Below are 119,510 nucleotides of genomic sequence, written 5' to 3'. Positions count from 1 at the left end.
AAGGTCAAGAAAACTGTAAACTGGAAGGAACTCCTGGAAGGCTTAAGCTAATGTTCAAGAGAACAAAATTAGAGCCAGAAGTTGCAAGACAAACCCTCACTAAGCCTTCATAATGGGCAGCAAGTTTCCTTGGGTGCAGGTAGGAGTGTACGAAATTGCTGGGCCAGTTTTTGGCTGAATCTTAGGGACTGGGTCTGGAAGGTGACACCCCGCTTTACAAAATTGCTTTTGACAGCTCTTGTACTTCCACAGCAATAGCTCAGCACGAGGGGAGTCCCCTTGTGACAGGAGGAGGGATGAGGATTAAGGCGAGGATGTGGTATCACTGCAGGGCATGGGCAAGGTCATCTAACATCCTATGTACTACATTCTGCTTCTGAAAGATCAAGCTTCGTGACTCCTTTTTCCTTCACAGTCTGGTGTTGATAGGAATGGGACAGTTGCAGATATAAGACCTGGAACGAATCGCATTGACATGAACTCAACACAAACCACATGTTCACTACTGATTTCAAACTTGAGTTCCTCAAAAGAAATCAAAGACATAATCTACTTTCTTAAACAATTAAGCAGGTCTTTTGTCAGTATTTAAGAGGGCCCTTCTACCCTTAGGGTAAACGCTAGCCCTCCCCTTCCTCAATTTCATAATGTTTTCTTTGTCTACACTTTTGATGATGTAAAAAACATTTTTTTTCCTAATATATTTTGATTTGCTATGAGCAAATGATTTATAAAGATAAAAACTGGAAACATTTGCATCTACAAGTGATTTCAAACCCATTTGACTTTAATTAGTATTTCAATCTATTCCATTAATTTCTCAATATACAAGTATCATCATCTCCAACTAAGTTAAGTTTGGGTTGACTCAGGTTTGGAGAATTTTATTTTTGATCAGCAGAAACATGCTTATTAAAGTAACATGATACTGTCACAAGGAAGAGGCTTTCATTAAAATCATTTCTCAATTTTCTAGTGTTTCCCCCACCCAATCCTATTAATATTCTAATTCATGTTGCAAAGAATATTGTCTTTCCTCTCATTCCAGATGTCTGACTGATTCCCAATCAGCCTCCAAATATATATATATATATATATAAACAAAATTTTAAAAAGAACCAATGGTGTGGATCCTGGAGAAAGGACACATACTTTGATATTTTTTACCTGATTTTTACTGTCAAGCATGTGTGCTTTCATTCACCAAGTCATTGTGCCTCCATTCCAAGCTTTACTTTATATGTTATTTAAAAATCCTGTCTTCTTTTGCCACAGGAACATAGACGCTTAAGGAAATTAATTACCATCCTCATTACTTCTTTAAAAAATAGCAAAAATTACAAAGCAGTTTAATACAAGGACTCATCTTTAAAACACTTTACAAACCTAAGCTAATTTGCCATTGTAATTCCCCAAGAATGGCTATTATCCTCTCTTTACAAAGGGTGAGCTAAAAGGTTAAGTGAAGAGCTTAAGGCTACTGAATAAGTTAATACCATTTCTGAGATTTGATCACAGGAATGCCAGGTTCCTGCCTTTAAGCTCCAATTAGAATACCACTTTCCCAAGAATGGCCCATTGAAAAGTCTAAATAAGGCACATTTATTCAAGCACTTTCTCCTCTTCAAAAATAACCAAATAAAATATATCTTCTCTATTTAAGTATTTGTTCTCAATAAATGTTTATTGTAGAACATTTGGAATATACAGAAATATATAAAGAGTAAAATAATAACCACTCACCATTCAGAAATAGCCATTAGTCAAATCATATGCAGCTGTATGTTTTCTATACAAAAATTTCCGTTTATTTTTCATAGTTGAGAGTATGACTGAGTTGAAATTTATAAACTTTATTTTCAGGGAAATATACATTTTATACATAACACATTTTCATGTTAATTTATGTTTTCCTAAATGAGAGCAAAGTGTCAGCAGTAAACAGAAAATAGGCAGGATAGAACCAAGGATACAACTTGAGGACAACAGCAAATGTTTGTATAAGAGGTAGCCTAGGATCATAAAAAATGAAGACTTTGACTACTAAGCAAAAGAATTTGCGTTTGATAAGTGAAACCATTACTCAGAACCCTGAAGTCCCCTATTTTTTAGTGCATGATTTTACCAAAGGTAAGAAATTAAAAACACGAAGGATAATAGATAGCATTAACAGTGAACACTGACTGACACCTTCCTATGTGCCAAGTATTCCTCTCCAAACTGCCAGGGCTGGATCCAGGTTTTGTGGGGTCTAACGCATATGCGTTTGGGGGGGAATACCTCCAAGGAAAAAAATACAAAATTAAGACCCCAAATTAGGTATCAAAATGAGAATTTATTGAGATGACAAAGAAATGATTAAAAATTTTAAGTAGCTGGAAAAACAGATAAGCATTCTGCAGCATTGAAATTATACTTCAAAACACATTTTTCAATGAAACCACAAACATCCGGAAATCCAGGGTAAAAAAAATATAGTACAGTGGACACACTTCTGTAATAATTTTGTTGTCTAACTTTTTGGTGCATGCTTTTTGATTGCTATTTCTTATGAAAGTTATTAAGTGATGTTTTCCACAAAGATAAACTTTCCTCTAGCATGATTACTTGAAATTTGTTTTAATATTAACAATTTAGAAAAATTATTTTGTAGCTTCACAAAATATTGTTAATAAATATTTTGGATTTTTCTTAAGTTTGCTGAAGTATCCTACTTTTAATATGTTTTTTAATTTATAGACTGTAGGGCTTCAGGGCACTTCAAGTTATATGTGTGTGTGTATGTGTGTGTACCTGTGTGGGTATATATGCAGGGAGTGACTAGGCAGAATAATGACTCAGGTAGTCAGTGTAGGAGCATGGGCTTCGATGCATTGTTTGACATGGCTATTGATAAACGTTTGTGGCTTAAGAGCTCCAAGGAGCAACATCTCCACAGGCCTTGTTTACTATAGGGAGTGTACCTACCCCCAGATGGGCATTGATCTCTAACACACTGTGACTCAGTTTGGGGGAAAAAAAAAGGCAAAGAAACCATGAGACTTATAGGACATTTCCACCCCTTAAACTCCTATTGGACAAGGACTGATATGGGTAAGTGAGCAAGGCCAATGGGAAAAAACCTCATCTTTCCAGACCCCACGTTGGTATGCCCCCATCTTTAAGGGATTAAAAACCCTATAAGACAATAGAAAGGGGGCCCTTCTTTCCCCTCCCAGCAGTTCTGGGAGCTATTTGCTTTCCTGTAATAAAGACTTTGCTTGCTTGATAACTCTGTGTTCACAAAGTTCATTCTTTGGCTGTGTGAACAAGAACCTGGATTCTGTTAACATCTTTCTGGCGTCATGATCATACTCATTAAATAGATAATTAGGCAGCTTTTAACTGGTATCTTTGGTTGTAATGGTGGTTATGAGTGTTCCATATTATTTTGCTCACTATCAGTATTTAATATGCAATAATAAAAAAATGTAAATCTTCTTCCAGTTTGTACATAATTCATTTCTCTTCATGAATTTGATTGTCAACCAGTCTCAGGGCCTATTTATTATATTCAAAATTTGTCTCTTCCTTTTAATTAATTGCAGTCTTTGAAATGATCTAAAGAATTTTTATTACACTTGCTTCTCAACATCAAAATAATTTATATTGATTTCATCACTCACCTTAACACTTTTGTTTTATATTCTTTAGTTTTTATCTGAAATTTCACTTAGTTTTTTAATAAGTAAAATTAAAGATGACAAAAGATATGACCAAATTAGAAGTTTATAATTTTTTCACTTACTTTATTGAAATATTCCCAAATGTCTTTACAACTTCCAGTTAAAATGGTATATTAGAGCTTCATTGAATATGACATCAAAAATAAAATAAAAGGCAAATCAAAACTACAATGAGGTATCAACTCATACCAGTAAGAATGGCCATCATCAATAAGTCTACAAATAACAAATGCTAGAGAGGTTGTGGAGAAGAGAACCTCCCTACACTGTAGGTGGGAATATAAATGGATACAACTACTAGGGAAAACAGCATGGAGGTACCTCAGAAAACTAAATATAGAACTACCATATGATCTAGCAATCCTACTCATGGGCATTATATCCTGATGAATCTATGATTCAAAAAGATAAATGTACCCATATATTTATAGTAGCACTATTCACAATAGCCAAGACATGGAAACAACCTAAACATCCATTGTCCATCCACAGATGAATGGATTCAGAAGATGTGGTACATATATACAATGGAATACTGCTCAGCCATAAAAAAGAACAAAATAATACCATCTGCAGCAACCTGGATGCAACTGAGCTTTTCATACTAAGTGAAATAAGTCAGAAAGACAAATACCATGATATCACTTATATGTTGAATCTAAAATATGGCAAAAATGAATCTACCTACAAAACAGACACAGAAAACAGACATAGAGAAAAGACTTGTGGTTTTCAAGAGGGAGGGAGACAGGAGTGGCATGGACTAGGAGTTTGGGTTAGTAGATGAAAACCATTACATTTGAAATGGATAAGCATGAGGTCCCACTGTACAGCACAGTACCCTGAATCCAGTCTCTTGGGATACACCATGATGAAAGATAATATAAGAAAGGGAATGTATAAATATTATGACTGGGTCACCTTGTTATACAGCAGAAATTGACATAATATTGTAAATCAACTATACCAATAAAAAAATAGATATGAAAATAAACACAAATGACTCATAAATATTTAACTTGTCTGGTGGAAATATGGGCATGTTCAAGGGTATCTTAGTCATGATGAATATACCATCATGTTTTAGAAAAAGCACTTAGAACATTGGTGAGTAAGTAAAGCATGAGATCAGTTAAGAGGGATTCTGTACCTTATGTTTTAAATTAAAATATTTAAGATATTCATGTCTTAAAAAAATATATTCATGTATTTTTTACAGTTAAGACTGATTTCAGTCTATTTTTTATATTTTTTTAGGGCCGCAGGTACAGCATATGGAAGTTCCCTGGACAGGGGTTGAATCAGAGCTATAGCTGCCGGCTACGCCTCAGCCTCAGAAAAGCCAGATCCAAGCTGTCTGCATCCTACACCACAGCTCAGGGCAATACTGGATCCTTAACCCACTGAGCAAGGCCAGGGATCAAACCCACATCCTCATGGACACTAGGCGGGTTCGTTTCTGCTGAGCAACTCTGGGAACTCCCTCATTCTATTTTAATACGTTTCAAGTAAAAAATATCTAAAGTACATAAAAAACAAAATAAAAGTATTATATATCTATAATTATACACTATACATTATGGAGAAATTTCCACAGATTGGCTTCTGGTGCTACATATTTCAAACCTGGTTTCTCCACGATTATCCACATACTTCAGGACTGGCACTATAGAACATTCTTATACTGTGACCTCTGGCCCTGAAATATTTTGCTAGCTACTTAACTTTCCCTTAGCTACATCCCCAAAATGCCATGGGCCATCCCAACCTCACCCAACCAGAGAGGAACAGTGATGGAGAGAAGTTGGAGTAGAAAGAACCATCAGTCTTAACCAAATATGAATAAAACACCTTATTTTTGTAAGCATAACCATGTGAGTAGATATCTATCCACCTCCCCCAAACCAAGGTCTTGGGGTCTTAGAAGGAGTCTATAGAAATGAAGATACACTTTGTAAAATCAGCTTGGGAGGCTGGACCAGGGTTGTTGGTGGGGGTAAGGAAGAGGTGTCAGTAAAGAGGATGGAAGAATCAGAGTCTGAACAAAGGGCAAAGGATTTCATGGTAAATCCACTTCAGATTACTTTATCTATCCTTCATGGCAACCTTAAGAAGTAAGTGCTATCATTACCTCTAGACAAGGAAACTCAGGATGGTTAAGTGACTTGCCCATGGTCACATAGCTAGCAAGGACTGGAATCAAGATTTAACCTCAAGTGGCTGAGTGTGGAGCCCAAAGCATGTAACTGGGTCCTTACCATAGCCCAGGAGTTATGCTGAGTATTTTACAGTCACTAGTTTACCCTCAAAACAAAATCACATAATGTTATTACCCCCATTTGGCAGACAGGGATAATCAAGGACCAAAGAGATTTTTATTTGCCTAAGGTCATTCAGTTGTAAGGAGTGAGGTTGGATTCAAATACAGATCCTTCTATGGAGTCCAAACACTTAACTACTTCAGGACAAACCTCCAATTCCCCAAACATCATGGCTCTTATATGGATATATTACAAAGTAAACTGAAAACTCAACTTCAAAATATATTAAAAGAATTTCTCCATGTGCAGAGAGCTCCCAGATCTCTTGTAAAGGATAAGCACACACTCTTTTTATCTGTTAGGTCTACTTTGATGAAAGCTGACATTGACATTAAAAGCAGCATGAATTTTTACACAGGGAATGGCATGACAAAACAAACAAACAAACAAACAAAAAACTTTTAGAAAAAGAATAAAGAAGGTTTGGACCAGGAGAAAAAAAAGAAACTAAATTAGAGCATTGTTGACATGGCAGAGGAGAGTAGCATTTGGAATCGAAAGGAAAGACAAACTTTGAAGAGAGAAGTTGGTAAAAGATGATATAAAAGACAGAAAAGAGTTAAAAGGGACAGAAACTGGAGTTTTGAGGTAGAAGGTGATCAGTACAGATTAGGAAATAAATTAGCATGAAGTTTTTGGAATTGCCTGAAATTTGGAGACTATTTGGTCCAACCTCTTTGTTCTATAACAGAGGATGCTGAGACCTAGAAGGTGGTGTGATTTATTCAAAGTTACCAAGTGATAGGAGGCAGCGCCAGCTCTTGAGCTATAGTGTTGTCCAGCTAACGCTAAAACTTTTCAGGGAAGTCATCTTATTGGCACTCAGGAAATAGGGACCTGGAATGCAGGCAAGAGACAGGGAATACGATGTACAGTAAGGAATTATCTGAAAAGATGTTGGTTGAAACGCTGCAATTGAATGAACCACAGCTGGCAGTTTACAGAAAGGTGAAGAGATGTACTCAGATACACTGTGTAAAATCAGCTTGGGAGGCTGGACCAGGGTTGTTGGTGGAGGTAAGGAAGAGGTGTCAGTAAAGAGGTTAGAAGAGTCAGAGTCTGAACAAAGGGCAAATTCAAACAGTAGAGAGAGCTGGAAGGCAAACCAAAGGGAAGAGAAAATTAAAGAAACTCTGAGTGGTTCAAGGAAGCAAATACCTAGGAAGAGTTAAGGATGGGGACTGAGAAATGACCATTTCCATTTTTCAAGAAGTGATCAGAGCTGCTGTAATTATGTCAGGTGTTTAAGAGTTGAGAATAAAGAGATTTGAAAATTCTTGTGCTAGAAGTTACATCAGGGATGTTCATGAAAGCTTGCATACATGCATGCATTCATGCATGCATCTATCTATCTATCTATCTATCTATCTATCTATCTATCTATCTATCTATCTATCATCTTTTTAGGGCCACACCTGCTGTATATGGAAGTTCCTATAAGGGAAGAATCAGAGCATTAACTGCCACCCTACACCACAGCTCATGGCAACACCAGATCATTAACCCACTGAGCGAGGCCAGGGATCAAACCCAAGTCCTCATGGATACCAGCTGGGTTCATTACCACTGAGCCACAATGGAAACTCCCATGCAGGCTTTTAAATTACTTCCTACTCTTTAAGTTTACCATACTTTAAGGGGCACACAGAGGGGTGTAGGAAATATTTTCAATACACATGCTAAATATAAGGCTATCAGTGAGAAGACTGCAAGCTTAGGGTCTTTGAGGGAGAGGACTATTCATGTTTATATTTTCTGTACCCAGCACAGAACCTAGTACAGACTGGGTGTCCAGTGAATAGCAAATAAATGAAACATACCTGGTAAGCAACAGAGTGGTTAGTAATAAAATTTTTGGTTTCTTGGTTTGCTGTCTCCTGCACTTCATGTGGCTTCCTAGGATGATTGTCTAAGTTGAAATTGGTATTTGAGTATTCTATGCACAGAGTACCAGAAAATATTGTGGGGTTTGGGGATGAAAATAATGTTAAACCACATAATGAAACATAAGACCCCAACCTTTCCTCTACGCAGTAGCTATTCAGTTTATACGGCCAACTGCTAAATTCCTGGAGCGAACCTTGACTGACAATCAGGTTAATTCCATCTTCTTTGCCATAGGACAGGTGCTTAGGGCAGGTGGGTGCAAGACATTTGCCTGGCCGTAGACATTATTTCAAGAACTATGGGGACAGGCACAACCTCTGTCATAGAAATTCTTACTTTTCTTAAATTGGGTGAATATCAGAACAAAAATTAGTAAATTTTTTGGGAATTCTGACATTTCTCTCTTCCCCTTTTGGGATTGTCATTGATGTCATAAAGCAAAAAGCACAAATTGTCTGTTTGATACTTCCTTTTGTGGTTTCATTTTCCCAAAGCTTGAGCCAGCAAACCATAGTCTGGAGGAGTGGCGAGTAAAGAAAGTGATCCTTCTAGACTGGGGAAGGAATGGAGGTCTGTGAGGTGCAGGGGACTGTCCTTTGTTCCCTGCCAGAGTCCTTCTAAGGAATAGTTGCACAATACACTCAGAGAGGCCTGTTTTGAGCGACCAGAACTTCCCCAAAATATCCTTGCCAAGGGTGACATCACAAGATCAGCATGACCAGTCCTGTTGGGTCCATTTAGACTATAACTCTCGGTGTCACATCTGTGACCAGTGTAGAGAAATGAGCAGCACTGACCTAAAGAACTTTCTGATGTGCTATAAAATAAAACATATACATATGTTTACATAAAACTCTAGCACCTCTCCGCACCTTTGCAAAGGGGAGCCTAGTAATGACTGAAGCTCAATTATCTTTCACCCTTGTCAAGATGAGTCTTTAAAGAAAATAAAGAAATTGGAGTTCCCATCGTGGCTCAGTGGTTGACGAATCCGACTAGGAACCATGAGGTTGCGGGTTTGATCCCTGGCCTTGCTCAGTGGGTTGAGGATCTGGCGTTGCCGTGAGCTGTGGTGTAGGTTGCAAGACGTGGCTGGGATCCCACGTTGCTGTGGCTTTGGCGTAGGCAGGCAGCTACAGCTCTGATTGGACCCCTAGCCTGGAAACCTCCATATGCTGTGGGAGTGGCCCTAGAAATGGCAAAAAGACAAAAAAAAAAAAAGAAAGAAAGAAAGAAAAATAAAAAATAAATAAAGAAAAATTAAAAAAAATTATTTTGGCCACACCCATGGCATATGGAAGTTCCCAGGGCAGGGACTGAATCCAAGCCACAGCTATGACAATGCTGGATCCTTTAACCCATTGTACCAGGCCAGGGATAAAACCTGCGCTTCCACAGTGATCTGAGCTGCTGCAGTCGGATTCTTAACCTACTGTACCACAGCAGGAATTCCAAGAAATACATTTTTTAAAGGTTTTTTTCACTTGAGTTTGTAAACTAAGAATCATACTCTCTTTAGCTGTCTTCTATAATTACGGTAAAAACGCTAACACCTAACTGAACATTAGAGGTGCTCAGCAAATGTATGATGGATGGATGGCATTTTAAAACTAGATTTGAAAGCTACTGCTCTCACCAATGCTGTCACAATCCCTATTGAGTAGCTTTGAGAATAATGAACAATGATCTGAGATTGCCCAATAATAGCTCTGTCCGAGTCAAGCCTAGGTGAGTTATCCTTTCACTTGTACTACATATTATGAAAGTACAGAAACTTGGTGTTACCCTGCATCTGGGCCACTGAGGCCAAACAAAACTGAATAGAAAAGAAAACAAGAGAACTCCAAGTTGCTTAATGATTTGAGTCAGAACTGTCTGCTCTGGTATCCAAGTACAACACAAGTGCAGGTGCAGGCACAGGAAGCGAAGTCACAAAAAGAGCACACGTGATCTTGCAAGTCACAGAATGTATTCACTGTGTAGGAGTGCTAACCAAGTGATTGAGTGGCTCCTGTGTGTTTTAGAAACTGTGACTTATTTTCCCCTACGCAGGGCTATGCTTTTGAAAAATTCTATAAATTAGGTACTGATCTAGTAACAACTTTGGTCTATCAGTTGACTCTCTACATTTGGCAGTACGACTGTACAATAAATTCATTGTGAACTCTTAAAGGAGCTTTAACAGTCTGAAGTGCTTTGTAATAAATAGGGCATGGAAGTTTAAATTCCGCTTTGGGAATTTCCCCAAGAAGTGAGTCTATTGCAGAGCTGAAGCTTTCCTAATTGATAAATGCCAACTGACCTGTGTTCAATGTGAAGTGGTAAGAATTCAGCTTACCCCCTCATTTACTGAATTATATTTGGAGGTTGATTAATAGCTACAGAGTTTAGATACAATTCTTAAGAGGCTGTATTCAATAACTGCCCGCGAGGTAATATTCTTCTTGGCACAAGAATGGACATATTCTGTGTGTTTTCATAACAGTATATTGGAAAAAACATTTGAAGGATGTACATTATGTTAAAAAAATTACCTCAAAACTTACAGTTTCCTCTATACACGATGAAGAGTACCATGCAAAATTGACCCCAAGACAGATTTCTCTAGATGATGGATGAAGTGTACAGTCACTCCATCATGACAGAAAGAAATTCTTTGAAAATACTGTGTGCAACTCTATAACAATCTTGGAGTGCTTGATATGTCTAAAAAGAATTGAAATTGCAAAGCAAGCATAGCTGTTGTAGAGTGTTAAGGACAGATTTCCATTGCTCTGGGTCCATGGGGAATATCTGAAGAAACCATGTCTGCCTTCCATTGGGATGTAACATTTTTAAATCTTTGTCCATACAAGTCTATTCTGCTATTTGCCTCTAAACCACCTTGTACAGGTCTTATTCATTACCTATAAAGTTCAAATGAAAGAGGTGACAGAACAAAAGGGCAGTGACAGGAAATACTGCATTATAGCAGAACTTGTTCTAATGGAACTTTCAGCAGGAATGCCCAGTCAATGTGATTGCAGAGTGGACCTCAGAATTGTTAGTGGAAGGAGGTGTGAAGAGAAAGAAGAGGCTGGACAAATAAATGTATTTTCCTGTTTTTAGCTTTGTTTACAAAAGTGATCAATGGCCAAGGGGGACTTAAGGTCACATTGCCTCTATTTTCTTCTGTGTCACCTTCTCTCCCTCTTTCCATGGTAATGGGGAAAAGCTTTAACTCACCCAGAATGCTGTAAAAGTCTCCAAATAGGGTAGTCATCTTGGTGGAATGGCAACAGTTCTCAGTTTGGGAAGTTTCTTCTGCTGCAACCTGACTGAGAGGTCACTGACCCTAAACAGTTAGGGGCCTCATATAGGTCACCCCAGTCCATCTTTCCTTCTACTCTTATTTACTAGAATCATCCTTTTCAAAAGCACTTTAGGGGCTGTCACTTCCCTTTGAGGAGGTAAATGAGGGGACATGACTCTCAGTTGACCCTCAGGCTGCACCCAGGCCAGAAGCTGCTCACCCCCACCTCTGTCCTTGGAATGTAAGCACTGCCTAAGTTCCCACAGTGGGAGCTGTTTCAAGGACGTAGCCTTAAGAGAGTAAGGTGGTGTGGAGACCATGTGTATGGTGTACATGCCCAAACCTAGTGAGGCCTCTTTAGAAAGTTTTAAGATTTGGCCATGGGTGCAGAAATCTACTCATGTAGATTTCTTATGTAAAAACTGCCTCCTACCAATCTGGAAGGGCTGCCTTGCTCTTTGGTCTCTCCCTGCCCTCCAGCTGGTTTCGGATTACACACAGGAAGCTCCCGAGGTTGTGACCCAACAATCACCCTAATTATTGTTCACTTTATTCTTCAAAGCAATATATTCACATATGACAATTATACAACATAGCAAAAGATAGTCCTTCATTACTAATAACGTCCTAGCAGAGAGAGGATGACAGGCTTCAAGGGCATCTTGAAGCCTTATTTTGTCAAGTACCTGGATTGGCCTCAAGTCCAAGAAGAAAGAGTTCTGTAATATAAGTGCTCTTATGCCACTGAATTCTCCTAAAGTCATTCCATTATTATTATTATTATTATTTAATCCTACATTTCCTTACCTACTGATTGGCCAATGCTTGGCAGCTGGCTTGGGCAATTTTCTGAACCAAATTTCATCTGAGACATTTTAATTTGCATTTCAAATTTCCAAGACATTGCAGTGAACTGCAGGGATACAAGAAGGCAGTAGAACATGTTGAATCTTTTCAGAAGGATTTTATTCAAAGGATTATTCAAAGGTTTGAAGAAAAAACATTTTGATATTAGAGACTGATAAGGAGAAGTAGAAGAAACTTTACTACAAGCAAATTTGCAGTTTCCTTTGCTGGGCTTGCAGAACAGACATGAAGAATGACTTTTGTGAGGATGTATATAAAGACAATGAACCTCAAAATTAGATGTGCACAGACTGTCTTTCAAGGCCTTACTTTCTTGCACTGATCTAAGTAAGGGTAATAAAAGTTAAATGTCAGAATGACTAAAATTGTTTCACGTCCAGGTTGACTCTTTATTTATAGGGACTGAGAGAGGAATTAACCAAATAGACTCCCACAGCAGGCAGCCTCAAGTACTGTACTGTGACAAAGCCAATGAACTATGGCCTCAAAGTCCTTTACTGCTTTATTAGCCTTGGGTTATTCTGTAGGATTAATCTGTGGAAGGTGTTGATCAAAAGTTTGAACACATGGGGAAATTTTCAGAGGTACAAGAAAAGAGGACAAAAATCTTCAGGTGAATTAATTCATTGTTCATCTAAATGATAATTTTTAGCTCATTAAATTGATTTAACATTAAAATTTCCTGGTAGTATCTTACTGTATGAAGCAAGACTGTTTCAAGAAAAATGAGGTTCAAATATCAGGTAAAGAATATTGATTATAGGAATATAAATTTTCTATTTTTTCAGTCACTTGAAATATCATTTAATTGCAAAATAAAGGCATATGTATGATGAAACAGAATATAAAAGTATCCTATATGTTTATATTGAATCATATTTTAAAGACTTTCTGTTAATATAGTGGACCATTTTGTAGTTTGCCTACAGATCCTTCTAAAGTAGATTCTTTGGTTATTTGTGTGTAATGTCAGCGCTTTTTCTTTCTTTTTTTTTCCTGTCTTTTGTCTTTTTAGGGCCACACCCCGGCATATGGAGGTTCCCAGGCTAGGGATGGAATCAGAGCTGTAGCTGCCAGCCTACAACGTGGGATCTGAGCTGCGTCTGTGACGTATACCACAGGTGATGACAATGCTGCATCTTTAACCCACTGATCGAACCCACAACCTCACAGACACTAGTCAGGTTCGTTACCCTCTGAGCCATGATGGGAACTCCGTGAGTGCTTTTTCATGTGGACAGATCTCACAGAGAGATGATGACTAAGAGTGAGTGAGGTGATGCTAAAGACCAGCACTGGGCCTGGTACATACAGAAAACTTGGTTAAGCTTAGTCGCTGCTGCTGCCACTACTGTTGTTGTTATCACCATCATCATTATCATTACAAAGTCCAAAAAACTATTTCCAGCACAGGTTTTGACATCTTAGTTTTGGTCATTCCCCACTCTCCACTAGGGGAAAATTTTCTCCCTGAGACCACCCGTTCACTTCATGTAATTGTCTTAAATGAAGAAAATGGGAGTAAACAGGATATTTTTCTCATATGACAAATGGGTGAGGTAGTTCTACTCCAAACTTGGAAAGATCCAAGGATGAGTTCTCTTAAGCCTTCATGGAAGAAAGAGAATTTCCCCTCGTATTATGTCCACAAAATTAAAATCAAGTAAACACGTGTGATTTTTGCCTGAAAACATGCATACCTTAATGTTGAAATATTTAGATATGTACACTAGATTCTTTCCAGTTGTGGATATTGATGAAGTAAATGGAGTTGCTCTTAGAACTTTTCTCCTTAGAAATGATTTAGATATAATATTGAATTCCAAAACTATCCCTACTCCTTTCAGCATATGGAAGTTCCCAGGCTAGTGGTCAAATCGGAGCTACAGCTGCTGGCCTACACCACAGCCTCAGTGACACCAGATCTGAGCCACATCTGCAACCTACACCACAGCTCACGGCAATGACAGATCCTTAACCCACTGAGTGAGGTGAGGGATCGAATCCATGTCTTCATGGATACTTGTCAGATTCATTTCTGCTGTGCCACAATAAGAACTCCGTATCTCTGCTCTTTTTAAAAAAATCTAAGACATTAAATTGTTTTGATAATTGCTATTTTTAATGAAAAATTTAAATTTTAGGTAATGGCAAATGCTTTGTATTGAAAACTCTACTTTTTACCTTTGAGATAGGTATAAAGGAACATGAATGCTTCCTCACCAGTGCCGAATTTCTACAAGTTCCCTGGTTTCCAGAGCACTTATGAAAAGGTACCATTTTGGTTTTCTGCATGGCCAGTGGAAAATGAGGGAGGTTTTTGGCTATAATCCAGTTAATTAACTTGTAAGGGCAACCAAATATGCATGCCAAAAGCCAGAGAAATCATTGAATTATTCTTAGAACTGTCTGAATTCAGTAAGAAATAGTTAATTTTCTCCTGCCCTTTATGTTAGTTTTATCAGGCAGAGAAAGAGAATTGGGCCACTGATCTTACTTAGTAGTCAGTAAATGACAGACAAATCCTAGCCCTGGGAGTAAATTCACTTTCATTTCCCAAATCTGATACTAGGGTGATACGGCTTCTTTCCCACCGTATTGCAAGAAAACACCTTTGGGAATTACTTTATCCAAGTTCACAATAGAACACATCATTCATCATGAGCAACACCTTTTAAAAAGCCAAAGATTCTCAGAATTCCTCTATAAAATTATTCTAAGAATTTTTATATTTGACCTTCAAAATATGCTTTCAGGAACCCAAATTCTAGGCCAGTACTAAATCCCCATGATTTGATTCCCATTAACTCCCCAGGAGAATACAATCTGAGCTTCTTTGAATTGTTTAGCGGAAAATAATTGGCATGGTGTTTGCTTCTTATGGCTTAGACTTCCCATTGGCAAGTGCGATGTGTAATGATATGAGTTACTGCCCACAAAGGTATGCTCTGAGAAAATATGCAAGTTTAAAACAAACACCGAGTGTTAAAGAACTTTATTTATGCTTCATAATTAGTCATCTGAGAGAAAATCAGTCCTTAAATGTGACTATTAGAGGAGAAGAATGAAAGGTTTACCTGAAACTATACCTGGGGCTCTAAACTGCAACCTCCCAAAATCTGCTCTTCAAAAAACTCTGGTCAGCTTTTCAATTCATAGGACAACACATTCAAACTATGAAGCTGCCGACTGGGCAAGCCAAGGTCATATGAAACATGTAAGGAAAATATCCTTAAATCTTATTTTTGGCCGCAATAAGTTATTATTATTTTTGCTCTCAGTTTTAAGGAGACTATATTTTTTCCCCACCAAAAATCAGTATGATATATTTAAAATTAGAATTCTGAGTTTAAGACAAAATGTTAGTGACCAATCAAAAATGGCAAACTTCCACTTAAATCTGAAGGAAGTATTCTATCATCATTCTACATAAAACTCACTTTTCCACCTGATATTGTCTTATGTTCAAGACTTCTTTTGCTTGTCCCTCACTTGGATCCAAATATGACATATAGAATTATTACAAATCTATATTATTCTGAAATGAGCAATTTCACTTATTCCACTATGGACACCATAATGTCCCTAACAGAACTGAATTTCAACTGAAATTTGAAAATAGGCAAAAAAGATGATCTGAGGTCCATTCAGTGCAGCACTAGGCTTGATGTTTGATTGACAGTGGTGTATGTTACCACTCTGTAGGAGCAAAGGTTCTATGAATAGCTTCTTTCTGGTGGAACAGATAACCACAAAAATTAATCATCTTGTAAGATATTAACCAGTTTGGTATCTAATCTAGCAATTTTATCCTAACACTTCATGTTAAAATTTCAGATAGATATTTCTTTAATGTTCTTTGAGTCAATTAAAACATCCATTTATTAATGAATTAAATATATTTGATATATATTCATTTATATTTGCCTGATAGTCATAATTTTAAACTGACATTTATATTTAACATGCCATAAACTGTACATTTAAAATAATAATACCCATAAATAATGAAGCTATCAATGAACAAACTTAACATTACAAAATTATGGAATTTTACAACTAAGAGCTCTCAGAGTCCTCAAATTCATTTCTCCTAATTTTAGTTGACACTCTTAAGACAGGATAACTGGGAAAGAAATCCTAGATATCTATCTCCCTCTCCCCCTATCTTCACATCAAATGAATCTCTAAATTCTGGGGGTCTACTCCATAATACTTTTTTTTTTTTGTCTTTTTAGGTCTGCACTCATGGCATATGGAAGTTCCCAGGCTAGAGGTCTAATTGGAGCTGTTGCTGCAGACCTACACCACAGCCACAGCAACACCAGATCCAAGCCACATCTGCAACCTACCCCACAGATCACGGCAACGCTGGATCCATAACCCACTAAGCAAGGCCAGGGATCAAATGCACAACCTCATAGTTCCTAGTTGGATTTGTTTCCACTGCGCCATGACAGGAATTCCTATAATACTTCTTAAACGACATTTCACTGAAGCCATTCAAGCCCAAACTATCATCACTGTTTTGCATTACCAAAATAGTCTCTAGCTATCTAATCTCCTCATTTCCATTTTTATCTCCTTTTATCTATCCTGTATAGAGAAGCCAGAGTGCTATTTTAAAAATATTTACCTGGTGATGACACTTGCTGTATAAAACACTTTAGTGCCTTTCCAATGGCACATAACATAAAATCAAAATAGTCTTAACTATGTTACCTGTGAGTGTGTTGTACATGGCCTTTATTATGTTGACATTGGTTCTATCGGTACCTACTTCCTTGTGAGTTTTTACAATAAATGATGTTCAGTTTTGTCAATTTTTTTTTCTGCATCTACTGATATAATTGTAGGATTTTTTATCCTTTGTTTTGTTAGTGTGGTATATCACATTGATTGATTTGTGGATATTAAACCATCCTTGCATCCCTGAATATCACAGTTGATCATGGTATATAACCCATTCAATATATAGTTGATTTTGGTTTGCTAATATTTTGTTGAGGATTTTTGCACCTATCTTCATCAGGGATATTGGCCTGTAATTTTCTTTTTTTTTTGTATTGTCTTTGTTTGGTTTTAGTATTGGGGTAATGCTGTCCTTATAGAATGAATCTGGAGGCTGTCTTTAAAATTCTTTTACCTTTACCTTTTGCCATTTTAATGATGATATGTTTTGGTATAGGTCTCTGGATTTGTTTTGTTTGGGAATCTCTGTGTTTCCTGGCCCTGGATATCTGTTTCCTTCCCCATGTTAGAGAAGTTTCCAGCTTTTATTTTGTCAAATAATTCTTTTGCTCCTTCTGTCTTTTCTTTTTGTGGTCCTCATCATGCAAATGTTAGCACATCTGAGGTTGTCTCTGATGTCCCTTAAACCATCCTCATTTTTTTAGGACCATACCTGTGGCACATGGAAGTTCCAGGCTAGGGATCTAATAAGAGACACAGCTGCTGGCCTCAGCCACAGCAGCACCCAGATCTGAGTCTCATCTGTGACCTATATCTGAACTTATAGCAACACTGAATCCTTAAGCCAGTGAGTGAGGCAAGGGATCAAACCACCATCCTCACAGATACTATGTCAGGTTCTTAATTCACTGAGCCACAACAGGAATTCCTATCCTCATTTTTTAAAATATTTTTTTCTTTTTTGCTATTCTGATTGGGTGATTTCTACTCTGCTCTCTTCCGGATCACTGATCCATTTTTCTTATCATATAATCTGCTGCTGATGACCTCTAGTATATTTTTCATTTTGGTTATTGTGTTATTCAGCTCTGATTAGTTTTTTCTTACATTTTTTTAACTCTTTGTAGAAGGTTTCAGTGTGTCTTACATTCTTCTCTTGAGTTCAGTAAGCATATTTATGACCATTACCTTAAACTCTTTATCAAGTAAATTACATATCTCCATTTCATTAGGGTTTTTCCTGAAATTTTATCTTATTCTATCATTTGGAATATACTCCTCTATTTCTTCATTTTGTTTGATTTTCACTATTTGCTTCTATGAATTAAATGAAACAGCTGCTACCCATCATTGTGAAGGCATGGCCTGTGTAGGAGCTTCCCTGTTTAGGCTGCATGGGCCAGATGACTTTGGCAGACTGACTGCAGCAGGTATGGGCCAAAGGAAGTCCTAGGAGGTGCCACATTGGGGCCATCCTGGTGGAATGGCTGAAGCTGGAGAGAGTATGGGCTAGGGTGTGTCCTGGGGTGTGCTGTACCAGGGCTGCTTTGGTGGGATGCTGGAGTGGGCATGGTCTAAGGGGTTTGGGATACACTGTGTGGGAGCCAGCTTGGTGGGACAGCTTGAACCAAAGTGGATATAGGTGTGGGGCCTGGGGCATACTGCACCAAAGTCACCAAGGGGGGATGACAGGAGCTGGTGTGGGCCAGGGCCTGTGGGGAACTTTGGTAGGCCAGCTCTATCACTTGGACTGTGTTTCTATACCTGCTCTGCCAAGGTGAAGAGAGAGTACAAAAACTGATGCTGGTCAGCATGTTCAACCCTGGAGACTGTTCCAGCCGTTCCCAGCACATTCAGCAGACCCTCTAAGGTTGGTAAATGGATTTCCTTCATGCATGGTCTTGGTACCCCATATTTTTCATTTAAATTTTTATTTAAAATTTTATGGTACACCCACAGCATATGGAAATTCCCAGGCCAGGTACTGAATCTAAGCCACAGCTGTGACTTATGCTGCAGCTGTGGCAAGGCTATATTTTTAACCCCCTGTGCCAGGCCAGGGATTGAACCCAAGGTTACTGCAGTCAGATTCTTAACCCACTGTGCTATGGTGAGAGCTCTTCTAGGTGCCCTTTAAATTGCTGTTTTTCTTTGTGCCCAGGATTGTTGAGTATGCATGTGGCCCTTCACTGATATTCTTCCCTACTGCATGTTGCCACGTGATGGGGGTGGGGTTCTATCGATGACAGGTGCCATTTCTCCTACTGGTGTGCATGGGGCTCCTATATTATTTGTTTTGCAGAAGCTGTTCAAACAGCACTTGGTTCGCCTTTAGGAGGAACTGCTGTACATGTAGGTACAGATTCAGTGTGTCTGTGGGGGGAGGTGAGCTCAGGACCTTCTTCCATCATCATCCTGGGCTGAAGCCTCTCTGATTTACATAGTTTCTGAAAATCTTTTCGCAGCCAAGATGATCAAACAAGTGCAGCCAAAATAATTTCTTTTAAAAACCATCCTTAATTCTAAAAACAAACAAACAACAATCAAGCATTAAACCTGTTTTCCGCAGATACAAGTAGAAGAGTCTCTTTTGCAGAAATCCTTTTGAGGAAATTAATGTTAAAACAAATATTAAACAAGCAAAAGTCCCCTTTCCAGATCATAAGTGAATGCTATCCTAAATCATTTCACTTTGGGTTTATTTATTTACTTTTTGCATGAATCCTTGGGTTTGCTGCTGTCCTTTCCCATATGGTGGTATTCAAAAGGCTGCCATGACTCAATAAATGCCAACTAGTTGATGCTAGAAATCTGGTTCCTCTTTGGAAATTATCTTGCTAGCATCCACACTTAAAGCAAAATGCTAAACTTTCATATGTGCATGGTTGGCATGGAAATTCTGTGATACACAACAAGAATGAAACACTGTTTTCACTAAATTTTAAGTGGAACATAAAACTGTTTTGAAAATGTTGCGGCAAAGTCTCTAGCCCATTTCTTGAGAGGAAACAATGGTTATGCCCCGGAAGGCCAGGGTTTTTTGTTTGTTTGCTTGTTTTATGGTAGTGCATGAAGGGTGGAAGTTTTACTTAGATGTTTCTGTGCTTAAGGTTTGATACACTGGGGCAACAGCCCAGGGTTATGTATTCTTTGCTAGACAAGGGAAGCTGCTAAAGAAAGCAGGCAGACACATTAGGTGGGAGGAAGTAAGGAAGGCAAGAAGTTGGTGTTAACAAAAAAACATTAGGGACTGAAGTCCATGCAATTGGCATGTAAAGCCCTGTCTGCAAAGCTTCCTCCATTTCTCTCACCCTTCTTAGATCGGGTGCCACCCTTCTGAGACATCCTCTTTGGAGATCTCATTTTCTTCTAAGTTTGACATTATTGATCATTCTTTTTTGTTGGGTTTTTTTTGGGGAGGGGTTAGTGGGGTGGCTGCCCTCATGGCCTGTGGAAGTTCATGGGCCAGGGTTTGAACAATGCCAGGTCCTTAAACATTAGGCTACCAGGGAAGTCCTGATCATTCTTTTAAATCAAATTTAACCTATAAATATTTCAGAGGTGAAAGAGTGAAGTAGGTATAGTGTGAATTTCCCTGTTCTGTCCTGGAAGCCCATTTCCCAACTCAGAGTTTGTCCTGACACACAGACTTTAAGTTTTCCTTCACAATCTATCCTGAAACTGTCTTATGATTGCCTTTAACCTGAGTTGACCCAGTTTTGTTTTTTTCAGCCTATTGTTTTTATTCCTAGTCAGGATGCATAATGCCACCAACCTGTCACTGCCTTTTTGTGTGAGGTGAGATCTGGTACGTCTGTTTTGATGTATTGACTTTTCTTTCCTCTCCAATAGCATACTTGTAGTTCTATTACAATGCACAGCAGACTATCACACTGAGCAGATCCTTGGGGTATCATTATACATTAAATTTGACTGTTTTCTCTTGCAATACTAGCTTTTTGCACATATAGTATTTCAACAATCCTCTTGACACCCAAACTAGGGTATTCATTTGTAGATAATAACCATGACTTCTTTTTTCTTCCTTTTTGTGATTTGGGATCTGGAGTAAATTTGGAAGATATGTATAAGTTAGTGTTTCATAGATGACACCAGTGAATATGGTATCATCTCTATTCTTTTAACCATTTTCATTAATTTCATGAACAGATATTATATTCACAAGTTTCAAAATCGGAATGCTATAAGAAGATTTATATAGAGGAATCTCCTATTCTCAGCTCACATAATTCTCTGGTGCTAATTACTTTTCATTAGTTTATCATATGTCCTTCTAGCACTTATACACATATATATTCTTATTTTCCTTCATTGCTATATAAGATAGTCTACCTACTCTTTTCACTTTCTCTACCTTAGAAATCGTTCCATATCAGTAAAAAGAAAGCGACCATATTTTCTCTTCTCTGCCATTCCCTCCCCACTCCTCTCTTCCTCTCCTCACTTCTCCTTTCCCAATTAGGAAATTCTAAAGTTTCTTATCTTACATTTAAAATTCATTTGGAAGAATGTGTATGTGTGTGTGTGTGTGTGTGTGTGTGTGTGTGTGTGTGTATGATTGAGTCACTTTGCTGTACAGCAGAAATTGGCACAATGTTGTAAATCGATTACACTTTAATAAAAAATTTCATTTGGGATTTATCCCATAGAATTCTTATGAATAAATGATATAACTTTCTCTCTTTTTTGGTTCCAATACCATGTCTGCCTTTACCTCATTAATTTTTAAAAACTGAGGTAGGGCTGACATACAACAGTATATTAGCTACAGGTGTACAACATAATGATTCAATATAGGCACACATTGCAAAATGACAGCCATAGTAAGTCTAGTTAATATTTGTCACCTTGCGTAGTTACAATGGTTTTTTTTCTTGTGATGAGAACTTTTAAGATTTCATTTTAAAGTCTACTCTTTTAATTCAAGATACTACTGTTGACATATCATAAACACCTGTATGTGTTTGAGTATATTGCTGTGTTTTTCCATTTTGTATCATTGATCTGCCCATCTGTTCCTGCCTTAGAATCAGAGTATTTATTGGAACATTACACTTTGTTTTAATAACAAGGGGGAGGGAGTGGGATGGACTGAGAGTTTGGGGTTAATAGAGGCAAATTATTGCATCCGGAGTGGAGAGGCAATGAGATCCTGCTGTATAGCACAGGGAACTATATCTACTCACTTGTGATGGAACATGATGGAGGATAATGTGAGTCACTTTGCTGTACAGTAGAAATTGACAGAACACTGTAAATCAACTATAATGGAAAAAAATCATATAAAATAATCTATTCCCCAATTCACTTATTTTTCGTTTTCCTATATATTTTTACTGAGTTTATTCTTACATAATAACCTCAGGATTAACTTATTTAGTCCTCAAACATTTGTAATTTAATTGAGGTTGCACTGAATTCATAAATTAATTAGGGAAAGTCACATATTTACAATATTAAAATTTCCTGCTAAAAATATATTTTTTATAATGTTTCCACTCAAATTTACCTTCTGTCCTTCAAGAGGCTTGTAAAACTTTCCTTATATAACAGAACATCTTAACTCCTAATTTATTTTTATTTGTCTGTTTTACCTTTGCTGATTTTTTGTGTACATTTAACTTTTCTGAATCAGTTTTGTGGTTCAAAACTTAAAATAAGTGAGAATAATCTAGTTGTACTTATTTATATATTTGGTCTTAGTATTTATATTATTATTTTTTCTATCTATAAAAGTTTCCCACCATGTGATGTTTGCTTTTTAAAAAAAATAGTGGTTTTAAATCTTAGGAAGTTTGTATTTTTGTTTGTTCTAGTGGTTTCTTGAGCTCCCACATGTTCAAAATCATCTGTGGTCTCCAGATTTACTTCATATTTTCGGACTGTAGTTATCTTCTCCTTTTATGTGTCCATCTCTTCCTTTAGTTATTTTACTGATGTTCTCTAGTCTTCCATGAAACTTCAAAATTTAGGACAGTTCGATTACAATGTTAGGGAATTTTCATTATCTACAATGGAAAGATGGAGCCTCTCTTTTTCAGTTTCCTTTATAGTGTCTTGAAATGATTCTGCAGTTATTACTTTTTCAAAGCATTTGAATTTATTCAATTTCTCAGACCATTAGGCAGGAGTTTCCAGTGGAGGAAGAGATGAGCCAAGGTCGCATTCTAAAACTCATTGCTGTGCTTGTAGGATGTTCTCAGTGTGTCAACTAAAATGCCTCCCAACATTGCCAGTTGTCCTCTGGAGGACAACATTGCCCTGGGTTGAAAATCGCTGTGCTAGAGTGATAAACAGTTTCTTTTCCATCTATGTAATTCCAGCTCCTCTAACAGCCAGATCCATAACAGATCCAGAAGGGCTTCTGCCACCAGCCAAGGCTTTTGCCAAACTCCTCTCTCCATAACTCAGAGATCTCCTCTTGACTATCATCAAAAGATACTAGTTTGCCTTCCAAGGTGATGAATGCACACCTATGAGATTTGTATTTTACTAGATCTTTTTTGGGGGGGGGCACTGTGGGGAGGATGTACCCACAGTGTATGGAAGTCCCTGGGCCAGGGATCAAATCCAAGCTGAAGCTATGACATATGCCATAGCTGCAGCAAGGCCAGATCCTTAATCCACTGTGCCAGGCTGGGGATTGAACCTATACCTCCACAGAGACAACACTGGATACTTAACCCATCACACCACAGTGGGAGCTCCTACTTTGCTAGATCTTTTAAAAATTTCACCTATAGCTCCCTTGGCTGTAGTCCTCACTTTTTCGTGCTCAGCCTTGCTCCTGGATCTTTGGCTGAATGAGCCTTATTCAGCTTTGAGCTCTATTTGATCTCAGCCCTGCTCTCTGCAGCTCCCTCTCCTGATGATGCTGTCTCCTTCTGGAAGTGATATTTTCTAGAGATCTTTTGAATTTGTTCACATTAGCTTCCCAGCACTCTGTTTTTCTGTCTTGAAGTTTTCTTGCATCTACCTATGGCAATACCTCCTATACATATTCTGTAGTTTTTAGATTATCTGTATTTTCTTGCTTTACAAAAAAAGCAGTTTGTGGGAATTTTTGTTCCTATTTGCCCCCTTATTTGTCTGTATAGATTTGAGTGGATGTGATGAGATTCAAAACGAAATTACTAGAACCAGAAGTCTTGAAAATGTATTTTAAATATATTTTCTTTACAGAAAAATATTTTTCTGTGGTGGATAGGGTGGATTGGCACTTGGCATTCATTTAACTTCTTTCTGGTCAATTTTCCTATACTGCTTCCCAAAACATTTAGAGGCTGGTTTGAGGTTGTGGATATCAGAAATAGCCATGTAGGATTTTATAGGCCAGAGAGGCAGAGGAATTCTGCATAACATTCTGCTTTTCTGCAAGTAAGCACACTCCTTGAGGATGGGATTTTTCTTCATCAGAGACCAGTTATCCAGTCACTTACTTTGTTATTGACAAGATGCAGTTATGGCTGTAACGGTGCTTAGCTAGATCTTCTTAAGTTTGTTTGTTTTTATTTTTGTTTTGGCCATGCCTACAGCATGCAGAAGTTCCTGAGCCAGGGATCAAACCTGTGCCACAGCAGTGACCCAAGCCACAGAAGTGATAATGCCAGATCCTTAACTTCTAAGCCATCAGGGAAATCCCAGTTTTAAGATTTTTAAACAGCTAAATCCCTTTCTCTTCATAATTGCTAGAATAGTTTTGGTTTCCTGCAATCGGACTTTTGTCTCAAACAGTTGCAGGCAACTAAACCTCAAGTACGGTAAACTAAGTTTGGTTATCTGATTTGTTTGGGTTTGCAGTAAGGACAATCCAGTTACCAGGGGAAAATGGAACATAGCAACAGCAAAATAGTTGTTTAAATTGTCCCCTGGAATAAAGACCTTTGAGGCAAGGTTTGGGCAGGCTGAGTGGCTGCTGTGATGGGCTATTATGGATGGAATACAACAAGGCTTGCGGTGACCTGATTCCTGATTTCTAGAGACTTAAGAAGTGTAAAGCTCAGGGTTTTAAATTCTTCAGTTAACAGCAGAGAACCAGAGATTTTTTATGAATGTTTTTAAAAATGCATTATCTCTTAGTGCTTCTGTACTCGAATAACGAAAATCAGATGTAGAGTCCAACCTCACAAAGTAAACTGAATTTGTAGTCTTACCTGGTTTCTTATAAAAAAAAATTAGAGTATTCTTTAGGAGAGATGGGAGCTAAAAATGAGAATGCGAACATTTAAGCAGGCTTAGATTAATTATAGCACCCAAACCCCAGCTTCATTGAAACTTGATTATCAAAAGAAGAGGGTTTGAGATGGAAATCTTCTAAAATTAGGTTTTAGGATGGCTGTTCAACTATAAATATAATAAAATTCATTAGATTAAAAAAGAGGGTCCTTCTCTTTTTTCTTAGCAATGAAATTAGAAAATATTGCTATTGAAATGGGCTTAAGGGTTTCAATGACTGTGGCGAAGACTAAATGGCAACTCTCAATCACCAGAACTAGGATAGGTAAGGTTATCACAGTAGGCAGCAGGGTAAAAGTGGTAATCAGAAAGGTATTACCTACAGAAAACTTGGGCAGTAGCTACTGATCAATAGGGATCCTCAAACTGAAATAGCAAGGCAACTGACCGAAATCTTCTATAATTCTCTAGACCTAACCAATACAGCAGCCTGAACTGAATTATCTCAGTAGAAAGGAATACTTTCCCATGTAATTTCCAGAGGTTCCTTAGTGAAGAGTACATTAAAGGAAGAGCACTGTGATAAGGCCTAATGTTATTTTGTAGATAATAATGCTGTACTTCACTAAAGGAAAATGTGACTGTTTATTTTTTTCTAATTTAATTTTATTGGAGTATAGTTGATTTACAATGTTGTATTAGTTTCAGGTATATAGCAAAGTGAATCAGTCATACATAGAAATATATGCATTCATTTTTCCCACATAGGTTATTACAAACTATTGAGTAGATTTTCCTGTGCTGTAGTAGGTTGTCATTAATCATCAGTTTTCCAGAGTAGTGTGTACATGCTATTCCTACCCTCCCAATTCTTCCATCCCCCCAATGGTTTCACTTAGTAAGTAACCACAAGATTGATTTTGAAATCTGTGAGTTTGCTTCTGTTTTTTAAATTAGTTCTGTTGTATCATTTTTATTAGATTCCACATAAAAGTGATATCATATGATATTTGTCCTTCTCTGACTTTCTTCACTCAGTATAATAATCTCTAGGTCCATCCCTGTTCCTAAAATGGCATTATTTCATTCATTTTTATGTCTGAATAATATCCCATTGTATATCTATGTACCACATCTTCTTTATTCATTTCTCTTTTTTTTTGTCTTTTGCCTTTTTTTGAGCTGCTCCTGCAGCATATGGAGGTTCCCAGGCTAGGGGTCTAATCGGAGCTGTAGCCACTGGCCTATGCCAGAGCCACAGCAACGGGGGATCCGAGCCGCATCTGCAACCTACACCACAGCTCACGGCAATGCAGGATCCTTAACCCACTGAGCAACCCAGGGATTGAACCCACAACCTCATGGTTCCTAGTCAGATTTGTTAAGCACTGCACCGTGACGGGAACTCCTCCATTTCTCTGTTGATGGACATTTAAGTTGTTCTATGTCTCAGCTATTGTAAATAGTGCTGCAATGAGCACCGGGGCATGTATCTTTTAATTTTTTAATATTTATTTATTTATTTGTTTGTTTTCTTTTTAGGGCCACACCTGCGGCATATGGAGGTTCCAAGGCTAGGTGTCAAATCAGAGCTGTAGCTGCTGGTCTACGCCACAGCCACAGCAATGACAGATCCAAGCCATGTCTGTGACCTACTGATAACAGCAATGCTGGATCCTTAACCCACTGCAATGCTGGATCCTTAACCCACTGAGCAAGGCCAGGGATCGAGCTTGCATCCTCATGGATACTAGTCAGATTCATTTCTGCTGAGGCCAGACAGGAACTCCTATCTTTTTGAATTAGAGTTTTCTCTGGATATATGCTCAGGAGTGACTGTTTATTGAAATCATTGTGTACCTGGACTTTTCAGGAATTGTGGGGCTCACAGATGGGGCTTATGGAACTCAGGGGACACATGGAGTTTTGGCTTGAGGCTGTCTCACAGTGGACACAATGGCTCCACTAACACGGCCTGGTTAGTCCTTTCATCTATGGACATAGATTTTAGAATAGGGATACTTGTCAAGTAGCAGAATGTATACATTGGCTCACCAACTTCTGAAGTAAAGACTATTTTGATGAAACTGCCAAGAGGAAGCATTTGTAATCACCCTTCCCTATCAAGAGTTAACCAAAAGCAATATAGATTTTTCTGGGTGATTACAGACATTAATGTCATCTTTAAACACTTGAAATTAGTAGAAGTAGTGTTTCCTATCATGTTCCAACTTGGTTTTTGGTCTTACAGAAGAAAAAGGAATTTTTCTGAAATTAATAAGGCGGTGACTCAAATCATAATTGCTGTTCCAGATGTGCTCTACTGACCACACTGCTGTGAGCATGTGGTATGCAGCCATTAATTGAAAAATGCTTACCGTGAAATAGCTGGAAAGAGTTCTCTTGCGCAGGGCCAATCAAAGCTGGCAGCATTATAGCTTATCTGGGTGAGAAAAAATGTGTTAATAGACATATATGCATGTGTATGTATAATATATATATACATCAATATATTATAACATTATACACACATGCATACTATACATACACATGAATATATACAATGCATGTGTATGATATAATATAATGCATAATTATAATATATATTATATTATATTATATTATACATATACACACACACATGCATACATCACAAATGTGATGTATGTTGCTTTCAAAATCCAAATCCTTTACAAAAGTCTTTCAAGCCTTATGCTTCTTCTTATTGGGGCAAGATGTAGTAATTTATGTTTCATATCTTCATTTTGGAGATCATATTTTTATAGTCCCAGACTAAAAAAAAAAAATGACTGAGATTAAAGACTATGCACTTTTCTGGGTTATATCTCCTCCTGGCGGATAACTATTTTACTGAGGTGTTTAGGAAATTACTGCTACATCCCGCTCACAATGGCCTCCTGTAATGGTGTCACCAGTAGAGCTGATTAGCAGGATGTTCTGTGAAGTTAGTGATTCCATTAAAATGTGGCTACTATTTTAATGTGTGGCACAGATTTTATGTTTTGTTTTTGAATTACTTGATTGTTTTTAATAATTTTATCAAGAAAAGAACTCATGTCATTAAATTTACTATCTTAATCATTTTTTTGTGCATTCAATAATGTTAAGCATATTTAAGATTTAAGCAACAGATCCTTTTTTCTTTTGGCTGTACCTGTAGCAGATGAAAGGTCTTGGGCCAGAGATAGAATCCAAGCTGCAGCTGTGACCTATGCCACACCAGATTCTTAACTTACCATGTCAGGCTGGGGATTGAATTTGTGTGGCCTCAAAGATGACACTGGACTCTTAACCTGCCATACCACAGCGGGAACTCCCCTAGAACTTTTTAATCTTGCAAAAGCAATACTTTATATCCACTAGGCACTAGTTTTTTTTCCTTTCCCTCAGTTCTTGGCAACTATATTCATACTTTCTGTTAATATGATTTTGATTACTTTAGATAATTCATATGAGTAGAATCATATAATATTTGTCCTTTTGTGACTAACTCAATTAACTTAGCATAATGTCCTCAACATTTGTTCATGTTGTAGCATGGGACAGGTTGTCTTTTTCAAGGTTGTTTAATATTTCTTTGAAATGTATATACCACATTTTATTCATCCATTCATCTCTCTATGGTCATCTGGACTGCTTCCACTTCTTGGCTGTTGTAATTAATGCTGCAATAAAAATGTGTGTGTAAAATCTCTTCAAGATCCTGCTTTCAATTCTTTTGGCTATATACCTAGAAATGGAACTGCCAGGTCATATGATAATTCTATTTTTCATTTTTAAAGGAACCTCCTTATTACTTTCCATAATGGCTGCACTACTTTACTTTCTCACCTACACTGCACAAGGGTTCCAATTTCTCTGTGTCCTCACCAACACTTGTTATTTTATGTTTTTTTCTTAAATCAGCATTCATCTCTTAGCATCAGATGGTCGTCATAGTGTAGGGAAAACTTACAAGTGAAATGAACGTTTCAAAACCTTTATTTTCTTTTTTTCTCTTTTTCAGTCACACCATGGCACATGGAAATTCCCAGGCCAGGGGTCGAATTCGAGGCACATCTGCCACCTACACCACATCTGCAGCAATGTCGGATCCTTAATCCACTGCACAGGGTCAGGGATTGAACCAGCAATGCCACAGAGACAAGCCAGATCACTAACCCACTGTGCCATAGCGGGAACTCCTCAAAGCCTTTAAATGGCACAAAAGTTTTACTCAACATCAAAAAATTCGTTCTGGGGAGAAATCAAATGAATGTATAGAATGTGGCAAAACCTTTACCGATTGCTCAAAACTTACTCAACATCAGATCATTCATACGGCAGAGAAGTATCATTCACACCATACAGAAGGTGACAAAGCCTTTAACCAGTTTTCAGTACTTTCTAGACACCAGAAAATACATACTGGGGGGAAAACCTTATAGATATACAGAATTGGTAAAGGCTTTAACCAGAGTTGTCACCTTGCTGGACATCAGAGAATGCCTACTGGAGAGAAACTTTACAAATGCTGTAAGTGATGAAAGATGTTTGTCCTGAATATGCACTTTAGAAAAGACTAGATATTTCATATTTTTTTGACAGTGGCCATCCTGATGTATTTGAAGTAATATCTCATTGTGGTTTTGATTTACATTTTCCTGTGATTAGTGATCATCTTTAGTGAACATCTTTTCATAGAGATTAGAGATCACTAGTGATTAGTGATCATTAGTGAACATCTCATATTGCTTGGGCATTTACCTATCTTCTTTGAAAAATGGTCAAGTTCTTTGTCCATTTTTTAATCAAGTTATTTGTTGGCTTGTTCATTGAGTTATTAACCCCTCATCAGATACATGACTTGCAAATATTTTCTCCCAGTCAGCAAGTTGCCATTTTTTTTTTTTTTCTGATGACTGTTTCCTTTGATGCAAGCAGGGATTAAAATTTGATAGAGTCCTATTTGTCTTTTTGCTTTAGTTGTCTGTGCTTTGGAGTCATGACCATGAAAGTATTTCCAAATCCAATATTCTGAAACTTGTCTCCTATGTTTTCTTTTAGGATTGTTATATTTCCAGGTCTTGTATTTAGGTATTTTAATCCATTTTGAAATAATTTTTATACAGTATAAGGTGAAAATCCAACTTCAGTTTTGTTTTGTTTTTCCCGTGGATATCCAGTTTTCCTGGCACCATTTGTTGAAGAGTTTGATCTGTCCTCATTGTGCAGTCTTGGCACCCTTTTCAGAAAGCATTTGGCCATATATGCAAGAGTTTAATTTTGAGCTCTATTCTGTTCCATTGGTCTATATATGCTATCACTAAACCATCTTGATTGCTATTGCTTTGTAGTACGTTTTGAGATCAGAAAGTGTGAGGCCTCCAACATTGTTCTTTTTCAAGATTGTTTAGGTTATTTACAGTCCCTTGAGACGTCATATGAATTTTAGGATGGTTTTTCCTATTTCTACAAAAATGCCATTGGAATTTTTTTATAACGATTTTTTGTTTTGATGAGGATTGCTCTGATTCTGTAGATTGCTCTGGGTAGCATGGACATTTCTCTGGTTTCTTTCAGTAATATTTTTGTAGCTTTTAAGTGTGGAAGTGTTTTGTGTCCATGATTAAGTTTGTTCTTACGTATTTCACTTTTTTTTTTGGTCTTTTTTGCCATTTCCTCGGCAGCTCCCGTGGCATATGGCGGTTCCCAGGCTAGGGGTCGAATCGGAGCTGTAGCCACTGGCCTATGCCAGAGCCACAGCAATGCAGGATCCAAACCTTGGCTGCAACCTACACCACAGCTCACGGCACCGTTGGATCCTTAACCCACTGAGCAAGGCCAGGGATCGAACCTGCAACCTCATGGTTCCTAGTCGGATTCGTTAACCACTGTGCCACGATGGGAACTCCTTTACTTTTTTTTGATGCTACAGCAAATGTGATTGTTTTCTCAATTTCCTTTTTGGATTGGTCGTTATTAACGTATAGGAAAGCAACTGATTTTTGTGTGTTGATTGTGTATGCTACAACTTTGCTAAAATTGTTTATTGTAACAATTATTTTGCTGTAAAATTTTTAGGGTTTTCTACATATAAGATCACATAATCTGCAAACAGAGATAGCTTTCCAATTTGGGTGCCTTTTATTTCCTTTTCATGTCTAATTCCAGAATGTGTTGAATGGTAGTAGTGAGAGTGGATATCCTTGTCTTATTCCCAATCTTAAAGGAAAAGCTTTCAGTCTTTCATTATTGAGTATGATGTTACTTGCGGGTTTTTCATATACAACTTTCATTATTTTTCTTTTTTTTAATGGCCACACCTGTGGCATTTGGAAGTTCCCAGGCCAGAGAGTGAATCCAAGCCGCTGTTGTACACTGCACTGCACCTGCAGCAACACCGGATCCTTTAACCTACTGTGCCAGGCCAGGGATCCAACCTGGACCTCTGCAGTGATCTGAGCCAATGTAGTTGAATTCTTAAGCCACTGTGCCACAACAGGAATTCCATTATTTTCATTATTTTGAAAATGTTTCCATCTATTACTGGCTTATTGAATGTTTATTTTTCATTTTAAGAATTAAAGGTTTTTTTTAAAGTATAGTTGATTTACAATATTATATTATTTCAGGTATACAGCAAAGTGATTTGGGTATACATACATACATATATTTTTTTCTATTCTTTTCCATTATAGGTTATTATGTTTAATGTTCTTATTCAGAAATTCTCTATTTTGTTTTTGATGAATAACCCAAGTGCTTAGAACTCTGCTGGCAAATAATAGGCACTCGATAAATATGCATGGGGAAAAAAGATAAAGTAGAAAAAGGCTAATGGTATAAGGACCGAAGTCTCTATATACTAAAGCATTACAAATGACCAGAGAGTAAATTTAGCCCTTGAAATAGGATAGGAAAGAAAACAATATACCCTCCCGGGAAAGCAATATTCTTCTAGTGTTCTTTATTCATTTGGACAGACAAAAAGCATGTTCTAGGTCAATACTCAGACTACAATAGCATTACCCTGTGCTAAGGGGTTGCTCAAGAAAAATGGCAGGACGGAGTTCCCACTGTGGCTCAGTGGGTTACAAAACTTACTAGTAACCATGAGGATGCAGGTTCTATCCCTGGCTCTGTGCAGGGAATCTGGCATTGCCACAGAGGTTCCAACTATGGCTCAGATCTGATCCCTGGCCCAGGAACTCCATATGGCAGGGCAGCCAAAAAAAAGGGGAATCAACTACAGCAAAAGTCAAAGCTCCAGCTCTTAAAGGAAGGAATATCAAAGATTTTGTGGGCTTATTTTATTTTATTTATTTATATATCTTGATTGTGGTGGTGGTTATACGAGCGTATAGCTTTGCTGAAATATGTAGAATTAAATGACTTAGGAGTGAGTTCCCATTGTGGCGCAGTGGAAAAAAATCTAACTAGGAACCATGAGGTTTTGGGTTCGATCCCTGGTCTTGCTCAGTGGGTTAAGGATCTGGTGTTGCCATGAGTTGTGGTCTAGGTCGCAGCCGTGGCTCAGATCCTGCATTGCTGTGGCTGTGGTGTAGGTTGGCAGCTGTAGTTCTGATTTGACTCCTAGCCCGGGAACCTCCATATGCCATGATTGCGGCACTAAAAAGTAAAAAAAAAAAAAAAAAAAGAAAAGAAAAGAATTAAATGCCTTAAATAGGTATATTTTATATGTTAATTAGTCCTTAATAAGGGAATAATTATCCTTTCATCTTGTTTTTTATTCTAACAAATTTCTTTTTTCCTCCAATTTACAAACTTGATTGCATCCAGAATGCCATTAAGAAAGTGAAAAAACAGCCCATAGAACTGAAAAAAAAATTGAACATATCTAATAAAAGGATGTTGTCCAGAATATATCTATAACTTTTACAACTCAATAACAAAAATGGGCCAATTTTTTTGTGTGTCTTTTTGCTATTTCTTTGGGCCGCTCCCGCAGCATGTGGAAGTTCCCAGGCTAGGGGTCGAATCGGAGCTGTAGCCACTGGCCTACGCCAGAGCCACAGCAATGCGGGATCCGAGCCGCGTCTGCAACCCACACCACAGCTCACGGCAACGCCGGGTTGTTAACCCACTGAGCAAGGGCAGGGACCGAACCCGCAACCTCATGGTTCCTAGTCGGATTCGTTAACCACTGCGTGACGACGGGAACTCCAAGCCAAATTTTTAAAATGAGCAAAAAACTTAAACAGACTCTTCCCCAAAAAAGACCTAGAAATGATCAACAACCATATGAAAAGATGTCAAACATCAGCAGTCATGATAGAAATGCAGATTAGCACCATAATGCAATACCCCTTCAAACACACTAGAATTATTATAATGAAGAAACATAAAAAACAGAGAATATTGGCAATGATATGAAGGAAACGGAGCTTTTAAACATTGCTTGTGGAAATATAAAATGATGTAGCCTATGTGTATAATACTTTGAAATTCCCTCAGTAAGATAAATGTACAATATGATATGGTTCAATGATTCCACTCCTAATTATAGACGCCAAAGAATTAAAAATAGGGGTTCCAACAAAAACTGTACACAAATATTAACAGAAGCACTGTTCATGGTAGCCAAAAGGTAGAAAGGATTAAAATGCCTACCAACAGGTGAATAGATAAACAATACGCAGTACATCCATGAACTGCCACATTATTCTGCCATATACATAAATAAAGTAAAATGGTATTGCCACTGTGGAAAATAATATGGCAGCCCTTCAAAAAGAGAAACATAGGGTTAACATAGGATCCATCAATTCCACTTCAGGATACTTACTCAAAATATTTGAAAGCAGAGACTGGAACAGATATTTGTGCACTCATATTCATAGCAGCATCAGTAACATTAACACATGTGGAAGCAACCCAAGTGTTCATTGATAGATAAATAAATAGACTGTGATTTATATACAAGGGAATATTATTTAGCCTTGAAAACTAAGGAAATTCTGGCACATGCTACAAGGTGAATGAACCTTGAAGTTACTATGCTGAGCGAAGTAAGTCAAACACAGAAGGACAAATTCTATGATTCATCTACACAAGATTTCTAGATGAGTCAAGTTCAGAGACAGAGAAAGTGGCTGTGAGGAGCTGAGAGGAGTCAGTGTTTAATGGATCCAGTTTCACTTGGGGAAAATGAAAAAGCTTGGGAGATGGAAAGGATATTTTTTTTAACAACGAAGATGTAGTTAATGACACAACTGTAAACATAAAATGGTTTAAATGGTAGATGTTATGTGTATTTAATCATAATGGAAAAAATGAAGTACTGAGACATGCTACAACATGGATGAACACCGACAACATCCGAAATGAAAGAAGCCATGCAGGAAAGGCCTCCCAGATCATGTACTCATCTCATGTTTTATTATTTTTTAATTTTTTTCTCTTTAAGGGCCACACTCACGGCATATGGAGGCTCCCAGGCTAGGGGTCTAATCGAAGCTACAGCTGCCGGCCTACGCCACAGCCACAGCCACACCAGATCCTTAACCCACTGAGCAAGGCCAGGGAACCTGCAACCTCATGGTTCCTAGTCGGATTTGTTTCCACTGAGCCACGACGGGAACTCCCTCATCTCACGTTTTAACTCCACCAAGATTTTGAACAGAAAGGAAAGTCTCATTCGGAAAAAAAAGAAAAGAGGATCCAAATGAAGAAAAGACATTTCCACAGAGTTGGGGCAGTTGGTGAAAGTTGAAGTGGATTTATAAATTGGATTACTGTAAGAAACTAATGATTCCCATTTGGGGGTTATATGAGGGTTCCTTGTAAGAGTGTCCCTATTTTGGTAAAACACGCTGGAGTATTTTGTGTAAAGTGGCGAAAGTGAGTACTTTGTACTGCTCTTGAAAACTTTTCATGTTTGAAATTATTGGAAAATAAATTGCTTTTCAAAACAACTATGTCAATAATAGGACAGAAAAGTAGAGAAGACATCAAACTTTGCCATAGAGGCTGAATGATAAGGATCCCTTTTTCCTCACAGTGACAATGCAATTTATCCTTGTAGGATTTCATATGTTTTAAAGGGACACTGCGGAAGATTATATTAGTAGCCACCATGTCTTAGGTGCTATGAATGATGATATGGTAGAAACAATGGAATTTTTAATTCCAGTTTTCCACATCAAACTACCAAAACACTGTTAGGACTAATAAATGAATTCAGTAAAGCTTCACAATATAAAATCAATACACAAAATCAGTTGTGTTTCTATACACTAATAATGAACCATCAGAAAGAAAAATTTACAGAACAATCCCATTTCCAATAACAGCAAAAGAACAAAATACCTGTGAATAAATTTAAACAGGGACATGAAAGATGAGCACACTGAAAACTCTAAGATATTGATAAAGAAATTGAAGACAAGTAAATAAAAATTATTTTATGCACAGGCATTGGAAAAGTTAATATTAGTGAAATGTCATCCATCCAGCCACAGCAATATGCACATTCAAAGCAATCCCTAATAAAATTCAAATGGCATTTTTCACAGAAACAGAACAAACAATCCTATTGTTTGCATGGAACAACAAAGGACCCCTAACAGCCAAAATGATCCAGGGAAAAGAGAGCAAATCTGAAGGCATCTTGCTTCCTGACTTCAAACTACATTAGGAAGCTACAGTAACCAAAACTGTGTGATACTGGCACAAAAACAAGCACATGGACCAAAGGAACAAAATAGCACAGAAATAAACCCATTCATATGCGGCCAGCTAAATCATGACAAAGGAATCGAAAACACAAAATAGGGAATGGACTGCCCCCTCAACAAATGGTGTCGAGGAAACTGGACCCCAGAAGCCATGAGTGATACTGGAAACCATCAACAACATACCTCATACTAAACTAAAAACCACAATCTCTCACATCAAACCCTTCCTCTGCTGGGTCCTCTGAACACCCCTTAGCAATAAGCCTCGAATAGGAAACTTTTCCCCATTTTCCCCTTACCTTTTACTCCCACAGGTGTGCCTCCCAGCGGGTCCTGAAGGCATCTGGCTCCTGTTGGCAGGTATGCAACCAGCATTGTCCCAAAGTTGAAACCTGGCTGGTCCTGAACAGAAAGAGCTCCTATCAGCGGCGCAGGGGTCCAAGTCCCGTGCAGAGACTGGCTGCCAGTGAAACACACTTCCACCTCAAGGGTGAGGGAGGCGGGCTTGGCTCCACCTGCTGGCGAGCTGGGAAGTGCAGGCCACAACCACCAGTTCAGTGGAGCTCACCTCCAAGCTAACAAACCCAGACCAAGTTCAAACAAAGCTGTGATGCTGAACACCCTGCAGAAGTCCACATGTTATTAAGAGGCTCTGTGGGAAGAATATATTAGTAGCCCCCATGTCTTGGGTACTGTGGACGACCATTTTCTTTGGGGGTCACCTCAGTCATCAGGAAACCCAGCTCCCATCAGTGGAATACAGCCCTGTATTGTCCTACAGCTAAACCCTAGTGAGTTCTAAGGAGACTGAGCTCTGTCAGTGGAGGTGCCGGCCTGCGGCATCCCAGCTGAAGCCCAGCCATATCTGAGGAGACACAATTCCTCTCAGCTGTGCACAGAGCGCTCTCACAAATTTCTTTATCCTGGTCATTGGGAGAAAATACCACTTACATTCATTGTGCCCTTCCTTTCTGAACTTTCTGAGGCATTTGTCTATAAATTATCTCCCATCTGGCTTGTATCTTCAACAATGTGCTTTTTATTAGCTCTCTTTCTTTCAACAACAACATGTTTTTTTTTTTTCATTTTAGGGACACACCCTCAGCACATGGAGGTTCCCAGGCTAGGGGGAATCCAAGCTATAGCTGCCGGCCTTCACCTCAGCCACAGCGATAGCAACACCAGATCGAAGCCATATCTGTGACCTACACCACAGCTCACGGCAACACTGGATCCTTAACCCACTGAGCGAGGCCAGGGATTGAACCCTCGAACTCATGGTTACTAGTTAGATTCATTTCTGCTGTGCCACAACGGGATCTCCATCAACATATTTCTATCAACATATTTCTACCTGCTTGGTACTAATGAAACCAAGCAGGGCCCTGTGGGGCTCCTGGGCACCAAAGACTTTCTGTGTTCCCCCATTTCTTATTTTTAGGAAATGGGCCTCATTCAGCCTCCATGACCTTCCATGTGTTCCAAGGGGCAGGTTCAGACAGTTGCTGATCAGGGAAGGAAAGGGATGCAAAGACAAGGGAAGAAGAGTCAAACAGTAGTACAACCTTGGGGCAGGATCCTGGTTTCCCCCTCAAGGGATACAGATAATGATGTAGGCATCTTATATGCCTTTAAGAGAAAAGTTGTATTCCTTATGCTTCTTTTAGAAATGAATACTTTAAAATTGAACAGCTTGGAGCCTTTCCTTGAGCTTCCTCATTTGATTGCACCCTAAACACAATCACTTGTGAGCTAAAGATTAGGCACTCTGAGCACAATTGCCTGTGGGTTAAAGATTATTAGCACGCGATGTATTTCAAGGATTTTCCTAGTTTGCGCACATCTCTGATCAATATGCCCTTTTCTAGGAAAAGGTATTTTTATTCTAGGAAAAATTAAGATGCCATAACCCAGAAGAGCACCACCAGGATCACGCTGAGATCTCCTGACACCAGCTTCGATGACTTAAGATTCCCTAAAAGAAAGAAGAAGGCATTTCTTATCTGAAACCCTGTTTTTCTTCTTTTAGACTCGAAAACCCCTTGCAATTCTTCCCCACAAAACGGCACAGTCTTTAGGGCATTAGCCTGCTGTGGCCTCCTTTGCCTGGCAAAGCAATAAAAGATATATTTTTTTTCTCCTTCACCCCAAACTCTATCTCCACATTTCTATTTGGCACCTGTGGACAGAGGTTGACTTTGGCCACACTCTTACTACAAAAAAAGCAGACAGGAAAAAAACTTTTCCTTACTAATCCTTAGACTTCCTCATCCTGTACCCTATCTCCATACTGTCCTTGAATGTTTCTACTTTCATATACACTCTCCACTCTAGTTTTCCTGCAGTGATCCATCTCCCACTCCTAATCTGAAGTTGGATTTTTTAAGGTCAATAATATCCCGATAATCATACAAAAGAAATACTAAAAAATTTTACCCTCGCCGTGCTCATCTTCTTTGTGGCTTTGGACTCTGTCAACCACTCCCCTTCTTGATACTCTCTCTGCTATTTCTCTTTTCTCACAAATAAATGCCCCCCCCAACATCTGCCATGATGGTCTGTAAGAATAAATATAAATTCCTAGGGAGAAAGACGGATCTCATTCTAAACCTTAAATATCTGAGAATTGGGATTTTTTGAGCATATGTTCTACCGGGAAACTAGATTTTTGCATCCAAGCCATGAAAACAAGATCCCTAATACAGCTGGGTAAGTTCTAGAGAGACAGGTTAATTTTTCCTTAATTCCAGTCACAGAGTTTCCCACCTAAGTAATGATATTTATACAGGTGCAACAGGAGTGTTAGTTATACATTACTCCTTGCCCAGCCAAGACAAATCAAGAGCTATGTGATTGTCCATGATAATTCCTGCTCGTAAATTTAAATTAGTTTTGGGGGCACCTCAAGAGCGCTTGCAATGCTACTAATATCTTCTTATTAGTTAGATTTGAAACAAATTTCACCCATTTTTTTTCTAAGTCAATTATGCCTACTGTTGGAATAACCGTCTATGTACTACACATGGAGTGGCGGCCTGACTCTCTCATGTACCTTTCCATGTAATTCTCCTTTTTTTACTCATTTTTCAGGCATCTAGGTATCCTCTGAAACTCTCTCGCTATTATGCTGTATACACAAGACAGTTTTGTGCATGTTAAGTAAATAAAGCTTGGGGTTCATGTAAGAAATAGTAACTTAGTAGGACACTGATTATCAGAAAAGAAATGAGGCAATGATTGATCCCCTGCAGAGGCTGGCAGGTTTCTTGAGTGGCATTAAATAGGTGGTAAAATGCTGGCCAGAAACTATTAAAAAATAATAATAACACACTAGTACAGCCAAAATGGTCGATCTAACACCTATTCTCAATCTGATGAGGTCAATGCCACTGAAATGGCTGAATTTCAGTAGAAGAATTTTGGTGACTTTTGGTGAGTGTACATTTCCCTAAGGCTGGAGATTGGCTCATTAACATAAGGAAATTTTGAGTTCCTGAAGAGGCCATTAAAAGGAAATATGATTTCTGATACTGCAGCTAAATAGCTACTAAATTTTTGTTAGCAGGATCACATGGGAGAATGACAAATCCAATAATCCTTTAGATTCTTTTTTGCTGGTGGAGAAAAGTTATGGGAAGTCAAACTTCCAAAAAAAAAAAATGTGTATGTAAGACATACACTGGAAACATCCTTGGCAATGCTCTTAAAATTACCTAGCCAATGATGATTCAATACCATGACATATTTATTTATTTATTTTTTTTGCCTTTTCTAAGGCCGCTCCCGTGGCATATGGAGATTCCCAGGCTAGGGGTCGAACGGGAACTGCAGCTGCTGGCCTACGCCAGAGCCACAGCAACGTGGGATCCCAGCCGCGTCTGCGACCTACACCACAGCTATGGCAATGCCGGATCCTTAACCCACTGAGCAAGGCCAGGGCTCAAACCCACAACCTCATGGTTCCTAGTTGGATTCCTTAACCACTGCGCCACCACGGGAACTCCCCATGACCAATTTATATATGCTATTATGGGTAAAATGATGAAGCATTTTTTTCTAAATTCCAGAAGATCATTTTGTATGCCCGGGCAATGGTTTTGTGAACACAATTATCTTTAAGCATTTTGCATTCTGATCTTCCCCAATGTTTTTTCTCTGAATCAGGGGCTTATCTTCAACAATTAATGATGGCCTTTGACTCTCTCAAAGGCTTTTACTCTTTGAGTGTTATGGGTGTGATAATTTTAGTTAATGCTGCTTGTTTAGCATAGTGCCTGGGTAGGTCGTTATGAGATTCTGGATCATTATGCTTTAAGTGAGTCTCCGCTTTTATTATGGCTAAATTTTTAACTTGTTTTCATTTTTATGTGAGTTTCTGAAGAAATCAGAAGTCCTCTTTGATTGGGGAGCATTACCTATATCATGGTTCATCCTACAAGCTTACCTACTGTTGGTATAAATACTTGCTCTTTGACTTTTGTGACTTGATTGTCTCATAGGTGAATGATTAATTCAGCCACTTAGCAGATTCAACTTAATAGAAATTCATATTCTAATGGTGAATTTTGATTGATGGTAATATTGCCTGCTTAACATTTTTATTTCCCAATTTTAGGTACAAACGAAATGAAATCATGATTATTCAAGGGAATTTCCAAAAAATTCTCCATAAAATCAAAAGATCATAAGATTCTCCTTCCTTAAAGAATTGCTGGTTTCCAGGTATCATATCAAGTGATAGAGGTGTTTATAATGGCCACATATATCCATTGTACAAGTGCTCCATGCTTTTTTTTTTTTTTAAACTGGTCTTTTGATGTACTCAGAACCCAATTTCCAATGTGAGGTGTGAAGGGTTCCCCATACCTACAACAAGGAATTCTCAGGCACCAGCATGGTGTCCAAGAATTCAACTCAATTCTGACACTGTCTATTTGGAGGTAGTGTCATATCCCACAGGGTTAGGGCTTAGTCCTATAGGACTGCTCTGTTCTATTTTCAGACACCAGCCGCAAGCCTGGGTGGTTACCTGTACTTCTGAACAAATGGCTAAAAATCAGAGGTTCTTAAGACTCCCTCCTCGGGTTTGAATAATTTGCTATAGAGGCTCATAGAACACAGAACATTTTATTTACTACGGTCCTGGTTTATTATAAACCAGTTTATAACTCAGGAATGGCTAAATGGAAGAGATAAAAGAGGCAGGTGCGGAGAAAGGGTGTGGCACTTCCATGCTTGCTTTCTTGCTCTGAGCCTCTCTCCCAGCACCTCCATGTGCTCACCAACCTGGAAACTCTTCAAATCTGTCCTTTCGGGGTTTTATGGTGGCTTCTTTACATAGGTGTGACTGATAAAATTCATTGGCCACTTGTTGGTGATTCCACCTCTAGTCCCCGTCCTGAAGGTTAGGGGATATACTGAAATTTCCAACCCTCTAATTGCATGGTTGGTTCTCCTGGTAACCAGCCTTCATCCTTAGGTGCTTTCCAAAAGTCATCTTTATCACTCTTAATACTTGGGAAATTCCAAAGATTTTAGGAGCTGTGAGTCAAGAACTGTGGATGAGGACCAAATATATAAGTAAATTTTTGTCATCTGAATGACTAAATATATATTTCTTATAAATCACAATATGGCAACTTGTCTCCTATTGGTAGATATTTGGGCCTGTGTTTGGTTTTTTGTTGTTGTTGTTAAATAATGAAGCCATGAATTCTCTTGAGTATTCCATATCTGTGCCTGTCCATCTAGAAGTGGATATGTCTTCAGGAATAGCTGGATCTGCTGGTGGGGGGAAAAAAAAATGTGCTTGCAGAGCCTCCGTCTCTGTCCATCTCCAGCTCTCCTTCTTTGGCTTTACTCTGGAGCTGGCTCTTCCCACATTGCCTGGCATGGGCACTGTAGTCAGACCCTGCAATTTTAAATTTTGGATCTACCACTTACATTTTTATGATTTTTGGAAGTTCCTACATTTTCTATATTTAAGTTGCTTCATTTTAAAAATGACGGCAAGGAGTTCCCTTGTGGTATAGTGGGTTAAGGATCTGGCATTGTCCCTGCAGCAGCTTGTGTCACTGCTATGGCATGGGTTTGATGCCTGGCCTAAGAACTTCTGTATGTTGCAGGTGCAGGCAAAAAAATGAGATTATACATGCAAATTACTAATTCACATTTATTAGAGTTCCTGGAACATACTAAACATGGAACAAATACTGGCTTTATTATTATTGTTGTTTTTCTAAATGATTATTGAACCATGATCAGGGTTAAATGCCCTTGAAGGAGAAAAATCAGTCCATCTAAATTATATGGATAGAGAATGGTGAAGTTTCTCAAAAGATATGCTAGAAAGAATAAAAAATGTATATATGTATATATGTATGTGTACCTATATTTATATATACATGTGTCTAATACATCTTGTCATAATCACAAAGTACAACATAAAACTAAAATGTGGATAAAAGTGCCTAGTGAATGAAAGCATATTTATCAGGAAGGTAACAGTGATTATGTTTAGATGGTTGAATATTGGTACTTTTCCCCCAACTCCTCTGTTTTAAAAAATGTCTATGGCAAATGTGTATTACTTTTATAATAATATCACCAATAGTACATTCAACAAAATCTTGTTGGGTGCCTGCTAGGTAGACACTCCTCTGGGCATTAGGGATAGAGCAAGACACAAACCTTCTAAGGACAATTGCACTCTATTAAGTTGAGAGAAAAGCAGAACTGGATTTGACAACAGAGCTGTCAGCACAGTCTTAGCTCTGCTACTGCAGCTGCGTGACCGCCAGGAGGTCATTTAATGTCTCTGAGCTTCAGTATCCCAACCTAAATGTAGGGATAAAAGACCTACCTACCAAGGTGTGGTAACAACTAGGTGAAATAAGGAATATGTGAGTGCTCTGAGGGGTAGATCATTGTACAAATACATAAGGTGTGACTATTGTGGATTTTCTGTTAAGAATAGGGCTGTCAAATTATTGTATGACAAATTGTGTCATAGGAAGTATCAAATACTTAAATATTTAAATGTAATATTTACATCCTTTTTATTGGAATAGCATAGCAATGAAGAGCTATCTGAATGTAAAATTGTCTTAAGTTTTATGTGATGAGGAAACCAGCATTAAAATATCCAAAATCTCTTTTATGGCTTAAAATTGGAAACATGAAAGAAACTTTGGATAAAGCTCATAATGAAAGTTTTTATTATCTAGGAAAGATAACTGATTTTTACTATTATTATTATTATTATTTGCTATTTTAGGGCCACACCCATGGCATATGGAGGTTCCCAGGCTAGGGGTCAAGTCAGAGCTACAGCTGCTGGCCTACACCACACCATAACAATGTGGGATCTGAGCCGCATCTGCGACCTACACCACAGCTCACGGCAACACCAGATCCTTAACCCACTGAGCGAGGCCAGGGATCGAAACCTTAACCTCATGGTTCCTACTCAGATTTGTTTCTGCTGTGCCACGATGGGAACTCCTGATTTTTACTGTTCTTTGAAATGCATTTTATAAAGTCTGACTAATTTGCTAAAAATTTTATTCAATTTAAATGATAATGAAATCTCCTTGACTTAAAACTTGCTCAAATACATAAAATGTTCCTTTTTGTTCTACTTTTTAATTTTCACCAAATATTTTTTAGTGATCTCAGGCAAGTAAAGAGTGCATAGAGTTACTTATATTATGAATCATAAAATTTTATTATTAAAAGGAATATTAGAGAACCTCTAATCCAACTCATTTTATGCTGAGAAGATAAATCTCCAGAAAAATGAAATGACATTCATGCACAGCCAGTGAGGTTTCCACCTGGGCAGAGCCCCTCACTTTGACTCCCAGTTCAGCACCACCAGCTTAAGCTTTGTTTTGGTACATCCTGGCCTCTCAACAGTCTATGCCCGTTTATAACTTTCCATGGATCCCTGGGGTAGAGCACCCAGTGACATAAAAAATGCAATCTTCACAGACTGTTAGATAACATGTTTTTTTTTTCTTTTATTCCCATAGGATTGTTAATGTTCCTGAATTTTTAAAATGTTTTCTCAATGGGACTTGTCCTTTCTCTTTTTCTCAGTCCAAGTTGCATTGTTACCCCAATGCTTCCCTTCTAATCATCCAGCTCTGGCATTCAAGAGCAGAGCAATAAAACTTCTCACTCTCAACTCCTCCTTTCAGGTTAGATTTATATTTTCATTTGGAAGCAAATAAGAGGATATCTTTTGTATAGTAAACTTTGATACTTTTAAAGCAGTCCATGCCAGTAGTTTACCACTAGGATTTTGTTTTGTCCCATTATTCCTATTCGAAATCCCCAAATCTTTGTCTTAGAGATAGAAATAATAAACAAAGCAAATAACAAAACCTTCCTGTCTCACTCCTGTTTACAATGGCGTAAGAAACTATCACTAGCCCATTTTATGGCTCCCTCTAATACGACTATCACAGGAGAGACCCAGACGTGCCCTCAAAAGCCCCACTCTGCCTTCATTCTGCTTTTCCTCACAAAGCTGGATTCTCTGGAAATCCTCTGCAGTACTGCACGGGCAAGCAAACTGATTGATCAGCAGCATTCTCTCTGATGAGGCTGCCCTTCTCCTTTTGTATTGCTTGTGGCTTGTCACTACTTTGAAGGACAGAGGATGTAGAATTTCTGTTTCTGCACCAGCTCTGGCATTTATCAGTCCTCATTGCCTTTAGCTTTAGAAAGCAACGTTTTTAGTTTCACCCAGGTGCCTGCAAACAACTGGTACCTTGTAAGTTTCACACAGTTGTTATTAATGCTTATTGCTCCCCAGACTCTGAATAAGTAGGAGTGGGTCAGAACTTGTTTATCAAAAGAAAATAGACTTTGATTAGATGTTGTGTATCTTAAAGTCCAGCTAAAAGGAGAAATGATTTACTGGTCAATCTCCCGTTTTAATGCTATTACTGTGAATCAGTACATGCTATTTCTAAAGCTCCACATATTTTTAATGATCAATGTTATTGCAAGTTGGAAACACATAGGAGACTAGAAGTCTATCCTCCTGAATGTTACTTTTACCAATAAACCTGGAAGTTATATTTCCATGGAGTTTTGATTATTGAAGACTACTTTTGAGAAATAATTATGACTATCAGGTCAAATTTTGCTAACTAATTTTGAAATTGTGCCAGTGCACGGAGGAGCCAAACAAAGGAAAGGAAATATTGTAGAAAAAAGCCTTTGAGTAGTAATCAAGGAACAGCCTCCACCATAACTTGCTGTGTGACCCTGGGCAACTTGCTTCATCATTCTGAGTCTGTCTCTTTACATTTAAATTTAGGATGTTTGGATTAGCTGAGAGAGCTCTTCCAGGATTAATTATCTATAGTGGTCTCTCACTCTCTCTGTGGTTTTATGACTTGCTAGAAATTACTTGGTGTGGAGGGGTGAGATTGTTTATATTCTGTTTCTTAATTGTCGACAAGGTATATTGTTGATTTCTCATCATTTGAGCCCATCTGCTTCATAGCATTGCAGATTTACAGCCCTTGTTTCAAAACACCCACATTATCTATATTGTAAATGTGGAGGATTAGAGAATGTTTTTAATAACTGAGGACTGAAACAGCAGGACCATTACATAAGCTTCTTAGAACAGTCATGTGTTAAAGAAACTAATCACAGAAGCCCAAGTCATGACATTAAGCAGACCCAGAGAGGGGCGTTTACCTTTTATTTGCAAACAGTCATTTTTAGTTGGCCCTTGGAAGAGTATAATGTTTGGATAATACATTTAAATGGTAAGATTTGCCAGCTCTCAATGCATGGGTTATTACTAATACACTGTTTCTCCTTTTATCCAAGTGATAAATCCTTTACAGTTATTTTGTAATCTAGGTAAGGGGAAGTCATGAATTTTTACAGTTGCAAAATGCATATGCTTTCCCAGACCATGTTATAGTTATGTTTTCCAGGGACTTCTTTCTGGTTTATAAGAAAGCAAAGACAGTTTAAGAGGAAACTTTAGTAAAACTAATATCAACAAAAAGGAAAAAAGAGAGAAAAAAAAAGGCTAAGATTTTCTTATCTGAAATCAGGTTTAGTTTCAATGCAATTTCCTCTTTTGATCCTGATGTCTGCAATTGTGTCAGCAACCTTGAGCTTATTTATGGCTTCTTGGTATAATCTAACTATGTGTGAAAGCCTGGTACGAAGCTTCCCTAAATGTTTGGTGATAAAGGTCAGTTCAGAACAGAGTCAGTGGGGGGCGAGGGGGAGCAGCTATCTTTATTCTCTTCTGTTTGACCTAGCAACAACACATCTAGCCAGAGTTAGAAGTGGCCTTCCACAAGAAACGAAAATGTAAAGGTGGATATATAGACATGTATTTTACAGATAGATACGTATGTACATAAACAGGCATTCAAATATGGTAAGTTGAATTTGGGAAGAGATGGCTGAGGTCAAAATTAGTAAAAATCAAAAGGATTTCAGTGGCCTCAAAGCAGCAATTTTCAGTTGTATCTTTGGATCTGCAATCAAGGCTAACGTCATAACCAAGGAAAGAAAGTCAACAACATAGAGGTAGTTTCCACATTCTTGAGTTTCTGGCCCTTAGATTTTGTACCAGTAGAAAACTCAACTAACTTTCTTAAAATTTTGACTTAATATTTGCAAAATTTTCTTAAACCTTAGAGTCTTTACCTAAATTTGAAGATCAAATATTCAGCGCAACTGACATAACACCCTTAAAGGTTGTTTTCTTTGGTAGCGTCTTTCTTTTATCAGTTAAAAATAATGAAAAGATATTTGTTTGGGTTTCTGAATTCCCTTTGCTCTGTTTAAACAACATTGGAGCCAAAAGACCCTAATGAAAGTTTCCCTGTGACAAGCCCAAACAATGACCCAATAGGAATGAAAAACCAAACTAATGAGAAAATGATGTAAATGGTCAGCTTTCTGCTCTCCCCACAAGGATTTTAATTACAGAGAAATCAACAGCTGTGCCAGGGGTAACACCGGAGTGCTGGCCGTGCAAAATAACACCTTGGAGTGGAATGAATTTAAAGTCAATGGGCTGGAAATATTGGCTTTCCAAGCAATCAACAACAACACATTAGGGGGAACATAGAGCCTTTAATTTGGTTAAGTGTGCTGATCCAGATTTCTCTGTAGCATCTGATTCTGGTGATTGTGCAGACACTTGTGAGCCCTGATTAAATGGGAAATAATATTTCATGTAAATGTCGGTCACAAATCTGGGAAGGCAAGATGGCATTTAGCCCAGCATTTCATAAGCCCTGAGTACTTCCCCATTTGTGAAGTGTATGTTCCCTTGACTCTGTGACTCACCATAGGAATAGAATAATATTCTTTATTGTCGTGCCTTTTGTATGCTCAACTTAAACAGAATATTCAATGAAACTTATTTTTTTTCTCATTTTATGAGGGCTTATACCCTTTTCTTGTCCTGATTCTTTTTATATGAAGTTTATAGTTGAACTTGGATGCATTACCTAAAACATGCTCTTATTAATCAGCCCCCTAATGAGAAGTCTAGATTTGCTGATGAGTACCTGAAACACTGTTGTGTCAACCAAGAGATTCACAGGTTTTCACAAGTGGTTTCAACAGACTAAAATAATGCCAAGTCTAAAGGAAAACAGAAACTATTTTTTCAGCTTTTGTGACTAAACCTGAGCTTATTTTTTACATGAATATTTTGATAAAATTGATCCACTTCTTGAATGTTCTATTACATATTGCAAAATGAAAGAGGATCCGTCCTTTTAAGGGGAGAAACTGAGCACTTTGAGACACCAGTAGGGAGCATGGCAAAGTGTGACCCTCTGCACCCACTGTGGGCATTCCCGTCTCAGGGACAGACAACTGACCATGTGTAGTGACAGTGTCTGGTCCCTCTGGGCTTTCTGCTCAGGGAGACAGCTTTGGGAATGAAAAATGGCCTCTGCGTTGGAGTAAGACTTGAGTACAAGGCTCAGCTGTATGATTCAGGCAGTTTGCTTAACCTTTCAGAGCCTGGGTTTGCTTAACTAAGCAACTTGTCCCAGGTGACCTTCTTAGTAAGTGGAGGAGCTGGCACTGGAGCTTAAGGCTGTCCGACTTTAAGCTTGTGCTAATTTAAGTTTTATTTTCTTGGCGAAGATGGATGTTTCACATGTAGTCAATATGGATGGCTTTAAACATATGCGGATTTCATTAGAAGGCTCTACTTCCTTCTTGAAGGCTTTGAAAAAGTCCAACTGCTGCTCACTTCACAACAAGATGGCCCTGAGATGCCACTGCTCTTGGCCCTGAATATTCTTTGGTTGCATTCTCTCTGCAGCTTCCATCTGCTCCCATGACCCAGGTTCTGCTGTATGTATGCTGAGCCCAAGTGAGAAATGCAGGGAGGAAGAAATCCTACCTTTTAACACGTGTGCGAATGTCATAATTGGGGTCATGATCTCCTGATCCTTGGAAAATCAAGGCTACGTAGTGTTGGTTCTTTTTCGTTTTCTTAACACAAGTTTTTGTCTTAATGATTGAAATTGCTTCTAAAGAATCAGATGCCTTGTTTTTTCTTTCCTCACCAACCAAGCTAAAATATTTGGGACTCAGACAATTTGGGGGCTTCTCTCTGTTGTTGCTGTACATAAGTAGGCATCTGCTTTAATTCAGTTGTCAGAAAGAATAGTATAGTATTCCTAAACTAGACCTTCTGGGAAGATAGTAATCATGTCTCGTTTTTCCCTTTTATATACCCAATACACAGCATGGTGCTTGGTGCATGAAGGGCACTTACTATTTGTTGCATGAATGAGTGAATAAAAAGCACCACCTTTAGTTTCAGAATGGTTTATAAACTCACTCATTTAGCAAATATGCAGCAAACACATACAGTAGATACATTAATTTAAATGCTTAAGGGTATATTTACAACTAGAAGTCTTTGGTGGATTCACCGGAAAGCTATATTTTTGAATACTAGACATGTGCTGGCTGCATTTTTGAGATACCAATTTACATTTTGGTAAGTGTTTTATACGTAACCATCTTAACTATATTATTCTTTTTTTTTTTTTGTCTTTTTGCTATTTCTTTGGGCCGCTCCCGCGGCATATGGAGGTTCCCAGGCTAGGAGTCGAATTGGAGCTGTAGCCACCGGCCTACGCCAGAGCCACAGCAACGTGGGATCCAAGCCGCATCTGCAACCTACACCACAGCTCACGGCAACGCCGGATCATTAACCCACTGAGCAAGGGCAGGGACCGAACCCGCAACCTCATGGTTCCTAGTCAGATTCGTTAACCACTGCGCCACGATGGGAACTCCTTAACTGTATTATTCTAAACATAAGTTTATACATGAGTATAAACATGAGCTTATACTGGATTCTCCAACTCTATTTCATCACCCATATGGATTATTCTAGCCTCTTCTCCTTGTTTTATCAGTGAGCTCCCATTCTAACAGTGAGAAACTTGCTTCACCTCTGTGTCACACATTTACCCTATTGTCCAATTCCAGTGTACATGTATAGCCATACCAGAACTGTGAATTCTCACTCCCATTTGAAACAACTTTATCAACTGGACCATATGCTCATGTAAGTTTCTTATGCTCTTCGTCTTACAAATTCCATTCATTTCCAAAGTTACTTAGGTCAGCAACTTTTCTGCCCCAAGCTTTCCCTTCAGTGGGGTTGTTTCATACACTTGTAATACAGTTTGATCCTCTGGTCAAAATCTGTATTCCCTTCTGGAATCCTGTGGCTGCCTAAATTATTTCTTAAAATTTGCATACATTAAACTACACTGAAAATAAAAAAGTAAAAACAAATAAGCTAAGCGATCAACTCATACAATTTAAAAAAGAGTATAAATGCAAAGAAAACAAAAAGCAAGAGATCAGAAATTAAGAAAACATAAAACAAAGAAATAATTTAGAAGAGTAATAAAACCAAAAGCATCTTTTTTTGAGAAAAATAACAGATGAGCTCTTGCAAAAATTTAAGAAAATGGCAAGACAAATAATAACAAGATAAAATAAAAATAAATGAAAATAATAAAGGAAATAAAATTATAAATAGGCAAATATTTAAAGAGCTTAATATAATACTGTAAACAAATTTGGAACAGTGTATTTGAAAATTTAAGTAAAATGACAAATTTTAAAGAAAATATAAATCAAATTTTTAATTCAAGAAGAAATAGAAAACATGAGTGAATACCATCAGTAAATAAATAGTCACTCAAAGGATAATAGAACCAGATGGTTCACAGGTGTGTTTTATCAAATATTCAAAAAAGCAATAACTTCCTAATAGTATACAAATTTTTTTCTGAGAATAGAGAGAGAAGGAAATCTCTCCAATTAATTTTGTGAAGCAAAGAAAATCTTTATAAGAAAACCAGACAAAGGCAGTCTAAGAAAGAAAATTTATAAGACATTCTCATTCTGTGACATGAAAGTATAAATCCAAGACAAATATTTTACGGTTATATTCTCTATATGGTTTTGTAAATAACCTCTATCCTCTGTGTATTTATAAAAAATACACATAAGTTTTTGTAAGTACATATAAAATTAGGACCTGTACAACAAACCAGATGTTAGCATTAACTGTATATTTTATCTTACCCCAAATGCTGATGCAATAATCATTTTATTATGTACTTTCCAATTCTTAGTTCGGTCCTCTGTAGATCCCTTGAGAGTAGTTTCATTTCACTTTTTACGGTTACTTCATTTAACCATAATTCAAAATGAGCATGAAATGGGAATTTCAAAGGTATTTGCTCAAGCTCTTGTCAGAGAAGAGTGTCATGATATTTAACTTAGGGAGGGCTGAGATGCTGAACCAGTCTGTGCCCTCCCTGGTGCCTGCCATTCAGCCACCTGCCTGAACACTCCAAAGAGCAGCCTGCAGAGGAGAAAGCCTCAAAGTGGCTTGAAGATGTGTGTCATTTTTAGGATTATTTGGGAGCACTGGGTGAACAGATAAGAGACTCTCTTTCCCCACCATTCCTGCCCCTGACAGGAGACGGATTATGATTCAAGACACAAGAAGACTGAAGAACTACTTAAAAAGGATTTGGCTCCTTGCTCTCATTGTCTTACGTGGGTGGGGGGTAGAGGTTTAGGAAGGTGATTGTAAAAGAGAAGCCAGGGGATGACCTGTTTGTAACCCAACCTCCGTGTCACATGGACTTAGGGATAATTTTACGCAGATTCTCAACTTTACTTGCCAATGTCAACTTCATTAGTGGGCAACAGAAACACAGATCCTCCCAAACAGTGTTTAATATAAATATGAATATATAAAAATCACTTAAACTGTGCTTTAGAAACATTTCCTTTGAACTTACATTTGAATGTATTTGCCTGATTGTTAGTATCATGTGTGCACGAACACCTAAGCAGTCTTCCATTTTGCGGGTGAACACACCCACAAAGATTCTGATGAAGCTAAAGATGAAGACAAAGTCTGGAAGTATTTTACTTGTGTTAAAAAATTATTCTGATGCTTATTAAAATAGTAAGGTAGACTTTATTCAGGACTGCTGCAGTGGGTGTAGGGACTACTACAGTGTAGTGGGGTTTTGCAGTGGGCAGAGATTGGGCTCAACCCTGGATACAGTAAAGAATAGCAGGGGTTTATAGCCAAAGAGAAGGATGGACGGAGGAGTCAGTGGATGAAAAATACCGTGGAAGTGTGATAATTCTTACTACACTGAACTAAAGAGATACTGAAGGCAGGCCAGGGTGATAAGATGTTGTTTGGGAGGTGGTAGAGTAAGAAGTTTGGTCAGATATTCAGGGTGATCAGATTCCAGGGTGAGAAATGCTAGCTAAACTGAAGTAGCAGGGTTCTTGCTAAAACTGGGCTATGCGAGACAGACACTGAAGATGCAGGCCTAAAAGGCTCAGCTGAGTCTGACAAGGGGTCAAGGAGGGAGTTTGTCACCTGCTGGGAGAGGATGCACGTGGGCAACAATGAACACAGGCAGAAGGCAGAAGGCAATAGTTCAGCCCTGAATTCGGGATGGTTTCACATGTAACTGATAGAAACCACTGTGTGTTTATATTGATACACATTTTACGTGTCTAGGAATATTTGGGAAGAACTGATGTTTAAAAAAGAATGAGTTCAAGCAGACATGGAATGTGGGCCCAAATACCAAATTCAATGAAAAGAGCCAGTAGCAAAACTGTGTATTTAGTACAATTCCATATTTGATACAAATGAATGGTAATAATAAATATAAATTTATACACAGGGAAGGAAAAGTTTTGGAATGTAAACAGAATTGCTAAAAATAGCTTTCTTTGGGAAATAGAATTAGAGGGAAAATTCAAGTTTCATGTCATATATTTCAGTAATTTTTCACTGGTAGTAATTTTCTTTTTATAATAAACACTACGTTAGCAATTTGGAAAAAATATTTTTTAAAGGGGGTGGGGCAAGGGGCAACAGAGCCCTCATCTCCCCGTAGTATTGTCTAGGAAAGAGTTCAAAAGAAGAAGCCATATCAACTGACTCACTGGCCCCAAAGGTGATGTTTGAATCTTGTCATCAACTGCTCTCTTCTCAGGCAGGGCACAGAGTTCACCAGCTTTCAGCCTATGACTCCAGCAGCAGCTGACTAGTACCTAGGGAAAATTCATATGGGAACAAAGGTATAATAAAATGAAGCAGGAATGTCAATGGCAAATACTCACTGTGCCAACAAAGTAAGTCCTTAGTAGAATAAGCACAGCCCAGCAATCCTTGAAAAGTAAATTTGTGCCAGCAAATTCCATGGAAGCAATAGTCAAAGGATCTTTCCCAGAGGAAGGAAACAAGAATCATCCCTTCCAGCACTGGCCTTATCTATAACCCTGGATTTGACACTGGGCTGCACCCCTTACTTGCTGTGTGATACCGGGTAAATTACTTAACCTCTCTGACCCTTGGTTTCTTCATCAGTAATGTGGAAAACAATAGCATATATCTTATAGGATTATTGTATGGATTATCACCTAATGTCTCAGCTCAGGAAGGTAAATACAGAGAGTTCCCATTGTGGCTCAGGGTAATGAACTGACTAATATCTATGAGGATACAGGTTCGATCCCTGGCCTTGTTCAGTGGGTTAAGGATCCAGTGGCCCTAACAAGACAAAAACAAAAACAAAACAAAGGTAAATACAAAACAAAACCCAAAACAACCACAGTCAACTCTATATACTAAAACACAAAAGCATTATGGAATTCCTATTGTGGCTCAGAGGGTCATGGACCTGACTAGCGTGAGGATGCGATCCCGGGCCCTCCTCAGTGTGTTAAGAATCCGATGTTGCCCTGAGCTGTGGTATGGATTGAAGCTGTGGCTCCGATCTGGTGTTGCTGTGGCTGTGGCTGTGGCCGGCAGCTGCAGCTCCGATTCAACCCCTGGCCTGGGAGCTTCCATATGCTGAAGGTGAGGCCCTTAAAAATACATACAAACAAAAACACAAAAGCATTAAATAAAGGTTTATTGCCATCATATTACAGACATGTTTCATCATATGTAAGCATTACAGCAAATTCTGTATAAGATATATAAGCAAATACCAAAAAATGTTGTTGCGATGTAAGACATCATGAAATGGAGAAATTCTACACAGTAAGGAACTTAGTGATACTTCGTGAAGTACTTCTCTTTTGTCTCTAGCTCTTCATATTTACCCATGTCAAAGATAATTTGTCGATAAATGTCCAGGCCAAGCTTTGAATATGTTTTAACTTTTCCTCACTTTATCAATTTACTCATTTATTCTATTCTGCAAATTCACTAAAAAGCACGAGAGCTCATGCCATACAAATGGAAATAAAAAGATGCATACATTTGGAGTCAGATGTATCCATTTTTAATTCACTTTGTGACCTTGGGCATATTATACAATGCCTTTGTTCTTTGGATTCTTTGTCTGTTCAATGAAAATATTATAATGTCCTCATCTCAGGGTTGTTATGAGGACTAAATAATTGTACTTCACATGCCTGGCACTCAGTATGTGCTTAAAAGTTGTGAGTTTCCCTGCTTTTCCAAAAGGAATCTTAGAGATCATCACCCTTCTCATTTTACAAATGAGAAAGCTCAAGATCACATTTTTTTTTAAAATACCCATTCTGAGTCCCATTTCTATACTTTTTCCACTGCTGTCCTTTCTCTTATTAGCTTGGTTAACTTCAATAAAGAAGACAAAACTCAGTGGAATCAAAAAGTATTCTTTTCCTCTTTTTAATATATGTAAGCCAAGAAGAGACTTTTAAAGTAGGAGTGAGTTTTATGAAAGGTAATAAGTAGTCTAAGAACTGTTTTAAATCCTCAGAGATATTAAAAACAGAAGTTCTGTTCTTCCAAGATTTCCACAGCAGAACACAAGTATTCTGTATGCTTTGGCACCAAGAACTCCAGCACAGAGTATTTATCTGCACATTTCAACTCAGGCCTCCGGAATGCTTGCCCATGGAATTGGCAAAGGAACTGAATTTCAGTGTTTAGAGCAGTCAAGTTTGCTCAGCACACAGCTGTATTTGAAGTCCAGATCTCTTCCTTTAGTCAACAGAACTTGCACAAAACACAAGTAATTTAACTGTAAGTGCTGGGATCTTACCCTGCTTTCATATCTTTGTCATGCTTTTCCATACCTAAAGATTACCCATGGATAAGCCAAGAGAACTGTGATTATGTCCCTGATGTTTGAAAAAGGCAAAATTGAGCAACCTGTAATTTAGATCTTGGCCTATTCATTTGAGGAAGAATGTAAAGCTTTATTTGGCAGGAAGGAGATATCCAATACTACCATTAAAAATGGCTTAAAAATCAATTTTTAAAGTTATTTCCTTAAAAACATGTTTTTAAAATGACATTTTACCATAATAAAATTGGTTGCATCTTATTGGGTCATTTAAAGACCTATGTATATTTGTTTGTCTCTCTCATTTGTTTCACTTGCTTCTTGACTGATCTCAGGTAAAGTTCTTACTGCATTCAGAAAGAGCAGGAAACCTTAAATGTCTAAGGCTACTTTGAACTGCTGTATTACATGGAAACACAGCCACTGGAAATGGGCCATATTGGTGATTACAACCCCTTGCTCTTAGCAAATTGCTCATGTAGCAAACCATAGCTGTTGTTATAACTTTTTTGTTGTTGTCTTTTTGCCTTTTCTAGAGCCGCTCCTGTGGCATATGGAGGTTCCCAGGCTAGGGGTCTAATCGGAGCTGTGGCTGCTGGCCTACACCACAGCTCACGGCAATGCCGGATCCTTAACCACTGAGCCAGGCAAGGGATCGAACCCGCAACCTCATGGTTCCTAGTCGGACTCATTAACCACTGAGCCACGATGGGAACTCCTGTTGTTGTAACTCTTAAATGGTTCAGCCACAATCCAGATACTTTAGTCATGCGGATCTGTAGAAGAGCGCAAAAATCATTCAGAGGCCTATGAGACATCTTTGTGGCTTCTGAGGTAACACACTGCTTCCCAAAACTGCTCCTTGATTTGGCATTGGGGAAATTTTCCAGCCTGCATGGTAAGAGGAGCAATACGTTAATTTTATTTAATAGGCCTGAGTTCATTTTACAGGAAAGGGTGAGGCTGAACAAACCTCTAATCCTGCTATGTATTAATGTACTTGGTTCCATTTCTTACAGATAATTTTTCTCAGGAGAAAAATCCTATCAGAATTGTAATTAAATTTGGACTGTGGGGGTCTTGTGAAATGTATCTTAAAACAACTTTATACTGTGCTGCCTCAATTACAAAAAGTAGGATTATACCATGGGCTAACTATGAATACACAATGGACATTTGCTCCCTTCCAAATTATAGCAACTTGACTGGATATTAATCTTGGGGATATTTTCACAAGAAGAGAGACTGCAAGCATTTCGAAATTGCTGTCCAAAGCTCACCAGTTTCTGACAATAATACCAGACTCATAAACAAAGCAGTGCAGTTATCACCTCTCTTAGTCGTAAAATGGTTATTTATTGATTTATTTTTACTGTTATTTCTGGATCTCATCACCCATAGCAAGAACCCATCTGCTATGAATTCTCTGTTATACACTTTAGTCTTGACTCACAAAAAATTATTCAAAATTCTGAAGTCTTGGGGCATGTCCACATCCTGAGAGGCTGCTTGATGTATCCCTGCTTCAAAGTTTTTAGACTCTGTGTTTCTAACAAGTTTCCAGAAAACCATACACTTTTCTGAAAATTCTCCCCTGTAGTACTATAGGATGCTGAGTTACATTCATTCTTATTTTGTTTTTAGTTTTTTTGTTTTGGGCTTACTCATGGCATGCAGAAGTTTCCAGGCCAGGAATCAAACCATGCCACATTAGTGACAATGCCAGATCCTTAACCCACTACGCCACAAGGGAATACCATTCTTATTTGTTTTTTTTAAGGAGTCCTTTCCTGGGACTCATTGTCCCTCCCTATACTATTCTCTGCCTCTTCTAACACTTGATGCCACACTATCGTTATTATTATCTGAGTAATGGCAACAGAGGAACGTAACTATGTCTAAGGGCTTGCACTCTTCAATCTGCGAACCAATTATTTTTCTGTGATGGTGATCAATAGCCTTCTGTTTGCTTTGTTCTTTAAAAGCTTATCTTAAGCAATCTTTGAAAGTCATATAAGGGTGGACATGAAAATCCAGTCTAAGTAACTTCATCTCTAAACTTTGATTACTATGCTTATCATGTATCTGGGAAGTCTTACCCAGATACATGATCAACCATTCCTAGCAAACAGTGGAATACAATTTTAATAGAGTGGGTAGTGATCTAGGTCAAATTTTCCAGTGCCAGGTTGTGTGTAGGACAGAATCCAAAACCTTAATAAAATTAAGCTATATTAGATCTCTAATGTCTCTTGATCTCTCTGGCCACTGAGAGAAAGAAATTAGATAGAACTGTCTTCCTCCATGTTCCATTTCCTTGGTCTCTCTATCCCATTTCCCACCTGTAAAACAATAGTAAAGACCCAAATCCCAAGACATTGCATATTTTTCTGCCCAAAATTCCCTGGGAAAAATATAATGATGAGTGTGCCCTGATGACTTCCAGGTCCTACGGACAACTATAAACAGAGGACAGCTGAAATCTGGCCATGGTCACTTCACTGGGTCCTCGGGGGAGGACCCAAAGGTAAGTTCCCAGCTGACTTTATCTCTACGGCACCATATAAAAGCAGGGAAGGAAGTGGCTGGAGATGTTCCAAACGATCTTGCTCTTCAGGCTAGATGCTAGTTTTTGTTTTGGAATAAGCCAGTGAAGACAGACAAAGATGCATACTCTAGGTTGGGTCTCTATATGCTTTCTGGAGTAAAGAAGTGCTTAAAATCAAGTCTTGGAGTGACTATTAAACTGGGAGAACAGGAAGCTGTGTTCTGGTCTTAGTTGGATCTCAATTTTCTCATCTGTAAAGTGAGACAATAGAACTAGATGATCTCTAAGAGGTGTTAGTAAAGTGTTGGAAGAAATCCCAAGTGGTTTCAGGTCCAACAGATAAATTCCTTGAAATCGTATGCAAACCTAAGTATGTGAGTGAGTGAGTGTGTGTGTATGTGCGTGCTTTCATTGAAGATGTCTGGACCTCCCAAACTGTTAAAAACCATTAAACTGATTTCAAATTCTAAAGTTCATTTAAGTGATATTTTAGTTTGAAGTCATTTCATTTCACTTTTCAGGATACAAGAACTTTTCCAAATGTATTATGAGTAACTAAGATAAGCAATGAGTTATGTCCTTTCCAGAGCTAATCCTCTGATGCATGTTTAAGACAATTAATCTAGACCTTGATCATAAAGTAATTTAACCAAGAAAAGCATCTGCTATTATTTTTTGTAAATTCTGAATACTTTTAGAATAGAACAATTGACTAATGATCTCATAGCCTCAGTTTATATGTGCATGCAAACCTAGATTAGAATAATTTGTCTCTAAAAATAACCATCCTTTTTTTTTTTTTTAACAAGTTTGAAGTTGTCAGTTACGGGTTATACACACATTCTTAAGGAAATTTGAAATGATCTTTAAGAATGAGTAGCTTTGAGGAGTTCCCCCTGTGGCACAGTGGGTTAAGGACTCAGTGTTACCACAGAGCCACAGCTGTGGCACAGGTCATAGCTGAAGCACAGACTTGATTCCTGGCCCAGGAGTTTCCATGAGCCACAGGTGGAGCCTGAAAAAAAAGAAAAAAAAAAACAATGAGTTGCTTTGAAATCATAAATAAGACAAAAAGTTTATTTCCCTTTGGAAAATAATCCACAAGTAACATTCCCCCCACCAAGAACTGGTGATTTATATTCTAGTAAGGATTTTGGCGTCTAAGCAATTTCACTACTTATCTGACTATGAGAACTTTCTTTTTGTATCTCTAGTCTTCAATTTCCTTTTGCACCTGAAAAATAAAGATAATGAATTTGAATGAAATGTCCTCAAAAATTCCTCCTTCCTCAGCGATACTATGGCTATCCTTGAGATTCTAAATGCCCTGTACTCAATATAGCTATCCTTGAGCTTAATAAAGAAAAGGTTCTGCTTTCATATTAGCTACTTTCTAGTCCTTTGGTTAATTAAGAAAAAAATTTTCTTTCTTGTCCTCAGTTCACCTGAATGCTCCTAAAGTCTAAACACATAAGACAGCTTTATTTTTAATAGGTTTCTCTGTTCTTTTATGAGTGACAGACGTTTCAGAATATGTATTTAATCTTCCTATAATTTTTAAAAGGCAAATTTCACTGGGGCCATTAAAGAATTCTCTGAAAAATCCAGACTTTATAGAAACCACCATCTCAGCTGGCTGAAAAGTAAAAGCTTTGTTAAATTGACTTGGCCTGGTTCCTAGGGTTTCCCAGGTATTAAGCAATATCTGAAAGTTAAGTCCATCACCTTCAGAAGCTGCAATGACTCTTTGATTCTATTGTAGTCTCATTTAGCAACTTAGTCTGTAATAATACATTTGCTAATAATATGATAAAGTTGATTATCTTTCCAAAGGCACCACAGTTATAACTTAGGATAGAATATCTCTGGGATATTGTCAATTTTGAAGTTCTCCTTCCAAGTTGGTTGGTTGCAAGGCCATTGGGGACATGTATTTCAGGTGTCACACTGTTTCATATATGATAATTTTTGTTTTCATATCTAAACACTGATGAATTAGATGGTACATTTTTTTTTCTTTTTTTTCTTTTTAGGGCTGCACCTGCAGCATATGGAAGTTCCCAGGCTAGGGGTTGAATTGGAGTTGCAGCTGCTGGCCTACGCCAGAGACATAGGAATGCCAGATCCAAGCCACATCTTCGACCTATGCCACAGCTTTTGGAAAATATCCCCCTTAAAATGTGCCATATGGAGTTCCCATTGTGTCTCAGAGGATTAATAACTTGACATAGTGTCTCTGTGAGGATGTGGGTTCGATCCCTGGCCTCGCTCAGTGGGTTAAGGATCAGGTGTTGCCACAAGCTGTGGCACAACTGAGACACAATGGGAACTCCATATGGCACATATGGCAGTTTTAAGGGGGATATTTTCTTCTAAGGTGAGCAGAGAACTTTTCATAAGGACCAATACTTATACTCCCTAAGCCATAGCGATCTATACTCCACAGGAATGTTACTCATGCATGCCTACTGTATGAAAGGGAAAGCCAGCACGTAGGGAAGATGTAGTGATTAAGGAATTATACCTGACCTCACCTGTAGTTACAGAAGCATTTGGAATTATAGAATTCTACTAAAGACAACATCTTATGATAGAAGGTATCCTAAAATATCATCTTATCCAAATCTATCATCACTTAGTCTTATAATGGGAAAGAGGGACAATGGGAGGTAACAGATTTTCTTAAAACCATATAGCTTAGTTGATTGTAAATCTCAGACTCTTTTGAATCCTAATCCAATGTTCTCATGACACATCATATATAGAAATGTGGAGTAACCGTATAAAACTGTCGTTTGTGCAGTTTTTTTTGTTTTGTTTTGTTTTGCTTTTTAGGGCCACACATGCAGCATATGGAGGTTCCCAGGCTAGGGGTCAAATCGGAGCTACAGCCGCCATCCTATGCCACAGCCACAGCAACGCAGGATCCGAGCTGTGTCTGCAACCTACACCACAGCTTATAGCAACACCAGATCCTTAACCCACTGAGCGAGGCCAGGGATCAAACCTGCAACCTCATGGTTCCTAGTCAGATTCATTTCCGCTGCGCCACGATGGGAGAGTTTTTGATAAATGGTTTCTATTATTCTTTGCCTAAATTGTATTTTACACCTAAACTGCTTTTTAATCTTTCATGAAAAATCAAAGTTAAAAGTATCAGACTGTTAGTGTTAACACAACAGCAGCTTCCACAGTTTTCTCATAACTAATGATAGCACTAATGTGGTGGCTAGGATGCTTTCACTTAAAATCAAAATGATTATTTCACTAATAAACAATTGGAAAATACTTGGAATATCCCAATTTTGTAGTTAAAATAGAGGCTTATTTTTAAAATAGAGGTAATATATTTTGGGTTAAGGAGGATTTGTTGAATACTTATTGAGCTAGAGTGTCTGACTTGTCCTATTCTTTTAAGTCCACTGGTGTTGTTTCAAGCCTAACAATAGCTAGCTCCTACCCAGTGTCAAAATACAAATAACAAATTGTAATAACTGTACCTTTAGAGAAATGCGGTATGCCTTTTAACTACTAAAAAAGGGTCAATTCTGGTGCCAAATTACATAAAGGTTGCAGTTTTGGGGACTGCAAATGAAGAGAAATGGAATACACCAAGGTAGCTGCTTGGGAAAATGAACAGTATATAATCTAGTATCTTTAATTTTATATACATGAATATAATGTATGTCAACTTTGTACATGAGATACATATTTAAACATTTTACTCAACAGATAAGAATTTACAATAGCAATATAAATGACTAAAGGGCTTTCCACTTAATATACTTAGGTTAGATCTGTACTTTAACAGGAAAGGAATTTAATAGTTTACAATTATAGAAACACTGACATTTAAAACAAGACTTTATAAAATAATTTATATATATATCCTAGCATCTATTGAAAGGAATGATTTGCATTTGTGGATGTGTGCAATGAATGGCATATTTTAAACTTTTAGGTAATAAAATAATTTAGAAGCAGTTCATGCAGTGGTCAAAGCAAGGGATGGCCATTCCTTCAAGATAACCTTTATCATTGATATCAGGTGCACACTAGGTACCATCGGGGCTCACTGGACCAAGTCTCCTTCAACAATTACTTATATGAACACCAATATACATGAGTGGATATCCTTCCTTCCATAGTACAAATACAGGTCACAACTTCTCTCAGCTGTGGGAGTAGTCAGCTTATACTTAAAGTGATTGCATGTCTCTCTAGGAGTTCTACGAACTGTATCTCTATCTGAGGTAACTAACAGAACTTCCTGGTTTTCACAACTTTACTCTGATACTTCACAGAGTGCCCCCCATGTCCGATGACATAAACATCCAGCAGGTAAGATTTTCCAGGCTGAAGACCTTTAATTGTTTCTGTGGTCACTGCTTTTTGTAGGTTTTGACTATGGAAATATTTACAGAGGACCTTCTCTGATTTCTTCCTTGTATCTGGTCCAAGGCATTGGTTTTGTTCTCTTTTCTTCTGGTCTTCATTGTAGTTATCATCCACTTCCTTTTTGTAGATGCAAAACTTGTTCCTTTCCTGGGTACCTAGCCAAGCCACGGTGGCTGAAGAACAGGTACGGAGCTTGTCGAAAGCTTTGATTCGTGTGTCTTCAGGAAGAGAGGGAAATGACTGCTTACTCGGCCTGGTGGTGGCTAGTATTTTCAACAGAGAGGCTCCTTTCTTGTTTCCTTTCAGTCGAATGAGATATTTGGCCTTCGGTTTTCCTCTCAGCTGAAACTGCCGTATGCCTTCTACATTCTGAGACAGGAGAAGTTTCCCATCTCTTCTCACTTGGATCTGCACAGCATCCAGACAAGAGTGAATAAAGAAGGTGACTTTTTGGTGAGAGGAGACTGGAGCAAATCGTAGAAACTTTGCTCCCTTCCTTTTAACAAACACATCTGTAACCTTCCCATCTTTCAGCTCAACTGTCTTCTGTTTTGCTTCTTCCTTGGTCCGGGCAAAGGTGCCCACGTAGGCAGTGCTCGTGTTGCTGTTGCTGTTGGCCACAAAGACGTCAAAGTAGTACTGCGTGTCGGGTTTCAGGTCCGAGACAGTGAAGATGTTTTTATTTCCTATGCAGATTTTCTGAATGTCAACCTTGGGCCTCGAGTAGGCATGCCGCCCCAGTTTTGGGGAAGGCTTTGTCAGGAAGCTGCGTTCTTTACCTGAGTTATCTGAAGGAAATCCAAAGTGGGCAAAGTCGAAAGGGCTGAAGTCCACACCGGGTTTTGGTGCCATCATGAAAGCATCATCTGCACTCAGCTTTGCTTCCACTGCACAGAGACTTTTGAAATTGTGCTCTTTGTTGATGACCACACAGTACTGAATGGGTTGTTTCAGCAAAGAGGCTGTGGGGCTTGGTTTCCAGGCCAAAGTGACTGTGGTGCGTCCCAGCGAGGTGACGTCAACTCTTGGGTCGTAAGGTAATTCAGGGTAGGGCTGGTCAGACTCTGGAGTTGTGGTGGCATATACTTTGAAATGTGTATCTTTCTCTGTTGAAAGAAGCTCCAACTGATATAAACCAGATGGAGAACTAGAAGATATGAAATATTCCACATCATTGCCTTTGTAGGAGAATAACTCTGTGCCTTCCTCATTAATGATCTGCTGCTTCTGCTGATCCAGAGGTTCTAGATCACCTAAAAGACATAAGAGAAGCCGTCTATGCGTAAGGGCATATGCTGTGGCTTGCCAACCTTAAATTGTGATTTTTAAGACAATTTTTATTTGGTTTTTCTCCATTATAAAAAGAATAAATGTTCCCAGTAGAAAACTGGGAGATATAAAGAAAAGACAAAAATATCATCTAATAATGTCTGATCCAGAGATTGTCCTTTATTAATATTTTGGCTTATTTCTATCATCCTTTTACATATTTTTATGCAATTGATATTATTCTCTCTTATTTTTCACTGTAACTTTATTGTCATGCATATAAATACCTAGAGAAACCTCCATTTTTCTCACTTAATATTATATCATAAAAATAATGTTGCTGGTTAATTTTTGACTATTATAATAATGTTCTTATGTATGTAAGGCTTTTATTATTATAAATTATTTCTTCAGGATACATTCCAATTAGTGGGATTTTTAGGCCAAAGACTGCAAACAGCTCAGAGACTAATCCCTACTATCAATCTACTTACTAAAAGGAATCTATCAGTTTGCACTTGAATAGCTAGCATTTTCACTAATTTCACTTTTGTTAGTAGGACTGAGCAGTCTCATTAAAAGATAGAATGCAAAGCACAGTAAGAGGACCTAATTTTCAATGTGTAGAATACATGCCCAGGAAGAAAGTAAGGACAGTATTGAAACTAAAATAATGTTTTCCATTTTTGTTACTGTTGACATCAGCTATCACACAGATTTCAGTGTGTGGATAAGTTGGAGGACCTGGAGAAGGACTGCATAGCCAGACTGGGGTTGTATCTTTTCCAGATGATCACTGCAGGTCGAGAGTGAAGTATATAAAATTTCATATTCCTAAACCATGTGATCAACACAATCAACTCACTATTCATTTTCTCAATCTCAATCTCATCACTCTCCATATGGGTTTTCAGTATCTTCCTAATTACTGCATGCATTCCCTTATCACTGTAAGTATCCAGCTTGCTAGCATCCTGTCCTGACACCAGTCTCAAGCCTTCACCCCTATAAGGGAGTAGCATCAATCCAGGGTCTTAGACAGACTATACTCCTTGTATCTTGCTATTTGCTTTCCACTATCTGCATCTTCTTTAAATGCCTAACCAAATCCTCCTCCTGACTTTCTTCTCATCCTGAACTTTCAGTGTTGCTAAATGCCTTTTTGTTCTTTGTTTCTATCCTTCATTCTCCAGAGATTGGAGACACTTATGCTTGGCCACATATTAGATTCACCTGGGGGAGGGGGGCGGGCACTTTCACCAGTCCCAGTATCCAGAGCTCACCCCAGGGGAGCTAAATCACGACCTCTGAGGTAGGATCCAGACATCAGTAGCATATAAAGCCCCCAAGTGATTCCAATGTTCAGGCAGGACTGTAAACCACAGCCAGAGAAACTGATTCACACCTCTTGCTTTTCCTCAAGCCTTCAGTCGTCCACACCTGCCTCTCTGAACCTTTTATTTTACCAAATCACCGTCATCTGATGCCAACTCCCATCTCCCTCATTTCTATCCCCGAGTCTCCAGCTTCACCTACGCATCCCTGCTGTTTTTTCTTACTAAGAGAAGGCTGCATGTCTCAGAAGACTTTCCGCCATCCATCCAGAGGTTAGGGCTGCTCACCTGAGCCTTCCCCACTTGCCTCCTCTGGCAGCTCCTGGAGGCTCAGCTTCCACTCTAAGGGTGCATCACAAGGAGTCACTGTGACTGATAATGGAGTGTTGTCTTCTTCAACCACAAAGAAATACCTGTGGGAAAGTGGACCAGTTCAGACTGGAAGTAATTCATTCTAATGCTTATAACCAAGATTATTGGAAAAATCACTTAACTTATATTCAATTAACAGAAAATAAAACTGGCTACCTGACACAAGTGATACTTTCAGCATTAACTGTGGAAGCCCAAGAACCCAAGATTCTGCAACCAGATCTCCTATCAACATAATGAGAAATAATGAAGTGATTTTGAACCAAAATGTATTGTTTGGGTATTGCTTGAGTTAAGAATCAAAATTTAACAGTTGGGGGTAAAAAAAAAAAAATTAACACAAGCCTGCTGGTGCAAAGTAAGTCACACCAAGAAGAATTTCCAGGTATGTTGTCCTATAGGCACTGATTTTCCATAAATTTGGAGATAATTTCTAAGTTAACCTGAGGGCACTCTAAGGTAGTCATTGACTCTTCCAAAAGATCATTTTCAGAGTAATGTTGTTCTAAAATGCATACTGATTTCTGGAAAAATAACACTATTCATATTTCCTTTATAGGTGATTACAAAGTATTGAGTATAGTTCCCTGTGCTAAACACTAGGTCTTTGTTGGTACATTTATGACTTTTATTCACAGCTTTACTGTTCCATATCTTTGTGGAGAGAGGTATCTAATTACTATTTGAGGAATATTTATTAAAGTTAAAGATCACTGTGTCAGTGGAAAGACACATTTCCCTATCCTTATGATTTTCTGTTGAATTAAATAACCTAATGATTTTAAAACAAAAATTTAAAAGATAAAAATGTTCTCCTCCAAGCTTACCCCTCAGATTTTTTTAAAATGATGCCTCAAAAGAACTTTTAAGGAGAATAAAAATACTGCTTATATTGCTTATTTATAACAATACTACATATTCTTACTCTGAATAATTTAGATGATTTCATTTATCGTTCAAAGTCCATAATTTTTCAAGGGAGGAAACAGCGGTTTCCATTGCAGCAAACCCAGAGCTGCTCACTGGTTTCAGGGAAAAGAATAAGCAAGTTTTATCTTCTAGAGATTGCACCTCCTGGGTATCTCCTACCTCTCTATCCTCGCCATATCCACTTCAACACCCTCTCTAAACTGACCACTGTGACCTTTTTCTTTCTCTTCACTCCACATACACTGAATTAGCAGACATTTTAGGCTTCATCTTTTTTTTTTTTTTTGGTCTTTTTAGGGCCTCACTCTGAGCATGTGGAAGTTCCCAGGCTAGGGGATGAATCAGAGCTGTAGCTGCCAGCCTACACCACAGCCAGAGCAATGTGAGATCTTTAACCCACTGAGCAAGGCCAGGGATTGAACTTGCATCCTGGTGAATCCTAGTCAGGTTCGTTACTAATGAGCCACAATGGGAACTCCCTAGGCTTTATCTTTAAAATATACCCAGAACCCATCACTTTGTTCCACTTTCCCTATTACCACCAGATCCAAGCCACCATTTTGTCATGCCTGAGCATGGCAATAGCCTTCTGACTGGTCTTGTTTCCATGTTGACTTCTTAGCTTATTTACCTCCTTCTAGGAGGAGATAATCCTTGCACCTCTAAGTCCAAACCCTCCAAGATCTTATTTCATTCAAATAAAAGCTACAGAACTTACAATGATTTGGGCCCACAACCAAATCTCTAAACTTGCCTCCTCTAGTCTTTTTCTCCTTTCATCAGTTTCTTGCTGTCTTTGGAATGTTTGTGGCATACTCATTCCTCAGGGCTTCTGCACTTGCTGTTCCTCCACCTGAGATGCTGTTCCTCCAGCTTTTGACCTTACTTGCTCAGTCACTGCATCAGCTCTCTACTCAAGCACCATCTTGCCATAGAGCTACTTTGACCCTTTAAGATATCATCTTCCTACCCATGAAGCTCTTCTCTTCATTTTTCTTCAAAGCACTTATCACTACTTGATGTATTATATGTATCATTATATGTATGTATCATGATATGTATCATTGCCTGATGTTATCTTTTCATCTCCCTCAACTAGAATGAGATCTACAAGAGGGCAGGGCATTGGGTTCACTGATGAAGACTTAGATACTAAATTCTTAATAAATACCTGTGGAATTAACTAATGAATGGGTGTGTAGCTTTTCTTAATCGTTCAGAATCTAAAACTTCTCAGGTGACGTCACTGGCATGTTATCATCCATTTTACCTTCTGTACTCAAACCACATTTCACTTCCAGATTCCAATATTAAAGCCATTGGAATACTGCTTTATCCTTACTATTATTTATAAATAAATAAATAAATTTAAAACTTGAAATACAGTTGATGTTCATGCCCTTTCTATTATATAATGTCATTTCTTCAAGACTGCCTTTTCTTACTCTTTTGGATCAGGTTCTCTCATATATTCTGTGTCCTATATTTTTCACTTTGGGCACATATTGCAATTTGTGACTATTTATATTACTATTTGATTAATATCATTTCCCCCACAAAGGCCCACTGAGGGTTCGTTTTCCATGTCATTTTATTTCCAGAATTTAGCACAGATTTCTGTATGTAGAAGATATCTGATAAATCTTTTTTTTTTCTCATCTTTTATCTTTTGTCTTTTTTTTAGGGCCGCACCCATGCCATATAGAAGTTCCCAGGCTAGGGGTCTAATCGGAGCTACAGCTGCTGGCCTACGCCAGAGCCAAAGCAACACCAGATCTGAGCCACGTCTGCAACCTACACCACAGCTCACTGCAATGCAGGATCCTTAACACACTGAGCAAGGCCAGAGGTCGAACCCGAAACCTCATGGTTCCTAGTCGGATTTGTTTCCACTGTGCCACAACGGAGACTCCAATAAATCTTTTTTTAATGAATGAATTACTAAATGAATAAATAGAACCCAAGAATCGTAACACCAACCTTATTCTAGCCTGAGGATACCTACATCTAGAGTCTGTTTCTGCCTGAAGATACAGAATCTGAATGGAAATACATGTGCTTTTTCTCCCCTTACTATTCAAAGAATTAGGAGGTGGAGGTAGACATAGGGCTGTGCAAAGACAAATAAAGTGAAGACTTTATAAAAGTAAAAAAAAACTTGTTCAGAATATAGCAAAGTTACAGACAAAATAACTAGATGGTTGGACTGTTTACTAGATGGAAACTTTATGTACCTTAAGTATCCCTAAAGATAGGTGTCACATGGTTTAATTTTAATTTGGTCAGCTTTCGGAGAGTAGAATTTTGTTCCTTTGGCCAGTTGCATAGGTGATATTAACCACATAAACACAACTGAACCTAGCTGCATTACAAAGAATTAGGTAAGACAAAATAATTTATAAAGCATCATGGGATTTAAAAAGTACTCAAAACTTTTGGTTTTGATTTTTACATGGGTAGCAGAGCTGACACTGAAGCAGAAATCAGTGTGCAAGTTCATCCATTATCTTTCGTTCTTATTTCAAATAAGAAAGTAGTTTCTTTCCCAAAGTAAGCAACTATGTCTTAGTAACTTAAATATAGGCCATAAGCAAGCAATAACAAAGAAAACAATGCTTACATTCCACAAGGTAATCATTATACATATAAAACATCAGGGAGTCCCTCTAAGTCAACATTTTCATATGGAAGCACTTATGATTAGGCATAAAGGATAATCTGAATAAACTTTAACAATTCAACAAACGTTTACTGTCTACCATGCACAGCGTACTCATGGAAGGGAGCTGCAATCAGAGATGACAGGGCATGATCTCCGAGCTCCAGGTATGTACTGGCCAGTGAGGGAGACAGAAATATGATAAACATGCCCCAAATTATGATGATACAGAACTGAGGGATAAACACTCCATGAACCATTTAGACTTTGGAATTTATGTATAAACATAGAATAATTAATGAACTTGTTGTATTTTGCAATCCTCTGCCACCAAACTTTATCTGGAATTGCAACTTTAGTTATAATATCAACAATGTCTATGTCCGTCTCCCGCTACATATTTCCCCCTAGAAATGATTGTGGTCACAACTCTTTACCTAGTATAAGTTAACATTGCATCCAAATGTAGATATCAAAGTCCCCAATCATTATTTGTGGGTGAAAAAGAGACCAAAAGAATGAACAAAGGAAAGAAATAAAGACGGAGGGAGGAAAGCAGTATGTGTTGTTTTGAAATATCTTGTAATAAAAACATGGGCTTCAAAGAAAAAAATGTTAATTTTAAGACAACTCTTAGAACTAAGACTTACTTAATTTTTAAGAGATTGAAAATTAAGGATAACCTTTTTATTTAAGTAAGTGATATGACTGCATAATGAGGAATCCTATATTTTAAAGAACACTGCAAAGCAGTACACAAAGCACATTTAGGAAATCAAAGTAATTTTTAACAAAAAAATTTTGTTCACTCAAAAATTTCAAGAGACAAAAGAATATGAAAAGCAAAATGTGTTCAGCATGAATTCAGCTGATATTTAAGGCTAATTTGAATCATTAGGACTGCCTCCTCTGCCCTTCCCTGTTTTTACAGACTGAGCCACTGTAAATACCAGAGCATCGAGTTTCCTTCAGTGTAATCATCCTTGCATTTTGTGTCTTCACTCTTAGGACTGTCATCAGAAGAGTCATAATTCTTTTATGTATCACTGACAAATCAGTTCCTAATCCATTACATTCATTCTATCAAATAATTTCATTCGGGTGGTGCTGAAATGACCCAAACAATGGGTCACACCAGTCAAAATATGAAAGCCGATTACTGACTGTCATTCAGACTGACCAGAGGGTAATATTGACAGTGTCATTCAGTGGAAGGGGAGCACTACCTGATATTATTGTCAATCAAAACTGAAGTGACAAGAGAAAGATCACCTGATGATTTGACACATCTCAAACTTTGGAAAATAGATTACTGATGATGTGACACAGTTTTATCCTTTGGAACGCCAAGGCACCCCAGGTTAAAAGGAGAAATAGTTCAAATTATCACAACAATGTAAATCAATGATACTTCATTAAAACTTTACAAAATGAAAAAAAAGAGAAAATATGAAATATGATAGAGAGGAGTTTGGGCATTGCAAAATAAGTAATTTTAGATATAAAGAGTTTACATGATATATATTATTTAGTTAGTTATACGATATATATGTAATTTTTTAAAAGTCAAAATATTTAGAAGCATTATGTGAGCGCCATTTGTTGATTTGGAGTGAAGGTAAATGAGCAGCCAGTTTTAATCCTTGTTTGGTAAGATGCTTTCAGAACCCAATCATATTGATTAAAGAAATATTATCCTTACGAATCAATGCAAACCCTTGAAGAATCACATGTATTCAATTAATTCCATTAACCCTCTAGAGTCATTCTCAGAAATTTCCTACTGTCCTGAAAAAAACAATCATTCTAAAACATAAGACATGCAAGGATTGCTCTGTCCACCCCAAAGGAGATCACAGTTAGCAAGAATCAAAGAGCCTGTACATAACGACTAGTAGTTGCACTGCCATTGCTTTTCTTACAGAGAGAAAAATAGGCAATGCTATACAGAATTTGATTGCAAATTATCTAAAGTAAATCTAAAAGGCTCCTTTCTTTTTTAAAGACACCTTTATGAGCTTATTGATAGAGGAACTACTGCAGGGAGAATACCTTTTAGGTGTGTCTCTAAAGAGATAACTGTTAATTTCAGCTCCATCTGGAATTACTGATGAATCATGAAAAAATGCCTTGTCCCGAATTTGCATCTGGAAGAGTTCCTCATCTCGAGTGGGTAACTTCTGGGTCTTTGAGCTGAGTGGTAATAGCAGCCACAGCATACACCAGTGGAGAGGCACCATCCTGGGGCAACAGAAAGAAATGCTTACATTAATTCTATAGGCAAAACACATGGGCAAGTTGCAAACTTTCTAAAGGGTTACCACTACTTTGGTTTTGACAGGAAAAGCTGTACTGTGTATTTTGGATATAGGTACATGATCCTGAAGGCAACTTTCCTGTTTTTGTTTTTTTTTTCCTAAAGTATTTCATTGAGTTAATAATGAATTCACCAGAATTTCAGACATTAAAAAGATTTTTGAAATGAAAGGACTCTTCGTGCATTAATTCCCTGAGTATTCAGAGAGAAAAATCCTCCTTTCATTATAGCAGAAGCCAATATGGTTATCGTAGCCAATATTGTTATCTCTACACAAATGTCTCAAATCATGAACCATAACATAAGTCACAGAGACCCACTGACAGAAAATTGCCACTGGACAGTTATTCTTCCTTAGAATTCGACTAAAGGGAGTTCCCATTGTGGATCAGCAGTAACGAATCCAACTAGTATCCATGAGGATGGGGTTTGATTCCTGGCCTTGCTCAGTGGGTTAAGGATCCAGCTTTGCTGTGAGCTGTGTTGTAGGTCACAGACATGGCTTGGATCTGGTGTTGCTGTGGCTGTGGCACAGGTTGGCAGCTGTAGCTCTGATTTGACCCCTAACCTGGGAACCTCCATATGCTGTGGGTGTGGCCCTAAAAAGAAAAAAAAATTGACTAAGGGTCATATGGATATAGAATTATTTTTATTATGCAAATCAGATTTTCATAAATCAGAGATTATGAAGTTTAACTTTCTCATAGGATAAGCAATTTGTCCAATATCACAAGGTGAGTTGTTTGTTATTGTCTCACATGACAGATTTACCAGATAACACACCATTTATATATAAACTTTTACCATATTAAAAAGCAGGCTTGGGTTGACACTTCAAATCAAGAAAGACCATTGGGAAGTTCTATAGTTAGGTCATTTTGTCTTAATCTCCAGCAGAGTTATGTATTTACCACTCCAGGAGAGTGTTTTCATTGAGTTACATTTTGGCATTTGTCACTGACTTTCATCAAAAATCCTTAAAGTATTATGGATCATTCTTTAGGGCACATTGCTGTAGGGAGGTTTTCAAGGACACCATCTTCTACATGCTTCCCTCTCCCAACAGGAAGCTTCAGGTGAGTTCTTTTCTCATCAAGTGCTAGTGAAAGGCTTTGCTTCCTTTGAGGATTTGGTGCCTGTTTTCCTCACAGAAAAAAACTCTAAGGAGTTGTTTTCCCTTATCCCTTTGACAACATATATCAGTGAGTTCTAGCATTAGGGAAATAGAGCATCTTTACAGTGAAGTACTTTAAATAGTGAAAAAGTCAAATGCAAATATTTGTGATAATTTGGAGTGATTGCCAGTTTTATTTCTAAATAGTTATTGCCACAGCTATGAGGTCACCTCTACTTAAACTATCACTTGATTTTATCTTTGGGTGCTATCAAAAATAGATCTATACAACTGAAAATATTTTTGAAGGGAATAAATTTCTCTTTTTTATGAGAGTCTAAGAAGTAGTTTTTCTCAGTGAGCTAGCTCAGAAGACCATTTAACTTACTTTTTCAAAAGTTTTCTGCCATGTGTGCTGCAGTTTTCCATATAAGATATCTTCAGTAATTAAGAGTTATTATGTGCAAAACACAGTGCTAAATTCCCTAACTGCATTATTGCATTTACTCTTCACAAAAACCTTGTGAAGCTAAGTACTATTCTTATATAAGAATAAGCCTCCTAAACATAAGCAGAGGGTGAATCGACTGCAGAGCCCAAACATTTATCCTTTATTATATCTCTTAAGAAGGCAACAACGATTTCTTATGAAAGGCTCTTATTTTTCATTCTTATTTTTCAATTGTGTTGCAGTTGAAGGTAAATTTGACAAACAGCTAAGAAACTTGAACTTTTAGTTTTAGCTCCTAACTAGAAGTGTAATTCTAGGCAATTCACTGAACATTCTGGACCTCAACTTTATAAAATTTTTGCTTGGATGATCTCTAAACTCTGAAAAGAAATGATGATTCTGAGACTAAATACTAAAATCTTGTTCCCAAGTAGCTTGTAGTTTAGGAATAAGACCAGTCTCCTTAAGTTTCATTAAATAATCTGTGCCTCAGATATCCAGATGGTTGTCAAGGTGAAATCCAAAGGGAGCTGGGGATGTAAATGGGTGCTCCCATGAAGTTATTAACAAGAGACAATGGTTTTATCTGCCAAAGATGGCTGGATGGGTCAAAATCAAAACTCAGTGAAACTATTTGAAACAAATAGGGACACAATGGAGTAAAGTGTATGGGACCTCCCCTCATAATCCTAATCCCTCCCCTCTGTCACCCTTTGTCCTGTAGCCAACAGACATGGAAAATTGGAAGAGAACTTGATATGCTGCCCTTGTAAAGAAACACTTATTATTTCAGCATAATAAAACATATTCAGTTTATTTTATCTCTGAAACTTTGCCTCCTGAGAGCAGAAGAGGCCAGATAATAAAATACGTCTCGTTAGAAATGCTTAGAATTTGGCTTTCCATATTTATTAGGAACTTAGAGAAAACATGCCATGTTAGCACTTGAGTGTGAGATACTTGGGTGTATTTGCCCTAGAATCATTCAAGGGCAGCGTTCTCTCATTAGCCCTGTTTTCCCTTAAAGCTGTCAATTGCACAGTACCTCTACATAATGAGGAGGACAAGCTGCCCAATGCCCCAGGATATTTGAGATATTTAGGTCAGCCCCAGAGTTAGAGAGCTAGATGGTTATGGCTGGTAGGGATTTACCCAGCATCCTCAGCTGCCTGTGGGAGGAACTTTCTCTTTATCAAACCAGCTAATTACAAGAGGTAAATTTTGGGTTAATAACAATATTAATAAATTTTATTGTATATGTGCTGTACACATATTCTCTCATGTAATGCTAATAACAACCCAATGATATAGGTACTATCATTTATCCCATTTCAAAAATGATCAAACTGAGGCTTGGATAGGTAAGATCACATAGTGAATACAATCCAACATGAGATATCCAAACCATCAAAAGTGACTTTAAAAATATGGTAAATATGATTATTATATATTCCCCCACATCAGCTACCTAGCAATGTAATATTTAGTAAACAATTTCAGATAATAAGATTATGCATAGTAACTGTTCAAAGACAATTCTCCATGGGCTTCTGTGATTCTTTTTGCATATTTGGGGAGCAGGAGAACTGACTGCCTTTGTTCCAGATGATCTTTTCAAGGATGTTCATGTAGGAAACAGTCTCTGAAGAAAAAGCTTCTGGAGCTAAGAGAAGGCATGATTATCACCCATTATAAAAATCCAGGTTCCCCCCAAATAGACTGCCATCAGGCCCTCTTTGCATAATCCTGTGAGAATTGGGGGTCAAGCAGCCAGTAGGAGAAAATACTGCTGCTGGGGGTCTGTGGCTTTTGCTAATGCTCTGAGCGATATGTCCTTTGTCTCTAACCCAAGAATCTCATGCCATCAAGCACCCATGAAACTATGGCAGGCTAACTTGTTAGCTTGTAAAGGAGGGTAAAGTCTCAAACTCTTCACAATTCCTTGACACTAAGATTTGATTTTATTTTTACTGGCTTATCTACTGGCTCAGGTAGATATTTTTTATTCAGATTATCATCAGTAGGGAATAGATTCCACTTTATCTTTTGCTTTCGATATATAAAATGTCACATTTCCACAGCTAAAATTCTATCAGGTCACATTTTTTTTGTTTCTGAAGCAATTTTAACCATTTTAATTGCCACATCAATTATGGGAAAAATAGGTATCTTTCAGAAAAGTCTTTAAAGTTAGTATGATCTCTTTTTATTGTATCTACATGAGAAGATGGAAGTTAACTAAACCTACTGTGATAATCATTTCACAATATATGTAAATCAAACCATCATGCTGTACTCCTTAAACTTATAGAATGATGTATTATTTTTCAATAAAACTGAAAAAAATTAGGATGATTCCCTAAACATAAGACTTTATATTCTGGTGCATTATTGTTTTCAAAATGTTATCTAATAACATTCATCTACTTCTGGGAAAAACATACTCAGTTATTAGAGAAAGTTAATAATCTGTTCAATTTGATCAGGTTATAGGCAGAATTTTTTTGGGCAAAATGTACTTAAAAGAAGCACTGAATACAGCTAATCAAAAAATAATTATACAGACATTGTGCATATTTTTATAATTTATTACTCATTGATTCAAATGTAAAGCATTACTTAAGTATTGTTGAAAAAATAGAATTTTATAGATTTTTTTTCCCTTCCAAAAAATGTTCTCTCTCAGACATTCAGTTTAATAATTAGTTACTTTAAATAAACAACTGAGAATATATTCTTCTTAAGAAATAAGCCTTGGGTAAGCCAGTCTATAAGGACAGACTTTTCTTCTAAGATTACAAAAGTGCCCTCTAATGGCATAACTTTTCCTCTTATTTCTTTTTGTTTCTTTTAGGTATCTAGTGCTTATCTAGAGCTTAAATTTACATTTAAATTAAATAACACTTCTCAGAATTTCTCTTTCAGTATCATTACTTCTGCCAAGGGCATTTGGTAGATATTTCTGAAAATGTGTTTGCACAGCAAGAAATTTTGCTATCTATCTACAATCAAGGGTCTAGTTCTAACAGAGGTAGAAAGTTGCTAGGATGACTCTAAATATTTTTATTTTGCTAGGCAGATCAATTGACTTGGTTGCACAATGATTAACAGCCCCCAAAAGTAGGTGGTGTTATACTACTGCTGAGAAACTTGACTTTAACTGTTTCGATTGAAAAGTTCTAATGAATCATGTATTGTCAGTGCTTATCTGAAACTCTGATTGTTCATCTTGTCAGAAGCCTTCTCCACATTTGGCATACTCCCTCCTATCTGACCGAGACTGAAGTGAGAAAAATGATTTGGTAAACCTCAGTTTTTAATCTATATTATTAGCAATCTAGAGTATTGAAGATGTGAGATCCTTTTATCCTTTGGAATGCCAATGGGTCCTAGCTTAAAAGGAGAAATCATTTTTGAAATATAATTGTCCAATGAGACTAATCATTATTCTATACTTAGAAAGGTGGAGAGAGCTTTAGGCACTGAAAAGTAAGTCACTTTAAATATTATTCATTTATATGATACACAGAGATTTAAGGTCAAGCTATTTAGATACATTATATGAATGCAATTAGCTGATGTTAAAGATCCATGAGCAGTGGTTCTAAAAGAACCTTTTATATATACATTATTATTATTATTATTATCATCATCATCATTTTGGTCTTTCTAGGCCCGCACCCACGCCATGTGGAAATTTCCAGGCTAGAGGTCAAATCAGAACTGTAGCTGCTGGCCTGTACCACAGCCACAGGAACGGGGGAGCCGAGCTGCATCTGCAACCTATACCACAGTTCATGGCAACACAGGATCCTTAACCCACTGGAGCAAGGCCAGGGATTGAACCCACGTCATCATGGATACTAGTCAGGTTCATTACTGCTGAGCCACGACAGGAACTCCTATTCAATTTTATTTTTCTATGTGCTGACCCCTCTCTGTCGAGCAGGTAAACACTAAACACTACTATAGCTTTAGAAGGGTGGAGAGAGGTTGCTTTTGGGTGTTTTGGACTCTGATGACTGGGGCTGCTTTTCTTATTCCACTCACCTTTACCTTCTCTGCTGGGTTCTCTGCTGCCCCACCCCACAGTGAACTGCAGACCAGTTTTAAAGAAAATGCCAGTAAAGAGCTCTAGGTATTTTTATTGTCCTACAGAGGGAGGAAGTGGGGCAAGTGATGAAGAACGGAAAGCATACAAATAATTCTAAGGCTTTATTTCCAGCATTAACTTGAACGTTTTAGTCTGTGGGGACTTTAGCATAGTGAAATAGTCAAACAGACCTGGCATGTCCTTTTCCCACAAATCTGTGGCAATACTTGAGAACTGTAAAATGGTCAGATGGTAAGCAAGAAACAAATTAAAGGAAGCTTGAATAATTTATCAATGTATCAACTAAACACCCAGGATGACTTCTATCATCACAAAAAACACAACAGGAGTTCCCTTCGTGGCTCAGTGGTTAACGAATCCGACCAGGAACCATGAGGTTGTGGGTTCGAGCCCTGGCCTTGCTCAGTGGGTTAAGGATCCAGTTTTGCCGTGAGCTGTGGCATAGGTCGCAGACGTGGCTCAGATCCCACGTTGCTGTGGCTTTGGCGTAGGCTGGCGGCTACAGCTCCTATTTGACCCCTAGCCTGGGAACCTCCATATGCCACAGGAGCGGCCCTAGAAAAGGCAAAAAGACAAAAAAAAAGGCAAAAAACAAAAAAACAAAAAACACAACGGGCCTAAAAGCAAATAAAACTTTCCCTTGGGAGTCAACAGCAGCTCATTACTGTCATTTTGCAAAAGTTATCTTCAGTTACATAGTCAACTTACTATCTTGGTTAAGCCAATTGTTAATCCACTTGGTTAACCCAATTAGTGAAAATAAAAAATTATTATTTGAAATTGTGCAAACAATGATAGTAAACAAATCTGGTTACTTCTTTTGCTTCTCTAAAATTTGTATTAAGTGGGTTTAACCACAAATCCTAATTGAGAATCTTGAGTAGGGAAATATTTCAAACCACTAAAAAGCTTGCCTTTAATATTTATAGATCACTGATTAGTTACATTACCTCACTAATTGAAGAAATTTGCAAGTCTTGTAGATAAAAAGTTCTTTCAGGTTTTCATGTAACTTTCCAAGGCTCTCTTAATAGAAGATGTCATATAAATGAAGGCACTGCAGGTTTTCTTAGCTCTATAGTTCCCTCAGAATGGCAGCCAGCGGCCCTACCTAACTGTAACACGATCAAAACAAATCCCTCCTTCCCTTTACCACCAACCACCAAGGTCCTGCATGTTCCTTGTAGAACATGTGAACATATTTGTAAAAAAATGTCATCAAGCTTTTCGGACATTACATGGTATAAAACTTAATAAGATCAGATTCATCAGTATAAATATGCCTCACATGGGATGCAATTAAAACGAAAACTCATAGTGTCATTAAGATTCACTTAAAAACTATCCAATGCACCCAATCACATGTAGGCCACAAACATGAAATAAATTTACAATGACCAAAAAGAAAGATGGGCATTCTGAATTTACTTGAGGCAAATGCATCTGGAATAAATAAAATGTAATGTTTAATTACAGGGAGTGGAAAGTGCATGATTATAATTTAGTGAGGATAATTTCAAGGAATGGTCTGCCACAGAGATTTCTGTTATTTTCTTTTCCTTTTTAAGTGCAAATATTTAGTCTTTTAACTTCTATTTTTAAACTCAAGGGCATTTGTTTTGGTTTGAGTCATCCACGCCACATCTGATAATAAATCTGAAGCATTTGATCTAGCTGTAAAGAAAAAAAAATGTAGCCTTGGTCAGGGAAAAGACCCTGTGTCTCCCAGGATCTTCTCTGTGAGCAAGGAAGGTTGGGAGTGCGTGCTTGTGTGTGTGTGTGTGTGTGTGTGTGTGTGTGTCTCTGTGCACTTTAACAGTAGAACTCCTACCCTCGAACTATAGATCCCCTCAAGGCAGAAACAAATGAAAAAAAGCTGAATTCCCAGGAGCTGTTTTGTTCTGCTATCTTTCACAAACAATGAAAATGTTAACCGAAATTAATTGGTCATTATTTTAAAAAAAATATTTTGACTTATTTTTTTAACTTTTTTTTTTTTGGCACCACATGCAGCATGCGGAAGTTCCTGGGGCCAGGGATAGAACCTGTGCCTGCCATGGAAGCAACCCCCTCTCCTGCACCCCTAGCTCCACCCCCCGCCACTGCCACTGCAGTGACAATGCTGGATCCTTAACCTCCGTGCCACCATGGAACTCCTGGTTGTTCTTATAAATACAGAAATAGCCTCTGCTGTGGTTGAAATTTTGAGGGAAATTGAGCATATCGTGGTTTGGTATATTTCCATGTTTGAAAGGGGTAAAATGAAGCAGGTAGAAGTCAAGGGCTCCTGTTCTGCGCTAAGGAGTGTTTTGCCAGCACTAGGTGAACTCTTGTTCTGTGATCACTTCGAAGACAGCTGCAGTAATTCTGACTCCTATAGCCCAAAAGAGCAGAGCCAGTGCAGGGCACAGAATCCATGGCTAAAGCTCTCTAAATGCAGGCTGTCATTACAGAGTGGAATGATTATTAAGGGTTTTAGAGTTCATTATGTCAATAATCTATGGATTAGGAACCTTCACAGACATTTCAATTTCAATGGTTCCAACCTCCTCTACCACTTCTCTAAATGATTGCCAACTTTCATTCTGGAAGGAAATTAAATTAGTATGAAAAAGCAATGTAAAATTAAAACATGCCAAAGATCTGAATAAAGTTTCCATTCTGTCATCCCCTCCCCTCTGATCCTTATGGTGTACAGTTCACAGCAGGGCCAAGGCTAGGGCCCTCCAATTTTAAAAGATGGCCAAGCCTACATAATAAGAACAGCTTGAAAGAAGATCAGATTTAAAGTAAGTAATTTTGTATTCCCACCATCATTAATGTCAATAGAAAGAATAACGAACAACTGAAGTTCCCGTCGTGGCACAGCAGAAATGATTCTGACCAGGAACCATGAGGTTGCAGGTTCAATCCCTGGCCTCGCTCAGTGGGTTAAGGATCTGGTGTTGCCGTGAGCTGTGGTGTAAACTGCAGACGTGGCTTGGATCCCACGTTGCTGTGGCTCTGGCGTAGGCTGGTGACTACAGCTCCGATTAGACCCTAGCCTGGGAACCTCCATATGCCGTGGGTGTAGCCCTAAAAAGCAAAAAAAAAAAAAAAAAAGAGTAATGAACAATAGAAATGGTCAAAATAAATGTACTACAGATAGAAAGTAGTATTTGATTCAGGAAGCTAAGACATTGTATTAAAGGAAGAAGTACATTTCCTAAAATATATCTGATAGGTGATTTGAAAATATGGCAAATTCAGAAGCAATGCAGAAGATAATGCAAAGTAAAATTGGAACAAGATACTGAATGTCCTCCTCCTACCAAAATTTCCTCTGTAGGTGCAACAGAGATAGCTGGGATCATATCCACTATCTTAGGGGAAACTATTGATTCCTGGAACAATGAAAACGCCTGGGGGAGGAATAATATGCTTGGTTGCTTTTCTTACTTTAGTTTGGCAACTAAGTCTTATTTCCTGTTGAGCTGCAACAAAATGGAAATGACTTCCTGTGCAATGTTCCCCAAAGCAGTTAACAAACTGCGCACCCCATCCTCCACAAAAATTTAGCTAAGATAGAACATGGCAGCGTGCCAGCAGCATCCAGCAGGAGCACATATTGGCCTCGAAGGTGAGACATTAATTGTTATGGTCAGCAAACACCGAGTCCCTGCTGCGTGAAACATGCTAAAATACACTGAAAGTACGACAGTACTGAAAATGCATATGTACTATTCCAATGTTTACCATCGAGTTGAGCTGATATTAATTATGCATAAAAGTACCCTCCTGTGTAGGGGTGGCTGAAATAAGTGCTTAATAGAGTTGGAATGAAGAATCACCAAGAGCTGGTGAGGGCAGAGAAGGACTCAGAGAGGAAAGAAGGTGAAGGGAGAAGAATGAATTAGATTTAGGGATAGGAGACAGAGGTGGGACATCAGGGAGTTAAGGCACAGAAGTAGAACTGCATCAGCAAGAGTTCAACAAATGTCAATCGAGCGCCTTCTATATGCTGCACGCTGAATGATGAACCAATAATACAAGCCATCCTCTCTTCTTGAGGTGTTTATGGTCTAGTAAGAAGTGAGGAAGAAAATATTCCTATACAAACGTAAAGAGAGATCAGCAGGGAACTAATTGTGAAGGTCTGTAAAAGCAAAATCTACCTTTATAACGGATGAGAAAACTTAGAAAGCTAAAAGATAACTGTCTAATGTTTTACAATCTATGTCTTTAAGCAACTGCTGAAATTCCTGGGAAAAGATCTGAAGAGGGTCCTTAAAATTTCACATCATGTGCTTAAGACCACAGAGAAGTACTCCAGAGGGAAGGACAAGTATTTCCTCAAAACAGGCTACTTTTTCAAAGATCACTATTTTCTTTTCCACACAAAATCTCCCTCCCCTGCCACCTCCAAGGTCAGGAAGCATAGTTCAATGGGAAAATCATAAGACTCAGAGTCAAGACACTTCCACTGTAGACAGGAGAACTCATCCTTGTTGGTGGCTTGTTGGCCCAGGTGTTCTCCAAGGTACCCTACAGCTGGGAACCTCTGACTCTAGGGTTAGTTCATTCTATCTCTTGCAAAAGCCAGCAGCATAAAGCAGAAAGAAGTTCCTTAAGGACATACAACAACCTAGGTTCCTCTGTATCTAATTCTAAGACAAGAAAGAACAGGCCAAGGACACAAGTGAAGGGACAGACATGTTTCCTACCTTTATGGAAACATGTCCATCCATTTCATGTACTGAATGGTTACTCTTATAGGTTAACCTTGAGAAAGAGTTTCCATAACCATGGTAATAACAAAGAAGAATATTAATGTGAGGGTCTATTGGCAAGTATACTCAGTTCTATTTCCCCTGGAAATAACCATTAAAACCCTAGAGGTGGGTGAGTCGTTGTAGACTTATTGAAGTTTGGGACTATAATATATCAATTATAGATGATATTTTTACAGTTATTTTAACCAGGAAGGAAACTTCGGTAAGGTACTCCATAGATTTCTTAGGCTACCAAAAACTAAATACGGTCAAAAGAGCTAACCCCCCCGCCTCCAAAACAAAAAAAAAAAACCCAACCAACCAACCAAACAAAAAAAAGGAGTTCCCATAATGGTGCAGCAGAAACAAATCCGACTAGGAACCACGAGGTTTTGGGTTCAATCCCTGGCCTCGCTCCGTGGGTTAAGGATCCCGGAGCTTTGCCGTGAGCTGTGGTGTAGTTCGCAGATGCAGCTCGGATCTGGTTGTTGCTTTGGCTGTGGCGTAGGCCAGCAGCTGTAGCTCTGATTAGACCCCTAGCCTGGGAAACTCCATATGCCATGGGTATGGCTCTAAAAAGCAAATAAATAAATAAATGAATACATAAAAATCAAGAGAATAAAAACTTTCCAAGCACTAACTCCATACTTCAAATTGAACTGGATGATATGAGGGCTCAAAAGAAATATCCTAGTAATTTATAATCTACTTATAAAGACAGTAGTTACCCAGACACCAGAGTCCAATAACGTCCATATCACTCATGCACTACTTTGTTACTTAACATATATGTAATGAGTCCTTGCTACATGCCAGACACTCACTCTTCTGGAGACAGAATGATCTAATGAATCTATGTTCTAGTGAGGGTGACAGCACATACACAGATACATAAATAAGAAAGCACTATTGGCTGGTATTCATAGCACAAATGCTATGCAGAGAATTAAAATAGGCCTGTGTGAAAGATAGTATATTTAGAGGAGATTTTTTGGAGGAAATGAAAGTTACTCTGAGATATGAAGTAAAGGAAGCTAGTGGAACAAATTTCAGGGAAAAGAGCATTCTAGACAGAGGAACAGCAGGTGCAAAGGCTCTAAGGTGGCACTAGGCCTGGGGTATTCTGAGAGGAAAGGATCTCAGTGTGGAACAGAGTGCATAAAGGGAAGAGTGAAAGGCAAAGGGCAGATCATATACAACTTTGAAAATCATATAAAGGAATTAGGATTATATCCTGAATGTGAGGGAAAGCTCTTTCAGCAGGTCAGGTCCATGATCTGGTCCATGGATTTTAGGAATAACTCTATCAATAGTGTAGAATATGGATTTTAGGGAAGGGATAATTATAAAAGCAAAAACCAATCTCATCTCTGTAAAAACAAAATGATCAGATCAAGGCAAGGCTACTGCAGTAGTCCATGGCAACATGCTGATGGCTTAAAGCCTGTGGAGGAGATGGAGAGTAATGGAGAGATTTGGGGTGAATTTTACAGGGAAGGTCACGATAATGTGCAGGTGAGTTGGGGTAGAAAGTGAGGAAAAGAGAAGAATCGAATACCTTGATTCCAGGAACACAGTTACAATAAAATGGCAAAACATAAGTAATGAAGAGATGGAAGAAATCATAGACAAATGAGGTTAGTCAAGCAGGATTTCCAGGTGATATCAAAGAATTTTTAAATTGCTGGTCATCCTAGTTGCACTTTTAAATTCTTATATTGGATAAAGTACTCAAAAACAGGAGAAAAGAAGATGGTGTTATCTTCATGTTATGAGAAACATAAAGGAGCACAGCCAAGGTGGGTAGTAGCAAGATGAGTGGGTTGGAAAAAAAATGTTGATTTCAGTAGTCATGGTGGGAAATGGGAAGGTGGTGAGACATACCGGGAAAGGCAATACATACACATGTACCAGTAGTTGCTTCTTTTTTAAAGGGAAGGATGCTTAATATTTGAGGCTAATTTGTCAGAAGTTCTGGTAAGGGGTTGTTTATGGTAAGTGAGCAGGAAATGAAGAGAGAAAGATACAGAAGTTAGGAAGAAAATCTGAAGAGAAAACTTTGCAGTTTGGCATATCTGACCAGACCTCTTCGTAAGCTGTGTCCAAATGGATAGGCTAATGGATGAGTTTTCTGATGAAGGCACATCTGTCAAATGTTCCAAAAGGGATGCTACCAGGCACTTCTCTGGTGAGAAGTACCACTAATAGAGGACAGAAAGATAACATGAGAATGAAAAGGGCTACCCTGGTGTGGGCAAGGAAGAGGCAGGTGGTGAGCTCACTGACCAGGAGGGAAAAGCAATGGGGAAAGCAAAGGTGTGACCCAGCACGGCTATTAGGACACATGCCAAACTCTAAAAGATAATAGTCTAAAAAAGAAAAATTAGCAATCCTTTCAGATATTCTGTAATATACATATTAAGTGTTCACTAAATATTGATTAATCAATGGGCCAAATTAAATAAGCATTGTATCTTCTGAACTGAGATCATTACTAGTCTTGTGTGTTAGTTGACAGCAAGGATAAAACTAAAAGATGAAAGCAAAATACTGAAGAAGGAACAAAAGACTAAAAAGTGATCAATCTCTTCACTCATCCATCAGTAACAACCTTGAATTTTTATGACCTTTCTATCTATCTCAAGTTAGACATGTTACTTTCTCAAATGAACTTCAAAATCTAAAGGACTTTTTTAGTTCTACTGATTATATTAACAGAAACAGTTACTTAAATTAAGTTCAAATATATTCCTGTTCTCAGGACAAACCTGGATTTAAAATTTGCTTTGATAATTCTGCCAGCTATGTCTGCTGAACACATGGGCTGCATTTTCCCTAAGTTTTGAACAAAGAAATCTTATACAACTGAGTTTCTAGTGATGTCATAAAAAGCGATACTCATCCACAAGGCAGTGACAACAGTAAATTTTTCTAGGACAGTAGGCATAATGGAATCGCAGAGCTCACTGGCTGACTCAACAGTTATTAGGCACTTACTCTGTGCCAGGCACTTCTTGAGATCTGGAAATATAGTTAGTGCACAAGATGTGTGCATGAGGTTTTCATGCTTGCAAAGCTTATAATCTGGCAGGTGATGAAGGAGTAAACAACTACATATAATGATTCCAGAGAGCAGTAGCACCGACAAAAATGAAAGAGGTTGGGGGAACCACAGAGAGGGAAAGGTTTGGCAGATAGCTTTTAGGTTGCATGATCAGGGAAGACCTCTCTGAGGAAGACATTTCAGCAGGGACTTGAATGGGGGAGACTAAGCCATGGAGAGTCACAGAATTTGGGGACTGGAAGGGACCTCTCACAGATGAAGAAACTGAGGAAGAGAAAGGGGAAAGACCTATTTTGTCTCCTGGGCTTCGCATCTGAGAATCCGCCTCACCTGTGCATTAACTGCAACCCTCAGCTACCAAGAGGGACACATTGGCAAGCCTTAGGGACCAGAAGACAGGCATTGACCCATAGAGGCCAGTGATAATCACATCAGGTAGGGAACAACAAGCCATGTTAAACCCAGGGAGTGCTAGGAGGCGTGACACCATGTTTTAAGGTCCATTATCAGATATGAGGGATTAAAAGCCCTCTGGCTAGCCCAGCTAGTCCCAGTGGCTGGAGTGACATTATAGGGAAGGAGACTGGGACTCAGAAAATACTTATCTAATAAAGCTCTTAAACTGAACAGAACAGTTTGAAAAGTAGGAGGTGTTCAGACAGAGGAAGGATGCTGCCTGACTTTCCCCAGGGAGAGTCTTAATAGGATTGCAGCAGTGTGGTGTTTACTTAGACGGTTTGTTATCTGAGCTCTCTCTGTACACTGTCAGTAAGTGAGCTAGTGTTTATTAAGTGCCTATTGCCAGTTCTCTGGGGACTTTAGAGGAGTATAAGTCAGAATCACAGTCCTCTGGTAAAACCAGAGACTTTATTCTTCTATACTTTGTTATCTCACTTGAATTATAGCTATTTTTGCATTTTTTTTCTTGTCCCTAAAGAAAAGCATTTGAAGAGGCTTACATAGCATGAGTGTACTCATAAGTGTCACTTAGACAAAAATCAATTTTTACTCTTTACATCCCCTATATAGACTATTTTTTTAGTATTTGCACAAAGTGGACACTAAATAAATAGTTGCTTAATTATACTGCTTTTAAGAAACTTATAGCAGAGAGTAAGGTAATATGAAATGCCCCCTACTAGAAAAATCCCTTATCGTTCTGGACTATCCAGAAAGTTGGGGGTGCGTATTGGCCAAAGCCTCAGGGCTGATTGTTACCTTCAGACCCATTTTTCTTTTTCCCAAGCATGTAACCTTCAGTGGTGTGGAGGGGCTCAGGGGTGGCCTTGACAAGCTGGACCTGGGAGTGAGGATGGAATCTGAATCTGGGCCCTGTCCCTTCCTCCATACCATTGCCACTGTGGGCAGATGAAGTAAGTGGAACCACTCTGAGCCTTGGTTTCCATGTTTGTTTCCCAGTAGTTCCTGGTGAGGCTGCAAAAGGGCCACCTTGAAATCAGCACATACTAGTATTACCTCAGCAGCATGGTCCTGCCAGCTGCTAAACTAGGAACCTCAACACAATGTGATATTTTATTTCCCAGGTCCTGTTACCCATCAAATTTGGCCAATCTACCTGCTGCATCTTTTCTATAAGCTGTTCTCTCTTCTCCATCCAAATGGCCAAGGCCTCAAATTGTCCTCACCTGCATCTCCCCTAACTGCTCTCATACCTATTTCTCTCAGTCTTTCTGCCTGGCTTTATTTTGCCCCCTTTATAAACAAAATCTGTTTCTCTCTTCTGCTTAAAAAAAAAAAAAAAAAGTCAGATGCTTCCCATGAAGTAGAGAATGAAGGCCACACATGTGAGGTCCTTTAGGTCCCTATTCATTCTACAAAGTCATTCCTACAACTTCCCCACAGTCCTCTGGGGTACCCTTGCCCCTTATCTGGTGGCGAACTCCCACTCATTCTTCAAACCTCAAGCATCTATAACCACAGGGAAATTTAGTTGTGTATTCTTCTGTGCTCAGTAGAACAATCTCGATTGCAAACCATCTGAATTCTGTTTGCATGTATTCTTGAGAGCCACCCCCCCGCCCCAGGGTGGCAAGGGCATGCTCTCTACATGTCTCTCCACCACAGCGACATGCCGATCACTGAACCCAACATTGAACGGATGCCTATCACATTTCTTGGGTGTGATGAAAAGTGGAAATGAAAATAATAAAGTTGATCATTTTTGCTGATTTATGGAGTTTCACAAGAGATAATGTAAGCCAAATAGGAAATAAGTTATGGATATTTCGACAATTTTATGGGTGCCAAACTTATAATAGTTACTGTATGAAACCTTAGAAGATAGGAAGAATATCTTTAATCTTTTGAGGTGGACATCATGGGTATCCACTGGCATGGCTGCTCTAGACAGATGGCATGTGCTTGCAGGGGCCGCGTATAAGGATGTATTTCTTATTTCTTTAAGAACACAAGAATGTCCTGGTTAGAATAACACAGCACATTACTCAGGGGGGCCTCTTTCCTCTATAAACATGTAAAAAATGTTTGGTTGAGGTACATTCTGATCTGAGAACAGGAGTTGTATAGACCTGTGCTTCTCAAACCTTAATGTGCACACAAATCACCCAGCCTCCCTGGTAAGATGCTGATTCCAATTCCAAAGCTCTGAGGTGGGCCCTGAGACTTGGCCTTTCTAACAAGCTCCTGTGAGATGTGGATGCTGATAGCTCATGGATGGTACTTTGAGTGGCTCTGTCTCTCCAATCCTATTATCTGGTAAATATGCTGTAGATTTTCATCCCCAGGATTTTCATTGTTTGAACTTTCTGATTTCTAATTTTCATCCATTTCTGAAGTTTAACATCTTAAACACTACTTAGGGAGAAACAGGGGTGAAATAGAGATTGTCCATGTCCTTTTTTCCTCTTACTTTGAGAACTATTACTATATCCACATGATTTCACAGCTTTCTCTTTTCTTTACCTTCTTCATATGGAAAAAAAGGGGGCGGGCCATGCAGGTTTGTTCTCCCTTGAGAGCGTCTAGATTTATCTTAAAGCCCAATAATGGATTAATGAACCATTACCATTTGGGAAATTGTAAAAAGATTCAAAATTATACCAAAGTTCCTAACTTATTCGTAGATTTGTTTGGGTTGGCAAGTACAGTATTAATAAATAAGATGCCATCAAGAAGAAATTATTTATTACCATAGAATAAGAAATACCACAGACTAGGAAGTAGCAATTGATTCCATGGATACAATCCCATTTTTTTCCTTAAATATCTGATGGTCCTGAGCTAACTCCTTCCTCTCACCCTACAGTTGTTTTGACATGACAGCCTTACAGCCTGGCTGCTGCCAAAGAGGATTTGAGAGGGTCTCTCGTGCCAAAGCCCAGGACAAAATTAAACAGTCGTTTAAAAATACTATACTCAGGAGTTCCTGTCGTGGCGCAGTGGTTAACGAATCCGACTAGGAACCATGAGGTTGCGGGTTCAGTCCCTGCCCTTGCTCAGTGGGTTAAGGATCCGGCGTTGCCGTGAGCTGTGGTGTAGGTTGCAGACGCGGCTCGGATCCCGCGTTGCTGTGGCTCTGGCGTAGGCCAGTGGCTACAGCTCCAATTCCACCCCTAGCCTGGGAACCTTCATATGCCACGGGAGCGGCCCAAAGAAATAGCAAAAAGGCAAAAATAAATAAATAAATAAATAAAATAAAAATAACTATACTCTTAATTGATGATATAACCCAAAGACAGATGAGTGAGGTAGATATACCAGGGATCTTAAATAGTTAAAATGGCTGAAGTTTTAATTATTCTTATTTCCAGAAAAAAAGAATAAAAAAGGGGGTTGTCACATGAGTGTGTTGTTCTTGTTAAAGGAAATAAAGTCTTCAAACTGTTTGGCCTTAAATTCCAAGGCCAAAAACAAACCATAAACTTGGAGCCATGTATTTGGAGAGATGAGATCATATTCTCCAAGGACACTGGTTCCTGACAATCTAGAAGTTTAGAGAATCGCTCCTGTCTTTCCCTTCTCACTCTCCTATCCCTGTCTCAATGTCTCAGGTGGCTGTTCCCACATCTTGGGTTCCTGTCAATTCAAGATTGAATGTTCTTACAAAAACTTTAATTTTTGGTTTGCTCTTTACTCTTTTCTACTCTCCCCTGTTACGTCATTTTTATGTATATATTCATTTATTCATTCACATTTGGGGACAGTTAAAGGGCTGCCAAAATTCCTATCTAAAATAGAAAATGATCACTAGACTTAGAGTAAGAAGATCTGAGTTGAAGAAATTCTAACTAAATAATCATTGGCTTTTGTATTTTGAGCAAGTCTCTTAATCTCTTTGAGTCTCAGTTTCATTTGCAAAATGAAGACAATTATCTCCAGGATTGTTATAAGATTAAAAATAGTAGACATGAATGTTCTTTTAAAAGTAAAGAAGGTTCTCCTTCTTTGAAAATACTATAAACCAGCTTCTCAAAATAGTTGCAAGGTTTTATTCAACAGCAAAAGGTACACGTTTTTACTTGCTCTTAAAACAGAGATATGAAGAGTTTTGGCTTCAGATCATTCTATCTTGATTTACTTAATCTATCAGGTAAAAGATTACGTTCCTATTTAATGACACTGGCTAGAAACAGAGGAAAGGCCAAGATGTTGGGTTTTTAAAAACAATCATACAACAGTAGGAAACCCTTCATATATATTTTTTGTTATCCTTTATACCCCTTATCTGAGGACATCAATACTGTTTAATAAAAAAAGCTGGATTAGGAGTTCCCACTGTGGTTCAGTGGGTTAAGAATTCAACTGTAGCAGCTCAGGTTACTGCAGAGGGGAGGGTTCAATCCTTGGCCCAGTACAGTTGTTAAAGGATCTGGCATTGCTGTAAGCTGTGGCATAGGTCACAGCTGTGGCTTGGATTCTATCCTGGCCCTGGAAGTTCCATATGCTGTGGGAGCAGCCATAAAAAACAAAAACAAAAACAAAAACAAAAAACTGGATTAAAACTGATTCAAAGGTGAGTATGCTCAGGCTTTTCAGGCACTAGATCTAGCAAAGGATTTAAGACACACGTGCTGAGATTAGAAAGTTGAGGATTAGGCTCCGTTCCTGGGATATTCTGCACTATTATTTCTGGATTAAGAGATGATTAAAGAACAGGACACTCAAAAGGCAGATGAATGTGGACAGACTACACAGTCGCTTTTTTTTTTTTTTAACAGTCACTTTTAATGAAGAGTTTATAGTAAATTGTGACAAAATAATACAAATACGAAAGCCTACAATTACAGAGATGACAAACCATAAAGTACTGATCCAACATGGGAACTTAGACCTATGATGATTTCATTCCTTTTTCCCTCCCAAAAGTAAAATATATAGTTAGGTGTGGTATTTGTTCTTATTAAAAACTTTTAAAGTATTAAGAAAAAGCTGCAGTGAATAAGTTTTGGGTGGGGGGGATTCCATGGTGTTCAGTGCTCATTACAAGATAGAATCTGCCAAGAGCAAAAGATGTTTCCAAAATGCCTCTTGGAGGTTGTTGCTTTGTAGGTGTGAATAAACTCTAAATGCAGAGATTTTTGTTCAATTATAGACTGAAGTTGGTGGCTGAGGTGTTAATATGAGTGTGTGTGTGTATGTGTGTGTGTGTATAAATACTTTTATTGTCTGAACTTACTTATTCCTTATTGTATTTTAAAGGACTTTAAACTTCCAGGATATTTGAAATATCCTATTACATTATGTCTATAATAGCTCTCATCATTACATTGAAATGTCTAATTTCACCTAATTTTTTTGAGAAATCATTTAAGAAACCTAATAACTGATCTAATTTCAAATCTTATCTCTCAAAAAATGGTACATTTTTAGTGGAATAATAACTATAGAGCTGAATTACTATTAATTACTACTAATTTAAAAGAAAATTCTGTAACGTGTTGATTTTTCAGTATTGTATCTACCATAAACACTTGGCATATGTTAACACAATCATAGATTATATGTTTCTAAGAAACATATAACTCATTTTCTAATACCTAATACCTTGATTTTCTTCTGTGGAAAATATGTTTTATTATTTCCTTTTCTAGTCAGCTTTTCTCTAAAGTATGCCAAAGGCTCTGTCTATTGCGTGAGCACATGCACGTGTGCACACACACACACACCAGACTCAACAAATAGTGTATCTCAGGGCATTTTAATACCCAGGTTTGGTCAGTGGGATTCATTAAGAAGAGGGTTGAAGAAAGGAAAAGAAACTTGCTTTCAAGAATTAATTCCATGGCTATATGTAGACTTAATAAAGCAAAGTGATGAACTCATTTGCCTTTTGTCATTGGGGAAGAATCTGTGCAAATAGTGGTTGGAAATGTGAGGAGGCAGGGGAACCTTTCGGCAGAACTTACATGTAGTCAGAAACTGATACATCATTTCACTTTCAAAAATTCCCCCTATTAAAACAATACTTTTTATCCTTCGAGAAGGACAAATATGGTGGCATTATTTGTCTATTTATCATTGCTCGTCCTTTGTGTTATTTTAAACTAGAATATATTTAGTCTCAAAAACAGGATGTTTAGGCATGGCCTTAAATACTGACTTAAAAGTGAAAAACATAATCATTTTCCCCTAAAAAATTCCGTAATAAGTTAACTATTACCAAAACAAATGAAACTCACCAAGTATTACACAAGAAGCCTATGAGTAAGGTCTTATGGATTTAGACTAAATTAGTGATTTTTTGAATACTTAAATTGTAAAAAAAAATCTAAGCAAATTGTGTCCCTGAAAATTAGTTTGGCAATTAACCTCAATTTTATATTTTTAGACATTTCCATCAATTTTTTTTCCCTGAAACCAAAGAGTTATCACTTTATAAAAAAGTTTGTGAGCTTAGGTAATTCTTTTCTCAGAAACTGAGTCTCAAATTTCTCAGGAGTAGGTGGATAAAATACCCTCCTCACTGGTTTCCTGTAAAGATTAAGGAAAATGATGGATGTGGAAGTACTTTGTAAACAGTTAAGGATTATGATATTATTAATAAATAGAAGCTTTTTCATTCACATTGTGAAATCCAAAGCACAGAAACAACCTTAACACAATGTTTAGCATAATTTAACTGACGATACTGAAATATAATAAAATTTCCAATAAAAATTTCAAAATCTACCACAATATACCTTTTTATGAGACTGATAGGAAAGCTGGATAGCTTTTTAAACTCTTAAGAGTACTGCAATTTTCATAACATAATGGAGTACAATATCCAATTATTGATAGCAGAGGAATTATGAAATGTTTATATAAATAACAAAGAATACTCTTGCAAATAAGTGTGGCTAATTTAATTGAGGGCTCTTTCAGCTACCTGTTTACCTCCTTTCAAGTCCTCTGGCTCTGTAATGTGTTGTCTTCAAAACTCTTAGAATTGTGATTAAAATACCTCTATCTATTTCATTTATATAAAACAGCTAAGGCATTCTATACGGGGATGAATATCATAGTCATAGTGAGTGAAACTGTATGTTTCAAATCTTTTTCTAGTTGATTTGTGGAAGTCAGTCAGGGCTGACTTTTTGTAAATGCTGATTAGAATGTCATTTTCACCTTGCATTATTTTTACTTCAGAGAAGCTGTCAATTCTGCCATTTTTTATTGTTCAATGACCATCTGATATACTGAGTAAGAGTATGTTTGTCAAGAGATATACTAAATAATATTAATAAAACTTATTTTCCTCTGTATACATATAGGTAATATAAATATCTGATATTTTCTCCTTTCATCATGAGACATTGTGTATACCATAATAAGGGTGAAAGGATACTCTCTTTTAGAGAACTCTGCTCTACAAGATTGACACTATTAGAAGGTGGATAACTATTCTGTATAATTTTAGAGGTAACGGGAAGCCTCTACTTTAGCTTTTTAAAGAGGTATCTTCTATCTCTCATTTTAGTTAAAAGACATATTTTTAAATCAAATAATCACTGGACCTAACCTTGCAAAGATAATCTCAAATGTCTTTTCCAATTCCTTGACATCAAGATTCCCAATTCCTTGACATCATGATTTCATCTTAAATTCACAGCCAAGTAGAATAAAGGTGAGTTACCTAATTTGTGGGACTCAATGTAAGAGCTCTTGTTCCAAAATTAAGAATTTCAGAATGGAGTTCCCGTCGTGGCGCAGTGGTTAACAAATCGACTAGGAACCATGAGGTTGCGGGTTCGGTCCCTGCCTTTGCTCAGTGGGTTAAGGATCCGGCGTTGCCGTGAGCTGTGGGGTAGGTTGCAGACGCGGCTCGGATCCCGCGTTGCTGTGGTTCTGGCGTAGGCTGGTGGCTATAGCTCTGATTAGACCCCTAGCCTGGGAACCTTCATATGCCGCGGGAGCGGCCCAAGAAATAGCAAAAAGACAAAAAAAAAAAAAAAGAATTTCAGAATGACAGCATCAGGTATTCAACTGAGCATGGGGAGCCCCTCCTAAGTGCAACCCACGAAGCTATCCCTGAATATAACTTATCCTAGAGTATAAGAAACTGAGAATCAATAACCAGAGGAGGAGAACATGGAACAGGTATATGTTGAAGGTAGCCTGTCTAAACAAGGAGGCTCAGAGAGCCCAAGATATATATCACAGCTTTCTATAATTTTATCTGAAACTAGCCTCATTCCAATCTTGCTTTATCTAGCTTTTAACATCTTTGGAAGATGCTGGTCAATTGTAGCCTACCCTGTTTCCCACCCCAGGGGTATATATTTTCACATTTATTAGGAACACTGAAAAACAAAATGAAAAATCATCTTTTTTCAGGTGGTGTTTTAGTACCATGAGAGACCTTGGTGACATTTGGGGCAGGGTCTCAATACTTTTCAAGACATCTCTCATGGGACCTGTCTGTTATTTCATCTATTAGTACAGATAAACTTGCCACTGTAATTGTTAGAGTATTAAATTTATATCTCCTATATGAGGCAGTTTTACTTTTCCATAACATGTAATAAGTCTTCACAGCAATTTTAGCAAACTCTGAAGGATTGGCTCTAGAATTGAGGCATCTGAGACCTAAAGAGGCCAAGGGGTAAATGGTTGAAGTCCCTTCTCAGTTTGCCAAGTGTTTTAGCCAGAACTGCTGATTCTGATCTCTGTCACCACAGTTGGCAACAAATATCTCTTCAGTAACAGGATCCAGTTACTTCTGAATAAATCCCAATTTGAAGCTTTTGATAGTATCAGTGAATTTTAGTGAATGCTGTAATTTAATATGAAATTACAATATTTATCAAATGCTATCAACATATGAACAATATTTAGATTTAAATCCTGATATATATTAGTATTTACCTTTAAATATATTTTAAACAAGATAACTAAGAAGTGTCATGTACATTTGTGTGTGTGTGGTATGACTGATAATTTAATCAGAAACACACTACTGGAATAAAATGCATAGTATTATATTATGCATGCCTATGGGCTTAGAATACACATGACCTGAACAAAAGACAGTAATCAAACCCATCTCCTAGGTTCATAAGCATTGCTAGCATTTACTTTTCACTATGGTGTGCTATTAATTGCACATACATTGGAGAAATTAACTCAAAATAAATCAAGCCATTTTATATTAGATTTTCCCTTTTAAAAATAATATCTGCAAGTAAGTACCACCATGTTTAACTTTTGTTTGTCAAATGTCTAGATATGGTATTATCTTCTTTTTTTTTTTTTTTTTTTTTGCTTTTTAGGGCCCCACCTGTGGCACATGGAAGTTCCCAGGCTAGGGGTCAAGTCATAGTCACAGGTGCCAGCCTACTCCATAGCAACATCAGATTTGAACCGTGTCTGTGACCTACACCTCAGCTCAGAGCAACACCAGATCCTTAACCCACTGAGCAGGGCCAGAGATTGAACTGAAGTCATCATGGATACTAGTTGGATTTGTTACCACTGAGCTACAACAGGAAATCCTAGATATGATATTATCTATCTTTGCATATAAACACTTGTATCTACAACTTTAAAAATAGTCATGGTGATTTCAAGAAGAAGGTATCACATCTCACAAATCTTTCTAATTATGAGTTCAGTTTTTACTACTTATTTTAGAAAATGATAAATTTCAGTCTCATATTTTATCTAGATCTGTATATATAAGGATGTTCCCTCAGAGAACAAGATGTAGTTATGATAATTATTTTTTGTTGATAAAACATCCATTTGAATATAGCCCATATTTTTGGCTATGTCTTTAGACTGTGAAATATATGCTCTTTGAGCACACAGCTGGAAGAAACAGGGTGTTTACCTTGATTTCACAGTAGGAAGAAGAAACATTAATAGACAGAAATTATGTAATCACCATTTAAATCAGTTGGTCTCCACTTCCTGTAATTCTGACAGAAATCATCCCAACTATAGAACAGATATGAGTACATGTTGCTAAATTTTTTTTTTTGATCTTTTGTCTTTTTAGGGCCGCACCCTCAGCATATGGACGTTGCTAGGCTAGGGGTCTAATCAGATCTACAGCTGCCGGCCGACATCACAGCCATAGCAACTCGGGATCCAAGCCTATCTGTGACCTATACCACAGCTCACAGCAACGCTGGATCCTTAACCCAGTGAGTGAGGCCAGGGGTCAAACCTGTGTCCTCATGGATCCTAGTTGGGTTCATTAACCGCTGAGCCATGATGGCAACTCTATGTTGCTAATCTGATTTGTGTTATTTGGTTATTATATATAAAATCTCTATACTGCAGAAGCAGTGTCTAAGAGTTCCACTCAAATGAGTTGATTTCCAATCATATGTAATAATGTTTTTGTTGAGTTCTTTCTAAACTTTACACAACCCCATTATTTCTAAAAATGCTTTTTTCTTTTCTCATAACTACATAAAAGGCAGCAACTTCTTTCAAAAGAATAATTTAAAGAGACATTTGATAAGCTAACTATATACAGTCTGCCATATTTTTCTTTTGCAAAGAAAATATTCATTTCAGAGTTTTCGCAAGTGAAACTAAAAATAAATACTTCAGGGAAATATATGAAACATTAAATAGATGTCACGTCCAAATCTGCTACAGGAAAAAAACTGACAAATGAAAACCAAAAACTTAGCTAAAATAAATCAGTTTCCAAAGGATCCAGAACTTATTGAAGGAATAATGACATGTAATCTTTGAAATTTCTGTACTTAAAAACTTGAGATCTGCAGACTTTAAAGGGAAGTTTAAATCAAATCTAGTTTGGTGAGTTCTTTAAAAAAAAACCAAAAACTGTTGTTGTAACAGGACCCAATATCCAGCTGTTCTGTGGTCAAATCTGTTTCTTTATCCCAAAGAGAAAAGTCTGAGGAAATATACTGCTAGTTTGCTTTTATTCCATAATGATCAAATACCTTATTTTTGCATTTCATAAAGGCAAAGCAAGCAATGCTTTTAAAAAAATTTGGGGTGAATTACTATTATATATTTCATATGTTTCAAATATTCAAAAGACTGAAATATATGGATTTGTTGGTTTGCAGTTTTTAGTAAAATGCCAAAAGGAAGAGGGAAGGTGTGCATACAGCATCTTCGGGCTTAAGAAGTGTGTTTAGGAAGTAAGCAGCCAAGAACAAGCCTGCTTCCGATATTGGCTCTGGCATTGGTAGGTATGGAACACCGAATGTCAGGTGTCAGGTCAGAAGTTGCAAGAGATACATGAGTCTATATACACATCCAAACAAACAAAGACTCATCCTAAAATGGTATTGGTTTTTCCAACAGTATAAATGAATTTATGGTTAGCATACTATTAGTATAAAATATTAGCAATTCTGTTATTTCTATGTCTTACTATAGAATTCTTTTTTTTTAAATGACAATAACAACAATAGCAGTAAAGTATTTACCTTTCTTCCTAGGTAGACATTAATGTAGAAGCATAACTGCATATATCCTAGGTGTCAATATGCATTGTAAATACAGCAGAAAAATAAAACAATTTAGCCTAAATCCAGGATTCCAATTGTAAAGTATTCTGAAATGGGGTGTTAAAATATTGGAGGACTTCTAATTTTAAAATTAGTTTTCAAAGCAAAGATTTGGTGTGATTGTGATTGAGTATTCAGCTATAACTTTTTAAGCTGTTGCTTCCACAAAATAATTGCGGAAAATACATTTTTCAGAATTATGATTCCAAAATAAATATTTAGAGGTACCAGAAAGCATTTCTAGGTCAAATGAAAAATCCAAATGATTATTGCAGAAGACCCAGTAGAGATGATTTTAGGACATTCTTTCTGGTGCCTGGCTGATGGCAAGTGACCCTGGCTAGTTTCATTCATTACTGGGCTGCTAACATGGATGCACTGGTCCCCAAAGCAACACCTGACAAGACAGAGAACAAAAAAATTGTCAGAGAGTACTGCTTGGTTACTGGAATCAACCATCTAATCATTGTGAAAACTAAGAGAGGTTAAAATAATTTCAATTAACACAAATTATATGGAATTCACACTACTAAGCTGTTTATTCAGGTATAACAGTTCCATTTCTGCTATCTACTCATCCATCATGGCAAAATGAAAAATAAGCTCTGTCCTAACAATGACAAACACACACAGTTTTAAAATAAAAATTCTGACCTCTAGATAGACTGAATAAAAAAATGAACAAAGGGAGATAACAGACAGATACACTTTATTTCTACCTTTCCTCCCTTCACTTCAAATAATTTGTTGGCATTTTACCATACATTTCCTCCACTATTATACAGAGAGTCTGGTCAGTAAATCCAAGTGAGAAAATGAGAATCTGAATCACCAGGTTCACGAAGCCAAGTGAAAAAGTCACTACATTACGTTATCTGACCCACTGTGGCTACTTGGAATGTAGCATTCCCTCAGTATGTTGTTATTCTTTACTTCTTATCATTCATATTTTACAATATGAATGTTCAATAGACCCAGGACAAATAAACTGAGAGTGGGGGTTTCCCTCATTCTTAGAAGGATAATTTTCAATTATATATTTTGTTACATTTTAAAGAGATAAAAGCAGTACCTGCAAGGAATTAAAAGATGTTTTATATTCATCGTTTCATTTCTGCTGAAATAAATAATTTAAACCACACATAATTCATAGCAATTTAGGCCCATTACAGAGTTCTAGCTTATTTTGTGATAGCTTCTAATTAAAACAGAGTGTTACTGCCACACTGAGTCTCGGACTTTGACAAACAGGTTTAATGAATAAAACGTCCTGACCTAAAAATGAAAACACTAATACAGACAAAGCTGCTAGCTGTTATGTTTCGAGTGTGTGGTATGGATTAAGTACATTTACTGAAGTTAAGAACTGTGCAGGGAAAACAACTGTAATTTCTTTTTTAAAGGAAGAAGTGAAGGATTTTTGAGAGAAATCTGAAATAGCATTAATTTCTCAAACTTCTGGGCCCCTCACTCCCAACCCCCCCACAAGAATTTAAACTCATCAGAATCACTTTTAAAGGATAAATGGTGGGATATTTTAATATAATCCTGAATATAGGTTAAGATTGAAAATGGGAATTGGGACCATAATTAATTATGTTGCCAAGTTTTTTGAACTTTAAGGAGACAGACTGAGGCAAATGAGGACACTTATAAGACTGTAACCTTATAAAAGGCCATGGGTTAAAACTTTGGTAAAATGACAGTATCTTTTGGACATTTGATTAATTCCATATGCAGAATGAGTGTGAGGAATTAATACCCTTTTGGTGTTTTCACTTCCTGAAACCACTGTAACAAGAGACTGACATAAAATCAAAACCAAATATAAACAGTCTTCACCTAGGGTTATGGCCTTATTATCACTCTTAATAAACAATAACGAGTGATAATAAATACTGATCGCCCTCAGTGCACTCTGCGCTGTACGCATATTTGCTCTCTATTTGCTCCCGCATCCATCCATCACGTCTTTCAAGATAATAAAACAATTCAATCCCATCAAATCCTCACAACTGCTCCCTCGGGAAGGATGTTTTATCTCTTCTTCTGCGAGCCCAGGGAGGATTTTACTTGTTTGAAGGGGGCGGAGAATGGAGCAGGGTCCTATTTATTTCCATTGACGACTCCCCTGGTTCTCACAGGCGCTCAGGGGTCGGGTGGGAGGAGAGGAGGAGGTGTGGAGATTCCCTCCTTCAGAAAATAAAAAGGGTTCAGGAAGCAAGGCGGGAGGAGGGGGGAGGGGGGAAAGAGGGTAGTGTGTTTTGGGGAATCAGCAACAAAATGAAGATATATATGTATATATTTTGTATGATTTAAAGGGATTGAAGGATGAGAAATAAATTTACAACCCAACTAAGTTGCTAAAAAGAACTCTGTTGAAAACAAACGACCTCCAAAACATTTCCTCAGGTCATTTCCCGCTCAAGGTCTTGGTTTCAGGGAGCTACTTGTACCCAGAGCAGGAGATGGACAGCGCCCCAAAGGGGACCGGGAGGGGAACCACGACCTAGCCCTAAAGACAGCTCAGCAGCAGCCCAGAGGTGGCCATGGTAAACTGCAACGGCCTCGGTGACTCTGGTGACGCGGGTGCTTGGAACTTAAGAAAATTCTCCCGCCTTTACCTCTGAGGTCTGGGGTGTGCAGTGAGTAAGGGGCTCAAAGGGCGCACAATGAAATGAAACCGCACCCTAAATTCAGCAGTTTTCGAAGGGCCCCCAAAAAGCAGCTGGGACCTGGAACCACTCGTTCGGATTCCTGAGGGTCAGGGCCGCCCCAGCTCCAACCCTGAGGGTAAAGCGAACTAGACCGAACCCCGACTCTCGAATGGGAGTCTAGGGCACGACGCCCCGTCACTCCATCTGGGGCGGGAAGGAACGTCCTCTTGGTGACCGCTCTGCTTTCCCCGCAAAAGTGGGATCGGGTCCCAGGCCCCCGTGCCCAGCTCGAGTAAGTTTCTCGCCTACTAAGCAGAGGACAAATGAGGAGCCAGAACGGCGGGGGGTCCGCTGGGTGAAGCCAGCACAGATCCGATCGTCCCCGGCTGTGCGGCTCCGGACAGCCCGCCTGGAACCCGCATCCAAGCTGCCGGCGGGCGAGCCTCGCGCGCTGTCCAGACCCCTAGGTTTCCGCCTCACTAGCAGATGTGCCCTGCAAGACCCCGGTCCCACAGTCTTTCTCCAGCAGTGGGAGGAGGCATGAACCCTGGGACGGATGCAGCGGCCCTCCCGGCAGGCGGGCAAAGAAATTGTCCAGGCCAAGTCGGGGATAAAGGCTTTACTGCTCCCGGGACTCAGCCGCACCCGGGGCATCGAACTCGGTGTCCCAGGCCTGTGCACTCTCTCCACCTCCTCCTAACACTGCTGGGGCCACCCTGCCGCGAAGCCACCCTGGAGAACCGAGGGAGACCTGCTCTACGCCCTCAGGAACCCAGGATCCGGCGCCTTTGCCCAGCGGTGACTGAGAACCTAGCGGGACCCCACAAAGTGAGGGGGTGCGTGCTTCCACCCCTACCCCCACCCCAAATAAGCCCTCGGGTGTGAACTCTCCTTGCGCTAGGTCTCGAGTGGCCGGCTAAGGTGTCTAAACATAGGAGGTTTGCTTTTCTCTTGTTACTTACCTTAAAATGTTTGCTTCTCCAGGGGAGAAGAAATATTCCTCCCCCAAGGTGTGGTGTGCGCAACAGTCCACGTCCCCGGCGCGGGCCAAGATACTAAGCACCAGTACTCATGAACCAAAGGGACTTGCGGAGTGAAGGGTGGATGGGTGGTGGAGGAGAAGGCAGTTAAAAGAGAAGAATTAAATCGGCCAAAGTGTCTCAACTTTGCGGCCGGCGCTGCAAACTTCAAAGGCGGTCGAGGACTGGCTGAGCGCCGCCGCCTAAGTTGCTGCGAAGTGGAGCGGGGAGAAGCGCGGGACTAGGGGATCCCCGGGCAGAGCCAGGGAGTGGCGGGAGGTCCTTTTAAATAGCAGGGAGAGTGCGGCGCTGGGCGGCGGGAGGATGCTTCAGCGGAGAGCAGAGCTGGCGAGGGCTCCGCGGCCGGCAGCTCCGGGCACTGGCGCCAGGCTGGGGAGCTGCGCTGGGAGAGCCGGGCGCACAGGGCGGCGGCGGCGGGTACGCTACTGGGTTCCCTCCGCTCTCTCGCGGCTCTGAGCTGGGAGTGTGTGATCACTCCAGAGTGTCACTGCCGAAGCCCAGAGTCACTCCCCCTCCCGCCTCACCACTGCCCGCCCTTCCCCTCCCTCCCCCTCCCTCCTCTGCCCACTGCCTCCCGCTCAGTTTCTCCCTCCCTCCCGCTGCGCGCCATCGCGCGCGCGCACCTCCCAACACACACCCCCGCCGCCCCCACTCACGCAAGCCTTCCCAACGCTCCCCAAACAGGGATCCTAGCTGGCGGCATCGCTGGGGAATGTACTCTAGTCCTTACCTCCCCGTCATTGGCGGGGAAGCAGATGGAGGCCCACCGAGACCCCCTCAGAGCTACGAAACTCAGAAGTGTACGCGGGACCATCACACTGTCTTCGAGACCTGGGTGCACAATAATGGGGAACTCTGGGGTTAATTCGAGGGCAGGGTGGGAAGACGAGCTAAATCTAGAAGGTTGGAGGCTGAAAGCAGAGTGTGCAAACTGTGTATTCATGTCCCATTTTTCACCCGGCCGCCTGCCTACCACAGCCTTCACTCGGGGAGCTCTTCCCTCTTGGCGCACTCCGAGCCTGAGCCTTCTCCGGTTAGAAACTCAGCAGCTGTTTTAACAATTGAAAAGCCGCCCTACAGGACCAGTGAGACAGCAGAGCGTGTGAAGCCGTTAAGGCTGACTAGGTAATTATGAGAAAAAGTTACCTAATTAGCAACCTGGCCATGGCGCATGAAAACAAAGGGGAAAGAAAGAAAAAAGACTAAGTTATTTAGTAATCTCACTTTTGCTACTGTGAACCTAGTTTCCAGCAAACCTGGAAATTTAGACACTTTAGATTCTCAGAACATATAGTTTATTAAGATTTAGTGTCAACAGTGAAAGTATGAAAAATAACTTGACTGCTTCTCATTGCCACAGAAAAACGAAGATGAAAAATCAATCCTACCGAGGTCATATTTTTGTTAAATACCTGGTCACAGAGGGCTGTCCTGTGCAGGTCCTGAATGAGAACACTGCAACAGGTGAATTTATAAAACGCACTCACTCCGCAAAATCATTGTATAAAAGACTTAGAATTTTTAAACGCCAAAAAGGATGTTGAGCTCACTGGGCCAACATTTTTATCAGTTGAAAGGGAAAAAGGGATGAGGTGGGAAAAAGGAATCTCTTCTCAGAAGATCTGGAGAAGTAACTTCTGCATTTAAGATATGGCCCCAAAGGGGTCATTGGAGAATTCATTAACAAACATTTATTAAGTGCCTACTGTGTACCATATATGTCTTGGCACTGAGATTTCAAGGTAAGACATGATTCCGGCCTTTAAGGAGTTCACAGCCTGGAGGGGAGACAGGCATCAATGAAAAGTTTATTAGTGCTATAATATGTGTTTTTACCTGTTTCTGTAGGAGCATGAAAAAGGAAGCGGCTAACTCCCCTTTAGAAGTTACTCTTGGTAGAGGTTTTAGTGTAGAGTTCTGAAGGATGAGGAAACGAATGCCAAGCAAACAAGGATGGGGGAGGAAAGGACTTCTACGAACAGAGAAAAGAAAAATGAAAAGGTTAGAAAAGTGTCAAAGTGCAAGGTCTGTCCTGGGAACTGGGAGAAGTTAGGTGTGGCTGGACTGCAGATGAAACAAGCAAGGCCAGGTCCCATCACACTGTAAAGGCCCAAAGAACCAGAACTTTCTGAAGGTGGTTGGGGAACTACTGAGGATTTTAAGCAAGGACAGATTTTAAGGTTTTTAAATGTCATCAAATATGAGTTTTGGAAAAGTACCTTTCTGGAATCATTGTGGAAGGCAGATAATAGTGAGGATGTTATTTCCAGAGGAAAATTTAACTCTAAGGTAGGGAAATCCAGCTGGAAGATCAGGACAGCTCTAGAGATGTTTAGAAAGAGAACTTCAGGACCCAGTGATTGATTGGTCATGGAGGGTAATGTAGAGGAGGAATAGTCTAGACTGCTTTCTAGGCATCTGGCTGGGGCAAGCAAATGGATGACGGTGCCATTTGCCAAGAGAAGCAAGGTATAGAGAGGAACAGTTTTAGGAGAAATTGAATGAGTTGTCTTAAATTTGTTGAGTTGGGGGCACATGTGGGCCATCTGAGTGCAGCAATATGTAGGCATCCAGAACCTGAGTTCTTCAGAGAGAAGATCCAAGGTGGAGTGATCCCTCAGGAATTAACAGCATCCAGATATGTCTTGAAGCCAGGGAGAATGGAAGGGCAGCCAGGAAGAGAAGACATAGGAAGGAACATGGCAGAACACCTATGTTCTAGGACTGGATGGGGGAAGAGAAGCACTCAAAAGAAACAGAGACCACAGAGGTAAGAGGAGACTAAGAAGAAGCAGTATTGATGAAGCTGAGAGAGTATGGGATTGGTGACCGGGCAGAAAGTGGCCAAGTGATTGAGACAATTGGGCTAAAAAGTGACTGCTACTCTTTTCAGAATGTCTCAGTGATCTTGGTCTAAGCAGTTATAGTTTCTATTGTGCTTGTGTAATAGATCCAGATAATAGCAGGTAGAGAAGGTGAGATCACAGGAACAGAGAACATAACTCATTTCCCTAGTAGTTTGGCCCTGAAGAGATGAAAAGATAAGAAAAGTATTTTTTTGTAGTTGTACTTCTGTTTTTCTTACGTGGGACACCGGATCTTATTTGCATGATGCTGAGGGGAAAGCAGGTGGAGAGGGAAAGGCTAAGGAGTCTAGGAAGTTCTCTGAGAATCAGTTTCTACCTCAATACTGTGGTGGCAACAGTATGTACCCCAGGATCTCACAGGGTTGTGTGAGTGCAAATAAACTAGGGATTGCGATAGTGCTTTAAAATTGCTATTGGGAAGAAAGTGAGTCCAAAAAAATGTTAGAGTGACTTATTAAGTCAGCCAATTAATGAGGGGGGAAGTTCTGTAAGAACTCTGGAAGATATTTTTGGGACAGCTCTGCCAAATATCCCTTGTTTTGAACATAAGGCTTTGCATATATCAATATAGCTGTCTTCTCAAAAACATATGCCAATGTACACGGTATTGTGTATATTTATATTTATTTATATGTTTCCTCAATATGTTTTGAGAGAATTGGGTGATGTGCCATATTAGTTAGAACATGCATTATTTAGTCAGACAGACTTGAATTTAATTCTAAACCCTAATAATTATTTGCTGTGGGACAAAGAGGTTAATCTCAATTGAGCTTCAGTGTTTTGTTTTTTAAATATAAAAATCGAACAAATTATAGCTAACTTACAGGTGTTTTGTGAGGATTAGGTTCTCCACTGTACTCAAGTGTTTGGTTGATACTTGATTATTTATAAATTTACTTTTAAACTATGAAATTTATAAATATTCAGTCAATTGGGAAAAAATTAAAAGTCCAAAACTATTATAAACTTAAGAGTGTAATTTAAGTCTATTTAAGAGCAGTCCTAGTTTAAGTCCATGTTCTTTTTTTTTTTTTTTTTTTTTTTTTTTTAGGGCTGTACTTGTGGCATATAGAGGTTCCCAGGCTAGGATCTAATTAGAGCTATAGCTGCTGGCCTACACAACAGCCAGAGCAACACAGGACCTAAGCAGCATCTATGACCTATACCACAGCTCATGGCAACACCAGATCCTTAACCCACTGAGCGAGGTGAGGGCTCAAACCTGCATCCTCATGGATCCTGGTCAGGTTCGTTAACTGCTGAGCCATGAAGGGAACTCCTAAGCCCCTGTTCTTAAGGTAGCACTTCTCAAAGTGTGGTCCACACACCTCTGGAAGTTCATGAGACCCTTTCAGGGAGGTCTTTTAGGTCAAAAGTATTATCATATTTATTCTAAGATGGCACTTTGCCTTTTTTTACTGTATATTTGCACAATAGTACAAAAGCAATGGTGGTTAAAACTGCTAGCACCTTAGCACCAATCAAGGCACCACACTGTACTAGTGGTTATTTATTAAATTTTAACCCGTGTCTCTATCTTTTTTATATTCTGTACAGCAAAGTGAGAGGCACACATAAAACCTTTCTGCTGAATAACCAATTTAGTGTTTGTCCTGAATTAAAACACTTGTGTAATTGAGCCATGAGCTAAATTAGCTGATTTTTTTCATGAAATACACTTTTACTTGAAAGAAAAACTGACAAACTATGGTTATTCACACTTGCATATCTGGCACACATTTTTTTCTAAAACAAATTAAGTGAGCCTGTCACTTCAAGGTAAACAACTAGCAGTATTTATTTCCAATGAAAAATTTGAGCTTTCAAGTAAAAAATATAGAAATTTAGAAAACTTTTATCTGCCACCATGAACTTGACAGCTTCCCAGTACACAGACTCTTTTCTAATAGCATTGTGATCTTTTTAATTAATGTGGTTTTTGATACTGTACAATGAAATGTATTGATATTTGCAAGATCTACATAATGTAGTGAGCATATTTTCCAAATGACCAATAATACAATGGATGTTCTAAAATCATGCATGAGTTAAGGATCCACTCAAAGCACAAGAGAGACCAATGAATTTCAATATAACAGAGTATGAAAAGTTAACTGATATGGTTTCACATTCTGCATTGCAATTATAAGATTTAAGGAACTACCACTTGTTGAGTTTTGGTGTAGCATCAAAGAAAAATATTCAAAATTATTTGAAAAGGTTATTAAAACTGTTATTTAATTTTCCAACTATATATCTGTATGAAACCAGATATTCCTCATTTACTTCAAACAAAACATATCACAGCAGACTGAACAGAAATGGTATAAGAATCCAGTTTTCTACTACGCCAGACATTAAAGAGACTTGCAAAAATGTAAAACAATGCCACTTTCCTCACTAAACTATTTTCTTTGGAAAGTACAGTTATTTTCAGAAAAAAATGATATTATTTATGTTAATGTAGATATGCTATGGTTCTTTTAAAATAACATGTATTTAAAAAATTTTTGTTTTAATTTCTAATACATTGCATACTGATAGAAATAACCCACATAAACAAAAACCGCTTGGGATCTTCAGTGATTCTAAGATTCTCAGTGATTTGAAGTGATTCCTGAGAACCACTGCCATGTGGAATAGATCTAAGCATGAAAACAAATTTAAAGATCATCAAAGCCTTATTAGAGTATTCTGACTAATGAACGGCCACCATCTCATGTGTATTTATTTGTCCAACATATTTCTTATTTTACACAAATGTAGATAGACTCATATATATATTATATATATTTAACACAAATGTAAATAGACTCATAGATATGTGTGTGTGTGTGTGTGTGTGTGTGTGTGTGTGTGTATTTAACTCTATAGAGTGTTGCAGTTAAGATTTCTACTCTGGGGACTAGAAGAAAAGAACTGGTGGAGACCATCATACAAATCTTGAAGCTTGGATAAAACAGTATCACACCAGGCCTGAGAATTCTACCAAATCAGTACTGGACATTCTTTTGTCTGTTGGCTCAATTTCATCCCTTCCTTACCTTACCCTCTCCACGGCAGAGGTTGTAACACAATTCTTGAAGTAGTTCTCTAAATTCCTTTCAGAATTAACGATTACTCTAATTTTTTTTTTTTTTTCCTTTTTAGGGTGGCACCTGCGGCATATGGAAGTTCCCAGGCCAGGGGTCAAATAGAAGCTGCAGCTGCTGGCCTATACCACAGCCACAGCAACGTGGGATCCAAACTGTGTCTGCAACCTACACTACAGCTCATGGCAATGCTGGATCCTTAACCCACTTAGTGAGGCCAGGGATCGAACCTGCTTACTCATGGGTAACAGCCAGGTTTGTAACCGCTGAGCCACAAAGAGAATTCCCAATGATTACTCTAATTTGCTGACTCCTACACAGGGAACCAATGTTAAATGGAAACATTAATCTTGAGTCACCATTCTTCCTGAGGGCCTTTATTCACGTCATAAGTATTTGTTGAGGACCTATTTATTATATGCCCAGCTCTATGCTAGCTGCTGGGAAGAAAAGAGTAAGCAGGGCACTTGCTCTCAGGAATCTAGTTTAGTAGGGAAGTAGGTAATTACCATGGGATATAATAAGGGAATAGTGGAGTGCTATGCAAATCCATGAGAAAGATGGGAGTGCGCAGCATCAGGGAAAGAGTCTTAGGAAAAGCAGTATCTAAATAAAAGATTTGAGACTCAGAGGATGGGTCAGTCACCTTGGGTTAGAAGGCTGGGGGTGTGGAGTCAATGAGGGTTTGAAGGAAGAAGAAACAGCATAGACTGTGACATATTCAGAAAATGTTACCTAAAAGACCCACTGCTATTGGAAATAACCTTAAGTTTAAAGGTGCAGGAAAGATCAATATATTTTTCCTGAGTTTTAGCTTGTTTGAGAAGTAGAATGAGATATTTTAAAATCATTATAGTTCATTTAAATAAATTTAATGTAATCAGAATTATCATCTTACAAAAGAATCACTGGATTAAAATTAAAAATTTTGTTAGAAACCTGAAACATAATTTTGCATGTCTTTTCAAAGATTAATTCAGTATATCAAATTTTTTTTAATCTTTCTTCAAGGCACTGAACTTAATGCTAAAGAGTACAAAACAAAATCTAAAGTATAGCGTTTGGGTAAAGTCCACAATATGAGTTCAGATATATTTTCTTTCCTTCCTTTAGACATTCAATAAATATTTATTGAGTGCCTATTACCCAACACATCCTGATGCTATATTATTAAAAAGACATGTTGCCCTGCCCTCAGAGAGCATATAACATAATAGTGACAGGTCAGTTGGCTTTCAAATATTGGTCACAACATAAGACACCAAGTGATAATTGCCAAGGGAGTAGTAAAATTTGCTGGATGTAACTTTTTCACCATTGGAAATGGTTTGAATTGATGGAAAGGTGAGTGAGAGCTGAAAGCCAGAGAAAAGTTCAGGGGAAGGAAGTATCAAGATGCATTAAGTAGCAGAAAATAAAATAGTTTAGCTGGGATGTGTTTGGTAGTGGAATTAATCTAATAAAAGAAATTAGATATATAAATTCAGCAGATTGGAGTGATCATGTTATAAGTCAAGGTTTGGGTTTCATTCCTCTTGGCAAGGAGTAAAGCATAAATGAATAAAACATTAAAGCAAGGATTGTTTGCCACACTTAAGAACAACACTCCTGGTTTGTACAAGAGTCATTCTTTTGATTATAGTAAATAGGTCCCTCTTGAATAAAATCTCCTGTTTATCTCACTTCAAAGTATAGTCTTTCCTTGGTAACTCTGAGTGACTGTTTCCAGGACCTGCTGTGGATATCAAAATCCTCTGATCCTCAGGTTCCAGAGTCAGCCTTTCCTATCTGTGGTTCCTCATCTATTGATTCAGCCAACCTAGGTTCATGCAGTGCTGTAGTATTTATTGAAAAAAGTTCATGTATAAGTGGACCTGTGTAACTCAAACTTGTGTTTTTCAAGGATCAACTTATATATTTGCTCATTCATTGCATTTCCTGTGAATAATTTTACTAATGGATATATTACATCTTATCGGTTATGTGATAGAAAATGTTAATCCAGAAAAACATTTCCTGAGTGCATCCAATGTTCTGGAGGAAGGAATCCATTGGTGACAGCCTTTGGTATTCCACCAGTAATCTTTGGTCCAGGCTTGCTGACCAAATAACCATGGATTGTTTTCAATAGCTTGCACTGTGTCAGTTATGTAGTGATGGCAGATCAGATTGTGCAAGCCAAGCTAGCAGCATTGTGGTGAGGATGCTGGGCTATGTGCACACACAAAAGAGATTCAAAAAACACTGGACCAGTCTAGAGTAGAAAAAGGGCTGAAATAAACAGGGGTGGGGAGATATTCTTAGATATAACAAGGAGTCCTGGATTATGTGATTAATATGTTCCTATAATTTGAGATCATTAAAAAATTTCTTTGTTTTCTACCTCCCGTGGCTTGTTTGGTCACAGCTAAGAAGAAAACTCTTTCATGCAGAAAGTTTGGCTCAAGTGCCTGGTAGCTACATGCCAGTGATATCATACTGCCTTAAGGCCATTCAGACAAAGCCTGGTTATTTTTTAAATGTTGTGAGGCCCAGTGTCATCAAATAGAGTGGAAAGAACACAGGCTTTTGAATCAGAGGTCTTATGTACAGTGTCCTACATTGCCCCTTAACAACTTGGAGACAGTATGACTTGGGAAGTTAATCTGATTAACTTCTCTCTCTCTCTTTTTTTCTTTTTAGGGCTGCATCCATGGCATATGGAAGTTTCCAGGCCAGGGGTCAAACTGGAGCTGCAGCTGCTGGCCTATACCCTAGCCACAGCAATGCAGGATCCAAGCCCCGTCTGCAGGCTATACCACAGCTCTCAGCAATGCTGGAACCTTGAACCACTGAGTTAGGCCAGGGATTGAAGCTGAGTCTTCAGGGTTCACTGGGTTCATTTCTGCTGCATCACAATGAGAACTCCTATTTAATCTCTTTCAAGCTCCGTCTTATTATCTGTAAAATGGAAATAATAATAATTCCCTGAGAGGAATTTTATTGTCAGAATTAAACTGTTTTGAATATGTAAGCTAGATACATAAATAGGGACTAAATAAGTGCGCATTCTTGTTCCCTGAATTCAACTTGCCTTAAAATGTACCAAAACATTTGCCCCTGCCTAATGAGAAAGCACTTTGTAAGTGAAAACATAAAATGAATAGAATCATTCAAAACCTGCTCTAATGATCAAAAGGAGTGATTTCATGTTTACAAAATGTGCAATATCTAATATCCTTCCTTTTACAAATTTTATCTAGTTGATTCCTCTAAACAAAGAGTGAAAAACAAAATTTTCCACATTTCACAAATGAGGAAACTGAGGTTTAGGGACAGAAGTGACCCTGAATCCTGTGTGATCCTGAAGCCTCTGCTCTTAACCAGCGCCCCAGGCTGTCCAGGTATATTACTTAGAACCTCTCTATCAACTATTTTCACATATTCATTTCTCTTTTTGATTCTTTCGTGTTAATAGGCAGTAAAAAACAAGAAGATTTTACCACAGAATTTGAGTTGGTGGCTCCTTGTCACTCTATAAGAGCAAATTTAACCACATATAACTGATTTCACAAAGTGTACCAATTTGTCAATTCTAGCCCCAGACTTCCCAGGTCTCAAGTCTGCAAGATTCAACCAGAGGGAGGGAAGAGTCCAACGTGATTTAGCTGCTTGAGTCTTTTACTCAAAAATCATTTAAACTCCATCCAATTGACATAGTATGGGTCCTTCCCTAATGGTATTGATAAACTAGTTTGTCTAGGAAAACAGTGTGGCTAAGAGGGCTAACATAATTTTAAAAAATTTTCACATGTGCAGCTCATGAAAAGTAGACATGTGATTACATATATGTTTGATTCAACCAATTTCCATGTTTCCATTACAAGGAACTTGTTAACCTTAGAGCTCAATTACTTGAACAAAAAAGAAAGAAAAGAAAAGAAAAAAGAGGAATCCCAGCATTAACCTTTTGACTGTCTAATCCCTGTTTTATTAACTGGGTGGTTTCCATGCCTGCCACAGTTTACTGCTCACTTTTCCCCACAAGAGTAATCATCAGTAGGTACTGTCATGATGCTCATTTTAGAGATAAGGCTACTGAGGCTGTCAGAACTTGTCAAGTTTCTTGCAACAAGAAATTTGGACTCAAACAATGCTTTTGGCTATGACACTCTCTCCTTCCCTTTGGAATGGATTCTAGGTAATCCCTCATAAACATGGGGAGTGAACTAAAGAATTCAAGAATAAGCCAAGTACAGTCATATCAACATCCGTTTTTAACTGTTTCTTGGTAGTATGGCATATTAAAAATTTCCCTCTGAGAAAATAAAACTTTTCTTGAACAGAATAGTATTCTGTTAAAATTCTATTAAGCTTCTCAGAGTGCATTAACAGACTCAAATATATTAAATTCCTTACTGGATTAGACCAGTTAACACTGGATTTTGTCACATTTCTAGTTTTAAATATCACAACTAGGAAACAAGTATATTAATATTTACTTCATTGTGCCAAGTCAGATTCTATTATAAAACTAGATCAAATAGGAATCACTGCCCTATAAAATTCAAAATCTGTATGTGCAAGGTAATGAGAAACAGAGGTGGTTCTCATTTTCTGAAGTAACTTCTTGCCTCTCATATGCTCTATTGAAGAAAAAAATTGCACTATTCCAGGTCACTTAAAAGGAGTAAAGCCATTTCTTCTAGATAATAAATTTTAAGTGAACCACTGAAATTATTCTGAGGAAACAGCTTTCATTTTTTTTTTTGACTTAAAAAATTGTGTCTGCTTTGTTATTATTATTATTGCATAGTTAATTTACAATGTTTCAGCAAGTTGTTGTACAATAAACAGACCCAATCACACACATTTCCCTGGGCTATACAGTAGGTTCTCATTGCCCATCCATTCCAAATACAACAGTTTGCATCCCCCAAAACCCCCAAATCCCACTCCCTCCCCTTTTTCTCCCAGGAAATCCAAGTCATCTCTTCTTGCCCATGATCTGTTTCTGTTTTTTGTTTCTTTGTTTGTTATTTTTAGATAAGATTATCTGTTCCATATTTTAGATTCCACAAATAAGTGGTATCATATGGTATTTGTCTTTTTCTTTCTGGCTTACTTCACTTAGTATGAGTCTCTAGATCCATCCATATTGCTGCAAATGCATTAGTATGTCTTTTTTATAGCTGAGTAATATTCCATTGTATATATGTACACATCTTCTTAATCCATTCATCTGCCAATGGACATTTAGGTTGTTTACATGAACTAGAACAGAATATTTTAAAATTTGCATGGAAACACAAGAGACCCTGAACAGCCAAAGCAATATTGAAAAAGAAAAACAAAAATGGAGCAATCAAGCTTCCTGACTTTAGGCAATATTACAAAACAATATGGTACAGGCACAAAAACAGAAATATAGACCAATGGAACAGGATAGAAATCCCAGACATAAACCCAAGTACCTATGGGCAACTAATCTATGAAAAGGAGGACAGAACATGCAGTGGAAGAAAGATAGCCTCTTCAATAAATGGTGCCAGGAAAACTGGAAAGCTGTATGTAAAAGAATGAAAGTAGAACACTATCTAACACCAGATACAAAAATAAACTCAAAATGGATTAAAACTAAAATATAAGGCCAGACACTATAAAACTCCTAGTGGAAAACATAGGCAGAATGTTCTTTGACATAAATCACAGCAACATCTTGTTTGATCTAGCTCCTAGAATAATGAAAATAAAGACATAAATAAACCAATGGGACCTAATCAAACTCAAAAGCTTTTGTACAGCAAAGGAAAACATTAAAAAAACAAAAAGACAACCCACAGAATGGGAGAAAATCTTTGCCAATGATGCAACAGACAAGAGCCTATCTCCAAAATATGTGAACAACTCGTGTAACTCAACAACAAAAAACCAACCCAATTGAAAAATGGTCAGAAGACCTAAATAGACATTTCTCCAAAGAAGACACATGGATGGCCGACAGGCATATGCAAAATGCTCAATATCGCTAATTAGAGAAATGCAAATCCAAACTACAACGAGGGATCACCTCACACCAGTCAGAATGGCCATCATTAACAAGTCAACAAATAACAAATGCTAAAGGGGGTCTGGAGAAAAAGGTACCTTCCTTCACTGTTGGTGGGAATGTAAATTGGTACAGCCACTATGGAAAACAGTATGGAGGTACCTCAGGAAACTAAATATAGAGCCACCATATGATCTAGCAATTCCACTGCTGGGCTTATATCCAGACAAAACTTTCATTAAAAAAGATACATGTACCCCTGTGTTCATAGCAGCACTATTCACAATAGGCAAAACAGCTTCATTCTGATAGTCTGATGTGAATCTTAACACTCTTGGTGTTATAAAGGAAAAATTTGATTTTTGCCAATATAAATTTAGATTATTGGTCTAAATCAACTTCATTTATTCAGATTAATCCTTATATGACATATTCTCTCTATAAAATATTTCCAATATAAAACCTCAAATTTTTTCTCTTTTTTTCTTCCTAGCATTTTATCAATAACTCTGTATTTCCAAGTACCTAAATTTCTATTAAGGTGATAATCACAGTGGTATCATATCACTTCAAATCCCCAAACTTTAAACTACTCAGTCAAAACCTGAGGGAATTCCTATTGTGAAGAAAATGAACATTTAGGAGTTGGACATTTTTTATGCAATTAAAAGAGAACAACATCATGAAAATGCAAATAGGTTGGAAACTCAGAGGTCATTTGAAACATTAAACTCCAAAGAACTCATTTGTACATCTGTCAAAACATAAAAAAATCATTCCAATTTTGAAAGTACTTTTCAAAAACCTTATCTATGTGGGAAACTGCATGCTGACCTATGAGGAATGTGTAATTTGTGTTAAATACAAAGTCTCATTCAAGAACTAAAGACAATCTTTTATCCCATCAATTCTACACCAGAATTTCTGTGATTTATTTTTAGTGAGAATGTTCTTAAGGGAATAGGTGATGTGGGATCCAAGTGCAGAAAGAATTTCAAAAGTGCTAAAACGTTTGATTCTGTTCATTTTTACATGAGCAAATACATTTATAAACCTACTTTCTCCTCTGTATTTTGAGGCAAGTCCAAGAATGTACATGTAGCAGAAAAAACACAAGAAAATGAATAAAGGCAATGGGAGGTAGGGAGAAAAAGGAGAGAAAAGAGAGAAGAGAGAAAAGAGAGCGTGGATAAGAATTTAAACTAAACAATGATGAGAAAATTAAGACAGGTGGCAAAATGATTAGGCTTAAGGATAGTCAGTGGAGTACATGGAAGCAGAGGATTTGAGAAGTAAAGGAGGCAGGAAAACACAGAGGACCATGTGCATCAGAGGAGTCAAGAAACCCAAGATAAAAGGGTTGATATATATGACTTAGCACCACATCTAGAGGTAACATCACAGAGTCAATATTTATGTAATGAGAAAACAAAATGGTATGATGACATCTACTGGGGTGGAAAGTAGCATATTTTAAGAATTCCATCTCACCACCAGTTAGAAAAGCTTCAAAGAGTTGCTTGATTTTCATGGGAAATTTGAGTGAAAGGAAAGAAGATAGAAAGCTGAAGTGGGGAGGATCTTGAAGTTAGAGGGGTACTCTTGGTAAAAGGAGAGAAAGTAAATTGGATTGTGTATTTGCACCAAGTGGGATTTGAGCCAGTATGCCTTAAAGCTGAATTTCCCAAAAGTTTTCCATATTTAAACAGTCTTTACTATTACTTACTTGATTTGTTTAAACTGTAGACGTTCTTTTTTATTAAATAGCTTACTTTAAAAGGAAATTAACAGTCTAAACAGTGATATCTCTTTCACATTCTGGTTTTTTTTTTCTTATACACATTAAATAAAATATTTGCTATGGTACCACTTAAAATAATATCTTATGTATGACATAGCTGCTTTGTATACATGGGAAGTGAGATAGCCTTTCCTATCTGATCCACAGTGGTGGGAAGCTGCTGAAGGACCCTAAAGAGGCAGGAAATATACAGGAAAGAGAGCAATGGGCAGTGAGCTCCTGAGGCTGGAAGAATGGGGATCGAGATGGTCCTCCTTGAGGTCTGGCATGGAGGTGGCACAATGTCACTTCTGCCCCATTCTATTGATCAAAGCAAATCACAAAGCCAGACTAGATTTGAGATGTGAGGTAGATTCCACTTCTTGACAGAAGGATCTGTAAAGAGTTTGTGGCCATTTTCAATCTATGCCAACTCATATAATCACAGTCTCAAAAACTCAACAGAAAGTCATCAACATAATTCAAAAGAGGTGATATTAATTTGGAATGCCACTTTTTTGTGCTTTTGAAGATATATTTGGGGCTAAGTTTTACAGAATTAGGTCAGTTATAAGAGGAATATAGCGACAGTTTTGTTCTAACTCTCACTTTTATTTTGGGATGCTGATTCCTGTAGATTGTACTTGATATAAGTATACACACTCCCAGAAATACACACACCCCTCCAGGTCTATTATGGGTTTCTTGCACTGAGTTTGTTCAAGTGAACTAGAAAATGGGAAGAACCAAATTAAAGGCCAACTTAATTTAGCTTAACCTAAAGTAAACATAAAATGTCTTGTTTTTATATGGCATCCCTAAGTGAGTAAAACACCTAATTCACGCATCTCAAGAGACAAATGTTCATTTAGGGAGGAGGAATAGTTCTGCTTCAGAGTGGAGGTAAAGGATTTATATTCCACTTAATTCTTAACTAAGAGTAATGTTATGGTGTTTTAGCAAACACTTCTAGTATATTTTTGTTATTATAAAAGCATAGAAAAGAATAATTTATAAATTCTATTGACCAGGGCTTGAGAAGCAGTGGAAAGCTCACAGGTCTTCCTAAAAAATAATGAGGGGTAAAAACCTCATTGCTAGGGTTTGGGAATGAGTCTCTTTTCAATGTCTTTACATGTATGAGGCTCCCCTTTGAATATATAAATACATAGGCTATACGTACAGCATTTTGTGCCTGGCGCTAAGTTCTTTTGACTCTGATTTGTACCCACCTCTCTCGCGCTCCCGGCTTTGTGGCGTTGATGCTGGGACCTGACAAAACATATTTTGGCTTTGCCAGCTGCTCCGGCTCAGCTCTGCCAGGGGATGCTGGGGGCAGAAAGCAAGACTGGAGGAGGGAGGAGGAGCACTTCCTTCCTCAGCGCTTCCTGTTTTATCCCCTGTGCTGCTTTCACTTGCTCCGCCCCAGCGGGGCTTCGCCTCTTGGCCATGGTGGTATTTTGCAGTAGTAGCAGTTGGTGCCTACTCGCAGTTTTCTGTAGAGTCAGCCTCATCAGACCCTGTTAGGGACACTGGGGTCCTGTCCTCAGAGGTTCAGGTCGCAGGTCACAGTTCAGACACAGCAGTGTGAGTTTGATTGTCTCATCCAAAAAGATCTGAGCTTCAGCTCCTCTACACTTTGAACTCCAGGCTGGTAGATTAAATAATACCACCTCTTCTCCTTGTGCCCTGGGGGGCCCTCTGCTTTCTCAGTTGCTACCTCTGGGAGACCTCCATGTTCCCTTTTTGCCCTTTTCAGTTCTCTGGTTATATTAAATTCTATTTAAAGAATAGACAGGTTTCTTTCATCTGATTGGACCCTGACTGAATAGGTGACCAAAGAGTAACACAGATGATCACTTAAAACATTCATCTTGATTATTTTAAGCATGATCTTCAAAATTCAGAATGTACCTACCAGAAGATTTCAAAGAACACAATCTCTTAAGAACTTTCAGGGTTTACAATGTTTCTTTGAAGAGCTTTAATATTAAAGAAAGTCTCTAACATTAAAGCCACATACTTAAGATAATGTAGACTTTTCACCTAAACATTTGGAAGAACTTGGAAACAGTGACACTTTTAATTAACCTGAAAAATAATCTTGTGAATATGATAGGATGTAAATATCACACAAAAGACTAGCAAAGATTAAGAATGTTTCAAGTATATGAACAATGGTTTCAAGTAAATGTAGGGGAAAATCCAAATAAATAATTTCACATGTATCCAAGTTGAACAAGGGCATGTAGATGAAAAAGGTAAAACAACTGATTTTCAATGGATTGTGGTTTCAGCTGGAACATGTGAAAACAGGAACCATTTAGTTACTATGTTTTTGAGCAGAAGACATAAAACTTTGGGCTTCACTGGGCCTTCTGCTCCCTGGGAACAGGGGGGCGGGGAACGAGGGAGGTACTGTGTTCTGAGAATGATGGCCTTTTCAGACTTATGACAAAATCTCAGTGAGTGAGTCACTCTTAGTAGTAAATACAGTAAACAGTGCAAGCTGACCAACTAGTTATTTCTGGCTTTAAAAGTGTTAAGTGGAACGTTAGACTGGAGGAAGGTGTGAGAGGCTCTTAGAGACTTTTATAAAAAATTACATAATATATTGCATATAAATATATAAATATGTTTGGAAGGATAAACAAAAAAAATGATAACATCTGTTGCCCCTAGTGAGGGGAGCTGAGTGGCTTGGGGAAGGGAGTGGGAGAAGGACCTGCCTTTCATTGGGTACCCATTTGCATATTTAAAATTGAGTATAAAGTATATATAGTACCTATTCAAAAATTTTACAAAAGCCAACCAAATGTTTAATTCATATTTGTATTTTTTTTTCACAGTTTCCAAATGGCTCTCACTTCTGTAATTCTCGCCGCTCGTCACTAAAAGCCTGTGAGGCAAATGTGGCAGAATTCTTCTCATTTTAGGCACATAAACCTGAGGACACAAATGTCTGACTTCTTCAGTTATCATACAAACAATTATAGCTTAGGTTAAAAACAATGTTTTCTTGCTCCAAATTTCTATCATTTTGCACTGCCTTAGGTGGGCTCAGGACTACAAAACAGATTTGGTAGAAAGAAATCCAGCCTTTACAAAACTGAATTTACAAGGCAAGCTCTGGCCTATGTATTTACATACCTGTAGCTATATACCATTGGTAGAAAGACTGTTAGAATTGCACTCACAGTAATCTATAGACAAAAGCTCCATGCTACAAATTACATCATGTATTCAGTAATGATAGACTTCCTTCTAGCCCAGGGTTGAGGACATTATATGCATGTTTGCAATTTTTTTTTTTTTATCTTTTAGGGCTGCACCCCTGGCATATGGAAGTTCCCAGGCTAGGGGTCAAATCAGAGCTGTAGCTGCTGGCCTGTACCACAGCCACAGCAACATGGGAGCCTAGCCACCTCTGTGACCTATACTAACAACTCACCGCAATCCCAGATCCTTAACCCAATAAGCAAGGCCAGGGATTGATACTACTCAGGTTTGTTACCGCTGAGCCACAATGGAATTCCCACTTATGTTTGCAATCTTAACTAAAAATTATAGACAAATATTCTCCCCATTTTGCAGATGGGGAAATTGAGATGCAAAAAGGTTACATAACCAACGTATTAGGTTAAAAAAATTGTAAGGCAAGGATTTGTCATCAATTCATCTTTCTCAAAGCCCATTCTTTTTCAAGGCATTGAGCTAGTTGCTCCAGTGGATGTATAGATAAATAAGAAAGCAAGTGTCTCAAAGTAGAAGCAGAAGTGTGCATTGTGTGGTATGGAGAGGAGTGGATGATGGGACAGAGAGAAGACAAGTACTGTGAAAACTCTAAAATGGATGAATCCAAATAGCATACAAGAAATGTGAGTAAATGCCATAAGGGTTTAAGAGAGAAAGCAATCAGTCTCTTTTTGATGAGTTAGATCTGGCTTCATTCATGAGAGAGTGAGGGTGAAATAGACATTGAAGAATTACTAGGAAATGAAATATGGAGAGGATTTGGAGTCATGAATGGGAGGAAAGCAAAACATGGCAGATGGAACAAGTGACTGTTTTAACCACTGGCCAGTGTCTGCAACATAAACTATGCTACTAAAAAAAAATTGTCTATTTAGGTCAAGTCTCTGATTATAGGAGCACTAAGTGAGAATCCCTTCAGGGGAAAATAGTACAAAAAAAATACACAAACAATGTTTAAGTTGTTGAATGAATGCATGTAAGCTGACAAGGAGAGAAAGCATGAGAACTCTCCCCCCATTTTCTCGTTGGACTCTTGAGTTAGGTTATTATCTTACTGTAGTAATTATTTAGTGATTGATTGTGGTTAAAAAAAATTAACACTATTAGAACAATAAGAATGCTAAAATAATGCTTTACCATGTCAACAAGCTTGCTCCAAGTCCAAGGAGAATGGCAGACTCCAGAACTCCTGCTACCAAATATCTAAGTCCCTCAGTTTAGAGTAGTTTGCAAACTCCCCTCCCTAGATATATCAAACTTTTGAAAGGATATCAGGAGTTCCACAAACAATGAAGATTAAACTGCCTGAGAAACTTAATCATCAATTTTATCTGTTTTGTTTTGTTTTGTTTTGAGAGACACACCAGCAGCATATGGAAGTTCCCAAGCTAAGGGTCAAACTGAGCTACAGCTGCTGGCTTATACCACAGCCACAGCAACGTGGGATCAGAGCCACGTATGAGACTTCCACCACAGCTCACGGCAACACCAGATCCTTAACCCACTGAGCAGGACCAGAGATTGGACCCCCATCCTCAGGGATACTAGTCAGGCTCATTACTGCCGAGCCATAAGGGGAACTTCCAATTTTATCTGCCATTTATTTATTTATTTATTTTAGGGCCACACCCATGGCATATGGACGTTTCCAGGCTAGAGGTCTAATTGGAGCTAGAGCTGCTGGTCTACACCACAGCCGCAGCAATGCCAGCTCCAAGCCACGTCTGTGACTCACACCACAGCTCATGGCAATGCCAGATCCTTAACCCACTGAGTAAAGCCAGGGATTGAACCCACAACCTCATGGTTCCGAGCCAGATTCATTTCCGCTGCGCCACAACAGGAACTCCTTATCTGTATTTTACATTGTGATTCCAGATAAGACTTCATTAATTTTTTTTTCTTTTTTTTACAACCCTAGGTAGAACACATACTGCATTGAAATACCTTCTCAAGGTTGCAAGACTTGGAAATTCTAAGCCAAAGTGAGAGTGCTCAGACAAGTTGCAAATGAAAAGAAGTAAGGGTGGTCAGAGACAGCACAGTGTAATGGAAACAGCACTGGGTAGGAAGATGTGACAAATGATTCTACAATGTGCTATTAACAACAGGGGAGATTTGTGTCTATGTAGTGAGATGACCTTAACAACGAAATCTGACCTCTCAGGACCCCTTTTTCCTCATCTCTATGATGTGGGAATTGAAACAATGATCCTCACTTGTCTAGCTATTTCCAATTATGTACTAAAGACTTTCTAGGATTTAGGCACACTACTATGTATTTATTCTATGCAGTTAGCCATTTTGGACTATTTTGGATCAAATGTTACATTTGATATTGGCTCTAAAAACCGAGCTGAAGAACTCATTTCAATTTATGAATGACTAGAATTATCCAGCAAAAAGGAAAGTAATTGCTCCCATAATTCTGTATAATCTATGATAAGTTACTTTTTTGACATAAATATTATAATGTGTAAATACATGCACAGGCTGAGTGTAAAGCCATGAATGTACAGAGTTTCAACAAGCTAATTCATTTATTCAGACCCCGTTAAAGGTTACTGTTGATTACCTCAGGATGACCCAAGTGTTAAGATGTGGTGATTACTGTAGACTTGTCCATCTAAGTACATAGAAAATATAATTTGATAGAACTGCCCTACTATTTCATAATATGGTTTATGTGTATGACCATGTTATTGACTTGCTTAGATAAAACCACTGTTATCTTATAGTTCACAGAGCAAAAACAAAACAGAAAAACCTATTTAACCAAGCCCAGAAGCCCTTATCTCCCCACTGTGGTAGGTTTGATTACTTTTTAAAATCCATACTACATACATTTTTTCAACACCTATGATCTCTTCAGTGCATGTTGGTCATGGCTATATACTAGGCATTGCATTAGGCACTGTATTAGCCATTAGGTTATGGCTGTGCACAAAATAGACACAGGCCCAATTCGTGAGCATATAGATAGGTAAATAGGCAATAACAATTATGCATGATTTACAATGTGTAAGATGCCACTGGAGGTATATAAAATACCTGACCCAGGTGCAGTAAGATAGTGGAGATTTTCTGGAGGAAATGACATGTGAGCTGAGAGACGTGGTAGATGAGAAGGAATTAGCCTTGCAAAAGGGTTGAGACATGGGAAAAAGT

The 119,510-nt window shown here is 38.3% G+C and overlaps 1 protein-coding gene across 1 annotated transcript; it reads right to left on the bottom strand.

Moving 5' to 3' along the window:
- Nucleotides 1-60,506: 60,506 nt before the first annotated feature.
- On the bottom strand, nucleotides 60,507-99,805 carry NDNF (neuron derived neurotrophic factor). The gene is made up of 4 exons (XM_047799229.1): nucleotides 99,240-99,805; nucleotides 69,902-70,090; nucleotides 64,177-64,301; nucleotides 60,507-62,538 (listed from the first exon to the last, which is right to left on the bottom strand). Exons 2-4 carry the CDS (start codon nucleotides 70,087-70,089, stop codon nucleotides 61,145-61,147), a joined length of 1,707 nt encoding a protein of 568 aa, XP_047655185.1. The 5' UTR covers nucleotide 70,090; nucleotides 99,240-99,805; the 3' UTR covers nucleotides 60,507-61,144.
- Between the last annotated feature and the right edge of the window lie 19,705 nt (nucleotides 99,806-119,510).

The sequence above is a fragment of the Phacochoerus africanus genome, chromosome 10, assembly GCF_016906955.1.
Source record: "Phacochoerus africanus isolate WHEZ1 chromosome 10, ROS_Pafr_v1, whole genome shotgun sequence".
Classification (NCBI taxonomy): domain Eukaryota; kingdom Metazoa; phylum Chordata; class Mammalia; order Artiodactyla; family Suidae; genus Phacochoerus; species Phacochoerus africanus.
The sequence above is the reverse complement of the archived record's forward strand: the minus strand, read 5'-3'. Positions and strand labels throughout refer to the sequence as shown.

Coding starts and splice junctions, on each gene's coding strand:
- NDNF (XM_047799229.1), bottom strand. CDS start 70,089: ATGGTGCCTCTCCACTGGTGTATGCTGTGGCTGCTATTACCACTCAGC. Junction 64,302..69,901: donor TTTAGAGACACACCTAAAAG/GTATTCTCCCTG, acceptor ACTTTCCCACAG/GTATTTCTTTGTGGTTGAAG. Junction 62,539..64,176: donor GGCAAGTGGGGAAGGCTCAG/GTGAGCAGCCCT, acceptor TATGTCTTTTAG/GTGATCTAGAACCTCTGGAT.